Source organism: Semicossyphus pulcher, unplaced genomic scaffold (genome assembly GCF_022749685.1).
Source record: "Semicossyphus pulcher isolate SPU_LCO1_2020_fin unplaced genomic scaffold, fSemPul1.0.p SCAF_20, whole genome shotgun sequence".
NCBI classification, from domain to species: domain Eukaryota; kingdom Metazoa; phylum Chordata; class Actinopteri; order Labriformes; family Labridae; genus Semicossyphus; species Semicossyphus pulcher.
In genome coordinates, this window is record NW_027211694.1 from 8290839 (window position 1) to 8435017 (window position 144179).

The following is a 144179-nucleotide window of genomic DNA, read 5'->3' on the forward strand; positions in this document are numbered from 1 at the left end:
AATCTGCATTATGATGTTGAAGTTTCAGCAAAGGTAAGACCCGTTAGTAACAAGTAAATCACAAGAAAACGGTTTCTTGATGGGAAGTCGACCGGAAGTTCATCTGCAAACTCGCTTTTAAAGGTGAAAATAACCCCAAATAAACCCTTTTTCCTTTCAAAATAAAATCATAAAAAAAATTGAAATACAAAAATTTGTAAATTGAACACACAACATCACTTCATTTGTACTGATATTTAATATTTAGACATGGGGCAACAGCCATTTTTACAGCACAATTTGCATAATTTATCAATACCTCCTGTATACAATCACAAAACCATGACAGTAGATTTTTTTTCTGTTTACTTACAAGTGAAAAACCAGACAGGTTTTACAAGCATAATCTTTGTACAGTCAGCATACATCTTTAATAATTTATTTTCTCCATAATTGTCCTCTCTCTCTATAACATTTTTGTTCTATATCTTTCTCTACCTCATTCTTATTTTTTTCTTTAATAATATCTGGACACAAAAATAGTATGAACCACCAACGAAACATGCAACATCCAGTGTGAGCACATTTAAATTTCTCCTGCGAACTGCTCGAGTTGTTACGATAGACTTCTGTGTAGTTAGACTCTGGTAAACCTTTAGTGTTTGGTGTAAAGGGTCGGGTAAATGTGGGTCCCTATAGACAGACGTAAGCTCGTTTCCTCAGTCTATCCGCTGTACATTAATCGAGAGAAAAACAACTTCCTGTTACTTCTATGACACGCCTTGTTTTTGTCTGCTAAAAGACCTATTGCTCCCCAAACCCCAGTATAAAAAAGCTATGTATTTACAAGGTTGGAAATAGAGAGATGGCATCTGTGTGTGTGTGTTCTGTGTGTGTGTGTGTGAGCGCGTGTTATTCTTTGAGAGATTTTTAAGTCGATATTTTTAGACAGACGACACTTAAAAGAAGAGATATGCAGTAGAGCTGATGACATGCATGGACTTTGTACGAGGATGCTACACGCACAAGCACATGGGTATAAAAATAAGGCAAAGAAAAAAAACACACACTGACTTTGAAACTACAATAATTTCAGGTTAAACATCCATTGATTACAATGTTGTCTTTTTTGGTCGTTTTGTCGCACACACACTGGGAAAGGAAACTATTCAACGGGTGCATAAAAAGAAGGGAATGTTTTTTTTTTCTCTTGATTTAAAACATGAAATTCAAAATGTGTGCATGGTCATTTTAAGTGTGTTCGTGCAAGGGCAAAAAAGTTGGTTCTCTGAGATTCAGGCCCTCTAAACCTTGTAAACAAGCACTACATCGTGTATAAAAACAAAATTTCTCGTCTTTTTTTATATGTACAACTGATATGTACTGTAAACAAATATAATACAACATATGAAATATCCTCACGGGCAATAAATAAAGACGCAAAAAGCGGTACAAAATTACACGTTAAATTAAAAAAAACATTGAGGGCGTAAAAACACAGCAGTGCAAAATAAACCGAAATGTTTCCTCTCCCACAATGCTTCACATCGGCAGGTCAAGATGCAGTGACCACCTTCTGACGGTAGATGTTGCATAGAAATCCCTCTGATGTTAAGTGTAGTTTCACTGCTAAGTTTGAATTCGAATGAACCGACTCCCCCTACAAGCACACAGGATGACCTTTCTCAAGACATATTTGACTTTTAAAAAGACATGTTTAAGGGAGTAATATAAAGACAACACAGATAATCAGGAAAGAAAAAAAGACAAAACATCAACATGCTAGCTTGGTAGCATTATCGTAGCTTTAAAGACCAGCTCCAGTTATGGTTTAAGACATATTAAATGCTCTGCTTGAACTAATGAATTGAGTCTGATATGTTTTTTTCTGCAAAATATGTTTAATTACCTTGTAGAAATCCTCAGGCCCCGCCCACTATGCACATTTACAACCGCCGTCGTGAAAACAAACACGTCTTGATGAAACTAAGCTAGCTTGAAATTTAGTATTTAGCAATAGTAACGTTAGCAGTCTACGGAAGCCCTTAGTAGACATCCATCCATACATTTAATTTACTCCGTTTTCCCGTAATAACAATTTTTTCTGGTCGTTTTTTCGAGATCTTGACTTATTTTTCTCGTTGTCTCGGGAAAACAACACTTGTTTTCCAATTATAACAATGATATAATCAGTGATTATAATGTGGCACATTATCTCGAGATCTAGAAAAGAAAACAACAAGCTGGTCACTGTGATATTACAGACCACAACATGCCATGCTGCCATTGCCCACACTAATGAGTTAATTAACATGTTTCTATGTTTGTTTTGTGCATTCGCGACTCTGAGGATACGAGTTATAATCATCTGATGTTATGGTGGTGCCGCGTCGTTTGAGATCTCGAGGAGTAAATATAATGTATGGATGTATGTCCACTAAGGGCTTCCGTAGCAGTCAGTAGTGAGTTTGCAAAAATTACGATGGCGGTTACAGCTGGCTGCGCATCGCATCAGGAGTGGTTGGCGAAGAACGTCTCGTATGCTGCCAATCTGAAAACGTGTCCTTGGTACACTGCAGTTTAAAAGCAGACAGGCCCAGCCATGGAGATGACTGCTTATGTTGTCCCTGATACGTCTTGTAGCACATGAAGAACAACACATGGAGATGTTTACAAGGTTAAACACTTGATTTTCACTGGAGGGAGGGTCTTTAAATTCACATGGATAGCTTCCTGCACATTTGTTCGCTACAGTATCTCCTAACCTCTCTACTTCCTCTACGCCCTCTTGGAATAAAAGAACATCTCTTTATATCTCATATTAAGCTGGATGTCGATGGCGGGTTTACATTCTAAGCAGAAAAAAGTGCCACATAAGCGTGCGTTGTTGGGGACGAAGGCAAGACGAAGAAAAAATACTTAAATCTCATAAACGTGTCACATTCTAAAGGGGCATTATGGGTAAATAAAACCTCTATGTCACAATCATGAAGACTCGATTGTCAGTGATAAAGATATCTATATATCTATCTATATATAATAATTAATCCAGCTATGACACTTCACTATATACAAAGTGAACCTTAGAGGTGCTAATTTTTTTGTGCAGAACATGTGGCACTGCATACCAAACAGATAGACTCATGCGCACAATATATAGTGTCCAATTTTATATATATTAATATAGATCTTTATCATTTCATAGGACTACTTTATGGAGAGAAACGACGGGGTGAATGACGTCATGCTTGCTGAGATTTTTTACCCTCTCTTAACCCAGTAGGTAGTGTGTTAGAAAATATACTATGCTCGCTTCCCAGGATAGATGCTCAAATAAGGAGGAGAAGACAAATGATAGAGTTCTATGCTTATTCTAAATACAAAAATAAATAAGAGGTCTCCGTAGCGGATTCTTCAATATTTCTTTTCCCAAAATGCTTTGCAAATCAATAAAACTCTGCGGTCGTAATAAAGCAATGAGTAGAAACGTTCATGGATAAAACATCCAAATAAGAGTCTGTTAGTGTGTCCATTCCCTGTAGAATTAAAATTTCTCTTCTGCGTGGATGACTGTGTGTGCGTGTGTGTGTTGTGAATTAAAGTGTGTAATACCTGGTTGATTCCGCGCTTGACCTCTCACCTCAGCACCTGTGTTCCCCTCAGCTGTGGCCGCGCCACTGTACACTCTACTTCCTGTAAACTTGTGTTCATTTCCTGTAAACACAGAACAACTTACTCCAAACTTCCTGCATGACAGAAATCATCATGAGAACCGCCCTTTCAAAATAAAAGCATCTTCCAAAAAACTCTTGAGCCCTGAAATAATAACTGAAGAAAGAGATATTTTGCCCCCAGTCCCGTGCCTTAATTCCTCTCTCCCCGACCCAAAGAGAGAGGATCAGTGTTTCAGATGTTGAACCAAAGTGTCCCAAGAACCTTCATGGGCCCTCTCAGACTTCGTTTTTTTTAGTCCCTTCTATGAGTGGATCTGGGCGGTGCTGGCGAGCAGCTTGTGCCAGCTCACCACTCGCTTTCGTAGGTCGACTTTGTCCAGCCACACGTAGGCCTCCCCGATCAGGGTCTTCTTTACGAACTTGCCACCGTTGGACACGAGGAACAGCTGGTATGAAAAGAACAGAAGACAGTTACTATATAATAAATTATACAACAGTTAGTTCCATCAAGTAATCTCATTGGATAAGAGGCTTTTAACTCTGTGTATCACTCCGCCTCAGCCAGGTGTTCTGAATACTGTTAATTAACATGACAGCAGACGGTGTCTGTCTACATTAAGCAAGCTGGTACCTCTGAATCACACAGCAGACTTATTTCACTGTTTGATGATAAATTAAAACAAACAGCTGATCTGTGGTAACCTGTAGACACAGAGTGCTGGAATGTTTGTGTTGCTTGGCAACAACAGTCCAGTTTCAGTTAAAGCCAGTTGAGTTGGTGGTTTGTTCATTATTACTTTTTACTACTATTTGTGGCTAGCTGGGTCCCCCTGTTTCCAGTCTTTATGCTAAGCTAAGCTAACAGTTTCTGTGTTCTATGTGCACAAAAGTAGTACTAATCTTTTTTTCTTACTCTCGCCAAGAAAGTAAATACCATTATTGACATATTAAACATTTCTTTAGCTGTAAGTGTACAAATTGTTTGTATTATTATTATGCATGTATACCTGTATAGCGTGTCCGGTGGGGTTCATACAGAAGCGGAAGGTTTCGTTAAAAGATGGCTCTCGGTCGTGACGACACACTCTGGTCTTCTTCTTGATGATCCTTTTCTGGGTGGCGATGTTCACCACGTAGAGCTTCACGTAAAGATCTGTAGACACATAGACATAGTAATGTTGAGCTGTAATTCAAACTGTTTATGTCATTATTTCTTTGCTCATAACAGTTTTTCTAAAGGTATTATTTCATTTTTGTATGTGTTAATGGTCTATATATACTTCAGCTATTACCGAGAGAACTGGGAGTGTGTGGACAGAGTCTGCGAAAGGCAGTAAAGGGGATGTGAGACGAAGCAGTTAGAAGAAGTCGTGGATTTGGATGAGGAGAAATAATGTCAGTCGGGGGCCAAAACAAAAGTAAGAGCAATAATTTCTTCAATGCCGTTCCTTTTCCGTACATAACACTGGCATCAGGAATAGTTGCACTTTTTTGATTGGCTGTGAAAGCTAGCATGGAGGGGGGTGGTTCTGGGACTCCAGAGCTAACAGCTGAGCCTCCCCGAGGTCCACTTGACCGCCCTGTTGATGTGCTGGCCCTTGCTGCTACAAGTTTGAGTTGTGGGGACCATTAGGAGCCACGTGGTAGGGTAAGTGTTGTCAATACCTGGAGCTCGCATGGGGCTGTTGAAGGTGGCAATGCTTCCTGGGTTGCGGTGACCACTAAGGGTCATGTGGTAGGTTAATTATAAGTATTGGGATGAGGCCACAAAGGGAGGGGCTTCTTCGCTGAGCGCTTACTTATCATTAGGGTGCAAGTCATATTCTGTCTAATCTGTATGTGTACCTTTGCTATTATATGACTTTTTTTTATAGCGTTAAATGATTAAATAAATAAAAAAGTAGCTGTAATAAAAGATTAAATTAGCATCTATCTATCCAGATGAATGTTTGGATTTTTTTGGGAGACAGGTGGAGTTTCTATATTTTCTGCATCCAGCCACTAGAGGGCGCTAGCTGATTTGTAACTCCAAATTTGGTTTAACAGCAAAGGCCTCTAACCATGAAGAAACTCTAAAGATACACACAAACACCAAAAACCAGCTTTAGACATCGTCACAGATGCACATAGTCTACATTCAAGAGTTACGCAATGATTCACTGCTACACATTATGTGCTTTAGAGCGGCCACATTCTGTCAATGGAAATAAACCTTTTGTGTTCAGAGCCCATCTGGAGGCAAATGCAAATCACACAAGAGGCAGGCAGCTTGGGTATGAGGGTGTAAATATCACAAGAGGAAAGGATGTGGGCGGCAAGCTGCGTTTCATCGAGGACGGAGAAGTCTGATTTTGCTGCGTGCGTCGGACAAACGAACGTCTTATGTTTAGAAAGTCGGTTCCAGGTGATGAAACATTAGTCTGGCATGCTTTCTGCTTACATGAGCGTCTTTCCTGTCTGTGTGTCTCCATTTTAAAGAGGCGAACGTGGCCTTAATTGTGGACATATATAGAGTCTAAGTATATTTATGCCTGCTGCTGCTTTCCAAGGGAATGTTGGCTGGAATCACGACACCTGTGGGTTTGCATCAAGAAAAACTGGCAGTGATTTTTAAACAAGTGTCTGTGTGGGCCTCCTTCAAGCTGTCCAACCGCAGGAAGTATATGCATCATGTAAAATAGAGTGCTGATAGAAGCAGGGGACGTAATGCAGCAGAGGTATTTGTTGTTACCTGGCAGGTGGTCTGGAGACTTGAACTTGTAGGTGATGTTGCGACACTGAAGAATCTCGAGGACCAGTTGATCGCCCTCCGTCTTCACCTCCTTCTTCAGAGCGATCTTTATCTCCCCCATTACCTGGGACTTACCTGGAAACACACAAGAATACACATTAAATGAGTTAAGCACAGTTAAATACATGTTTGAAATGAGGCATCGTCTGTGTGTGACCGCCCTCTGCTGGACATTGAGGGTAACATTGTAAAAAGCTACCACACAAGCTGCTGGCCGAACCACCAGGAGCAATTTCTGCCCCATCTTGCCCATGGACGCTTTAACATGTAGACAAAAGGAGATCGGAATCATAACCACCGACCCTGCGATTGCAGACAAACCCGCTCTACCTCCTGAGCCGCACTGTATTCCCATGATAGATAATACCAAACATGGCTCGAAAGCAATCCCGTTTATTTGTTTAACAAAGATGGTGAGAAGTTACGAGCAGCTCTGCCCGGCTTCTGGGTGTCATAGCAACTAAATGAAAATGACAGTTTTGAAAGCTGGGTCAACAACACTCCGGCGAATTGCGTTTGTTTGTGTGTTTATGATCAGAAGAGAGAGACACAAAAAGACCGAGGCACAAAGAGCAGACGATGAAGAGATGAAGAAAACGTGGATTATAATAAACGCGCTAAGCTTCAGTCTCACACTTTGTTGTACACATGATGGTGAGACATCAAACTGCAGGTCTCTAGCTATTCATGATCATCTTTGCACCTTGGTATTAGTCATAATCACTGACTCATCACTTCACAAGCACGAAGGAGAAATGAGTAATTTCAGCAGGTTAGATTGATAAAAATAGTCTGTAAATCAATTAGCTTATAGGTCCATTTATTTTGTAAATGACACATCTACTTTGGTACCTGCAATGGAAACAGTCAAGTGAACAAATTAACTCATTTTCAAAGATAGAAAACGTTAAAATTGTCTTTTACTCACACTGTAGGGATTCAAATTAGCATTCTTGCTATCTCCTGTGTTGTTGATTAAATCCTGTATTTTAACTACAGACTGTATAAAAAGATGGACGACATGACAGCTCCCTAAAAGTGAAGCCAAAACATTTTGAGCGCCCCCTGCTGACTGGCTGCAGTATAGGTCATAAAGCCCGCCTCCTCCATGTTAACAGATGGGACATGAGTCGAACTATAAAATCAAAATACACGCCAAATAAATGTTTCTCAAACATGGTTTCTTTCATTTTAGTTAGTTCTTATCATGCTGATTTTAGTCCAAGTGTTCATTTTTCTGACAGGTTTTGATGCTGTGAAAAAAGGATGATTGACAGCTCTGTTGACAAATCCGGCTCCTGCAGCCGATCTGTTCCCGTTTAGCAGAGTAGAGGAGGAACAGCGAGAGGAGACGTATCTAAAACAATCACTACAGTCAGTGAAGTTTCCATATCTGTGAACGTCTGCTTCAGACCAACACAAGAAGCTGTTCTGCTGTTAAACACGCCGGCGTGTGGGATCTTTGCTGTTTTTTTTCACTAAGTTTAGTGTGTGTTTTGGTTACTGTAAGTGACTACAGCGGCTCCACCCGCCGATCTCTGCTGCACAGACTCTGGCTCCAAATGTGAAAGATGGCAGCGCCCGCCTCGGGGGTATTTTTGCTTTAATTTTGTCCAGTGAGAGCAGATGGAGACGCGTCTTTCATCTTTATATACAGTAATTGATTTTAACACTGATTGTTCTTTAATGAGCTATTTCTCCAACAAATAAATAAATAATCAATACTAAACTAAATGATAGCAGCTTTTCAAACTTTCTCCCTTCAAATTATGATCACTTATTAACCCCTAAAATGCTAAAAATGCACACATTAATGTAATTTATTTTTTTAAAGATGATTTTTTTGGCTTTTTATTTTAGAGAGAGGACAGTGGATGGTGGCGGAAATGGGGATGACACGCGGCAAAGGGCTGAGGGCAGGTGTTGAACCCGGGGCTGCTGCATCGAGGACGATAGCCTCTGCACATGGTTGCCAATTTAACCGCTGAGCCAAACCAGTGCCCCATGTAAGGTTGTAGTGCTAGGAGGCTAAAAGGTAGAGCTTGTGCATTTACACAAACACACGTGTGAGTAGTATTATTGAGTAGTAGTATTTCTAACCTTCAATGTCACCCATTGATGATTTCATCGCGTCTGTGCCGTTTGGGATCTTTCCACTAAAGAGACGGGAAACACAATCCTGTTAATTACAGAACCGCACGAATAAACATGTATGACTCATCCGAAATGTGAGGCTCTTAAAGATGAATTAATAAATAAGCTGACTCACAATCGTGGCACCTGGAAGATGGCACTGTCCACCTCGTTCGTCTCTCCTTCTTCGTCCAACAGGCTGTAGGCGCTGCCGCTCAGGCCGCTGTCCAGTGAGGCCGCAGTGACCGGGGCGTCGCTGGACCTGTAGCTGGACCGCGCTGCGCAGAGACACGACCACACCCATCACGACAAAGAGACAGGAAGACAAATTGCACCTCTGCCCGCTCCAAGAAACGTCACAACTAGAGCCAAGAAGCATTAGATAATATCTGCAGCGACTATAATCCATCATAATCAACTTAAGACTTCTTATGATTCTTCTAAAGCACACGAGACTGGATTGTAATGAATAGCACAGAAACACTTGCAGGAAGCAATATGAACAAACTTTCTCTCAGACAAAGACAAGACAGAAATATCTGACATTTAAACATGAGACAGACGAATAAATCCAGAGAAATATCACATTTATATGTTTATGCAAACTAGACAAGAGGCACGTAGACGTTGTTAGTTATCTATATGACCTATTCATTTTATATATCTCTCAATTTAGGCATTAGTTTAGTTTAAAAATCTATTTACATGTCTTATATCTGGACACGTTTAAAGGATGTTTATAAGTGTAGCTATTTATGTAAGTGTTTAAGGGTTTAAAAAAGCAGTTTATATGCAACTGTTTTAGATGTTTAAAGACATTTGAGTCTGATCGGGCAGTGTGATCGAGTATGAAGGATGTGAGATGCGTGGATGTGGTGCTGAAACAGGATCCATGTCGACGCGTTTGTCTTTCAGGCCGCTCGACACGTCGGCGGATCGTAAAAAAAGCTCACTAATACCAGTCGGATGAAGCCGCGTGGGAGTCGTGACGCAGCAGACGCGGCGGTGTTAACTCTCAGTGAATCACATGACACTTTGAGACATTCACTTCCTGGTATTAGTGAGCTGTGTCGGCGGCCGTTAAGAGAAGCGTGCCTCGCTGCATGAATCTCTGCTGATGTGGGTGCGACTTTCTCTCTGGCTTCCTGTTTGGTTTTGTAAGACTCCCCCCTCTCTCTCTCTCTCTCTCTGTTCTCCTGCAGGTGTGCGTTAGTAGTATCGCATCCTCTCTTTCTTTCTCTCACTCTCTCTTTCTCTCCTCGCTCCATCTGTGCTTCAGTCACACGACAGAGAGGAGACGCTCTCACCTCCGATGCTCTGCGGCCTCTCTTCTGACACGGCTTTCCTGAGGGTCAGGTGTCTGCCGGCTGCTCTGCTCCCATTGGCCGACACAACCGACGATGGCAGGGCCGGCAGCCAGTCGGACTGCGCTCTCTGAATGGTGAGCACGCCCACTACGCTGTGTCTCTGGTGCCTCAGTGAGAGGCGGCCGCGTTGGCCTGGGTTGTGTTTGTTTTGTCGCAGGCGCAGGAGGTCACATGTCAGGGGGAGGGTCAACGCCGGGAAACAAAGGTCATGGGGGTCGAGGTTTTAAAAGATGGAAGGAGGAGGGAGGAGGAGCGAGATGGAGATTCAGAGAGCGGTTTATCTTCACCATGGCAACCAGCTTGACTGTCAATCACATGCAGCCACAGTGTGCAGTGCACGTTCGTGTGCAGCATCTACTGAGGTGCATTGTGGGTCCGGTAGTTGTTCAAACAAAAAAGGGGGGGGGGTGTTAGCGGGCTGCATGCTCAGCCATCTCAGAGGAGGGGCTTCAGAGAAGCTGGGTTTTGTTTGTTAACAAAAAGGAAATAAAAAATAAAGAAAATAAAAGCACCAAAAGAGGTTAATGATATTTTAGGGAGGGGGAGTGCAAATTTCTTCTGCTTCAATGCTCGGATCAATCGATCCAAAATCAGCAACAAAGTTTTCTTGCCATTTGAGAGAGCTGGAGAAGTGATTTTCACAATAATGGACAGATTTAGCTGATTTGTTCCTTCAGAATAAGAGCTGAAAATCTGCTGTTTCTGTGCCCTGTCATACTTCCACTCATCCTAAGTTAAGTTCATGTATTTAAATTACAACTCAAAAGAGCAAAACCTCACTTAAACCGAGTGAGACGTGATAATTTCTGTCTAACTTCATGTTCAAGTTGTGTTAAAGCCTGTTTTATTTTATGTTTAAAGTATTAAAGTAGCTGGAATAGGCCTTTAAAAAGCAACCATTACGCCTCTTTGGGTTCATTGAAAAAGGGTCAACGTGAGGAGGGTCATACACAGAGTGCTACAGTACAGGTGGGATGCTGGATCTACACATTCGTGGCTACACACAGAAGAGAAGCGGTGAGAGGTCGACACACTGTGAGTACAACGAGGGAGAGGACCAGGAGGTGAACCAGGCGAGGGAAAAAACCAAGAATAGAAAAAGGAAAGTAAAGAAACAGAATCAAAGGAACTGAACAGAAGGTAGAACAGATGAGTGTGAGGAGGCCATGCTGCGTGGGCTTTATTTGCGTCTTGGTTTACTTGGCTGGGGGCGTTGCTGCGGCTGCGGCTGCTGCTGTGCCTGCTGCGGGGCATCGCCCGTCGCTACCGCAGCGCCTCGGCCGCTTCCAGTGCCGCCGTCCTGATGGTGTTGGTGCCGTGCTGCGCTTTTGCTGGAGCGTGAAGCGCCGTGCGAGCGAGAGTGTTGGCTGTGTCCGTGGCTGTGGCTTTGGCTCTGGCCCTCGGACGGGGAAGGCTTCGATGTGCCGGGGCTACTGTGAGATTTCTCGATAGTGGGCACCTGCGTGTCTAAAACAACCAGATTCATCAAATTACCAGAAAAGCTAATTTAGTTAGCTGTTACCCTGGTAATGGTAACTGCCTTATTAAACCTATAATATTCAAGTTTCTGTATTAAATTTGAGGGTTATTTCTCTAAATTAGGGGAGCATTCAAAGCCTTCCACGGCCTTGTCGCCCTCTGTGTTAGAGGAAAAATGGAGGGAAGCTAAGGCTAGGCCTCTGAGCTGGGTGACATCATGGTAAAGAAAATAGACCATGGGAAAAAAAGCAAAAAAGCGTGAAGCTTAAGCTATGATTGGTGTGCAAAAAAATGATAATAGGAAGGTGTTGGGGTTAGAATAGGAATGCAGAGAGAGAAACAGGAGGACAGAAAGAGAAAGGTGGAAGAAACAGGAGAGAAGCAGTGACAGGAAGAGAGAGAGAGAGAGAGAGAGCAGAAGCAGTGGAGTAGAGGAGCTTGTTAGGGGATGAAAGTCAAGCAAGTGGGGGATTTTTATCGTGTCCTACCCTTGGCCGGATCAGGAAAGATACCGTGGCTCCGGCTCTTGATGACAGACGATTTCGGGGAGTCCTGATTGTCGTGCGACGAGCCGGTGGTTTTAGGGGAGGAGTGCGTCGAGGACGGTTTAGAGGTGCTGTGGCGGCCCTGGCCCGAGTGAGAGCGCCGGTGGTGGTCGCCCTCGCTCTGCTCCTTCAGGGGGAGCCAGCGCGGGATGTTGTCCAGCTGGGCTGTGTTGGACAGGTCGATAAGGACCTAAGGAGCAAACGCAGCAGTTTAACGGGCATGTGCATAAAAACATAGGACTGTATGAAAACTGATGTAGCTTAAAAGATGGTTACCTCTCCTAAGAAATCATTAGAGGAGCACTTGTCGTAGTCCCACACGCTCACCTCCAGGGTCTTCTTCCTCAGCTGTTAAACACACAAACAGGTGAAGAGTTAATGTATTTTTAAAGTGACCTATTTTGCAATCAAAATGGCAAAATAAACCTTAAACATATGAATTGGGTTTAAAATGGGAGCAGGCAGCTTAAGAAAACAGACAACAGACGTCCACAAATTCGCCATGAGTGATTTGGGTCCAATAAATCTAAATTGGGATCTAAAATGATATAATTAAATCCCAATGGCATGTCCCATCTGCTCTACTAAAACCAATGGCCACAATGATCGCCCGGCTGCCAGCAGACAAGAGGCAATATTTTGTTTTATGATTTATGCTTCCATTTCATCATGGCACATTGTCAGTTCTCTTCTTCTTCCCTCAAATGCATTGTTTTTTTTAAGGTGAATTGGTTATTTGTCGAGAGTTTATACAAAAGCAAACTTTTTAGACGTAATTTAACTTTGGTTTTATGGGGTTTGTTTATGTGCTGCTTCTAGGGATACTTTAGGCCAACACAGAAAGTGAATTTAGACACTGAGCCTGTAAGAAATGTGTCGGGGTGGGTCAAAATATCGATACGGCAATATATCTTCATCTTGACTGTGCAATACAATTATCAATAGGTTGGTGTTAAGTATCGCTATTTTAATTTACAAATATATACGACGCTCTAAGCAGATTTCACTGTGATTCTGACTCACTGCATCGCTACTTCATGACTCGCTCGCAGTGGCGCTTAGATGACATGGATGACAGTAACATGAACGGAAACGAATTGACCGAAGAAGAAGTCAATCAGATATTGTGTATGTATGTATGAATCACTGTATTGTGATATTATTATATCGTATATCATATCGCATATTGTATCGTATATCGAGTCGTATATCGTATCGTATATCATATCGTATATCGTATTGTATGTCATATCATATAACATCGTATATCGTATCATATATCATATATCCTATCATATGTCATATCATATAACATTGTATATTGTATCGTATATCGTATCGTATAATCGTATCGTATTGTATATCGTATCGTGTATCGTATATCGTATATCGTATATCGTATCGTATCGTATGTCATATCAAATAACATATCGTATATTGTTTGTATATCGTATCGTATAATCGTATCGTTTATCGTATCGTATGTCATATCATATCATATATCATACCACATAATCGTATCGTATATCGTATCGTATTGTATATCGTATCGTATATCGTATCGTATGTCATATCATATCATATATCATACCAAATAATCGTATCGTATATCGTGTCATATCGTATATCGTATCGTATATCGTATCATATATCGTATTGTATAATCGTATCTGATCGTATGTGATATCATAGAACATATCGTATATTGTATCATATATTGTATCGTATAATTGTATCGTATATCATATATCATATATCGCATCGTATGTCATATAGTATAACATATCGTATATCGCATCGTATATCGGATCGTAACATATCATACTGTACCTAACATATCGTATCGTGAGTTACCCTGCGATTCCCACCGCCAGTATGACCACATACCTGCTCCAGGAGGATGTTTTTATAGATGACAGTCTGGTTCCACTCGGGGTTGAGACTCTTGCCTGCGTGTTTGGACCTCCTCTTGTTTTCAGCACTGCAAGGGAACACATCACAACAAGATACACTTCATTACGGATATGTGAAAAGTCGCACAGCATAGCGGAGTGTAGGGTACAATGAAGGACGAGGATGTAGGTGATGCACATTGTTTGGACGGTCACAATGTATGGGCCTGCGTGCATGGGCGGCAGGGTGGGCTGCAGAAAAGTCCATTTTGAAGTCCATTGAGTCGTTTAGTCTCGTAATTTTAGTCCTAAAACAAGTGAAATGTAGGCCAGTTCTCCTCTTATTACTGGATTACAAGAAAAGAAAAGCTTCACTGACTTATATTTCACTTATTTTTAGGGGGAAAATAGTTTAATGTCATGGCCGACTCCTTGGACTAGAATAAATGGAGTTTTTTTTGCAGTGTTAGATTTAGGATTATAGGATATGATTACGTTTGTAAGAGTTAGTTTGGTAAAGACAAGATGATGGAATGAATTAGGACTGCAGAGCAAATAATGGGAGTGTGTTCGGAATGCAGCGGGGCATCAAGGGTACAGTTAGATGTCAGGGCACGATGTCGGACATTACTGAGGGGTTTTAATCACAAAACAGGGACAAACTAAAGGATGTCGGGTTTAATGTTAGGATTTCAAATCACAATGATTCAGAACAAAAACAGACCATCTATACCAGGAAAACACAACAGTTAGCTTAGAGAACGTTAACTGTCAGCACAGGGGACTACATGTTTATATGTGTAGAAAATGGAGGATGTTAATATTTGGGGATTCCTCTAAAAATGCGATGCAAAGAGACTACGCCTCAAGGTGAGTGGAACATCATGAGAGTATGGGGACCAGGGAGAATGCACAATTTAAGGGGAGTTAGTGGAACGGACTCGGACGCTAAGTTAGGAGACAACCTGGACGTTTTGTTACCTTCACCAAACTGACAACCAAATTTCACCAAAACAAAGTGCCGAAGTGGGCAAGTCACATACCTGGCGTTCTGGACAACCATGACCTGACTGAGGGGGTCCAGCATGCATTAAATATAAAGAACAACATACAGAAAATAGTCAGAGGGAGAGTGGGGGGTCAGAGAGAGAGTCTGTGGACTGTGTATGTGGGAGGGGGGATTTAGTGTGTGTTCAGAAAAGGGGCTAGATCGGGGATCTGTGGTGTGCAGCAGCGGTGGGTTGAATTTGTGCTTTCGTGTCTCATGAACAGCATGTATGTGTTGAGAGGGCTTTCAGGTGATGTAACGCATCCATTGGCAACCCGAGTGGAGCTGTGAGTGAACAGCTGATTGCGTTTATAAACTTCCTTCACTTGAAAGATTTATAAACGCTGCTACCTTATCTTTTCGACTGTAAACACAAAATCGAACCTTATTTGTGTTTACACAGTTTGATAGCTAGCAGTTTATCACTTTTACCATGCAACACTGTGAAAAGTTAAAGTTAAAATTAGAAGGATTAACACTTTATCTTGTCTGACCTTAACTATGAGCTGTAGTGTTCTGATCGACAGAACAAGAACCCAAATTTGGGCACAAATTTAAGGTAATTTGTAAAGCTTTGCGCCTTCAACTACAGTGGAGATTATACTACTGCGGAGACAAGCATTAATACCAATGACTGTATAGATGGACGACACATCTCCATCTGCTCTCATTGTACAAAACTGATGCTAAAATAGCCCCCTTGATAGGCGCTGCCATCTTGCGATGGTGACGTCATTTGGAGCCAGAGTCTGCGCAGTAGAGATCTGCAGGTGGAGCCGCCGTAGCCACTTCCGCTAACCAAATCACACACTTTAATTACAGAAAAAAACCTGCAAGGACGCAGCACGCCGGTGTATTTAATAGCTTCTTGTGTTGGTCTGAAGCAGACATTCACAGATATGGAAACTTCACTGACTGTAGTGATTGTTTTAGTTATGTCTACTGTCACCGTTCCTCCTCTACTCTGCTAATCTGGCACAGATCGGCTGCAGGAGCCGGATTTGTCAACAGAGCTGTCAATCATCCTTTTTACGCATTCAATAACTAATTAAAACTACACCTGTGAGAAAAATTAACACTTGGACCGAAATCAGCATGATAAGAACTAACTACAATGACAGAAACCATGTTTCAGAAATATTTATTTGGCATGTATTTTGATGTTATAGTTTGACTCATGTCCCATCTGATAACATGGAGGAGGCGGGCTTTATGACCTATACTGCAGCCAGTCAGCAGGGGGCGATAGAGAGGTTTTGGCTTCACTTTTAGGGAGCTGTCATGTCGTCCATCTTTTTATACAATCTGTGGTAAATACTTATTCAGAGAAGGGTGTTATGGGTAACGTAGTTCATATAGGGTTGCGTTAGAGCCGATATGCCCGGCATGATCGACATCAAGCAGGCTGATTGGTCAGATTTCTTCCATTACTTCTTCTATTTCAGTATTTTACCATCAAAAGCGCCTTTCTTGACATTGTTCCATCCACTTATGTTCGTAAATCCTAAGTCTGTCGTGTCTGCTTACAGATGAGGTGGTTTGTTTACACGGCCTTCGGGGTGAAATTGATTTTGTCAACATTCTCTCGTGCTTTCTTGTTGTTTTATAATAATGACACCTCCTCCACATTATTTATACACGCTGGCATATAAATATACATTACTTTTGCCAAATCGCAACTATTTATCCCCCTGGCTGCTGCTGTGTATTAAACTATAAATTATAACCATCTGTTTCACTGCAGGAACTCCATGCGGTTGCCAGGCGATCTGTGATGCATCTGAAAAGCCTCTGCATGGAGTGCAGTCGGTGCTCTGATAGCTGTAAGCATGTCCATTTATACACATGTAGCACGTACACAAGTATTTGCACACATGCACTTATGTGTTGGTAACCTCCTCTTTAGAAGGGTGGCAGCTGGGACTACTGGTGCCACTTTTTCAATCAATCCAACCCTCACCCAGAGCAAAACCTACAGTGCTGTTTGCATCTGCATGTGTCAAACTGGAGGCCTGTGAGAGGCCTAGAGCGTATATTACTGCTTTTATCTGAAGCTCGCCCTGGAAAAAAACACTCTCTCTCTCCCTCTCGAGGGAGCTCACACAGCGGTGAAGGTGGGAGAGTCAATTACATTACGGCGCAATCACAGTGAGAAGGGAGCCCTGGACTTACGAGGGAGTGTGTATCGGATTGCAAGTAAATATGAGAGCTATTGATTTGACTGCACTCACACGTACGGTAAAACACCCATCAACATGGGCGACAGCAACACTCGTACACGAGCGACTTCATCTCATTTACATAATGTTTATGTCCTTAATCTCCTGGAGCTACGTTGTATAACAACATCTCATAGACCTAATGTTGTGTATAGGTGCTGTGGAATTCATATCAAAGAAAGGCCGTGTGCTGCACATTGAAAGATGGCATGGTGAGCAAAAATCAATTGTAAATCGATTTCAAAATGAGTGAAAATCAGGTTTGAGCTCAGCAACGTGACTGCCTTTTTTAACCTGGATGTCAATGCAGGTATATCTCAAATTTCTGCCCCAAAAATGTCAGCAGAAAGCTATAAAAAAATGTACATCTTACACACTATTTCTCTCTTCATAAACATATCCTTTCCTCATTTTTGTGTCATTAATCCTGGCTCTGGTTCTGAACTATTTAAAATGTGCTTGCAGTTTCCACACCGTTGACTCACCCTCTCCCTGGTAGGAGATACACCTTAACAAACGGGTCAGAGTAGCCGTTGTTGTCCCGCGGGACAAGGTTTCTGGCCTGCAGGACGTGAACGATCAAGTTGCCCAGCTGCTTGTCGTAGTGGATTTGAAGCTGCAAAAACAAGCACGTTTAATTAGAACGGATTGTAATGCATTCGGGGGAGACAATGTAAGCAGACCAGAACGTGTGTAACAGTTTTAGGAACATAAACTACGAGATTCACAAGCTAAAAGGTAAGGTTAAACTAATCACTCCTACATCTAAACATTAGAGAGGTCATTATTTGGTTTCACAGACCTGTATCTCTCCAGAGATAGGGTGGGACGGGGTCTTAGTTCCCTCTGCAGTCTGTAAGACATAAAAACTCACGCTTAGATACTGCAGGCGGAAATCTGTGGGTGGATACTTTGTGTTTACTGGTGGGTGTTTATACTGTACAGCATGTACTGTACTGAGCTGTGCTTTATGCAGAGCTTGAGGCTAAATTACAAGTTACACTCTTGGAAATGATGCATTAAAGCGTCTGCTTTATTGCTCATTTAAAAGAAATTCCAACCAGTGAATTCTTAATTTGTTTCCCACACTTGCATTCTCACAGTTGATTGCAAAATGTTAGATTGTCAATAAAAGAAAGCTCCCTTAGGTGGGAGGTTTATATATAATGTTTTAACTGGGAACTACGAATAAGTCTATTTTAATAATGTGTACGAAGTGCAGTTTAATGTTGTGGTGAAGATAAAAATGGTATTGCACTTCAGGGACTTACTTCAATTTGTGTCTTACACTGTCAATTCTTTCTTAAAAAACTACAGACTCGCCTTGCTGCTGTGGCGTTTCTTGCTGACGGAGGGCGATCCCGGCTGACCGGGGCTGGAGGTGGCTGAGGTGGTGGCGGGCAGGCCGGAGGTGGAGGTGGAGGAGGGAGCCTGCTGCTGTGACACTTTCTGCAGTTCAGCCGCCAGCTGCTTGGGGTCAACACCTGGAGACCTGGGAGGTCTGTCACCTGTAGTGGAAGGATAACACTGTGGTCATTGCTGCCTTTCATATACATTTATAGTGGTGGGAATCAAAGTGTAACTCGTGATATGATACGATACGATATGATACCTTACGGCACGATACTTTACAATACAATACGATATGATAAGATACTTTGCAATATGATAAGATACTTTGTGATACAATATGATGCGATTCGATACTTTGTGTTACGATTTGATACTTTGTGATACGATGCGATACGATTCGATACTTTGTGATACGATGCGATACGATGCGATACGATACTTTGTGATACGATGCGATACGATGCGATACTTTGCGATACGATGCGTAACTTTGCGATATGATACGATACAATACGATACAATAGGATACTTTGCAATATGATTAGATACTTTGTGATACAATATGATGCGATTCGATACTTTGTGTTACGATGCGATACTTTGTGATACGATGCGATACGATAAGATACTTTGTGATACGATAAGAATACTTTGCGATATGATACGATACGATAAGATACTTTGCGATACGATAAGATACTTTGTGATACAATATGATGCGATTTGATACTTTGTGTTACGATTCGATACTTTGCGATACGATGCGTTACAATGCGATACTTTGCGATACGGTGCGTAACTGCGATATGATACGATACGATAAGATACTTTGTGATACGATAAGAATACTTTGCGATATGATACGATACGATAAGATACTTTGCGATACGATAAGATACTTTGTGATACAATATGATGCGATTCGATACTTTGTGTTACGATTCGATACTTTGTGATACGATATGATGTGATGCAATACGATGCGATACGCAGTACGTGGCCCATGGTAATGATAATATCACGATAAGGCGATTCTATGATGCAATGATACTTTGCTATACGATACTTTGCTATACGATACTTTGTGATACGATTTGATATGCTGCAATATGATACGCTGTGATATGATTCGATACTTTGTGATACGATAACATGCGATGTGATAATAATAATCATGTTAAGGCGATTCTGCGATAACTGATATGTTGCAAGACAATCGTATAATGAATGATACATCCCGATATCTGATTAACTGAAGAATAAACGTGTTTTCAATCTGTAAATTAAATTTAACTATTGAGCAACTGTAAAAACAAATAAGAACTTTGGATTTCAAAGTGGCTGGTGCATCTCTTAACTTCTTTTCACCGCTGTCCGACATTATCCCGCTTCTGCAAATTAATTTCTGTTCACGTTCCACTCATTTATGTCATAAGAGCCTCCGCGAGGAGTCATGAATTAGAGACACAGTGAGTCAAAATTGCAGGGAAATCTGTTTAGAGCGCCGTGTATTTGTCAATTTAAATATCTATATTTGGCTCCAGCATATCGATAATTGTATTGCACGAGTAAGAACGATATGATATTTTGTCCCAACCCTATACATTTATACATCTATTATTTATCTACATGTATGTACATAATAGTATTGTGTTTATCAATCTTTGTTCAGCTTTATCCTTAGTTTTAGTTACTCTATGTTTTATCTTTATGTAAATGACTCTGTGTGTAAGTTAATTGAGGGCAACTTAAAACGAATCAATCAATCACACCAATCAAAAGGTCACCAGTTTGCTGTAATCCATTTAAAAGGAAAAGGGCAACATTAAAGGAAATTTTCAAGTTGGATATTGAGGCTTTAAAGTGTGGAAGCTCTTTAGAGAACAATCTAATGTTCCCAGTGTGATGCAGAGAGAAAGAGGAAATAGGGCACGAGTAATGTGTGGCAGAACTTGAGAATAAAGAGAATTGTAGATGAAAGCGATTTGAAGAGAGACAAAAGTTAATTTGGAAAGAAGGACGGGTCGGCGGTGGGGAGAAAGTGAGAAGCAGCAGTGGCAGGTTTGGGTTGTAGAAATTCTGTCGCTCACCTTTGCTGTGCTCCTGGAAATCCAGGTGCTCTGTACCTTCAGACTCGGAGAGCATGTTGAGATCACTGAAAAACAGGAAAATAATGACTTCTCTTTAAATATTTAAAATGGAAATAAGGTTGTATTTTAAAGTGATTTACGGGGAGCTTTTTAAAGTAACGACAAGAAGGGGAGCTTGGGAGATGAAGGGACAGGAAATGTAAAAAGAGCATGATTGGATTAGGGAGATAAATTTGAGCGTGATGATTAAAGTATGAGACCGGATATATGAGAAATAACAAGAGTGACTAAGGTATGCTAACAATAGCGCGCAGCAGAGAACATCGAAAGGGACAAAGGTTATACTCACAGTCTGACACACACTTCTGCCTCATTGCACGGCTGTCCGACGAGTCCTTGTACCTCTTCGTAGGTTTTCCCCGTCAGAAGAACCCCATTCCACTCCAGGACTTGCATTCCTATACACAACAATTTGCACACAGTCGTACAAAAAAGAAAACAGTCAAAAATGCAATTAAAAGGTCTCTTGATTATACTTTTTCAGAAAATAGTACAAACCAAATCAAAGCAGCTCTTTAAGGGATTAAAGGAACTAAAATATTCCACTACTAAATTCATATTGACCTGAATGAGGGACCAGTTTGGGGTCTAACATCCGGTCTTGCGAGAGAGAACACGCTTTGATTCTTGCACTCAAAGTGTATCAGTCTCAGAGCCAAAACTGGAGGGATAAATATTTGTGACAGCCCAAACAGCAGCTGTGTGACAAAGCTGCTCGTGATGCACGGAGGCACAGAACTGCATTAAAATGAACAAATGTTGTTTCAGATATAAAACTAGGATTTTCAGGACTACATTTCAAGCGTGATGCATTATAAAAAGAATTGGAAAGAGTGCAAAATCTAATAACAAATGTCTCAAAGAGGGAGCATTTATTCATGTGAAAAGAGGCAGTAAAAGCTCACAGAGTACAGCAAACCCACTGCATCCTCCAAAACACAGCCTGCACTCTGGCAGCACTTACAGCGATGGAAACAGCTCATCAGGAGGGTCCTCTGTTTGCGACGATACTCTCGAGCTGCATGTGTGAGCGACAGGGAAGCTACTGTAGTTTCACCCTGATATTATTCATCACTTTTCCCACACTCTGCGTGTTGCAGTGTGCGCTATTCAAAAAGAAACTTGAATTTCAGTGAGCAGGCAAACACGTATTCGCACACACTCTGTCCCTGTGTGACGCCGAGCCTGTTGAATCCGTCAACATTCCCCCATATTCACACCGCAGAGGCTGAGACGCCATGTTCCCACTGGCAGGACTTTGCAGGCGTTCTGCTCAGTGTTGATGACAGGGTTATGAGTGTTATCATGGGCGTGTTGTCCTCCCCACGAACAACACGACAGATGCATTTTGACTTTTGGCAGAAGCAATCATCAACAGCTTCAGCCTACACCACAGACTGATCTCTGTGCAAAGAGTAATAATGCACAGAGAAGACAGGGTTTAGAAAGGGCTGAAAACAATGGCTGAGCGGGTAAGATTACAGAAATGGGTAGCAGAGGGTTAGAGCTAAAAGCAGAGCAGGGGTACATAACCTAAAAATAATGATTTCTCTTATTTGGTTTGTTTATTTTGACGCACTAGCTGTGTTGCTCTTTCACTGTCCTTAGAGAACAAAGGCTAATTACTTTGGTGAACTGGTTTGTTTATCTAGCATCATATGATTGGTTAAATCTGCCACACACCTGAAAAACTAATGACATTCCTGTAAGCCTCAGCTGCAATTTATGTTAAATGCTAATTAGCAAATGTTAGCATGCTAACATATTAAACTAAGATGGCAAACATGGCGAGTAATACAACTTCTTAAACCTCCAGTGATTAATCAAGTGTTTAACCTTGTAAACATCTTCATGTGCTACAAGACACCAGGGTACCAAGGACAGGCTGAACAACACGCTTTTAGATCGGCAGGTTTGAGACATCACAAACCTAAGGAGCCAACCCTGTTAATGGACGGGGTGACGCTATGCATATCTTTATGTGTAACCTATGGCAACCACTTCTGCGTATGCGAGCCAGCTGTAACCATCATCGTAATTTTTGCATACTCACTACTACGTTAACGTTACTACTACTAACTACTACATTTCAAGCTAGCTCAGTTTCAAGTTGCCACTAAACGATGGCAGAGACGCGTTATGTTTTTGGCTGTAATTGTACGAAAGGGGGGAAATGTAGTACATAGTGGGCGGGGGCTATGCAGATTCAGGAATTTTTAATGAGGGAGAAGGAGGAGATGCTTTGGGAATATTTTTTACAAGGAAATTAAACATAACATTTCAAGTCTTAAAATATGACCGGAGCTGGAACGACAGCCTTTTAGCTTGCTGCTATTAGCATTTAGCTTAAAACATTGCTCTGCCAAAATTGTTCGAGTTGCTAGCATGGCTGTAAACTCTACAATCTATAATTGTATTTCTTTGCTTCATAGTGTTATATCTATTTATTTTAAATTACATTGGGAATCTATTGGCTCTATTATTTTTTCCACAATTGTTACTTGTTATTTTTGAATAGCGTAAGAAGTGGAGAGAGGAAATCACATAACTGGCAAGAACACAAAGTACTAAAAGGATTGCCCACGCTCACCCTACACATCCACACAGCACAGACAGATGGTTCGCACACTACACAGGTCCAAACTGGGCAGTATTTCTCTCACCCTATCTCACCACCCATAGATCATCAGTGTGGCAGCTTCAAAAGGCTCAGGCCACAGCTTCACCGATTGTTCGACACCCTCAATGTGGCTCAACACGGAGATTAAAGGGGACTATGCGTAGACAGATGGACTGGGAGGGGTGAGAGGGTTAACTGTTCCCAGACTCCCCCATGTGAAATCAATAACACCTCATGAAATGTGTTCCTGTTAATATACCACACAGCAATTTATCCTGAGGTGGTGTCAGCGAGAGGTGTGTAAGAGTGAAATCACAGGTCATATATCCGTGTGTGGGTGAGCGCACAATGGTTACTTGGTAATGTGGTGAAATAAACAAACGGTAGCTTTTGCAGTTTTAACCTACTGTAAAAGAAGCAGAGGTGGAAGAACTAGTAACATAGCATCACCCTATGCTCTCATTCAAGCATATTCATCAAATATTTAAGAACATGCATTAATAGTTGCATATTATAAAAAAAATACACACATTTTCTGTCTTGTCAAGATTTATATGAGAAAATGAATGCCACTCTCATGTCTGAACAGTAAATATAAAGCTTCAGCTAGCCAGTTAGCTTAGCTGAATTCAAAGTTTGGAAACAGAGGACATAGCTAGCTTAGTTTTCACCAAAGGTAACAACATAGGGAACTACATTTAGCTTGTTTACATCTCTTCTGAAGTCCCACACATAAACCACAAACATTTTGTATGAATTAAACAAACAAGACATAAAATGCTAATCAGTGAGCTGTAGAGGTACAGGCAGGTTTTGTTATATATATACAGAGCTAGGCTAGCTTCCCCCTGGTAACAGTCTGTGCTAAACTTAGCTAACCAGCCACAGGCAGCTTCACATCTTATTATCTCACTCTAATAAGCTTGGATAAGTAATTCCACCTAAATCTTGTGACACATGATAATAATATATTTTACAATTTGACGTTGAAAACATTATTCTTGTACAAAAAGAAGCTTACCTTCAAGGATCTTTCCTGTCTGTTCTGCAGCTCCACCTGGTAGGACTTTGGCAACATAGGCTCCAATGTCTCCATTACTGCCAGGGACCTCTTTTCCTCCAACCACGCGGATACCCAGACCATTTCCTGTTTTGGACCACAAACACAGATTAATTAATCTATTTTCTCATTTACTGTTCATCTACTCTTTTGCAATTTCAATACACACAGGCAACTCCACAGACAAAAGGAAAGAGTATGGAAACCAAAATGCTGTAACTATAACTTGGTCAAAACTGACTTAGAACAGGACTTTTTGGCATTAATTTTACCATATAAAAATAATTATGGTGTTGAAATAATTTCTGTAAAACTGCCATAAAGAGCCAGAGCAGCAGACTAAAGCAGAGATGCTAGCTAGCCAAATATTTCTAGCTAGCTGAGCCTTCTAAAACCTATGCTACAGCTAGCTATATTTAATGGCAGGTTTTCCCTGTCTGTGACCTGTAACTGAAAAATATCCACTTTGTTGAACCAGCATCTTGATTATTTGGTTCATTTTTCACCATAACTAAATGAGGAAGTAGCTAAAACAATCCTAAGGGGGAAAAATCTCTAACTAGCTAAAGGTAACTAGCTTAAAGGAATAGCAGTCATGTCATCTCATCTTTTGATTATGGTAAAACTTGGTCAGTTTAAGTTACTTAAATGCCATTTTACAATTGTATGGTAATTTACTATTGATTTTAATGTATACAGTTAATAGCAGAGAGACAAACAGGCAGTAACAAAATAGGTTTAGCCCATTATAACCCCTATAGCGTCGGACAGTAAATAAGTAAGTTAGACAAAAGACATTTATATGTTGTTTATATGACATCTATGTTGGACTCTACCTAAACAGGCATCAGATTTAAGGTATTACAGCCCATCTGTTACTATGTTTGCTGTCCAACTTAACAGCTCTAAACCATTTATCTCAATTTCTGTGCTTCCGAAGTACTGCTATCTGCCTTTGTATTACAGTTTTGACAACAGCAAGCATGCAAACCATTCTACCGATTATCCTCTAATCAGACTTGGATCTGTACCTCCATACGTCACACATAAGACAGGCCTTCCTCTACAGAGAACCAGAACCCCTTATTTTACAGTATGAAACACTTCAACATGGTTACACAAGGGAGAACAAAATGATTCAGTTCAGCACCCGGTCCTCATACACAAAATGCTTCCTTTGTGGGCTGTTTGTTAATTACGTAAGATAATCCGGAGTGTGAGGGATACGCCATTTTGAGCATGGCAATGACTGATGAGTGTGGAGAAGAGCCAAATCAAAGGGGGAGCCAGGAAATGAAATGTCTGCCTGCTTTGAGCCTGGAGGAATGGTGTGATGGAACGTAATGGCACGGGAAGTGACTTGCGAGTTTCTTGAGATCTGGCGTGAATATCAAGTAAATAACATGCGTGAAGCATGCTATTCATGCACTGTAAACCTAATAAGACAATACGATGAATATTAATGTGTATATTTTACAGGCTTAATCCTTTTTATAATCTGTTTTGATGTTTATTCAAATTAATCGAAAGGAAAACAATGTCTCTGCTGTAAACAGTGCATATTAGATGCAGTCAGTAAGCAATGGGGTCAATAAAATCTAATGCATGCATCACAGTCAATAACACATTAGCTTTTAATACATGCCTCTTTCAAAGCATATCATTCCTTTCCCCACAGCATGCTGCTATTGTTGTTATTGAATGGAAGACCTGTAGTAAACTGTGGTACTTTACCTGAGACACTGCGGTCTTTGAGATCCCTCTGCAGTTTGACCCTGAGGTGAGGGAAGGGGTAATATGGGCCTTTTCCCTGTGGCCCATACACAATGGTGAGATGTCATGTATGTTCAAGGTAAATGGGAAACAGTTAAGTATGGACTCTTAGCAACAAGGACATATATGAGAGGTTTAGGTGTATTGCGTTAACATGTGAGCATACATACCACATAAATGTCCAGGTGATTGAGAGTGGGTGCATGCATTTCATTATGGTACATGGGAGTATGTTACTAGTGTCTGCATTTACAGTTTATGTGTGTGTGTGTGTGTGTGTGTGTATTTTCATGTTTCACCTGTCTCTTCTCGTGTCCATTCTCTGATCGTCCATCTCTTGGTTTGTCAAACCAATCTGTCTCTTCTCGTCTAAGGTGGTACGCTTTAAGGATAAAAAGAGGCACTTCAGAACATGGACCTTGTCGTCTCACTATATTGGAGTGGGGTTTCTTTAGCTTATAAGGTGCATGCAATTATAAAAAAAAAATCGAATCACAAAAAGTCTATGCTAATTAGTGATAAGGACTAAAATATGAAAAACGCACGGGTCAGGAAAAGAATTTATTCTTAGTTTGTCGTGAAAATCGGAAAGAAAGCCAAGCAACATAATATTTTTGACAGTTATTGTAAAATAGGCAAAAAAATGCAGTTTGAGCGTTAATATAAACAATATTAGTACACTATGTAGGGTAGCAGGGTATAAACCAATAGTGCCATAACTTCTATAACGTAAATGTTGGGTATATGTTTTTCACATAAGTCTGTAAGTCCAATTTTAGGGAAATTGAATGTGTTTCTCCTTAAACATAAAGTACAAAATGTGTCCTGAGATATAAAGTAGCAGATGATTTAGAATTGAAAATGTAAAGAGTATTTGTCTTCATTTTTATGGGTATCTGAAATCTTCCCAACATTTCGTCTTCATTTTATGGTGATGTGCGATTCACAAGTGGTGCAGGTTAATAAGTTAGCTAATGGATAACTAGAGAACTGAACTAATACTCTACCATTGGTTGCATCGTCTCTGTTCAAAGCCATCAGGGAATCACTTAGGGCTGGAATCAAGGCATATGGGTTTACATTGCAAAATGATGGGATCCATGTAAATACATTAACAAGTAATTATGCTGGGATCTTCACAAGTTTAAACCATAATGATAAACAATGATACTTCTATTAGAATCTTTTTATCTATTGCGACCCTTTTTATGAAAACACTGTCCCATGCTTGAAAACGGAAAAGGTTGCTGATTTAACGAAGGACCCCACAAAATCAAATGAATTTAGTCATGAGTGGATGTCATGTTTTAACAATATTTTGCTTATAAAATATCAGTCCTAAAGCTAGTAAAATAAGATAAACTGTTATATTCTTGCTTAAAAATAAATTCTCTTTCCTGTTGAGATAAGACACTGTTCAGAAACTGGGTCCTCTTAGTGATGACAGCTCAGAAGCAGTATGCTTTCAGTAATAAAAAGTGTAGAAAGAAAAATGGTGAAACCTAATGTTTGCTCAGCAACTGTTATTCAAATGATCTGATTTTCAGTAATATTCTTGCGAATATTTCCTGAAAACAAAAAAAACTAACAGAACAGAACAGAAAAAAGGGCCTTACAACCAGAGTGCGTTCATTATGCTTAAAGCATGGAAGTAATAGATAGTTTTAGGAACTGCAGTATAAATCAACAGTGTAGAAGGACTAATAGGCATAAATGTATTCCATGCAACATAAAGTCACAGATGCATCACAACACATACAAGCAAGTATTCATGACAAGACATGCACGTTAAGGTTTTATATTTATTAAACACATACGAGTGTCTCAACCAAATATCATGCATTTCAAAAGATACAATCAATGTCCCCCTAAAATGGCAACTGTATACTGCTTTGAACTTTTTTCTATTACTTTCATTATAATTTGGTAACCCTAGATCTTAGAATTTAGTATTATAATAGGTAAATCCACCAAAAATATTTACTCTTAAATATGATCATGAAATAACCCAAGACTATCCACTATTCACATGAGGCTACACATCAACAATTTTAGAATTGAAAAGTATAGTTCAAGTACTGTAGCTATACATAGCAATAGTATTGTCATACTGTCATTTTAAAGAGTCATTGTAAAACTGCTTCAACTGAAGTAATTCTCTACCAATAAAGTAAATTTTGCAAGTGGATGAGGCACTTTTTCAGTGTTTCATTTATGGGGGGAAAGTGTTCTTATTCCAACCCAAGTTCGAAAGGATTATTCTGCTATATCGGCCCAAGCCTTATCTGCTTAACAAGAAGGCTCTGAAAGACTATAAAAGGGTGGAAACTTCTACTAATGACAACACGCTCTAAATAAAATGCCGACTGCCACAAGTAAGCCATTGCTATTTGAGTAGGGAAACCTCCTACACATTGGAGCTGTACCAGAGAGTTAAACAGTCAGGTGTCATGCAGTGAACCGATATAGGAAAATGTTATACAATATCTGGAATGCAGACAGAAACAGAGTGCATGCATAAAGATACATTCAAGCACACCCTGTAAGCAAAGAACAAAACGTACAAAAGTATGCATGCACACCAGATCTCAACTGATTGACTGAATGTACTGACACCAGGAAACAAAAAGAAGATACATTCACAAAGTTAAGGTTAAAATGAAAACATGAAAAGTGCCAAAAGACATGCAGACTTTCAACAAATACACAGTAGCCAAGTATAATAGACAATAGTACGATATGCAAGCAAGACAAACCATAACTAGAGACTCTCAAGGACAAAACATTAAGTAGGAAAAGAGTGACAATGTGACAAGTCTGTTTTTTACCTTCACTATCTGACATGGTGCCCTGAAGGTCATCCATCAGCACATAACCCCTACCCCTGGTTGGCTCTTCCCTGATATGTTGCGGTTGCTGTGAGTCCTGCAATGAGAGGCAGGAACCAAACTGGTCCCTTGAATCGGCTGAGATTGGTGGCAGAGGACCCGCTGATGCACGGGCCATGCCCATAGGTTGTCCAACCGGGCTCAATGGACTCTCTTCCTCCGAGTTCTGTGCCACTATTGGTATTCTGCCACGCCCGCTTTGCACAATGGGAAGGCTGGTGGGTTTGGTGCGACCAGAGGGGGTTTGATAGCTTGGTACATCTCCAGATGCTTCACCGTCGCCTTTCAGCCTAAGTGAAGAGCTGGACGGGTCTCTTTTGATAGACAAGTCCAGGCCATAGCAAGATGTGGGCCTGGATGAAGGTCTTGAGCGACTACCACTAGGATAGGCAGAGTCCAAACCTAAGCTCTGACCCAAGTTTAGTGACCCAGCCAAGTTGGCACCCAAGGTTGATCCCAGATATTTTTGCTGCTCTGCAATATTCTTACGAAGGCCAAAAGTAATCTCGTCCTGCATGAGCCGGCTGGATCTCGGGGATGCACTGGTAGAGCCAATATAGCTTGTATAGTCCGTCTCCAAACCTCTGTTGTCTGTTATAGAGGAATACTTGGAGGAGATCTTAGGATCTACCAATGGAGCCTTATGCTTTTGGTACAACATAGAGGCTGGAAGCTGTTTAGCTGCCTGCTTCTCTAGAGTAAGTCGACTGATGCTGTACTTGTCTGATTTTGGATAGTGTCTTTGGGAGTAACTAGAGACACCAGAGCTGGGGGTATAGTAGTGCTGGGAGAGACCTGTCAGTTGTTCCAAGTTTTCCGTCCCACCAGTACTTCTCCTAAACTCTTGCTTCAGCTGCTGCTTCAGGAGTTTTAATTCATACGGCTCCTCCATTGTATCCTCTTCATCCGGGGTCTTTCCAAAAGTATGGAGTCTAGAGGTTGATCCCAAATAGTCAGTAGACCCCAGATCTGCGGCACTCCGGCGCAAAAGCTTCTCTGCCTTAGCCAGCTCCCTCTCAGCCAGACTATAAGATGAAGACAGACCTGTGGAGCCCTTAGCCAGCTCTGCAGCATCTTCAAGCAACATGTAACTCCGAGGTGTATGGTGATCTACATCTGTGTAATAGGAATCAGAAACAGCTGACATGGGGCTACGTGCCATACTTCCCACCTCCAAGGCTCTGAGGTCAAGGTGGTTGCCATATTTGTCATACTTGACTCCCAGGTAAGCTGATGATGTGGGATCAGGCTGGCGACTAATGACTTCATATTTAGTAGCATCCAGCTCTGAGAGGAGGGCTGCTTGTCTGGCAGCCTTCTGCTGCAACAGGAGCATCTGGTGGTAACTCTGCTGTTGGGAGCTAGTAAGTGAGGGGACAGAGGAGTAGAGAGAATGAGATTGGTAGGACTGGGGAGTCTGGTAGAGAGACTGCTGGTACTGCTGGGTTTGTGAGTATTGGTATTGGGAGTATTTTCCATATTCATGCTTGGTTTGAGGTGGAACAAAGTCATCCAATTCTGACTGAGGAGCTGTCCTGGGACGTTCAAGGCCATGACCTTCAATCTCCTCATCTTCACCATCTCCAAGCCCACCTCTAGTCTCTCGGATGTTACTAACCTCACTGTCTGACATGTAGTCTCTGTCCTCAGCAACACTCTGTAAGTAGGCCCTTTCCCTCTTCTCTCGCTCCTTCAGTAGTGCATCTTTTCTCCGATTTATGCCCATCTCCAAGTACCTAAGCTTGGCATCAATCTCTTTCTCCTCCTCATCTAGCTCTGCTTGTCTTTTGCGCAGCTTAGAAGACTCGCGCTCCACCAGATCTAGCTCACGATCAATGTCTTGGAGGATCTTGGCACGTGCCATGTTGGAATTGCGGCACATTCTTCGGCGGGCAGAACCAGTGGAGTATGCCGTTTGGCCAGTGGTTGTTGACTCATCCTCAGATGGTGGATTGGGGAGAGTCCTTTTCACCTTCTTTTGGGTCCCGGTTGGTGTGCCACCTGAGCCTTTCCCCTGTGGGAGAAATAAACCAAAAAAAAATGATATATGACTTTCTCAGCACAATATTACTCAGATAAAATGTACTTAAAATAGTTGCTAAATTTAGCATGCTTTCAGTAACTTTATGAAATTATAAAAGGGCATGAATGCTAGTTTCTTTAAAGGTTTAACATTAAGTCATGACAAAACATTTACACATAAACATGGTGTATTGAAGTATATGAGAGTTAATGGAATACCCAATTTATGGATCACTCTTTTGGTGTCCCAGTTACATGTATTTCTACCCATAAATGTTATACACTAGCCACTAAATTTAACACCCCTAGGTGTTTTTTCAAAAGAAGTAATTTATTCACATTGAGCCTCTATGCATCTCTGACAGCTCAATATTTTCCTGCAAGCTCAGCTTATTTCCCATCCTTTTATGCATGTATGAGATTCTCAAGAGTGAATTGCCCATGCAGAAAACTGACTTCCATTCTCCATGAGGGCCAGGAGCCACAAAAGGATGACTAAGTGGCCATGCCCCACCTATTCATTGATTTATTTTATCTATCGATCCCTTTGTATGTGTTTACCTATATATATATATATTCCCAAAAATAAAAATTAATATTCAAGAGCATTCAAGTCTGCATTGGGTAGTCAGTATGTAAGGTTTGGTACATGCTCTGGGCTAAGGTCACGTCAATGTACAGAATGGAAACAGCAGCATGTATAACATTAAGTTCAGAAAAGTAATACCAGCTTAAGATTTAGATCTGCTTATTTATTGCAACATTTGCTTGTGTGCCAGTTTCAGAAAACCAATTGATGACGTATGAGTGTTTTTCGATGCAGTTGAATCTCCATTGTATCTATTGTTTTTTCCCACTGAATTTGAAACATTGGCCTGTTTGGTTGCATAAAGAACTGTGCAGCAATATGGGTGAATTGCATCTTCCAAGGCCAGCTATTTTGCCAGTGCCTTAGATGCATGTCATACATGATGTGTATGATGTGCAAATCATCTAAATCAAGTATGAATAAACAATAATGAAAAGCAATTAAGTCATCAACAACATGGGCACAGGCAGAAAATACCTCTCCAGAAATCTAAATCTTATCTAAATAAATTTTGCACATATTTGCCCAAATGAACAGTTAACACAGAGATAACAACTCATCTTCTTACAGTTCTTTTTTGAAGCAGTGCCCATGTTCTCTGTTTTTGTGAATTAAAGTAATACTCACAGTATAGCTTTCACCATATTGGGTTCCAGATGTTGCCCTTTCTTCCCCTGTTGGACTCATGGGCTTAGGGTCAGACATGGATCTCTGCATGGCTTTTGGTCCCCTAGGACTTGCAGGAGAAGTATGTGATGGATCTGTACTTCCTCTTAGCTTTTGTGGGCTTGTATCGCCCAGTGACTTGTCATAGGACACAAACTCCAAGGATTTGCTAGGGGATATACAGGGGGATATAGGGGAATAAAGCACTTTGGGAGATTTAGGAGGGGCCTGAAGTGTAGAGGAATCGACTTTAAGGTTAGGAGACTGGCCTATTTCTAAGGGGTTAGGTCGCCTCTTTGGTGAAGTCCTTTCAGAATCAGACAGCTCCATCCTGGAGTCCATTCTGATGTTCCCCTCTGAATCTGTTTGAATAGAAATCTCAGTGTGGGCTTGAACAGACATTTCTGACTGTCCACCCCTATCACCCCTATCACCCCTGGCAGTGCGTGGCCGGCTTTGTCGGCTTCTTGTCTGAGCCTCCCATTCATCTTGATCCTCATCATCAGTCTGCACACAACTGTCAACACTCTTTTTAGCACTTCGCTTTTTTCTCCCTGCTGTGTAAGCTTTGCTGACTGCCTCATCCTCTTCATCTGTCTGGCACCCACTATCTGTGATCTTTCTGGCCAGCACTGTGCCATCAGGTCCTAAGACAATTGCCTCCTGCACGCCATGCCCTGGTATGTCCCCACCAGGATACATCTGACGAAGCTTTTGCTCTTCAAGTTGTAGGCGCAGTTGCTCTTGGAGTCTCTGAATCTGCTCAAGCTGTTGCTGTTGCTGAGCATAGGTTTCTTTCTGCATCATTAGGTGAGCCTGTCTTTCCTCTTCCTGTTGAGACAGGATATGTTGCTTCATGGCCTGCAGTTCCTCCAGTTCCTTCTGTACTAGGAGCTGTTCTTGCTCACGGAACCGTTGAATCTCCTGACGCTCCCACTCTAATTCCTCAGCCAGGCGCTGTTGCTTGAGTTTCTCCATCTCTAGCCTCTCACGCTCTGCCATATACTGGCCATCCCCAGGAACCATGGGGGAGGACAGAGCCTCCAGTGAAGCAGCTATGGCCTCTAGGGATGCATCAGTGTAGGTGTCAAGGGATAAAGATGTTGTCGCAGTGTTGACAGCATGAGCAGCAGTCATACCATCTCTTGAGATCTCCAGATTGAGTGGGACATCTCTGAGCTCTTCTATTTCAGTAGTGGAGATGGTGGACAAGAAACTGTGGGAACGTGTAAGCGGCAAGTTCTGGAGATTTGACAAAGAAGGCATGGTGTCGCTGGTATGCATACCTGACAGAGTGTTGTATGACGTACTAAATATGGACCCAGGTTGGGTAGTAATGGCATACGTAGAGGGAATTGGTGCTGCAACAGAGGAATAAACCACCCCATTTGATGATCTCAAGACATTGCTTGTACCAAAGAGTGTACCACCAGCACTTGTGACTCTGGCTTGGGAATAGGGTGGGATGGTCATTCCTGCGTAAGTCCCTTTCTTGGAGTAGTCAACAGCTTCACCTGTCAAAAGTCAAAAAATATCAGTTGAGTAGTTGAATTGTAGACTTATTAATGTTGAAGCAAGCCATGCCATATCCAAATTATGAAAAAAGGTGGAAAAACGGAAAAAAAATCTTCAATGTCGAGAAGTGCAACAAGCAAAATCAAGACGTACAGTAACAGCATGCAGGCACATGCAAAAATATAATTTTGAGAGAACAAAAAAATAATATGAATTGTCCATGCAAAACAAAAAAAGCAAAACTAAAGCAAAAAAATACCATGTTAGCCATGAATGAGTGGAGGCAGTTCAAAGGGACATTTAAGTGACAGGTCTGCAATGTCACTGCACTGACCTGCATCAGAAATCTTTGCAGAGGTAAGATCTACTGCACCCTCTGTGGTGCCACTGAAATTATAGCTGTTCTTACTCTTGTAAAAGAACAGACCAGCTTCTGCTAGGTTGGTGTCTGACATTGATGGTTTAATTCCACCAAATCCTCTCATGCCATAAGGTGATCGGTCATACTGGTAATGATCATCACGATATCCAAAACGGTCTTCAGGCAGGGGTGTTGTTGGTTGTTGAGTAGTGCAGCTTCCTGCAAAAGGCAGCTTATACACAACATCACAGCATACAGCTCTTTTTCCCGCAGTCAGATCCACTGGTTTGCCATCATCATCAGTGATAACAGCTGTCGCCACTTCTGCAGAAGCAGCATCCACTGACACCACAGTGTTGAATGGTTTTGTTGTGCTAAGGTCAACAGCTCCTGCCACTGTGGCTGTACCTGCATTTAATCCATTGGCAACACAACTTGCAACAGAAGTGGGTGCAATAGTCACAGGAGTGGCCTGGAAACTCCCTCCAACTGTGCCTGATCCAACTGAGAGGTTAATAGGGATCTCTGTACCAGCATGAGTGGAGGGCTGAGAATCAATTGGCCGATATATAATTTGTGAAACAGGCTCAAATGCTTTGTTTTTGGTAAGCTGGAGGGGCACTGAAGATACTTGAGATGTGTCTACATTGTCACATGGCTGGATAGTGGCAGCACAGGTCACAATGGTGATGCTATCAGTCACTATAGAGACAGTGGATGATTCGGCACTGAGGTTGACCACAGATGACTGCACTGCACTGTTGTGACGACTGACTTCGGCAGCAAAGGACTGACGTCTTGAGTCTGGGCCAGCAGACAGATCAACACCATTCATGTCTGACTCTGGATCCACCTTCATAGTCCTAAGATCTACCACCTCAGAGGGTTGGAAGGTCTGTCCATTCTGTGTGGGCAATTGGGGCTTAGGTTTTTCCATCGAGATTGGGACACCAGTTGCCCTTGGAGCTGGCACTGGTGGTGGTGTCCTTTCATGAACAACAGAGACAGTGGTTCTTTGGACTTCAGTGGTAACTACTTGAGAGATGAGGTTAGGCATAACCACAGGTGGCTGTGCTGAGGCAGATATAGCCTCAATTATGTGACAAGAACTGGACACATGTTTTTCTGGACCACAAATTTCTTGACTTTCAATGGATTCTGTCACACGAGTGTATGCCAGAGGCACCCTGGTTGTTTGAGGAGGGGTTGGTTGTGGATGCTGCTGTGGATATGATTGAGGTTGAGGCTGTGGCTGGTGATAGCTTTGGGGCTGATGTGCAGGAGATGCTGGGCCAGGGCTAGAAGGAGCTTGAGTGGAGATACTGTCGACTGGAGAGCTAGGCTGAGATGGCAGTGTGATGACCACATATGTGTCACGAAGATTTCTGGCATATCTTGGAGAAGAAGGAGACTTTGGTGAGGGCTGAAACTGCTTGCTCTCAGAGGAAGGGCTCAGGTTCAGGGCTATGTCAGTAGTACCAGTAGGAAGTACAGTGGGTCTTGGTGGTTGTGTGGCATGGGCAGGTGAAGAAGGCTGTGAGCCAGGCTTTGGTGCAATTGGTGGTTTGACCCCATGTCCTTGTCTGTGGCTATCCCCAATCCCAGCAGGAACGGATGGCTTTGGGGGAACAGGAGGGGGAACATGAGGCTTGTACATTGGTGTAACTACTTGTCTTGTGGGTGGTCCTCCTGCTGCAGTCATAGTTACCGTCTCTGGCCTGATTGGAGTTGCTGAAGCCTGAGGTGGAAGTGGAACTGGAGCTTTCCTTGGAAAAACAGTAGGTTTTGGTGGGGTTGGAGGAGGCAGTGGTGGCGCGACAGGTACTTCTGAGTTTTCCTGAGAATTAGCCCTACGCATGACGCTTGGCTTGGGGGGCACAGGCGGGGCAGTTGAAACTACGCTGGGAATGCTTGGTGTGTACTGGGGAACTGTGGGCAAGGGAGATACACTGGCAATCACATGGGCTGATGTCCTTGAGAGTTCACTAGATAAGTCTACAACATCAGCCTGGGATTCTGCAATTATGATGTGAGGTGGCCGATCTGACGTGGATGATGGAGGCAACTCAGAAATCACAGACTCAATTTCTGTAGGTTGTGCGACTTCTGAAACTTCCGTTACCCCCTCTTCCTTTTTAATTATACTCTCATCATCAGAAGACAACTCTCCGGATGAGCACTGGGTCACCCTTAAGTCTGGGATGGGGTGGAGCGCTTTTCTAGATCCAGTTGCATCAACTTCTGGCTCCTGCTGAGTCGGACTTGTTCCAGGTGTTAGCACCCTTTTCATTAGCTCTTCATAGGCAGTTTCTGCATCCAACAATGGCTTCCCATCTTTGCCTAATGTAACTGTACTGCTTTGGGAGATAGTTTTCTCGGCAAGTTCCAGCACAATTTCTGGGTTGGTGCATTCCATTTTTGGCTGCATATTTTGATATTCCTGCTCAAGCTTCATGAATTCTTTTCGTTTCTTTATCATGTCTTCATAAACTTCATCCGGGGATCTCAGCTTTTTGGGTTGGGCAGGAACAACAATCTTCTCTGGCTCCCCCAGATCAACTGTTGAATTGTCAATAAGAGATGTGTAGGCATAATCTTCAATGAGCATACCTCCATAAAGGGACTCTTTACCAGGTTGAATCTCACCTTTCCCAACTGTTGGAGATGTAGCCCTGAGCATTATTTCCTCATAGGCCTCATCAGCAGACTTAAGAGTCTTATTCTGTGGATCATCAGTATTTTGGTCATCTGTTGGGGAGTGAAGACATACTGATGTAGGCAGTTGATATGTTTTCTGAACAGCTGCTATCTTTGCGGCATGGATTTCAAACCCTTCAGGATCTGATTCAAGGCTTGGGGAGAAATCGGAGCAGGATGATCGTCTGATCTCCTCCATTTCAGCTTCTTGCCTCAGTTCCTCGGTTGGTGAAGCATCTTCAATTGGGGACAGGTTGCTTGGTGGTGTCTTTGGACGTTCTCGCCTCCTCTGGGCTCGAATCTCTTCTTTATCTTTCTTTGATTTTTTTCCTGAGCCCTTCTGTTTTTCTTGCTCTCTTAGGAGCTCCTCTTCCTCCCGTAACTCGTCTTCCTCAGAAGAGTCTTCAATAGTTGGCAGCATTTGGCCAGGTTGTCTGTGTTTTGCTTTTCTATGTTGTTTACCCTCACCAGAACGGATATGGCTGGGACTACTACTGTCACTGTCTTCATCAAGTGACGAGAGGGATGTTGGGGATGTACCAGGAGTGAAGCTTGATGCATGGAGACTGGATGACCCTTCACCTCTAGACCGATCATCTGGAGAGTCTGTAAGGCTTTCCATTTCTGGTTCTCCATCATCACTAGGTATACGCATAGGGCTGCTGACTGTATTCAGTTCCATTGTTTGAAATTTGCGAACTGCAGTACCAGTTTGTTGCTCCTCTACTTTTGGTTCTGGTACCTCCTCTTTGTCTATATCAGCTTTATCCAATGAACTGCAGAGTTGCTTATGTTCTTCATCATCTGGACTGATAGTGCTCTTCTTGGTTAGTCGCCTAGCTTTTCCTGATGAGCTCCTTTCTACAGCCTCTGTTTTCTTCTGTTCTGTTTGTTTCTTCTCATCCTCTCTGATCTTTCGACGGATAATATTTTCCTCATCAGACGGGGAAGCATCCTCATTTTCACTCATTTCCATAATTTGTTTTCGGATAAATTCCTCATCATCCCCTGATATAGGGCTCTCTTTTTCAATGCTTTCACTGCTTTCATCCAAGGAATCTGCTCTGACATCCATGGGCACAAGGAGCTTCTTCTTTATTGTACCTTTGGTATTCTTCTCAGAGAGATCTCTGTCATCTTCTGAGCTAGGTGAGTCAGGTGAGAGAGGAAGCACCTCTAATTTGCGTCTGATCTTAAGAGTGTCCGTGAGTTTCTCCTCATCATCCTTTGGTTGCGTGCCTGCTTGGGCCTCGAGAATTGGAAGGACTGTGCTTTCCAGCTTTGCTAGGTCTGATGGGCTGGTGGGACTGGCCTCTTTAGCAATAATTTCTTTCTTTCCAGTGTCTTTCAATGTCTCCAATGCTTTCACCTGTTGGATAGAAAAAAGACAGTAAGTTTTTATCCTCGGATAATGCATTACAATTAGCAGTAGTGCATTTTTCAATCCATGAAATAATAAAGTTATGATCATGTGACACAAAGTTGGTCAGTTTAGGTTAATTTTCTAAATCTATGTGTAGAGTAGGGGTGTAAATCGCAACTTTCATTACGATACAATATTATATCGATATGTTTGAACAATGATACGATATTTGCCGATGTCACAAAGTCTGCCACGATACGATTTATATTCGATTCAATTCTGGGGCCTGCGATCGATATTAGACGATATATGCCCATTAACACAATCCATTACATTTATGTTATCAACTCACAAATATGAACAAAAAAAGGCTTCACACAATGTATTCCTGAACTCTGAAAAACATGAAACTAAAATCATGAATATAAAATGAAATTAAAATGCATTTAAAAAAGCTGTGCTGTGGGTGTAAAAAAGGTCACGTGTCTGGGCACTCAGGTTTCTGAGCGCACCTGAATGCAGCATGACTCAGCACATCTCCCGAAACACAGCAGTGAGGGAGACATGCCCGGACTTGTTTACTGCACCTACTATGGAGACACCAGTGATCGCCGACGGACTCTTTTTTTTATCGTATGTGCGTCCATGCTCATACGGTGGTTATTTCTAAATAAAGGTGCTAAGATGGTGAATCACAAAATGGATCGATATTTGCGTTTAACATCGATGACGTCATATCGTTTGTCATTGAATCGATATATTGTTATAATTTGTTTGTTTTAGGTTCACATACAAAGCAAGAAAATAATTTGGAGAATTTATTACTCAAGTTGGTTACACAATTAAATTTTTTTTTAAATTACCAGCTACTATACAGTTTTAGAAATTTGCTACAGTCTGTAATCTAAATATTGTAATGTATATCGCAGCGTTAAGATATTAATTTCAACATGGTACAATATTTAGTTCAGTCCTCTGCATGTTACTGATCTCCACAGGGAGGAAGTGCATTTTAAAGCACAGCAGATTTTGTGCTACATACTAAGGTCACCTCAGCAACTGCATCATCATCACTGGGCTTTTCCACGGGCTGAGCTTCAGCCTCCTTTTTGTCCTCCGTGTTAGTGGTCTCATCCTTTGGGCCATTGTCCTGCTCACTAACTACACAGACTGGGGTTTCAGGGTTTGCTACAGGGACTGAAGCTACTGATACAGACACACCTCCATCTTCAAAAGCTGCCTCCAATACTTCTTCCTGAGTTAATATTGGGCTCTTTGCCGCATCAATCTGCGCAGTGCCATCTTTGTCACATACTGTGCTCGTCTCCGACTCTGATATACGTTCCTTGATTTTGTCAGCAACAGGTTGGGACTCTATTTTGTCTTCTTTATCTTTGTTCTCTGTGACTTCCTCCTGTTGCTTCTCATCCCTGCCTGTCAGAGCTGATGTCTCTTGCTCTATTTCACGTCGACTTTCTGCAATACTGTTTGTCTCGTGTGAACTAGCTTGTGGCTCATGCTTAATGACTTCCCCCTCACAGGCTGTATCTCCGACTTGTGTCTCACGAACAATCTCTGGGGATGACACCATCTCTACACTTTGTATTAAATCTTTGGCGGTGACATTTTCTTTTTCTTCCGAATTAGGAGTTGCTGCTTTCTCTAATTTATCATTTGATTCAGACATTGTATCTATTGGTTTCTGCTTTTCCTCTTTCTGGGCTAAACTATCTGATACCGCTGGTTTTTCTGTCTCCTCTGACTTCTCTGGCAATGACGCTGTCTTTACAAGGCTGTCCTGTGTTTCTTGTTCACTGTCGTTTTGTATGTGTATCCCTTCTTTTGGGATTTCTTCAGCGACAGCTGGCTCTCCGGCTGCTTCTGATTCTTTTATCTCTAAGACAGGACAAACGTTTTCTGTCTCAGTAGAGGGGGGTTCTGGACTCGATTCTGCTTCATTAACCTTCTCCTCCTGAGGTTTCTGGTCATTTGCCTTTTCAACTGTTTCCTGTTCAGTTGCCTCTTCTTCAAGAGCGCTCCCTTTTTCAGCTTTTACCTCAGTAGACCCTTCTGCATCTGCATTTCTCTGAACTACCTCCTCTACAAAGACATCTCCATTAGATGATTTATTCTCATTTCCTGCCCTTTCAATCGCCCTTTCCCCACATGTTTCTTTTTCATCAGCTTTCACCTCCACAACATTTATTGTTTTGATCTCATTGGATATTTCCTCCTCAGCCCTCTCAGGTATTTCCTGCTTAACAGTTTCCACTTCAAGAACAACTTTATTCTCAGTGTTTTCCTCTCTTTCTGTCTCCGGCGCTTTGGTTTGTTCTTCAACCGGAGTGACAGGAGGTGACTTATCGGCTTGATCGTGAGGAGAAGGCTCCTCCTCTTTTTCTATGGGTTTGTTTTCAACTTTATTACCCTGACTTTCCTCCTCTGAAGCTGACACAGGATTCTTGTTTTCTACACAACTTTCTGCCTCTGGTTTTAATTCTTTGGTCTCGTCAGGTGTAGGGACCTCGTTGTTGTCTACAGGAGCTTTATTTTCCGCAACCTCAACTTGGGGAGGAGGAGCGTCTTCTATGTTTGCTGTGATTGGTTCTGGTTCTACCTCTTTTATTTCTGTGACTTCATACTTGACTTCAGGTAATACGCTGGCTTCCTCAACTTTTGTAGCGACTGGCTCCACATTGAGAGCTGTGTCTATCGTATGTGACGGAGTTTGATCTGCAGGAGTAGCTTGGGGTTCGTCTATCTGGGGTTTCTCACTTGGCTTAACAAGTTCTACTTCCTCTTTTACATTTTCAGCTGTTGACTCTGGCTCTGGATCGAGACCAGCAGGAACTTCCTGTGATACTGACTCTGGGGTTGAGGCGGGCTTCGGCTCTATTGAATTTGTTGTCACTTCTGGAAGCTGTCCTGGAGCGGGCTCATTATCTGCTGGGGGAGCAGCAGCCTCACTCGGAGTTATCTCGGGATTTGGCTCTGTTTCTACCTCGACGGGGATTGTCGTGTTGTCTGAACCTGTATTAGTCAACAGATTTTGCGTCTCACTCTCCACAGGGAGAGGAAGGTCCTCTGTCAAATTCTCAGAGCTCCTCTGTTGCTCTTGAACTGCTGGGATTTCAGTGACAGGTGAACTCTGCGCTGCCTGCTCGACATTAGATGGCTCTGTCTCAGGGAGAGGACAGTCCTCTGCTCCTTTCTCAGAGCTACTCTGCTCTTGCTCAACTACTGGGATTTCACTGACAGCTGCACTTTGTGTCTGTTGATCAGCATCAAATTGCTCTGTGTCAGGGCGAGGAGAGTCCTCTCCTATTTTCTCAGAGCTGTTTTGCTGCTCAGTAGCAGGGACACCCTCAGCTACACGCTCTGAAACTGGAGCTTGTTGCTCAGGATGAATTACAGGCTCCGACACTGGTTCAGCTTCTAGTTGTTGTTTTTGTTCCTCTGACTGTGGTGTTACCTGAGGGGTGCAATCAGGAGGAGGGGCAATACCAGATAAAGGGGCGTCATGATCAGGTGGTATTAATTCACTATCGGGTATAGGGGTGTTTGCAGGTTCTACCTTGGTCTCAGGAGCAGGTGGGGTTGGGTCTGCTGCTTCTACTACAGGTTTGCTATCTACAGCAGCAGGGGCAGGGGCGGAGGAGGGAGCAGGAGCAGGTGGTTGCTTCTTCGGGGACGCCATCGCTGGAGGAGGCAAGTCTCCCAGCTGACCCGACACGGCTCTTTGGGTCTGACAGTTGAGGCAGAGCCATTCTTTCTGCAAGACAAGAATGAGAACAAATTGTTAGTAATTAATATTAAAGTACAGTTTGCTGCTTGTTTTCGAACACAGTTATGTGTTTCTACGTGGGAAACGTCACTGTGACAAGGCACCATGCAACTTCTTCCATTTCAGGGAAGCTTTTACATGTACGGGACGTCAGAGATAGACTCATGAATAACACATGGTAATGGGACAGGGGCTTACCAATGCATGTCAGAAAGAGTTGGGTGGCCTGTGCAGACATGACGGAGAGACTGTGTTTGAATGTGTACTTGTGTTGGTATGACTGGTGTGCATGTGTGTATGCATGACACGTATCCTTCCCTGTCAATTCAACAGCTATAGCATTCACGACTGAAAAAAAAAAGTACTGTATGCATGTGCAGTGTGCAAGTCTGTGAATAAAAGAGAGAGATAGACCGATATGGTTTTTTCAGGGCCGATACCGATACCGATTATTAGTAGTCAAGGAGGCCGATAACCGATATTTGGAGCCGATATTCATTTGCAGTAAAAGTGAAAATATTGGCGTCAAAATTTTGAATAATACAAACTCCAACACTTAACTTTGTTTAAATGCCTTTAAGCATATGTTTATTAAACAATCATACAAAAAGCGGAGGGAGTTCCCAGGGTCAGCGGCATCTCTTATAAAGTTAACTGAAAATTTAAATAAATAAATAAATAAATAACTTCCTGAAGTAAATAAAACAAAGTTAAATAAAATTTGCAAAGAAATTAACTTTTTCTCCTCTCAGCCGTGTGTCTCAGCCGATATGCGTCAAAATGCCAAATATCGGCGCCGATAATCGGTCGATCCCTAATAAAAAGGGTTGTCCCAAGACTCTGTTGTCCCTACATATTATTTAGTTCCAACTATAGCTTAATTCAAAGCCCAGCATTGAATGCTTTAGTGCTGTTCTTTGAGCTTGAAATCACGCAGGGTGCCCTTTCTCGAATCCTTGTTGAGCTCCTTTCCCATTCATCAAAAAGCCCGCTAACACCCGGCTTTTTTGCTTAGTGGGAAAGGTCACAATCGGCATTCAGACCCAGGTCAAATGACTCTGCTGTAGACCCGGGTAATTATCGCTTCGGCTCCGATCGGCATTGATGGGAACAAAAAAACAGTGTCGACTCGCTAATCTCCGCCCCCCTTTCCAGCACGATGTTATGCTCCATCGGTAACTTCTGCGACTCCTCGTCATCTCAGCTACAAATTCCGCCCGTCTCCGTCCGAGCAGCGCTCGAACATCGTTCTACATTTGTCGGCGCCGAGTTTCCTAAACAGACTGAATGAGTAATAGATACAATAAAGACCTAACCACCGTAACATCTTCACTGTTTACTAACCCTGTTTTGGGCGCGTTTGTGATGTCAGCAGAAAAGAGACCGACAGGAGTGTACTTCACTGGCAGTGGGAAAAGAGACAATCAGCATTTATAAATGTGCTAATTTCGGTGGGAGAGAGGGAAACATGATAAATCTGTCCCGTCATCTTATTATAGTTTCCATGTAGTCACTAAAACACAGGGCTCTAGAGGAACATAAGCGGAAGGCCCTGCTGGGCGCGATAATTTAAGAGCTGCAGCTATTATTAGAGTAACCAGTGCTTCATTGTTTAGAGTGAAAGTAAAAGTGATGATAATCAAACATGTTGGCATTTAAGAATGACAAATGTGTAGCTAAATCTGTACAGACGCATACACCCACCAATCTGTTGTGGGGACACGAGACCAGAACATTTATTTTGGAAAGCACACACACACACACACACTCATCTGCCTCATGAATTACGTGCAAGCACACATACAAAGCTACTGTCAGAAGAGGTGATAGTCAGCGTGTTTTGAACCCTGCTCCACTCTGACGTCAACAGTGCTCTAACACTCCTCTGCGCCCCACCCCCCGCCCCACTTGTGAACGTCTACGCCTGGCTTAACAGGAGGGTTTATGCTAAATTCTGACTTCAAGAGACGATCGCTGCCTGCATATTAAGCCACGCAGCAGACAAGCCAGCACAGAAAGAAAGGAGGGAGACAGGAGGAGGACGGAGGGAGACGACTGGGGGGATGTAGCAGCAGCCGAGTCGGGGTAAATAAGGCATGAGCTTGCCCTGTTTTCAGTCCGTGCCCGAACACAGGAAGCCTACTTTCTAGAGAGAATAACAGACCTGCACAGACATCTCCGTGGCATGTACCCAACCATAAAAAAGGCAGGGAAAATGTTTTGACAGGATAAATATTTTATTGTGTTTATCAAATTGCGACTCACGAGACAAAAGAAATAGTGACGAAAGAAGGAAAGACGAAAAACACAGAGATGCCAGGGCTCCTTTTATCGAGAATGTTTGCTGACGTTACTGAGTTACATTCCCAGACACATGATGATGGACACAGCACAGACGCCATGTGTGTTTTAGTGTGCGTGCGTGCGCGGACAAGCACGCGCTATCTACATGACCCCCCTCCCTTCCTCGCCCCGCTGTGAGGACTCGAGATAGGAGTTTCTTCAGCTTGACGGCTCCCATCAGTTAAACCAGAGAGAGCAGGCACTGAGAGCCAAAGAGATGGCCTGCCGATAGCGAGGGCCGCAAACACACTCAATCAGGAAGTCGGTCAGCTTCGGCCACTTCAGAGCCGGTCATCACCGACGTTATCAGCACTTCAAGACAGGCACACTTTTTGATTTGGCTTTTGCGGCCCCTTCGAAAACACTCAGAAATATTCAACCCCCCCAAAGACTGGAAGGATTTACCAATTAAAATTTTTCAGAGAGCTATATTTAGCTTTGGATGACTTCTTTATCAGCTGAATGATACATAAAGTCAGCAAAGAAAGTATGATGGAATATTCTCACACCATTGAGAGCATTATAAGGAAGTTTAAAACCTATGGAACAGTTGCAAACCTGCGTTGCAGTGGGAGAAAGCCCAACATTTCTCCAAGAGCCCTGAGCAACCCTGTGTTACTGCAAAGTGCTTCAGTGGCAACTGTACGATGAGCACTGAATAAACAAGGACTGCATGGCCAGACTCCAAGATGCACTTTTGATCAAGAAGAACATCACAGGTCGACGAGGATATGCCAGGAGACATTTGGATAAGGCCGCAGAGTTTTTGGAGGCAGTTCTATGGAAACTTTTTGGACACGCGGACCAGCGGTATGTCTGGTTCGAGGCGCACAACATTTCTGATTGCAACTGTAAATTTAAGACATTTTCAATAACCCCGCCACAGACATAAATTCAGCCCAATATTGCTGAGTCGCCTGCAGCAATCACTCTGGAAGACCATCAAGTCATTAATTGTCCTCCCAGCTGAATTAAAAGCTACAAAAGGAAACTTTGGCAGCTCCGACAGACGTAATAACAATCATTTCAGAAGTCTGTAAACAATCACCCTGCTTTTATCTCCCCAGGTCGCCTGGATCGCTTCATGACTGAGCAGAAAGCAGAAGCAAAAGATGTCCTGCCAGCTGATGCAGCAAGCTCACTGCTGATTAGCACTTTCCCCCCCAAATGGTTCTAAACTTAGAGATTTCTTTTCATTATTGATCAATAATTCTGTCAATTAATGATCACTTTATGTGGCTTCACGTGTATTTGTAGAATATCTTTGTAATATCCCTTTAAATGTAATATATTTTGTCTTTGGACGTTTGTTGTTGACAATTTAGGCTCTGAGAAGTTGTGCAGTTTGCGAGTCTACAGCCGTGCTAGTGGCTCTGTGAGGCTGCTGTTTAGCACAGCGGTGCTATAAGCTGAATGTTAACATCAGCCTGCCAACATGCACCTGCACTGACAATGCTTTAGTACAAGAATTAGCATGTTAGTGTTGCAGGGTTGGGGAGTAATGGAATAGAAGTAACGGCATAATTAGGACACAAAAAGGTGACGGTATTCTGTTACAGTTACAGAAAAAAAGAGGAAATTAGATTACATTATTATTACTATTATTAAAAATAGGGATCATTATCAGGATTATAATTTTGAAACATGTTTTAAAATGAAGACGGTATAATACCAAAGATGCTCTATAACATCTGACGTCTCATTTCTAACCCGTCTGTCTTGTCATGAGTTATTCTTGTTTAGCAATGTTGTTGACTTGTATTTCAGGGTTTAGATATTATTTCTTGTTTTACCATGTCACTTTGTCTCTGTCATGAGTTCTCATTGTTTAGTTTTGTGTTTAGTGTATTCCATGTTCGGGTCACAATTTAGTCTTGTTTAGTTAAGTATTTCACTTGTTTTTTTTTGATTACATCATTTCCTGTTTTACTTTGTCACCTTGTCTCTTGTGTTGGTCCACTTCCTGCCTTTGTGTTTCCCGCTTGTTTGATTGTGCCCTGCCCTGATTGTTTTCACCTGCCCCTTGATTGTCTCACCTGTGTCTGATTAGCCTCACCTGTGTCTGATTAGCCTCACCACCCCACCTAAGTTTATTTAGTCTTTGTGCTCCCCTGTCTCGTTGCCTGTTCATTGTCGTCTATACTGTGTCGTCCATCGTGTGTGAGTCTATGTCCCTGACCTTTTTTTGGATATTCTTCGTGCTTCCCCTGATTTCCTCGTGTCCCTTGGATTACCTGTTCCTGGTTTTGTTTGGAAGTTTTTTGCTGTGTCTTTTGATTTTCCTTTTTGTCTTTTGTTGGAGTTAGATTTTGTTTGTGCATTTTTGCCTTTTATTTAATTAAATCCTTTATCTAAGTCTGCTTCTGGGTCCTCACCTTTTTGTTTAAATTGAAACCTTTACATGTCTCTCATAAATACCATGCACCTGCGCGCACACATTACCACAAACAAGTCTCACAACACCGCTCCTCAAAGTTGCCATCAACAGTCTCTGGTTGCCGTGGCCTCTGGTGAAAAACATACTTTCACTGGGTGGAAATTTTGTCATCATTTTGTCTTCGCAACATCGCAGCACAGTGCGAGTTATGCTTCCGGCTGTCATTATCTAAGTGTCAGTATCTAAATGTTAACTAACCTGTCGTCTTCCTCTACGACTACTGAACAATAGTTTGTGCCTCTGGTGAATAACATACTTAAAGTTCATTTGAATGCGCATAATTATCATGATTAATTTAAACGGGCATTCGCACAATACAAAAGTATTTATTTTCTTTCGTCTTTATTCGCAGATTTAGAATTGAAGTAATCCAAAAGTAACGGAAAGTATCAGTTACTTTAAAATTGTGATACTTGGATTAAGTTACTGATTACATTTGTTAACAGGTAGTTTTTAAAGTAACCGTCCCAACCCTGCATGTTAGCACTCTTCTTCTTCACAGCGCTACACAGAGTACAGTCAAAGTTGTCCTAAGTTCTGCAGGTATTAAGTGATAAACTACAAGAGGGACAAATTAAATGTTTATTTGATGACGGCAGTAGATGAAAAGTTCAATGTTGACTCATTGTCATTATTCGAGTAACGTTACACTACTCTCGCACACGCGCTGTTTTCAGCTAAAGTAGTTTAACTCCGCTTAGCACCATGTCAGCTGTGACCAGGAAAAGTGATGCCTCGAAGTACTTTGACAAAAAAGACGACGATCACATGCTGTGCGAGATATCTGGTGTTAAACTATAGAAATACTAGCTCGATGCTTAACCACACGCGCTTAAAGCACAAGGAGAAGCCAGCAGAGACAGACAACAGGCAGTCTCGCATCACATCATTTGCTAGCCCTGTTAGCACACATCGTTGTGATGATGATACCAGAGCGGAGAAGATTAGCCTGCTAATAACAGACATGGCGATATGCTCTCATGAAGTGTTGTGGAAGGAGAAGGCTTCTGTGAGCTGATGGCGTTTGTTGAGCCGGACAGCAGCTACGAGAATGGAAAACATGTTAAGCAACACAGAACAGAAGCCCATACAGTCCGCTACCGCTAACGTTAATTGAAAGGGTCTGTTAAGGTTGTTTAATGCTTTTGAATTTGCACAGGCTTTCTATTGTTGGCAATTTATTAAAGTAATGTTATTAAGGTGTTAATGTTCTCTTACAGGCAGACAGCCTACCATTTCCGGGCCGGGAGGTCCGTGTCCGACGTATGTTTCTTTAATGGTAAAAAATACATATATGTTGCGAGGTTCTCGATAACTCGTTCATGAGGTAATTAGATTACTCGAAATGCCCATCCTTACTAAATAGTTGTAGAGACATTAAAGTCAATCTTACTGTGGCGCTACAGGAAAAATCAGAGGATCTTAAAGTCGTTATGATTCATCGTCTGGACAGCATGAATGGATATCAGTGCCAAATGACACGATGACGCAATCAGCACAAAAGTTTGCCTTGTAAGCCTTGTAATTAACACCAACAAGTCAGGTGTATTTTTATATAACCTTACAGCCTTCAAATAACTGCAGCGTGCCTGTGTGTTCTGTCTGCTATGATTAGCTCTGGGAACAGGAGCAGCGATGATTCATAAAAGCAGTGGAGTCACTCACTCGCATCACCATCTTACAGGAACGTTTTCTACCGTCACATGTGCACGGATACCAAACAGGTGACATGTACCGACACCCACAGTGGGGAGCGTGTGACGGTGTTGATGACATATACACAGCCAGATGAAAGCATTGAAAATACCTAGGAAGGAAATGACAACTTGCTCTCTCCTCCCACATATTTCTCCAACAAATACAAGCCCGACATGAATGAATAAAGAGACTTTGAGTGTTTCCATCTATCTTTCATCTCCAACTTTCTGTCCTCTTCAAACTCCCTCCAAGGACACGGAGAGAAGACAAACTGAAAACCACAGAAAGTGAGCGGATATTGAGACAAGAAAGGGCTGTAGCCGAAGCCGTGTTGGTTATTGTTTCCAACAGGGAGTTGGAGTGTTGTGAAGGTCGGTGCGGCTCTTTGATTAAGCAAGGAATCCTATGAGGTATTACCCATCTAAATTTAGTGAGAGCCTGGCACTGACAGTGGGAGGAGAAGACGATCTGGAGGATGGGACAGATGGATAAAGGCAGATGAGAGGACGCAGAAGGAGACAGGTGGAGGGTTGATAATGTTGTGTGAGAGGCGAGAGAAAAAACAGGAGGAGAAAGAGGATGAAACCAAAAGGAGGAGATGAAAAGGATGATGCGGTGTGGGAAATAGTGAAGCGGTACAAGTTAAAGAGCTTAATGGTCATTGGAGGTGACTCAACACCCGATCCTGCCAACAAGCTTTACATTATCACCCCTTAAAGCTTCTGATCGGTTGCCAGGAAGTCAGGGAAAGCTGCAGTTCCTGTTGGCTGCCAAGAATGTTACAGCACATTTAGAGTTTGTTAGTGGAATGACGTCTGGGTTTACTTCCTGGTTTAATACCCTGTTTTAAGCATATAAGGCTACAGCCATACAGCTTAGCATAGGCTGTATAGGAATTGGACGTACCCACATACCCAATGGCCTCCACCATGTTGGGTGTTTGGACCCGGAAGTGACCATATTTGGACAAGAGGGTGAAGCAAGGGGTTGGCAAATGCTATCAAAGTTATTTAGTATGCTAAAGGCTAATTCATTAGCTAGCTTGTTAGCTACTTAACCACAGTGTTTCCAACAGCTTGAGATTCTATTTATTGTAGTGGTCAGGTTGGATTGCTACAATCGAGAATCCCACGCACCGGCGGCCACAAATAAATAAGTGTACGAGGAACCCTAAGCGATCCAACAAGCTAAGTATGGTGACACCAAAACCTGCTAATTGTTGCAAACATAAGATTAAAAATAATAAACACTTTTAGCTATATCATAAACAATTAAGTTACAGTGAAATTCACCCCCCAAAGTAAAGTTTTAAATGGGGATTAATGGGAATTGACTCGCTTTTAGAGCCAGCCTCAAGTGGCCATCAAAGGAACTGCAATCTTTGCACTTCCACGTTAGCTTTATTTTTCAGTTCATGCGGATACTGCTTGCAGACAAGGAAAACAGCTAAGCTAGCTTTAGCCACATATGATTGCCTCGCAACTCATAGTGACAAGAGTCCAGGAAGTCACTGCTACCAAATAAGAAAAAATGTATCAATGAGCTAACTTTATAACATGCTAGTGGGTAGAATACATTACCTTTGAACAGAACCAGGTTCACTCTTTATGCTAAGCTAAGCCTCTATTCTGTAGCTTCATCTTTCACAGAAATATAACAGTAGTATCAGCAAAACTCTCAGCAAAAAACAAACATGTTATTCAAAACAAACTTTAACTTCCTTATTAGCAAGCTAAAAGGCAGATCATTTTGTTAGCATGCAACACACATGTTACATGACATTTTATCCTGATAAAACATAAAGATAATCTGTGAAATCAGTATGTTTCTGTTGTGAAAAAGCTTCTTTTCTACATTAAAGAAGGTCAAAGAATAATCCTTACTAAAGGCCTTTTAATAGCAAAGCTATCGGAAGACTAGCGTCCTTTCTGCAGCATTTCCCAAGTCACCTTGTGTGCTACAGCTCCTGCTCAAAGTAAAGCCCGGAAGTCGTTGCCCTTTTCTCATTGATGAGCGTTGCTGAGTGGCCAACTTAATTATAATGCACTCGACTGCAAGCCGGACATAACAGCATCAGCTCCTCTGCAAGCCAAAAAAGATCTTTGTCCTAATAAATGTCCCGCTGTTAACGATGTTCCCATCTCCGGGTTCAATGCGCCGTATTCACCCTTTTCAAGTGATCCATGCTCGTGTGTTGATGTAATTCTCGTTTGAATCATGAAACCAAATGTTGTGTGAGCGCTGATAGCCTTAAGGTTGGAGAACTGGGCCTCGGACCAGGAGATTGTTGGCTTCAATCCCAAAATAAGCAGCAATTTCCGAGCGGGGAAGTTGAATAAATCGAATGCTGCTGTTGAAAAGCCTCTGAGAAAAGTGCATTTAACCCTCAGCTGCTTAGTGACCAGAGCACCGCGGTTATAGGGTCTGTGAGTGCCGCAGGAAAGCACACATTATGTGGTTGAATAAAAAATGATTACCCAATTCTATAAACAAATGTTCCTGTACTCCCCGTACCGAGTGTCAAGCTATGTGGCTCCGTTGTGGATTGATAAACTACATGAGGGGAAAAGGTGCCAGAGGGAAGTGAGAAGGTGTGTTTTCATGTGTGTATAAGCCTGTGTTTTTAAAATTGGATGTGACACAAAGGACGAGGTGTGAGACAGCGGCTATATGTGCTCTGAGCCGAGGGATTAAGGAGAGAGAGACGTTTGTTTCAGGGCATTTTCTGACCGCGTCCGTGTTTATCTGCAGCCAACTACATAATCTGTCTGTGTGCATGTGTCCCAATCTATAGAAAGAGTTTAAGGATGCTTTGCTGTCTTCTGTGAATGACCATGAAGTATGTTAGGATTTAAAGAAACGGTCGGCTCAGGCATGTAGACCCTCAATCATATCATATGTCACACATTGGGCGCGTGTATCCAACGACCCTTACAGCGAAATATATGGATCCATTTTTAGTCTGGGTGGCCTCAATGAGAATCAATCCTCAAATCCCTGTTAGTCTTCCTGATTAAACCTCCATACATTAATATTTTACATTAAACATTAAACAAGTAGGGATGGGAATCACAGGGTTACTCACAATACAGTACGATACAATACGATGCGATACAGTATGGTAGGATACGATACAATATGGTACGGTATGGTAGGATATGATACGATACGGTAGGTTACGATACAATATGGTAGGATACAATATAGTACAATGCGGTAGGATAAGGTATGGTAGGATACTCTACAGTACGATACGATACGGTAGGATACGATACGATGTGATACGTTAGGATACGATATAGTACGATGCGGTAGGATATGGTACGGTAGGATACAATACAATATGGTAGGATACAATACAGTACGTTGCGGTGTGATATGGTATGATATGATATGATACCGTGGGATACGATACGGTAGGATACGATACAGTACGATGCGGTAGGATATGGTACAGTATGATACGATACCGTGGGATACGATACGATACGGTACAATACGATATGGTAGGATACGATATGATACGGTAGGATAAGATACAGTACGATGCGGTAGGATCAATACAGTAGAATACGGTAGAGTAGGATACGGTAAGGTACGATACAATACGATATGGTAGGATACAATACAGTACAATGTGGTGTGATATGGTACGGTATGATACGATACCGTAGGATACGATGCGGTAGGATACAATGCGGTATGGTACGATATGGTACAATACGGTAGGATACAATATGATATGGTATGGTACGGTAGGATACGAATATAATACAATATGGTACGGTACGATACGATCAGTACACGATACAATAACGATAATATCACAATACAGTAATTCTTTCATAATTGATATTTGCATCATTTAATGACACATCATATCTGATTAACTGAAGACTACAAACTGCCCCTTAAGAGGTAAAGTGCAGCATTCATGTATTTATTATCTCCAATTTGGTGTCAGTTCCACAGAATTGGACACAAACTGAGATGAAACAATGAACGTGTTTTCAGTCGGCACATAGTTCCCTGTGCTTTCATACGGAAAGAACATCATAAAAATACACGACTAAGTGTTTTATCCTACATGGAAGTCTTTCAGTCGTACATCAACACATGCAACATACAACCGATGCTATGTTGAGTCTAAGTGCAGGCCTCTTTCTACCCTCCCACAAAATCTTGTTTGAGGTTAGAATTCCTGCTACATCAGACGCGTCCGCCTGACAGTACATTGTGCCTATAGGTGCTGCTAATGTGACTCAGAGGCGTGAGTCACAAGCGCTAAAACAAACCACAACAGTCAGGTTGTCATCGTCTGCGCAGCTTAGGGCAGCACGAGCTGGCACCCATATCCGTTGTGACACCCCCTCCCCCCTGTCTCCTTACTCCCTGTTGGACTTCCTTTTGCTGTCAGAGTATTCTCTCTTGTGTCTTCTCTCCTTCTGTCTCCCTGCATGCCACTTTCACATAGGATATGTGTGTGCTTGTGAGTGAATTCACAGCTCTTTAGCAGTTTGTTCGTACGTAGCTGTAGGATAGAAAGTGTATTTGCTGATTTCAGGACTTGAAATTGCCTTCCAGCCGCACTCCACTTTCTATATCCTCCCATAAGGATGAAAGGAGTTACTTTAAACGTGCAAAAAAGCTAATCCACTTTCCTCTCTGGTTTTTTTAATGCACGGAAATTATTTTGGGAGGTGAATCCATTTCCTAATCCCGGCTCTGCTGTTGGCCTCACATATTGAATATCAATTTCTAGGGAGGAAGACGGAGTCAGACACTCTAACTTGCTTTTCAACTCAATTCATCGACTCTCCTGTCACTGCAGTAAAGCTTGTGTTCAACAGGAGAGAAGGCTGATGTAAATACAACAGCCTGTGCTAACTAGATGACGCCGGTGCCAGAAAGTGTCTGTGTGTGTCTTCGCCTGCCCGTCCTTGCCTCTCCGTCTCACCAGGCCCTCAGCGCTGCTGGCACACATGATGCTCTTGGCTATCTTCCCTTCCCCTTCTTGGCTCTGTGGCGAAAATGTGGCCCTCGCTAAGCATGCAAGCACCAGTAAATTAGAAAGGGGATAATTGGAAATCATTCTGGAGTGGAGCCGCAGGGTGAGTTGTTAGAAAAAAGGAAGAGACGCGGCTGTTCGCGGCGCCTGAGGAGAGCTCATTTCAATCGTGACAATTCCTAAAACAATGACAGAGCTTTTGTCAGAGCTTGAGCAAAGTCCAAGACCTGCAGGAAAGACAGTCACCACTTAGCCTGTGTTTGCAATCACTCTAAGCTAAATATGATTAATCTATGTGCAGTTTATTCCTAGCATTCACACTGCCAAATTAAATAAAATGATTCTCCCACAGATGGGCCGAGCAATGTGCGGAAAAACACCTAAACGTCTAAAAATAGCATCCATTTCAAGCCTTCCAAGGTGGCCGCGGGGGGGGGGGGGGGGGGGGACTCTGCGGGTTGCCTGGTGCGGCAGAAAGACCCTTTTAAAAAGCAGGAAATATGAAAGGAAAAACACAAAAGAGACTGAAAAAACACAGAGAGAGATACAGAGAGAGAGCGCTGCCCTCTAGTAGCTTGTGTTCTCCCCTTTGTGCCTGTGACTATTTCTGTACACTTCAGCCTCCTGGGCGAGTGATGGCAAAGCTGTGAGGCAACTAGACTATATGGTCCAGAAACAGACTAACCTCAGTTACACCGCACGGCAGTGAAAACAGACTGATATCCCAACAAGATGCGGTCGATTATATAAAGAGGAGAACAAACAGCAGGCTTATATTTTTCTGATACCGAAGGCTGTTTTTGTTCTCTACATGTACATGTGTGTGTTGTTCAACTGACCATGGAGCAGGCCTTTATCTGCCGGTGCACACTGGAGGGTTCAGACTGTGGGTGGGTATTGTTATTCTGTGGGCACGACCACAGAATAACAATGAGGGAGGAGGACACAGGAAACAACATGAGGTGAGCATGTGTAAGCATATCGAGCCACACGGACGTGACGATGTGCAGGACAGGAGCCTACCAATGAAAGACATGCATGCACGTATACAAACTGTATTGACTGACACACCGTACCCTACCTGTACCGATTAAAGGCCTAAATCTTAATACATTCTGATTAGGGGTGGTATCGTAATGTATCATCACATGATCGTCTTGCAATATATTAATTATCGCAGATATTGTCACTATCTTGGTTTGAGTATCGCGTATTGTATCGTGAGTTACACCGCGATTCCCGCCCCTAACTCTGAACATGGAAGTGATTAGCCTATCTTAGCAAGGGGGGCTGCTAGCCTAGCAGCATCACATTTAAAAACTGTACATTTAGCGCATCCAAAGCTCCCTTAATTATACTTTGTGGTAATAACACCAACTCATTTGCTCATTTATCCTTTGTTGTAAATGTGTTAAACAATTTGTGTGCCACTTTAACCACAGAAAAAGTCCCCACATCCCAACAGTGTACCATTAACACAATTAGGTAACCATACTGTAACTGTCCTAGTAACATAAAAACACAGCGCTGTATCTGTATCTACTTTTATCAACCTTAAAGGGATAGTTCAGATCTTTTATAGTGGGGTTGTATGAAGAAGGCTACTTGAAATGTGTGGACTCTTCTACGTGGTACTCCTGACCCAGTCTGCAGCAGTGTTAGCTTAACTTAACTTATACTGTACATAGTACACTTACTTTTGTACCTTTTAGTACCTTTTAACCATATTCAGCAAATACTACTTGGAGTTATCATGAGGATTCCAGGCAGGAAGTTACTGCACCTGCAACAACTTAGTCTAGCACTTAACACCTTACGGAAAACACAATAATTTTTTTACTCTTAGCTCTTTGTAAAGATAAATATATGTATAGGTATAAATTGTTGGTAAGCTAGCTCTAGAGGTGTTGTAGGTGGATTCTGTTACCGTATGGGCTAACAGCTAGCCTTATGCTAAGCTAAGCTAACTGATGTAGCTTTATATTTACCAGAGTGGTATCATTCTTCTCGTAACTCGCTGAGGAAGCAAATATGCACATTTGCCATAAGCTAAGCTTTAGAAATAAGCGAAAGAGCACTTTAAGTTTTCACTTTCAACGGTGCCTGGTTAGCATTGTCCTCTGTTTCTGGTCAGGTGACCATGCTGTCATTCTTCAAACTTCTTTTTTAATATTGTTTAGGCGACTGCTTTATCAGGGTACAAACACAAGCGAGGCACAATATCTTGCTAGCTGTATACCTCCAGCAATGTAGCAGTACATATTAAGTGGAGTTAATCAAACATTATTATAGATTGCTCATTCGTCAACATAAAATATACATTGATTTAAAGGTACAGAATAAACCCTCAGAGTTTGGTAAGAAAGGTGAGATTCAGTTATGTTTTCAGTGGTGTAAGTTTTACAGGCTGAAGCTTGAAGTCTTCTTCATACATTCGTGCTTGTTAGGAAAGTGGTGCTTCTCCCATTTTACGTAAGACTTCTCCGACGAGCACACTCATTACTGATAAGGGCAACATGACATGGAGCCTGAGCTACAGTAACATCGCTGAGCAGCGCTAGACACAGACACACATTTACAGACTTTCCCTACATCAAAGGGAACGGCGCTGAGAAAAAGCAAAGGGATGGCACCGCTGAGGGAGAGTCTGACACAGAGAAAAGACTGTGTTTAAAGGGAGGATAAGCACCGAAAAAACCACCGGCGTTAAGTGAGTCTCCTCCGGGCCTTATAAAGATAGGAACCGATTAAAGGATACAGAGGAAGAAGACATAAAAGGAGGGAAATGATAAAGACATTCTGAGAAAATGTGGCAAAAAAAAGGATGAAAAGACGAAGAAAAAGTTGAGTCACCTGAGACACCTGAGTCCAGGATCAAGCCTGGATAGAAATGACAGGCTTCCGGTTGCCCTTTTAATCCTTTTAGGTAGAAGAGATTACGTCTACACACGAACACGTGTTGACACAGCATGCGCACACTCTCAACCTCCAGCATTTAACGGAAAGACATGAAGAACTTTAGCTCAGTGGATCCTCAAAAGCTAAATTCTCACATATACACCCACGGCTGGAACACAGGACAGAATAAAAGCGTACACCAGACTGTCCTGTCTGCTTCCTGCCTTACTTATTCAATAGTTCTGCAAATAAAACATGCTGTACAGTTCCTACACACACATGCACTCCCAAGGCACACACACTCTGACCCAGTCTCCTACGTCAGCAAATGATCCCCCACTGGCAGCCGACGTTATGACACAGAAGAGAGGCACAGAACGTGGGGGGTAGATGACTCAACCCAGGTGTTGTGTGCGCGTGCGTCTGCAGCCTCATTCCACAAGGTACTGCTGTTGTAAGATTAAACTAATGTTGCTGTGCTGTTTCAGCTTTTGTATTTGTACTCAGTACTTGATGAGTCAGAAATGCTCCCATTTGTTTAGCTGCATCATTCTGAATAACAAAACTAAGCTGGCTTTAAGACAAGATGGTCTTTTAAAGGACTAATCTATTTCCATTTAGAGCCTCGCAGTGGATTGGATGCCCATCTCTCCAGCATAATTGCATTTTTATCCATGCTTGGACTTAATTAACAACAGCAGAGGGACCAAAACTTAAAAGAAATTGTCTTTAATGGTGCTGCCACTATTGTAAACAAATGGCGGCCATCTTGAATGCTACCGTAGCAGTGGGACAGTGAATAATCCATTGAAGCACGCATTACTCTGTAGCATAGGAACAAAAATGCTCTCCAGTCTGTATTGTCACAACAATTTAAAGGGCCAGTTCGCTGATTTTCAACCTCAGTCCTATCATGCTATTATGGGAAGCTAACGCCATTATGGTAGGAAAAAAATGAGATAGGACGCTATCCGCTTCTACAATGGGCCCAGAAAAACCAGGGAGCTCACTAAACTACACTTCCTCAATCTAGGACGCCCGCCTCCGATGTCATGTCTCGTTAAAAATCGTCAGGTTTGTAATGTAGACTGCAGACCTGAAGATTTTTTAGACGATCCACCGGTATATTCTCGTCGTAGTTCGGATTCTGTACCGCTCTGAGCGATCGCCTGCAGCGAAACGGTAGTATTTCACTCCAGCGTCTCTCGCTGGGTCGTTCCTTTCAGAGGGAGGGGCGCAATGCAGGCTGGGTGTTGTAGGAATGTAGAATGGGCGAAACCACGAGCTGTTTGTACAACTTTCTCCACAGCTATGGCGCCAATTTCAAATATAATTGCTTCTATCGATTACAGACAACACCAGCTTTGAGTGACAGTGGCCAGGGGCGAACTGCTCCTTTAAGGGTAAATATTTCATATATGATGTGTTGTGAAATTAGCATAGACAAAACTGTCATTCCATCTTTTATAGTAAATGTTCTATGGCTTGTAAACAACCTGATTAATTGACATTTGGGGGATGTTTACTTTTAGGAGGAGAGTTAGATGAGAAGATTGATACCAAGTTCTGTAGATATGAAGCTACGGCTAACAGTCGGTTAGCTCTGCCAACCAACAAACTGGAAATAGCAGGAAACAGTTAGCTGGGCTCAGGGGAAGATACCAAAATCACTACTACCATTAATACATAGAATCTTGTTTGTATAATTAATTAAATAACTTAAGTGTGAAAACAATAATTCGCTGTTTATAGAGTGTTTAGTGTCCAAAATAAGCTAAGCTAACCAACTGCTGGTTGTTGAAAGACAAACAAAAGAGCTACCATCTTCTCATCTAATTATTTGACAGACACAAATAAGAGTATATCATCATCATACTAAAGAAAAGTATATTTTTCTTTGAAGTCAGTCAGTTTGCAGGTTTTCCCTTTTATAAAATTAAAGTTTATTGTCCCAGAGAAGTGACCATTTCCTGTACATATATATGATGTCAATTCCAAGCTTAGTGTCACTCACTGCTACAGTGGGCTCTCCCGTGAGCCAGAAATACACAGCAAATTACTTAAGACTAAAAGACACTAAAGCCACCAGCTAACAAAGTAGCTAACACGTGAAGCCTGGATCCAGCTGACCTGTGACAAACACATGACTGCTCCGTGGATCGCATGACCGTGTTAAGAGGATGCGATCATACGTCCCGACATGAGTGACCTTTGACTTTCACCGAGCACGGCTAATATTCAATGAATGTGCAATACAGTGAGGATTACAAGAGACAATAACCGACACTTTAGATGGAATATTAAGCGGGGAAGCATGTGTGATTATATTTTGCCAGCATGCTGAGAGAGCACTCAAGCAAAAGCACTTCTTGGCCTCTATTACCAAAATATACTGATTGTACACCATAGAGTGCCATCTGTTCTGTGGATCTCCACAGTCTTGGGATGATGCTCTGATATGAGACAAAACACCACAGTAGCGCCAGTACACTAGACCCCACCCCTCGGGAGATAAGCAGGCCAAGAGTGTTTGGTTTCCACGTCATCATTCGGCAAACAAGACCCAGAATGGACAAAACTCTGGTATACACAAACACGTACATACCAGTACATTTCTGTACACACAACCAAACAAGTACGCACACAAGCAAACCCATGCAGACTATCAAGTTTCAGAGTCAAGTGTCAATTGTTTGAAGTGCTCTTCAATGATGAGACGTCCATTCAAACAACCTAATTTATCTTGACATTTCTGGCCGCCCTCTCCACTAAAGAACGCCTGATAGTAATGAGACTGGCATTTTAAAACGCAAGATAATTGACCGCATCCATTCATTCAGCAGTCTCACATGTGCAGATGTCTTTGCTAGGTCTGTTTGGAATACACTAATGTACTTAGCAGAACTCATAACATTATATCTTCCTTTCAGAGGACTTTGGGACGATGCAGTGCTAAAACTCCGGCGTTCCTGATGATCTTTACTGTGACCTATTTCAATGAAACATTGAGAGGATGTTTGCGATCTATTTATATGCGACAGAATGCATAAATTACTGGTAGGTGCAGTGTGTTAAAACAACAGAAAGCTATAAGGTTAAAGACAATAGTAGGTGTCTTACCTCTCCTAGATGAGGAGTCGGATTAAATCCACACAGATTGCACACTTTCTTCTTGCACTCGGTGCAAAGGCTGAAGTTGGGTGTGTCTGCCGAACCAACGTTCAGATCCACATTACAGAGAGGGCAGTTTTCCTTGGTCGTCGGGGCTGGGGCAGGTGCTGGTTCCTTGTCTTCCTGCTCCATGGAAATTGTTCTGGGAGGTTTCTTGGACCTGGCAGGTGGGGTGTCAGGAGCAGAATCCGAATCAGGAGGCGACCCAGGAGCAGAGAAGGGAGAGTCAGGTGGTGATCCGGGGTCAGAGTCTGGCAGCGACCCAGGTGGGGAATCTGCGGCCTTGTCTTCCTCTCCGGTGACAATGTTGGTGGCTGAACTCAAAAGCGAAGATCCAAAGCTGAACATCTGAGAAGCAGCAGCCGGAGGTTTTGCTGCCTCTGTCAACCCTCCAAAACCTCCGAACAACTTCCCCGCCACCGACTCCTCCTGCTTTGCCGCCGCCTGCGCTTGAGGCTTCGACGAGTCCATCAAACCGCCCAACCCGCCAAAGAACCCTCCAGCAGCTTGGGAAGCAGCCGCAGGAGGTTTGGCCACGTCCGTTAAACCTCCGAGACTGATACCTCCTAACCCCCCAAAGAAGCTGGACTCCTGTTTGGCTTTAGCCGGAGACTGCTGGGGAGTGGACTTCTGCTGGATGGGGCGGCCGGTCTTGGGGTCAATTTTGGGGGATCCTCCCATTGAGGAACCTGGGGAAGAAGGTCCAGGAGAGGAAGGAGATTTCTGCCTTGGTGTGGTTGGCGGCGTTAACCCTTGGTCGGTGGTACTTTGCTGCTTTATCAGCAGCTTGCCAGGCTTTCCGGGCGCCTGTCTCTGGGGGGAGGGTGGGGCCGAGCCTTGTTTGGGTTTCGTCATGCCGGGGGGATCCATACCTCCCATCGCTCGCTGCATCTGGCAGTTCAGACAGAGCCACTCTTTACCCTGTGAAGAAACAAGAGATGGGTTAGGTTTGACTGGAACAAATTTCAAGCAGAGACATCAACGGCATGCACAATTACAGTATACACACAGGAAAGCATATCTAATTAAACCTCTACAATAACAATTTTCTTTTTGTTTAGCGTAAAATGAAGACAAATTTAGAGACATGTACGTGAATGAGTGTTTCTAATGAGCTGAATCCTGTTTTCCCCAAACAAATTGCTTCATATAAAATAAGATCATTTAAATCTGGCAATTTGCGAATAAGTCAAAGAAGGCAGCAGGACATTTATATACCGACATTTAAGGCATATTTGTAATCTTTTCTTTACATTAAATGTTTGTTTCTTCATGATTTAGAATAAACAAAGTGTTCCTGATTATTTCATTTCAGCAATAACACGATGTCTTCAAACCAAACGCATATTTTCAACATGGCAGTCAGCAGAAAAGCTCTACTAAGACTGTATAAATGCTGTTTGATGCTGTTCCCAAGAAGCCTGCCTACAGTACAGTGCTCTTTCTTCAGTGTATAGCTTATCTCCTTGGTTTCCAATGTGTGCAAACCACAGTGCTTAAAAGGGCCAATGTTGACGATTTGATCACAATCTTAGCCAGAACAATGAGTGTATTATTTTGAGCGTAATGGTACCTATAGCATACATTGACCGAGATAAGGTCCATTCAACCAACCTAAAATGTACACAGAGTCCACTGTAACAGAAAGCGTATTGTATTATATTATTATATTGTATTTGAAGATGACTGCCAAAAATATCAATCTGCTAAACAATGACCCAGACTTTGATCTACGTAGTATAGCACAAATCCCAAAAAGAAGCTCGAGCAGAAGGAAGCAGTCACTCTGCTGTGCCGTAATCAAGGCCCACCAGCGTTTACCGTCCATGTGTGACGGAGCGTCCTCACTGGCTGGCACAGTATCTTCCTGTGGCCATGACATGAGTCACCTTGATCACCACATTCCCCGGGTCCATATGGTCCCTCTGTTCCTCAAATCATGTGCCACTCTTATGAGATGCACTTCCTCTGCCAGCCTCAGAGAACAGCAATATGCTGCTAACAGGATGTAGATAAACTCAGCCTTACAGTAAACATACTGAATTCCCCCCTTAGCAAATTATTTGGTCTAATATCACCGTTTTACCTATTTATATTGGGAAAAAAAGGAAATTATGGAGGGCTTGCGTGTTTCAGTTCCCTCACAGTGTATCCAAAGGTTAGTTAGGATGTTGATTGAAGTCTTTTTGAGAACATTTTTAGTCTAAATTCTCCAGGAAATTAGCTTTTAGAATGAGAAAGACAGAAGAAAGATAGTAATCACTGTCTTACCGCTGAGTCTGGGGGGCTGAACCCACAGAGGCTGCAGACCTGGTTCTTACACTCAGTGCAGTTACTGTAATTAGGAGGATCCTTGGACCCAATGTTCAGCTGGGTGGTCTTACACAGAGGACAGAGACCACCTCCAGGCTTTCCAGGCCCCTGCTGACCAGGAGGTCCTGCACTCTTAGCTGGTTCCCCAGGATGAGCCCCTGGTGGCCCTTGCTGTTTTGGTCCTTGTTGAGGGGGTCCACCTTTTTGCTGGGGAGGTACACCCTGTTTGGGGCCTGGACCTGGTGGACCTTGACCTGGTTTGGGGCCCTGTTGCCCTGGGGGTCCTTGGCCTGGTGGTCCCTGACCTTGCCTGGGTCCCTGCCCAGGAGGTCCTTGGCCAGGAGGACCCTGGCCTGATTTGGGTCCCTGCCCTGGGGGTCCTTGGCCCGGTGGTCCCTGACCTTGCCTAGGTCCCTGCCCTGGGGGTCCTTGGCCTGGCGGTCCCTGACCTTGCCTGGGTCCCTGCCCAGGGGGTCCTTGACCTGGTGGTCCCTGACCTTGCCTGGGTCCCTGCCCAGGAGGTCCTTGGCCAGGAGGACCCTGGCCTGATTTGGGTCCCTGCCCTGGGGGTCCTTGGCCCGGTGGTCCCTGACCTTGCCTAGGTCCCTGCCCTGGGGGTCCTTGGCCTGGTGGTCCCTGACCTTGCCTTGGTCCCTGCCCAGGGGGTCCTTGGCCAGGAGGACCTTGACCTTGCTTGGGTCCCTGTCCTGGGGGTCCTTGCCCTGGCTTTGGCCCTTGTCCAGGAGGGCCCTGACCCTGTTTTTGAGGTGGTCCCTGTTGTGGTCCCTTTGGCCCTGGCCCTTGTTGAGGCCCCTTGCCTGGGGGCTTCCCTCCCTGCTTGGACTCAGGTGCAGGTGCACCTCCCTCCTCCTCGTCCCCAAACAGTCCAAACTTGGGCACGTTGACAGTGTCGCCTATGGAGGAAATGGAGGAGGAGACGGAGGAGGTCATGGAGGACACGGCACTTAGGGGGTTGGCCCCGCTGAGGAAGCTGGAGCCAAACATGCCGGAGGACTTAGTCTCTGGGTCTTTAGGCTCCTGCCGGAATCTGGATTCAAAAAGGCTGAGGGAGGAGGGGCTGCGGCCCGGTGTGGGCCTGCCTGGTGGACCCTGGTTGAAGGCGTCTACAGTGCGGCTCTTACTGAGACCTGTAGGGCCCCTGGAGGCCCCTACCTGCTGGGAACGCTGCTGGGCATCAGATTCTGACGGTCTGGAAAAAGAAAACAAATACCATTGTTAGTCTTGTTATTACTTTTTGGCAAAGTGAGAGAATCTTTTAAGCCTCTAAGTTCACACGACTCATAGCTGAAGTGCCAAAATAAAACCAACAGACTGACTGCAACTATTAAGACTGGATAGTGATGTAATACGTGTTAGCTCTTTTATCTCCATTATCCCAAAATTTGTCAAAATAATGTTTTTGATGACATTTGAGACATGGACACGAGACAAGACAATAACTTTTTTAAACACCAACACTCATTCTGCCTAAACATTACTTTACATTAGACTGACATTAATAAGTATCAGTCCATAATGAACATGATTAGCATATGGGTTACTGATAAATGAGATAACGTGAAACAACCAAGTGCACTTCATACAGTAAGTGAAACCAAAGTGTTTCTCTTTCCAAAGATCAAATGAATTCTGTGGTAATACGGGTGAGGATGTGATTTCCACATGAATCATCCACTTTTGTATTTGAGTTCTTCCCCACAATGTTTCATCAATTTGCCCTTTTTCCATCTCCATTGATATTGCTTTGGATATTTGCTTTCTCCTCTGCCTCTACTATAGCATCATTGAGCTAATAATAAAGCTAGCCCCTTTGTAATCTCAGGCCCTTTTCAACACATGAGCGAGCACAAAATGTGTGGCCAGTGGCCCTCGGGTGAAGCTGACAGGAAAGTGAATACCGCTGAATGACATGGAGTGTAGATCATTGAGATAGAGAGAGGGAAATGCTCGGCTCAGCGGGGGTAAGCTGAGACATCTTTGTTAGCCCAGGCTGAGAGGCGACATACACAACCTACACACAGTGCTGGGCATGAGGGAGAAAGTCAATGGACTGATTGGATAATGTGTGCCATTGCAATTTATATATATATTGGTCTAAGCTAACTACATTATTTTTTACAAGGAGTTCTGGGTAAAAAGAGCCCAGCAAACATCAGACATCAGAAGTAGTGGTGTTTATTCCACTGTAGCTCAATTTCAGCACCACGGACAGCGACTAGACTGAAGATGACAGCAACAGAAGATGAAATCCGACTTTTACATTTTAAAAGCAGCAGGAGGGGAAGTCTATGTGTGATGACATTAACGCTGCTGTTCTATTTTTAGTCATATTAATATTGATGCACCCCTCCCCCCTCCTCCAGCTCGGATATAAATAACAACTCTCCCCCAATTGGAGCCAATTAGCAACACCAAAAGTCATCCTACATGTACAAGATATCAAGGAACACTCCACGATTATATATATGAAATTAAATCTGAAACATTATGGATCTGGCAGGATATTGTTTTCACTGGCAGCATCCTTCCTCCCCCTCCACAACACAGTACATTTCCCACACACAACTGGAATTCATAAGAAGACCGTTTAATTGGCAATATTAGAGGGAGATTGGCTCCACTGCTGATGATGGTGGCGTATATGTTTGCCAGGGTGTTAAGGCGTCGTTCAAAGGGGAAAAAAATACACTGGGCACGACAGATTTCCTTACCCAGCAGGCATTTCGAAAATTTCGCACAAATACTGGAGGTGTGTCTCTTACGCTCTGATCTCACACAGACAGACAAACCGCGGACAGTGAGCCAAACAATTCACCCTATCGGGCTAATTTTAGAAATTAAATCTTAGAAAACCCAAGTATGGCGAGCTTTTAAAGCAAGGCATGCATGAAGAATAGTAGATACACAACGTTCAAAGCCGCAGCTTATCAATTGAACGTGCCAAGCTAATACTAGAGCTGCATTAGAAAGACCACTATCTCTTTCTGTCATGCAGATGATCAGATCTTTTTAATGATAATCCATTACAGAGAGCTCTAAGAATGAAACCGCTTCTTGGTGCGGTTAGTGGGATTAAAAATGGGCGTGAACTAGCTCCCTTAAAGCATCTTTCCAGATGATGCTCCACACAATCACAACACATCCACCTTTTCCTCTCTCACGTTTCCCTGCCTGGTTGGTGTGGGTATTTTAAGTGCACCAGAAAATTAAACCAAAAAAAATGCTGGTTAGAAAGCCCTGCCTTCGTGCAGCTGCAGCGCCTCCAGGCTGCCTGCCCTGCGCCCTTGACATCGCGGCGGCGAGCTGCCTCCTTTGCTCCTCGGTCAGTTCCTCCAGTTTGACCGGAGTCCCATCGGAGACCCGGACGAAGCCGCCCTTCCCGTCCGGTGCCAGCCCCTCCGGCAGCCCAGACAGCGGCCCTTCGCCTCCTTCCAGGCTCGCTTCGTTCCCCATGATCGACCCCTCCCGTCCCCCCCTTGTATTCGGATCAATGCACGATCCGAGCTCCTGTTTGCGGTTTTATGTCCAAAGTGCGCAGCGAACACGGTGTTCCTCGGTGTGTCGGAGCATCTCAGACGGTGGATGTTGTGTGGTTACTTCCCTTCCCTGTGCTGTCTCTCCATTTCCCTCGGTCCTCCTTGTTTTTCTGTGTCGCGCATCTCTGCAGCTGTACACCACAGTTACCACAGTTTTCCGTGAGGGGGGTCTCTCTCTGTCTTACTATTGCTCACAGTCACAGAAGGTGGTTTCCGGTAGATTTAAAAAATAAAATACCTAATTAGCTGGCATAATTAAGGTAAGTTATCTAGTTTCGCGTAAATATACGTTAATAAGCTTACAGGATGCAGCACCTGCAATTAATCCAAACATTAGAAACCGTACTACTCGTATACACTACTATACTTGTGCATTAAGTAGCTTAATCTAAAATCAATAAGCCGTGTAGGTCGCACATTAAACGTGTGGAAAGAGTGGTTTAAGGTTTCACTTAAAATTTTCCGCGATAAATCTTGTATAGATGCATTTTTCAGGCTTGTACAGTCACACCAAACATCAATTACTTCCGTTTATCACCGGCTAACTTGACGCAGCTTCTCCAGCAGCCTCTCTGCTCTCCTTCCTCACTGCGCATGCTCCGCCTCTGACAGGTGATCAGAAGACATCAGGGGAGGAAAATATGCTTTTAAAGGGGACTTTCTCAGCGAAATGTGTCTATAAAATTGGGTTTGTTTGTCATTTTAAAGAGTCGAAGGTGAGTTGAACACAGATGACGCGAGGTAATTGCCGACTTAAATCCTCTATACGTATTTGGTTTTGTTTCGGTTTTTTCAGTACAAAGACTCAAAGGGGAGAGTTGTAAATATTGTTTGTGGGTCAAGTATCTGGGGCTCCAGCGAAAAGCCTGTGGAAGTTCATATATACTGTATGAACACACACCACACCTCTCTAGCCTACATACAAATTCTCGCAGTACTTTGATTTCCAGGATCAGAAAAATGCTTTCCAGCCTTGATGTATAATAAACGACTTTATGTGTCTTTATACATCCAGAACTATCCTTTCAGTTCACAGAGCGACACACACATTAAAGCAGGGTGCCATAGATCTAATTTTAGGGGAAACTGCCACCATAAAATATTCAGAAACACAGATAAGCCTCTGCAAAAGCCCTCAGATGACTCCTGATATGAATAATAAGTCATTGCTTTGTTTTTCTTTCAGCTGGCAGCTGTAGGATGTCTCATTTCATATCCAAACCCTTTATATTCCAGATATGTAAATGTGCAACTGAAGGCAGAAGCATGTGGGAGATTCAGGTTGGCTGCAGCCTGATAAATCACAATGAATTCTTTATCTGCCCTCCTCTTGTGAGGAATAGATTGCTGGTGTTATCATGCATGGGACGGAATTGATGCAATGTAAAAGCTCACTAATGAAAAGAGCGCTGTGGTATGTTGCATATTTAAAACATAACATCACACACCGGATATGTGGTCCTGACAACAACATGAAACAGCACAAGAGCGCTACGTCAGCCCACATGCTGAAAATGCAAAGCTAGCTTACAGTATATTCAGCTGCACTGTACTCAGAATATGCACGAACAGTCCCCAGACCCCAGCGAGGAGGATATTAAAATACGTCGGCTCGGCTGTACGTCAAGCAGATGTGTTGCAGTATGACAGTGTGTGCTCATTTGCTGTGTTGTCTATGGAGCTCAGGGGCAGATGTGTCCTATATGCACCCAGCTCACAGTGCTCAGTACCTGGGCAGGGCTGGAGATGAGGGCTGGGTGATTTTTTGAGTCGGAAGTCTGTCCTTCCTTTTCTTTCTTACCACATGAAAAGCTTCAGAATAAAAGCTTTAAGGGTCGTGTGACACTACAGATCATGATTTCAACCAAATTAGAAGTGATGACAGCTCCAGCTAGGGCGATGTTAGATACCAATCTATTCTCTGTGTGCCTCAAGTGTGAGTGTAACCATTTGATTTTAGCTTAAGACTACTAAACTGTGATTAATATAGGAACGCACAACAAGTAAATGTTTGTGTATTTTGTCAAAGAAATAATACGAAAATTCGAGTTAAATTCGTAGATTGACACCACTCTTATGTCTCCACAGTATATATGTAGCTAAAACCCGACGGAGGTTAGCTTAGCTTAGCATCAAGAATGAAAGTAGGGTATTAAAGCTAGCCTTCTTCGATCCAAAGGTAACTAAATGGAGCCACGCTTTAGCATCTTTTACTGTAAATGAGTACCAAACTAGGTAACAGGCGAGCACATTTTCTTTGAAACCAAGACTCCAGGATGTCACAGTTTCGAACATAGGCTTAACCTCCACTAACCACCTTGTTTTTACACTTGTTTTTGTCGGGATGTGATGTGTTAATCAGTAAGTGTTGTTTTAAACCATTGTGCAAAGGCAGGCCAGCTGTTTCCCCTACTTCCAGTCTTTGTGCTAAGCTAAGTCAAGCTAACCGTCTCCTTTCTCTGTCCACAGTCGTTCTTGCGCTACTTGCTAAAAAAGTGTTTACCCTGTAAAAACAAGCTGTAGCTTAAATAATATTGAAAGCAAATTAAGTGGGTTTTACAAAGGTTTATGTGCAGGAAGCTAAGCTAGCTGGCCAACAAAAGGCTAAAGGGAAACAAAACAGTGATAAAACCACAACATAAAGGATCGACAAAATGTGACTGGTTAAATTGTTAGCTTTAGAGGTGCTTGTAGGGACATAGTTTTTTGCCTTGGTCAGATCCAGGCTAGCTCTTTCTTTAATGCTAAGCTAGGCTAAGCTAAGCTTACTATCTCCTGGCTCTTTCTACTTTAAAACACTGTAAAACAATACCCTGTTGTCATCTTAAATATTCTAAAAACAAAGTATTTCAAGTGCAGGAACTGAAGGTACCTAGCTAACAAATCGAGTGGCACAAAACCCAAGGTGAAACATTAGAATAAAGGAACAAATAACTATATATAACATGTTAGGGTGAATAGTGAGCCTCAGGGGTGCTTGCAAACATATTTATTTGCCTTTGGACAGAGCCAGGTTAGCTGTTTCAACCACTTCCTGTTTCAATGCTAAGCTAAGCTGACTGTCTCCTTACAAATTTAGCTTTGCTTTAGCTTTTTAGCTAGCTTCTGTTCCTATTTTCTTCTCCCCCACCTCATCTCCTTGTCTATAGATATGCCTCATTTTTTATAGTCGTCTCCCTCCATCTATTCAGTCTTAGTCCTCCTCCTCCTCTTCACCTCAGTGTTTGTGTATGTGTAAGACGAGGTGACTTTTGGCCTCTGTCTACAGTGATAAACGATGCTGGTGTAGCCGTTGCTCTGCTCCTCCTCTTCTTCGCACTGACCGCTGAAGCGTGGCCTGATTGTCTGTACGCTGTGAGGCGGAAGTGGCCGCACATGCATGCTCTCCCCTCGCTCTCCCTCTCTCTGTATCTCAGCCGCACAGTCACATAAACACACTGACTGAAGCATCCAGTCATGCAAAACAAACGCATTCACCCAGACAGACAGACACAGTGACAGACAGGCAGACTGTCACACAAGCACACACAGGTGTAAACACACATGAAACGCAGGCCTGGGGACACGCTGTCTGTGAGTCATGTGCCAACCCAGCAGTTTATACACACACACACACACACACACACACACCTGCATACAGTGATGAATCACTAGTTCGATGCCATCAGGGCCCTTTAAGCATATTTCTGTTATAGACTCGTTAAAAAAACTGTGAGTTGAAACTTTTTGTTTCAAAATAAAAGTACTCCTCCTGTAGAAGTTATGACGTAATAAGATTTACTTTCATGCATTAGCTAAAAAGTGCAGTTTAAATGTTGTAGCAGGAGGAGATTAACAAGTCTGGTCCTGAGATGATTAATAAGGTAGTAAAAAAAAGTTATGTTAAACAATTCTGTTCGGACAAAGTTGGCAAAGTTCTCTGTGGAGTTTGCAAATTCTCCCAAGCGTTGGTTCCCTCCGGCTTCCCACAGAACAAAGACATGCTCGCTAGGTTCATTGCCTGTAGGTGTGAATGTGAGCGTGAAAGGTTGTCTGTCTCTATGATTGACTGGCGACCAGTCCAGGGTGTGTGACCCCACCTCTCGCCCAATGACTGCTGGTTTAGGCTCCAGCCCGCCCGCGACCCTGAACAGAATAAGCTGTGTAGATAATGGATGGATGGAAAGAGAGCTGAAACTCTCTGGGACTTTAGCATTTCTTTAAGTGAAACATCTGAGAGGTTTGGAGGGTAAATTTCTTGTACATGTAGCTTCACATGTACTGTATAAATAGAGCTCTAACATGTGCCAAGAAACACTTGACACTATTTTTGGTCATGGGTAAAAAGTGTGCTCCTGCTATTACCGTTTATCGCCATAGGTGCTGCCAAAGAGAACGAAACTCTTCAAGATATATTATGGTTTTATTTTTCATGTTTAACTTAACAAAAACTTTTGAAAATAGCTTTCGGATAAATTATGTAAAAAGCACTATATATTCCTTTTAAATGTAGTGTAAAAGTATAAGAATAAACTATTATAAAATGAGAATACACAAGTTAAACACCTCACTTATGTACAGTAGTTGCACTCGGAGCAAGAGTAGTTACTTTCACCACTGAAGTTATGTTCTGATCCGCCCCTCTCCTGCACATTTACAGTGTGTATGAGATGTATTTGAGCATTGCAGCCCGGCCAACGTAACCTGAGTCAGGTAACCAGATAACACAGACTGCTCTGTGTTCATTAAAGATGAATACACTGATGGGGCATGAGGCAAAGACATGAACAAAGGCAATTTCTTTTTGCTGCAAAGATCGGTGGCAATCGAACTACAACACCCATCTTTACAGTCCTAAAACTGTCTTGCAAAACACACCAAGTTGCAGGTGAACACAATGATACCTTTGTGAAGCTCTTTTTCCCCTGTGATAAGGTTGAATTCTTCTCCAAACAAACTACCACAATCTCGCCAAGAGATCTCATACCCATAATCCCCTCTTCCTTGTAGTTTTTAAGTGGTTATGACTACAAAACACAAGAAAAAAATTGTTACATACCTTTATGTTTGTGTGCTAATGTGCAGGATTGTCATCTGCTGTATCCTTGATGTCAGGTGGGGTAGCTTCCAGGTGACGCTGTACTTGCAAGTGAAGTTTAATTTCCATTAGGACTGAGCTTTTCTCATCCCTATTAGCAACCTGGCACGCGTCTAATTCCCCCCCTCAACGCCAATTTCCCCTGACCGGCGAGGCACCGAGGACTAAAAATACCTTTAAAGTCACAGCCGCTTCCTTCCTTTCCTCGCTCAATCTTACTATCTGGTATCTACATGCATGCGCGCGGGCACCTGCTCCTAACACACACACACACACACACACACACACACACACACACACTCATGCACAAACATAAGAGGTACCTTTAATCCTCTTTACTTCTGAGAGATAGGCCAATCACACACTGCTCTACACTGTAAGCTGTTTTCTTTACACACGGGGCATGACGTCCCGCTGTAACTCTGCAGTATAAGGAGGGAGAGGTTAACACACTGGAAATCAAGTAATGAAACACAACAAACAAGCAGAAAAAGGCTCCAAAATCAATTATTCATCCCGTGCCAAACTACATTTTACCCCTAGAATCATCCCTAAAGCTGCACGGAGAAGCCAAATAACATTAGCTGAAGCACGTAAACACAGGTGGAGGACATGGCTGCATTTTAACGGACAAACACATGTATGATTTTTCTGCAGCGTGATAAATAGTCTGCATTTCTTTCTCACAGCTTCCTTCCGCGAGTGTGAGTAATGTTCCCAACTCCCCGAGGACACACAAAAGGCGTCTGATTCAGAGACTCGACACAATGCCGGAGTTACACAAGTGGCTTTTGTTTCGTAGCAGCAAATACAAAGACACGAACATGCAGAGGCAAAGCGACGTATGTCAGCGGTGAACTGACAAAAGGCCTGATTTTATGACATGTTTGGATAAAGGGTGAATTAGCTAACATTTGCTAAAAGCTAAATCATTAGCATTGCATGATTTGGTCGTCTGGAGGCTTAAACTTCACTTGCTTCATGTGCATCTCTTCAGTGGATTTAAAATGAGTCACAAAGGGATCACGGTAAAGGTTATAACTTTTAGACGAACAGATCTGAAATCAGTGTCTGCGGGATTTACTCCTCGGATGTTGTTGTGGTGTGTAGGTGAAGGGCGTGGGAAGGAGGCTTTACCAGGTAACATGACTTAATAGGATTTACAGGTCAGTGTCTGGAAGCCAAGCCCAAAGCGTCCAGTAACAGCATGACATCATACCCAGCGAGAGGTGCACAGGTAACAGAACAAACACAACCGAACCCACAGTTGTACAGCTAAAAAAAGCCGCCTGATTTGAGCTCTTTCCACTTTGCTCCCTTCTCGCAGCGCTTCCCAGAGATAACTCAGGCAGTGTGACAGCTCTCGGATGTCTTGTTCCTCAGAAGTTTCGAGTCCCCCCTGAGGATACCCGCGTTGTTCTTTGTGTTCAACGGAGGCTGCTCCGGCTAATTAGCGAGGTTTTTCTACGAGGAACTCCACACAAGCTGCTGCGAGGGAGGAAAACACATCGCCGGAGGGTATTTGTGGAGAAAGAGTCACCTACAGAAAAACAGCACTTCATGAATGGTTAGCTTCAAAGTATTCTTATGACTTATTGTGCAAAATAAATCAGCAAGCAATTAGAGAAATACAGCTTTCAACACTAGAGGACAGTTAGCTGAACTCAAACACTTAAAATGAGGGAGGGGCTGAGCTAGCCGGGTCGCCATGGCAGCAGGCTAAGCAAGGTGACCAGATGGGGGATATAATCCCTCCAGCGAGCTCTGGGTCTGCCACGGGGTCTCCTCCGAGTTGCCCAGAAAACCACCAAAGGGAGGCACCCATGAGTTATCCTAATCAGTTCCCCAAACCACCTCAACCTACTCCTTTTGATGCGAAGGAGTAGCGGCTCTACTCCGAGCCTCCTCCGGATGTCTGAGCTCCTTACCTTATCTCCGCCACCCTGCAGAGGAAACTAATTTCGGCCTCTTGTATCCGCCATCTCATTCTTTCGTTCACTACCCAAAGCTCATAACCATAGGTGAGGGTTTTGAACGTAGATCGACTGGTAGCTGAACTCCCTCTTCACCACGATGGCCTGGCACAACGCCTGCATTACTGCCGGTGCTGCACATGCAGCAGGTAGATGTTACCTGTCAAAGGAGTTCTGTCTTGTACTGAGCTACTGCGGCGGCTAACCCAGCTAGTGACCTAGCGGACGCACTTCAACTTAGCTTGCTGTCAGCGTTAACGCATGCAGTGTCGGTGGCGGTTATGAATTGACAGCCAGACTTACTTGCAGTAACACAGTGAGTCAATGTGAAAATAGTACAATCCAGTGACACCAAACCCAAACACACCTAATATAGAACACAATTCACTAAATGTCACTAAAATGGTGATATAAAACCCCTAATTCAGCTCTTACATTACCTTAGGACCAGAACCCATCGGCGATCATCTGACGAGGATACAGCCTCTGGGAGCAACGGTGAACATGTCAGGCATTCCGGTGTAGCGATTATCGGTGTATCGATTAGCAATAAACGACTTCCAGCCCAGACTTCCTTTTCCGAGCGCTGCATTGTTTACAGTCCAGTTAGCAACTTCAGAAGCGACCGTGTGATCAGATGGAGGTCGGATCGATAACTTCTGGTGCATTTGGGGAAGTCGGGAAAGCTAAACACTGACACAGCGTCATGGGAATTTGTCTCAAGTTGAATTTTTGATCCAGAGCAGATTGTTAGCTTAGCTTGCATGCTAATGTCTGTTTATAGAGATTAATCAGAAGTTAAATCATGATCAGATGACCGCTGATGGGAGTCGGGATTACGTCCCGGCAGCCTGTTTACCCTGCATACGCCGTAGCCTGCTGATACGTGATTGGTCAATAATACTCGGACCACAAACGGAAACCAGAACACTTCCCTTGCTAAAATCTGGTCGTGTGCCTACATAAATAGAGATTAGCTTTAGACAGAGAGGCTAGCTGTTTGATGGCTTTATGCTAATGTTAGCTAACCGTTGCTGGTCTATGGATACAAGAGACCTATATTCCTCTCATTTTAAATCAATGTAAATATTCTTATATAATCTGTAATTAATGCAGCAATATATTGTTTCTACAGCAACAACGTCTGGGCCCATTAGTATATTATTTCCAAAGGGAATATGTAATTGCTTTATTGATTAATAAATAAAAGGAAAGTAGCTGTTGATCTTTCTGTGGTGCTATAAATCATTTATTTGTGCGAGTAATTTTCTGTAGAGAAATGTGACATTTAAGAAAAACCTTCAAGAGCATTGTGTTGCCTCCTCATCTTCTCATCTCCCACTCTCACTCCACATTCACTCTCATTTCTCTCTGAATTGACATCAGCAGCTGACATCTCAACTGCTGCCGCTCAGAGCCTAATGGGCTGATTCATCGGAGGCTGAAGAGGGCTGGGAGTAGAAACATGCCGGCTCATTTTATCCATGAAAGGGTTGAGGTATAATGTCAAGTTAATGTAGGTTTGAATGCTAATCAAGCCATTCACACCCCCACAGCTGATGAATCATTAAGCACACACCTGTTCTTAAGGCAGTGCGTCACCGCTAGTGATGTCATCACTTTTCAACAAGGGGGATTGTCTCTGGAGTTTAAGTCGACTGAACGCAGATGAGTCACAGATTTAAATGAATGCACCAACAGAGGAATATTAACATCACAATATGAAGCTAACAAGGGGGTTACATAAATACTCTGTCTCTTTAAGCCTCAGGGAAATAATCCAAACGCTGCTTCAGCTTTAATTAAATCTTTTTTCTTTGCTCGTAATGTTACTAAAACTAACGTTTGGACCGTGAAAGCTCTGGCAGTCCTTGAGCGTAACCCGCAGCCCCTGAGTGAATCAGTATTCTCTCCAGAGACTGACAGGAATAGGTCATTGATCACCCCATCAATCCCCGGCAATCAGTGAATGGAGAGAGCATGAGGTCAAACGGCTGGGAGGCACTTTATATCCGTCTCTACGCACACGTGTCGGGATGCGCGGCTGTGTGAGGCGTCGGATTTTATGACTCCCAACCTTGTAGCTCAGTGTTGAGGAGGCGGGATCGCAGGCATAAATCATGGCTTCTTTAAGACGGATGGGGAAACGGCGCTCCCAGAGGGTACTGTACACACAGAGGGGAATATGTGCAGAGAGGCGAGGCAGTTGATTGTGTGATTAATGTTTGAAAATGAAAGGAAAACACGGCTCCTCTTACTTTATTACAAATATGTGCTGAGACTTAATGGATTATAATTGCTATCCTCGTGTTGGGAAATTCATTTCTGTTATTTAAGAGGCTGTAAAGAAATGATTAATGATGTTGTGGCAGGGTCGCCCTCCACAACATCACTAACAGAGCTTTACTATAAAAAAATGTTTCATTAATCCAGCCAATAGTTTTCCTAATTAAAAGGTATAATAAGTAGGATTTTCCACTCACTTATGGGCCTCTATGCATGTGTGTTGAGTGTGTGTGCAGACCCTTCCCTCTGCATCTATTCTGTTGCTTTGCTTTGCACGGGACGTTTTCAGGAGGGGCGCTGTCATGGTTCCCTCAGCCAATCACAGCGTATAGGTGAGTGTGGGAGTGCTTCAAATTAGCAACTGGGCTCCATTCAGAACGTGGCGAAAGAGCGATGCAGAGTTGGCCTTCTTTCTGTTGGACAGGTAGGTGCCTCAAACCGGGTAGGACTAGCTAACCGGCGGTTAGCATGCTAGCGCAAAGGTAACCGTGATGCTGTCGGTGTTAGCTCGGCAGGGTGGGCGTGTTCTCGCACGACAGAGTGTGAGTGAGCTTCTGGTGACGAAGAGCCCAGGAGGAGGGGCCCAGTTTGAATGTGTTGTTGACAAAATGCAAGAAAAAATCCTACTTATTATACATTTAACTTGTTAATTATTTGGTCTATAAAATGTAAGATAATAATGAAAGGTTACCATCACAAGTTCCTAAAATCAAATATGTCATAAAATATTTAGAGGTATCTAATTTGCTTTTACTTATAGGACCAGTGTTTAAGATTAAGTGGTGAGGTTGCAGGTTGTCAAGAGATAACCGCTCCCCTCGACCTCCCCTTTAAAAGTGTGAAATAGAACATATGGTGGCTGCAAAACTCCACAAATGCTTAAAAGGCCCTCTCCACAGTCTCTAGGCCTTTATACAATGCCAGTTCAAGGCGGAAATGATCACGCCTCTGTTACATCTTGTCTACAATGTAAAACGTACGGAAGCTTCACGCCGCCGTTGTGGGTCCAGTGTAAAATGGTAAAGGCTGCATATAGGCGGAGCTTTATTGTGGCGCTAGCGGAATTGCAATGTAAAAAGAGCTACAGTTAGTTTGTCTGTTCTGGGCTACCATAGAATCATGGTGTCTCAACATGGCAGACTCTTTGGAGGACTTACTCCCTCTGTAGTTATGAAGACAAAAACAAGATCAACATATCAATACTATAAATATAATATAGAATCTTTATTTTACACACTGGTCCTTTAAGATAAAGTAAATAAAATATTTTATCGTATAAAAAGCTGATAAATATTTTTCAATGAATCAATTTATCAACAAATGTTTTCATCCTTTTAATATTTTATTCACTTCCTGTTGACTCCTCCCCTTTTTTCACATCCCACCATTCCTAATAATTTTCATACAGTCCCTAAATCTATCTGTTGAACGTTGGTGTGGAGTGTTAAAGGGGCGTTACATGGATTTTACAAATGATAATTAACTTTTCATAATGAAGAAACATTATATTGGCATCTGACAGAACAGGGCAGCCATTTTTTTTTCACATATTTCACCCAGTTTCAGTTTAATTTTTATAAAATGTAGCTTTAATTAGAAGCTGGAGAAAATGGTACACAATGTACAGGATATACTATGTGTGAACATAAGTGTGAACCACCAGTTACTGACAATTAAAGGGCATATAGTGACAAACAAAATCTGTTCACTCGCACAAAATGATGTGGAAACCTACATCAGTGGCCAGACTATCTAAACACTATACGATATAATACTTACATTTACTGTAGTAGTGCAGTGGATGCAATCAGTGGGGAGGTAAACAAAGAAAGCTGCACCTGGAGACACACTTGGGTTCAGTCTTGATGGAAAATGTCATCCATCATCAAGAAGAGCTCCTCTATATCAGGTCCCTCCCACAGTTTCCATGGTTTCTGCTGCAGCTGCCACTCACCTGCAGAGTTCACAATTACCGGATCAGTTGATGATTAGTTCAGTGAAGCCCAATTACAAAGACTACAGCTGGATGTGAACAGGGGGGGAAGGGTGAATGAAGGATGAAAGAGAGCTTTTACAGATGTTTCAGCATCAGCTTCAAGGAGAAAGGAAGCAGGAAGGGAAACAAGGAAGTGATAAGAGATGAAGACACAAGAGGAAGTCAGATATTTAAGCAGAAAAAGACAGAAATTCAGAGTATTATAATTAACATCATGTATATTTAATGAACTGTGTAGTGTTGGGGCTGGGGGGGGGGCAGTGAGTTCAGCAGCAGCGGCGTGCTGGTGTGTCGTCCTGCCGGTGACCTAAATCTCCTCCTCTCTCTCCTTGCCCACAGATTTTATTTCCCACAATCCTTTGGGCTCGCTCCTGGGCAAGAAGCAGTGAGTCAGAGCTTCTGCACATAGCTGACTTTCAGGAGTCGTGAGGAGCTCTGGAGATGTAAACACACACATATGTCACACACGCACACAGTCAGTCATGTGTGTTTACCTGAAGGCAACATGAAGATACATTCAATATCAGTCCCCCCGCTGTGTTGTATCTCCAGCAGCCTTGATACACACTGTGACACACTATAAACAGTGACATATAAATAGCTGTGTCATGTCCTCTCATCAGTGTGTTACAATAATTATTCAACCAATCAGATACTCTCCATCTACTTTCAATTTAATGTGTTAAATGTGTGTTATAATATTAATATATTTCAGAAGCAGAAGACCAGACGCATTTCAATTTTAATATTTAAAACAATGTTCACCAAACTGAAAATGAGTTTCATCTTTTATTTATTTAACTTAAATCACATTTTCAGTACTTTGGCCAATGTTAATAAAAAAAAATAAAGGGATTGTGTTATTTATTATTATTTTTTATTTTATAGTCGAGCTGAAACGGCATTTCGAGAGTATCTAGCTTTCGTATCGTGACGTATTTCCGAGTGAAACTGAAGTGGGCGTAGACAGACGTTCTCCACAGCGCAGTAGCTAGCGTTCTTGGTGCTCTGCGGCTAAATGTTGCAGATTGATTGAAAGGTGGATGTCATGATATTATTGGTTGAAATTGGTTGGTCCTAGCTTACGTAAGCACACGTGATATTTTGTTTTACAGGAAGAATAAAAAATATTTTTTTTGCCTATACTGTCAAATAGATGCACAATATTACCGGGGATGTGATCTAAAAGGATTAAAATGGCATTTTTCATTTCACCTCGACTTTAAGAAAAAGCTGTTATGTATTAAAGATAAGTCACAACTGAAGATATACACGAGTAATATCCCCCCCCACACACACATAATATTACAACTTTATTGTGAAAATCTCAAATATGTTTCCCCCTTTAAGAATGGCTCAAATACTATGTGACACATTAAGAGAAAAAAACAGTACAAACATTTAATTTTGATTCAAATTACATGACGTTTGGTACTATTAATAATGCATTTTAAAATGTAGCCTGTATCAGCTCATGTTAAGATGAAAGCTAAATGTTGTACCAAACAGAGATGTAGCTGTTAGCAGCGGATATAAGAGGAAACATAGCGAGAACAAAAAAGGACTTTAGACGGTGAAGAAGCTCCCCTGAAGCAAAGCACACAGCAATAAAACCCTCCAACATAATGGTCAAGAGAAGCCCTTTCTCCAGCTGAGCATGTGTATTTCTAAGACTCAGACACACACACAGGCGCGCGCGCGCACAGACACACAGGACATTCAAGGACAGTCGCCATGGTAACAGGACCAGCGGATTCATAACATTCGTGTGAAACTTGAGGGACCACGATTGCAGCGCTGCAATCACTTCAGATGACACGCATGTACACGCAAACGCACACACGGTTTCTGAACAAGGGTGATTGTGTGAGACTGTGAAAGGGAGCCGTTTTTGTTTAAGTGTCACAACATGTTAAGATGTTACAGCTTCAATAAGACCTCATAAAAAGCCTCAGAGGACGCAGAGAAGGCAGTTAGACAGCAGCGCCCTCTGGTGGACAGAAATGAGAATCAACATATTCTCTGTAGGCCACAATCCCCTTATTGTTTTTTGTGACATTTTGATACGCCACAGCTGGGAAATTACATTTGTAATTATACTAAGGTATAGTTGAATATATTGTTTAAATATAATTACACATTATTTAAATTCAATTACATTAATTATGCTTTATTGTAGCCTATTTAGCTTCTTCAGTTTCAGGTCGTGGTGTGCTTCCTGGTTCACTGTTACACTCTCATGGTGGCATATAAAAAAAAAAATAGAGCCATCGTTAGTGTTATTAAAAACAGCTGTGCTTTAACCTGCTATGCCAGGTAAAATGTCTGCTGCCTAAAACTGTGAATTTCCTTAATTATAATATGGCACTGCCTGCCAACCAGTCAGAGGAATGACACTTGTAACATAGAGGTTAGCTATTTTCTATGCTAGGTAGCTAGTTCAAACATCCAATTCATGTCCCCCCGAGTTTAACATAATACACAGACTTTGGTATGATGTCATTTAGTAGCAAACACTTACCTTTTGTACACCTGAACCTGTCCAGGATGTTTAACACTGATGCAATAGTAGATTCAGAACATTTCACATCCATGGCAGCCATCTTGGTTGTTTACAGGTGAAAGCAGCACCTAAACCCGCCCCTATTAGATAATTAGTTATGATTGGTCCGACCTGACACATGTCTGAGTCTCTCTGAACAGCCCTGCAACTACATGCATCTTCCAGAGCAAAAACATGACTTACAGTTTGTCTTTCCTTCAGGCTAGTTTAAATATTCATTGCAAGACAAGTGAGCAGTTACATTAGCTGAAAGCTAACAGTTTGCTCTTTGTTTGTTGTAAGAGTAGTGGTTTTATTTTCTAGCTCTTAAAGGTTGGCTCACTTAACTTAAATGCAATAACAGCAACAAAGCTCGCTTACCTCTCGTATGCAGCCATGTAGATAGTTTTAGTTTAATTTGCCAAGCCTTTGAGATCTCTGTCTCTGAGATTTCTGCCTCCATCACAGTGCATTGAAAAGGAATCCAGTCTTGCAGCAGACATTTTGACTTAATATGGCATGAAAAGCACAGGTGAAACAAACTTTGTCACCGAGGTCCAGTCAACACAAGATTGTGAAACAAGCTAAGCTAAACTTAATGCACTGTTTTTTATTATTATATTATAAATTACACCTTTGTTTTCTAAGCTATTATATGCCAACATGTCTGCTGTGAAAAAGGTATATTCATAGAAGTTGCTGTGATAGAAAAATCACCTAAAATAGCCTCAGTGCTACTTAGCAAATGTTAGCATGCTAATTTCCTGAGCTTAGTGGTGAACACGATAAATATTATACCTGCTAAGGATCAACATGTTAGCAGTGTAATTGTTTAGAATGTTAGCATAGTAATGTTAGCATTTAGCTCAAAGTCCTGCCTCATAGTTCTGCTAGCATAGCTTATGTGGGTGAAATACCCCCTAAAAAAGATCGACCTGTAGGGTTAGCATCAACCAATAAAGTGTTTTCCCCCACTTGCATTACCCTGCATGTGTTGCTGTGTTTTGTTTTTGGACTAGCAAACATAAGCCCTGTGTGTTACCTTGGAAAACACAGACTGAGGCTGAGGACACTGTGTGCAGAAGGTTTTTGACTGAAATAAGAACAAAGGGACTTTATCTTTTGTAACGGAGATGTTTATTTAGACAACCGAATGCATGCCAGAAAGAACTGTGTTACAGCAGCGGTAACTTTCAGCTCTCTCACTTTTCTAACTCTTGAGGGAGAGACCTATACCAGGAACACACCAAACTTTGGAGATGTGGTAGAGGACACTATCTGCTCTAATTTATTGCATTGACACATTACTCTTGTATTAAGTGGGCAGAGGAGACAGAGGGTACCATTGATTGAAGATTTAGGAGCTTGGATCTTAAACAGCTTTGGCCAGAGTATCATGAGTGGGTATTATCACTGTTTTGGCAAAAGGACAGAAGTAGATCACACCTTGCTTTAAGGGAACTTTACCTCTCACACAAAACACGTACAGAGACGATAAAAAAGATGCACTTACTGTAGGTAGCATTCACATGCAGTATAACGTGTCTTCTCCTGCAGACTACATTTTTCTCCACTATTTCTTACAGAGATTCACAGCTAATGTTTTCAGTTTGGGGGATTATCTTACACATAACGGCTACTGGAAGAACAAAGACATGTCGGGTGGATGTTTGAGAAAGGAAAACAAAATAAAATCATCTGCTATGAAAAGTCAAAGAGACAAAATTGTGCTTATCGTTAATGGGATTTGGTTACTGACACAAACCCCTGTACTTGTTTTCAACCCAATCATCCCCAAAAAGGGACACAAATTCAGCCATTGGTCCATCAAAGTTTCTCGCTCGCTGTTGCCATTGTTTCTCCAATATATTGATGAGCCAAAAATACCATAATATCAAAAATAAATGCAACCCTTTCACAAAACAATGAGCAATAAATAATAATCAAGTGGTGTTCTTGCACTGTATATGTACTGTATATACACAGAGAGTTATGTTTGTGGTATATATGTACACAAAACAAGTGTCAGTCTCATTCAGACTGGCGTTTTAGCATAGCCGACGACTGGAATTCCCAGACTCAATAAATCCCAGAAAAAAGCAACAACATAATAACTTACACTGAATCCTGTTGAGCAGAAGGGATAATGCACAATGAGACTACTATGTTGCTTGTAATTTTTTGCCCCTTGAAATAGAAGCACTGATCTGGAAAGGAAAGTAAATATAAAAGAAAAAAAATGTAACATTTTATTTTTTAAGGTAGGGTGTAAAAAAAAGCCTCTAGAGTTCCATAAAATAACTAGCTTATTAAAACATTGATTGACGACGACATGCACGATGCTTTCATTGCAGCGCTTTCTCTGCAGGTTTTTGCATGTAATAATGCTTCTATTTGTTTTAACAAGGTGAATTCGCAACCCTTCCCTTTCCTTGTGTAAGGGTGCTGTTGTCTCTCTTGAACAGTTCTTCAAAATAAGAGTCCATTCCAGGTAGACTGTATCGCAGCGTGCATGCTCAGTTCAGCAGGTTCTGCTGCCTGTGTTTCTATTAATGTCTCTGCAACTGTCCTCTCAGCATATAAAGTCCATCTGCGTACCAACAAACACCTCACTACACATTTTTAGTCCGAGTCTTATTTTAGTAGCTTATGTACAGGAGGTTGAAGTGTCTGCCAGGCAGTATCCCAGGCAAGCAGCCATATCCTCACACATTTACAGTTTGCATTCCAGTTTTCAGTCCTCCCTTCGTCTTCGCAGGTTCTGTGCGTTTGTGTATGACTCTTTGAATGACAGCTGTATTGTTCTAACACCAGTTTAGTTCATGTGTTTCTACCTAAAAGTGTTTTTATGGGATGTTTGTTCTGCTGTTGTTACGGCGAGGTCACTGATACACAAACTATAGAATGTGCTTGCGTGTTGACGTGTGGATGCATGGGTTTGTGCTTGTGTTTGGAGATCTCTCTGTGCTTTTTCCTCAAACGCTACGTGGGGGTCTTTGGAGCTCATGGGTCCTCCTGTTGCGTCCTTTCTTGTTTTCCTGCATCCGTCTCCACTTGGCCGCGTGCTGGCTATTCGCCCGAGACCCCCCTGCTGGCGCCGCCGGCGCCGCCTGAGAACCAGCCGCGCCGCCCTGCCCCTTCTGACCGTTTTGCGCCTTCTGGTTGTTCTTAGGTGCGTCCTTACTCAATATACCCAGATTAGGCTGAGCTTTCTGGGCATTCTGGCCCCGTGCTGACTCATCCGCTGTTGGACCTCCAGCTTGCAGCCATGGTTTGCTCTGCGGTGGACTTTGTTGCTGCTTCTGGCTGTTTGGAGGTAAAGCTTTAGGCCGCAATGGACCGCTGGAACTCCCCGCGCTGTCGGCTTTACCCTGACCATTAGGCGTCTTCACCCTCTTCTGTTTGCGCTCCTTCTTCCAAACTCGATCGCAAAACTCCTCCACGCTGTTGAGATCTGGGTGGTCTAAGAGAGACAGGAAGTCTCGATACCAAAGACGGTGCTTGGCGGGGTGGCCGACCCCGCCTCCTGCGCCCGGAAGTCCAGGGAGAATGTCGCTTAGTTTTTGAGACGGGATGACCTGGAGGTTGAGCCGCAGCAGAGGCTGGATGAAGCCGTGTTCGACGGCCTGGCAGTGGTAGATGCCGGAGTCGGACTGGGACAGGCTGCGGATGAGGAGGCCCTGGTCTGTACGGAGGACCCTGTCATCCAGCTTGATCTGAAAACAGACACAGAGACAAAGATAAATAAAGAAAAAAATTGTTGGAAACTCGACTTCCTGGATTGTATTTCTTCCTGACACTTATAAAACACCCAGTAAGACAAATACAGATGTAGCAGAAAGTCAGGCAGAAGAAATAGGTGACATCATAGGGTCAAAAGTCAATCTAAACATCCACGCCTGAGGTTCCCACCCTTTTGGAGTCGCTGGGGTTAAAGGTCAAAGATTTCAGAGGTCAGTACATGATAACAGAGAGGAGGAAAAGTGGAGCATTTAGCAGAGAGATGAGCAATTCACCTCTGGAAAAAGCTCTGTAAACAATTGAAGCAATAATATTTGAAATTGGCGCCACAGCTGTGGAGAAAGTTGTACAAACAGCTCGTGGTTTTGCCCATCCTACATTCCTACAACACCCAGCGTGCATTGCGCCCCTCCCTCTGAAAGGAACGGCCCAGCGAGAGACGCTAGAGTGAAATACTACCATTTTCGCTGCAGGCAATGGCTCAGAGCGGTAAAGAATCTGAAATATGACGAGAATATACTGGTGGGTCATCTAAAAAATCTTCAGGTCTGCAGTCTACATTTCAAACCTGATGATTTTGAACGAGACACGACATGGACCAAGATTGAGGAAGTGTAGTTTAGCAAGCTCTCTGGAGGTTTTCCAGGGCCCATTGGAGAAGCGGATAGCGTCCTCCAAAGGCACAGAGCAAAATTGCTTTTTTTCCCTACCATACTGACATTAGCTCTGCATTATGGCATGATAGGACTGAGGTTGAAAATCGGGGAACTGGCCCTTTAAAGAAAGAAACGTACGCACCTCATGCTTGCGGTCGTCGTTGGGCTTCTGCAGCTGCCAGTAAATGAGCGCTCTCTGAGACTTGGGGCTGCACTCCAGGAACATGCTGCTGTTCTCCACACCGTACACGCTCCTGTCCTCCACGCTGCCTCCTAAACCGTCTGCGTCTTCTACTCAAGCCAAAAGACAAAGAAACAGTGGAGTGAGAAGTGTGTGTGAGGAAGAAGAGCGAGCGTGTGTGTGTGTGTGTATGTAGTCAATTAGGTACCGTGATGCTGGAGATCTGAGCACTGGGAGAGAGGGTCTCCGTTCCTGATGTCCTGTCGTCTGGTTCGCCTGGGGAGAAAAAGACAAGAAAGTTAAGGACAGCAGGAGAAGCATTCTGCTGTACTGTTGAATTTCAACCACTAGGGGGCAATGTTACCTAATACAAAACCACATCTATTTTTACTGACGTTAAGGGGATAGAAAGTGGGTATTTATTCAACCTTCACACAGCTCTTTTAAAGCACATGAGTAGGAAAAAATCACCCTGGCAGAATATAAGGAAAATAAACCTGCGGAGCCGTAAAACAGCGCGCTTCATTGCCTTCTGATGAGCCGTTATAATGAAACATGTACAATATTGTTTCGCCCTTGAAACGTCTTGTAAAACAGCACCATCGATATTAAAGTACACTGTGTAATTTAGATGGAGAGGTGTTTCATAGCCTGGCTTCACTGTGAAACAGTCTCCCCTGTTCCTAGTTGCTGCGGTCGCGTGTAAAGTCTCTGACGGGTGATGTTAAAATCAAAGTGGGGAGAGGGCGGAGGTAACCCAAAGGTGAGGCGAGGCTGGGATTAAAGTAGGAGAAAAGGAAACAGATGTCGGGGCATGTGGCCGCTCCTTCCTCACTTTATTCTGATGCTCGTCTTTCTGTCTTTCTCACACACGTCCCTCCTCTCTACATTTCCTGTCCCAGCATTCCTGTCTTTTTCGGCCGTCTGAGCACGTGCGGAGCCGGCCGTCTGCCTCTCGTTCGGGGAGGGAAAACATTTGCAGCGTTCGAGGAGAGCCGGCCAGGGGTGTGCCACCTTTTTTTCTGTAACCCTGCCAAGCTGGAGTAAAAACCCACTGGCCTACTTCTGCTGGTGTGAGAAGTTCGGGATGAATGAGATGTGTGTGTGTGCGGGCTGCAGTGGTCAGCTTAATCCCGCTGGATCCAGAAGAGGGTAATTTGAGGGTGTGTATGTTCATACCTCCTGGCTGCGGGGTGAAGCGGTCAGACGGCTCCTGTTGGCTATAATTTAGCGTGTGTGTGTGCGCGTGTGGATGTATGTTCACGTGTCTCTTTATGAATGTGAGCATCTTGCCCGCGCGGGCACAGATCACAGCTCAGAACAACTGGCAGACGTAAGAGCCCAGGTTGGTGGTTTGTAGTTCTTGGAATGCACACTCAGCCTGTGTGTGTTTTTAATGAGTGTTTGTGTAATAATCCGACTGCAGATTACTTCCATGTTTCCATGTTTTGGCATGTGCCGTGTATCTAATAGGCCAGTGGAGGTCTGAAGTTAGAGAAATAGCGTTGTATATTGAAATGCCCCCGAGCAGAACATTTAAAGCTCATTGCAGCTGCAGGTGCACTGATAATTCCCAGGTGTGACGGCTCGTACTCAAAGGCAGGATGTTGCTGAAAAGAAGCAAAACCCTCTGAGGATAAATAAAGGTCAAAGGATCTGTGAGGTACTTTGTGCTCCTACCTCTTGGCCGTAGGGAAGTATCTGGAGCACTCGGTGCCGTCCCACGCGCAGTAAGGGTCTCTGGCCAGGCAGCACTCAGCGCAAGCTTTCCCATACACCTCGCACCGGTGCAAAGACATCTGCGATACACCCAGAGCCGAGCCAAGGTACAGCTGTTGCTGTGGGAGCGAAAAAGAAAAGAGCGAGGATGTAAAAGTTTAATGTTCCTACGTGGCTCTGTTGGAACGGTTCTTGTTAAAAAGGCTTTGGTTGTGGGTTTGGCTCTCAGTAGGCACATTAGATATCTTGGATATCTGTGTTTGCTTAAGGGCCCAGAAGTTCTCGCGTCGTGCCGTAGCCCTGTCAACAACTCTCTGATAAGTGATTATGTGTTTTTACCTGCTTGGTGGACAGCTCCATAGCTGTAATGGGAGTCGGCTCCTGCACAAAACAAATACAGAACAGCTGCTTTACTGCCACATCTGAAGTTATCGTTTGTTTTTCTATTATGCAGTCAGGCCGTTAACACTGTATTGTCAAAGTCATACCCTGAAGACTGTCATCTCCTCCAGCACCACCTCCTCCAGGTCGTGCCAGCTCTCCCGGGGGATCATCACCACCTTCAGCACGGTGCCCATGTCTGAGAGAAACACATACTGATAAAGTGTGTGCACAAAAAAATCTTCGTTTGTAAGTGACAGCCTTTTTCTAAAGTTTGGAAAAAGTCATTATTTGTAGCATTTAGTTGAAAGAAAAATAATAACAAAGCTCCCCATAACAGCATGATAGGACTGAGGTTGAAAATCAGCGAACTGGCCCTTTAAATAACCTGTTACTGTACATCTGACAAGGAAGCGCAAAGCAAAAGACAAACACAGGTGTGTACCTGTGCCGATGAACATGACATCATACTGGCCGTCCTCCGCCTCCACCCTGTCCACCACCAGCTGGGAGAACTGGTACTCCACGTCCGTCCGCACCATGATGGGCCGCCCGCCTATCGGGTGCACCGGGTTGTACATGGCTGGGTGGCCCCTGGCGAAGGTGATGACATCATCAGGGAGGTCCTTTGTGGAGTCGAATCCTCCGAACGTCTTACTGGGGCACTAAGAATCAGATCAATACACATCAGTATGAGATAATAGACAATGTGTGATGAGTGTTAAAGGGGGGTATTATGCTGTTTCACATTTGAACACATATATATAATGTTGGATGTCCAGACTAAACTTGGGTGAAGTTTCAGATCTGTAGGTGAAAGTATGTTGCAGTAATCCCCAGGCTTCTCAGCTCAGGCTGCAGGCTGCTGTGAACGCCAGGTTTCACACCGTTTTTTCTACATTGCAGGCTTCGGAGAGCTGGCCAATCATAAGGAAGCTGGCTTGTAGGGGTGGGGTTTCTTTAAGGGAACCGTAAATTATGCTACGCTACTCCACAGGTATCACAGAGTGAAATATGAAGCTTGAAATTAGCATAATACCCCCCTTTAAAGTTCTGTGTTTGCCAGTTTGACTCACAGTGCCGGGGCGGGGGTAAGGCACCCTCCCTTGGAAAGGCACCCACTGGTAGTTGGGTCCGTCTCTGTGGGCGTAGGGACCCAGGAAAACCCTCCTGATGTCGGCCATGTTGTACATGCACACCGCGGAGCCTTTAAAGATGTTACTGTGGATGAAAAACGAGAGAGAGGAGCGAGAGGGCGTTAAAACAGACGACAAAGACAAACAAAAGGGATTCATAAACGATCAGTCACAAGACTAAGGATTAAGAGCTCGTGAAATACTGAAGAAAGACAACAAAATGACCCTTCATCGCACAAAGACGAGAGGGGAGCGCGGCTGTCATTACCTAAGTACTGGAATGACAGATTGGAACTTCGCTGTGATTGCTTCCAGCCTCTTGAGAACAGACAGGAATGTGGGCACGCCACCAACAGACCAGGAGAGCTGGACCGGAGCATATTTGAAATCCCCTTGAATATTTTGCGAGCGTTCGCTCGAGCCAGATGGGTGGATTCTTTGCGTTCACTAAGCAGATGAAGTTCCAAAGCAGGGAAGGCTGATCAATTGTGCAGAAAAAGGGAAATGATGTGGGTTTTTATTTAAGTTCATGCTGCGGCACAGGTCATCCAGGAGACAGCAGTTTGAGCTGTGACTCATGAAAGAGGAGAATTTGGGAGTTTCGCAGGAATATTCCAACATATACAATCCAATAGAGGGAATTTGCAGAGTAAACCGGCTGCACTGTGAACTCCATTAGCCTCTGACCACACATAAGGGGCATCTGTTTCACAATTTGTAATTATTAACTTGTTGGAAAATCATCTATTCGTCAGCTTTTTGTCACTTTTCACAGATGACAGGTTTTAATTTGGACGGAGAAATCTCTCGCGTCTGCAGGAACCGAGCGCTTCAATAAGATTCGGGACGCCCTTTGTCTTTGCTGACTGCGATGGGAAGTTGCATCGGGCTAATTAGGGATGTGGCTGGCACACACGCAGCCGCCAGTACTCACCAAAGCGCGGAAGATGAATGGATTAGCATTTGAAAATGTTAATTACAGAAATTCAATTAACTCCAGGGGTGAGAAAAAGGAAGCCACTCCGACGTCTGCGCTTAAGAAGAAGGGCGAACATGTGTTTGTGCAGATAGAGGACGGACACGCAGATGCAGGAATGCGCACGCACACGCAAACAGGGGCACAATCAAACATTGATCTGTCAGCGGCGGCGTCTTTGAGCCTCATTAAGCAGTGATATTAAAAGCCGGTCCCTCTGCATCTCCGCGCTATTCATCTCTAAAAACCGGCCACTTAGAAAACCAATTAAACCACTCTAATTCCTCAATGCCCCATAATTGAATTTCGTAGCGTGTGTGTGTGTGTGTGTGAGAGTCGGGGAACACATGCGGGTGCGTAGGTGTACACCCACTTCCTCGCAGCGACCTCTTGCTTTGAATATACTGTCAGAATGCGTTAGCTTGCGCATTCAGCCGGTCTTATCATTAGCGGTGATTGATGGTGAAGTGTTTGTCCTCCTTTCAAAGTGTTTCAGAGCGTTCACGACTGGACGCAAAATCCCCACCCATCCTCCTCCTCCTCCTTCCCCCGAATTTATCATCATCATCATGATAAGTGCCACCATCTGTGCCGTTTCAACTCGCTTATCTCGCCTTCACCTCTCCGCATGCTTCAAAAGAGCCACACCCGCCCTCTGGAAAAAAAACCCATTCATGTCTGGGGCGGCGGCCAGGCCGAGAGACATGCGTTCCCGCTGAGTGAATATCGTGTTTCTGCTGCTCCCTCCTGCTCCGTAATCTGATTTCCCCGCAATCCTCTGCCAAGGTTTCAATGAAATAAAAACAGGGGGGACAGGTAGCAAAGAAACGGGGGGAATCGGCTAAAAGCAATCTCCTATCTGAGACGTTGGCGGGGGGAAAGCGACCGTAAGACACCTGTAAGTGGATTAAGGGATGGGGGAGCGCTGTCTGGGAATTTGACAGGGGCACGCTGAGCTGCTCGCATCGTGCAATGCCATTTAAACGGTGAGGAAATTACAGATATAAAGGATGTGAAAGGGGAGAATACTTGAAAGGAAATGTGTGTTTTTCCGAATACACAGGAAATAACTTTTCCAGGACAGTTGTTCAGATCTCCTAGCAACAATTCGGCAAAACAAACATGATACTGGCAGCGTCTGCAGAGCTGTACGAGAGCACATTGTGGAGGTCATCGTGAAAAGAGCAGAATCTGTATCTGTACCTGGACGTGGTGAATACAGCGTAGATAACTGGATTCTTTGGGTCCTTGGAGCTCATGAGAAACACGTCCTCTGAAAAGCGAGAAAGGGGCGAAGGTGAGGTTTTATAAAAGCTGATGTTTCCACCAATACAAAGGGAGAATGCACACTTACGGAGCTCATCAAAGTGTGTATCAATGCCGTTGACGCCGGGCACTGAACACATTAGGCGGGCCTTGAGGAAAGTGGTCCACTTGTTCACTAGGCTCCTGTGGCCTCCCATGTCGTTCTGTATGACAAAGACAGAAACACGTCAATATATTTCTGCAGCTCTGACAAAAACATGAAGTTATTACGGTTAAAAATATTAATAGGGATGCACGATATCCAACATGCCCATATTTTCCAACCCTTATGCAGATTTCAATACCGATATATTAGGCACATGTTTTATCAAGTCTCCCCTGTAGTGGTGGTATAACGCCTACTCTTATTGTAGTGGCCCGAAAACTGCCATAAAGCAGACATCTTGCACCCTTCTTCACGGAAGAGGCACTGAAGCTGTACAAAAGGTCACGTGTGTGATCACTCACGTTTCTGAGCGCACCTGAATGCAGCATCCCCCCGAAACACGGCAGTGAGGGAGACATGCCCGGACTTGTTCACTACACCTACTACGGAGACATCAGTGATCGCAGACGGACTCTTTTAATCGTGTGTGCGTCCATGAATATGTAAGTTAGTCTTGCAATGATGTTTATGTTACTGTTTGATGTTGCTAAGTCGGTAATATGACAAGAATGTGAGCTAACTGTTAGCTACTAAAGAGCTGTGAAAGTTGTTTAACTTCCATTCATCGGCTCGAGTTTCTGTGACTTTTTAGTCTTTATTTGTATATTGTTGATAACTTTGCACAGGCAGTGTGCGCTCACTCGCGCTGAGTTAATGTCGTAGCATTACGTCAAGCTTTTTAAGGAATCATCGAGCATTTAGGCAGAATTAAAGCGTTGTTTTATCGGCAGGAAATATCAGCAGAAAGATGACGTATCTACTGATGCCGATATGTCATTTTCAAGCCATAATCTGCAGATACAGATAACGTGCCGATAATATTGTGCATCCCTAATATTTAAGAGAGGATTACAAATCTTATGCGTGAACTGTTTGTGTGTGTTGTTACCTTACACAGTTGTCCTATCCTGGCGATGGTAGCCTTGCCTGTGTGCTCTCCGTCCATGGCGTTCTCCTTGAAAAACAGGAAGATCTTGTCGTCTTCTGGGTTGTCGCTCTCTGGGATCAAGTTTACACCTACAAACCTGGGGTCTGGAGTTGATAAAAAAGCACAAATAAAGCACAAAATAGTGTTATAGATGGTCAAATCAGCACATATTCGTTCACACACACACACACAATGTGATTTTACGATCCAACCCCTGCCCCGATGACGATCCTTTCACCCCTATTTTACACCTCTGAAACCAATCCCCCGTGATATTCTCCAGTCACGGCTCAGTAACAACAGCCATTCACTTTACACCCTTGTGTTACAGTATCTGACTTTACCCCAAGTGTGCGCTCCAACTCCAAATCCCCCATAACCCCCGTCTCTGAGCCACATCCTCACAAACACACATGGCTCTCATTGTCCCGGGTAACACTTGAATAAATTCATCTCGACTTTAAGCGCGAGAGGAAATCAAAGCTAGACGGGCCCAGCCGAGCCGAGCCGAGGCCTCAGGGCTGGGGTGGATCTCGACTTGAAGGGGGCACGGGGGACCGGGGGAGAAGTGGCCGCAGTCGCCGAGGCGTCGTCACGCGTAAAAGGAGCCTGGGTCGGAGAGAAACAAGCGGTGCCGTGTTACGCCTCCGTGGACGTTAAGGATATAGAGTATCTGTGAAAAAGACGAGTGTGGCCAAAGTGGGAAGCAGATTTATACGCGCTGTGCGGGTGCGAGACCTCTGGTATGAATCATGTGTGCCCCACACACGCCTCATACCTCTATAGGACTTGCACATTAATGGTTGCATTCGAAGGCTTCTGCTGGTGAAACCATCGACGCTGAGGTTTCATTATCCCCAACAAAAGGCCGATTTATTCAGCGGAGGTTTAATCCGACCACAGTGTTGAGTGCGAGGGCATTAAAGGGTGAAGAGACGTGTAAATAAATTCCATGAATCAAGAAAAGCAAAGCTATCGTTTAACCCTTAATCCTTTATAGACGCGACTCCGATTAAGGATTCATTCCCAAGTTTCTCTCTTGTTACATTTGAGTGCCATGTAACCTTGTTGATAAAGCCTCAATAGAATATCCCCCGTCCCCGTAATCCATGCAATTACAATCCCCCCTTTGTGGTGAAGGAGTTGGATTTTGCAGGGCCGAATGGAAACAATCCCCGGCGTATTTGTTTGAACAAGGTGAAAGATCGATGGGGATTAACGCGCTAACAATGACTTCCCCCGTTTAAATCGCTCTTTATTAATATGTCACAGCAATCAGCACGGCAGAGGACTTTGTTTGTGATTTTTTGATGGCGGCCGGGGGAAGAGGGGAAGTGGGAGAAATCCGACTCCACTACAGGAAAACAGCTGAGAGCGGATTAGTTCTGTGGGAAAGAGGGGGGAAAAAGGGATGGCACGGCTTGAGGGGAAGGTTCAAACTGACCTTTTGTGGCTCCCTAAGTCCTCCGCGGTGTTGAGAGATAGCAGGGCAGACTGACGCCCTAATCTTAGCGGCACAGGCAAATGTAGTGACTTTGTGAATGGGCTCCGGTATCTGATGTATGAATGGAAATGAGGCGAGGCTTGTGGGGGAGTTTAAAGCTTCAATATTTGTAGGTATTCTTTCCCCAAAAGTGGAGTCCAAAGGGTCTATTTTTGCTTTAATATTAAAGGTTAGGAGGTTTCAAATTGTACGTTATCTCGCTTTAGCTTCCACTATAAGCTTGTAGATGCACCTGGCAGGAAAGGCGACATATTCATGTATGAAAAAAAACGGTTTACTCTTGTTCTTTTACCATTCAGCCATCTTGAATCATGCTGCTCCGTCCTGATTGGATGATGATCTCCCAGGGTACGGAAAATAGCAAAGTCCCTTCCCATGAAATCAGCAGACGTGCCAGAGTACAGCTCACCATCTGCCAGTGAAAAAGTTCGGCGGAGTTAGGAACAAATGACCGGCTCTCTTTCCAGTCACTTCCTGGAACTAATCAAAGGCAGCGATCAAACTCACCGATCAGAAGCGAGGCGGAGAGCATTTTGGGGTCGTAGGGGCTTTTCCCGCGGCCGTTCTCGAAATGCGAGGCCAGTCTGAAGATGTTGTCCTGCGGTGGGAAGGGTCAGAGTTCAAGAAGAGGTCGGTGAGAGCCACATTAAGATACATTTATAGCCTGTGTTTCAAATTACACCAAATTCTCATTATAGAGCTCTTGCGTTTTGGATGAGAAGACTTGAAGGCGGATATGAGTAATAAGATGTTTTTGCACTGCTGACGAGTTCTGCTTTGGTTACAGATCAACAATGGTGTTTGTAACTGTGCACGGCGAGGAAAAGAGGTGATTAATGTAGGTTCAGTGCAGGGATTTCGATACCGATATATTAGGCGCTTGTTTTTTTCCACCTAATTGCAGAGAACATCAAGTCTCCCTGTAGTGGAATTGATATCATGCCGACTCTTATTGTAGTGGCCAAAAACTGCCATAAAGCAGACATCTTGCACCCTTCTTCACGCTTGACAAAGAGGCGTTGTACAAGAGGTCACGTGTCTGATTGCTCACGTTTCTGAGCGCACCTGAATGCAGCATGGCAGTGAGGGAGACATGCCCGCACATGTTTACTGCACCTACTACGGAGACATCAGTGATCACACACGGACTCTTTTTATCGTGTGTGCGTCCATGAGTATATGAGTTAGTTTTGCACTGATGTTTATGTTACTCTTTATGTGCTTTGGCCGCGAGTTTATTTTCAAATCTCTGAGTAAGAGTTGTGAAAGCTGTTCATTAATTGGCTCGAGTTTCTGTGACGTTTTAGTCTTTATTTCTATATTGTTGATAACTTTGTGCAGGCAGTGCGCGCGCACACTCGTGTCGAGTTAATGTAGCATCACGTCAAGTTGTTTTAGGGAATCATCGAGCATTTAGGCAGAATCAAAGCGTTGTTTTAACGGCAGAAAATATCGGCAGAAAAATGATATATATTTGCTGATGCCGATATCGTGCCGATAATATCGTGCATCCCTAGTTCAGAGTAGTGGTCAGACGCACAATATACTGAAAGAAAAGCCACAAATAAGACTTAACTTTCCTTTAAATCAATGACTTTACACTCAAGTCGGCTCATGCAGAGTCCTCTATACCTGCAAGCTTCCCCGTTGTCGGACTACATAACCCATGCCGCTACACTGATTAACCTGTAGGCCCTTTTCAGGTGACTGATTAAACTTTCATGTAGCGGGAGAGGTTGTTTAATTTCCGACGGCTGAAGCCGAACGATGTAGTGACCACTTTTTTGTGCACACTAAAGAAAACACTGATGAGAAGATAATCAATAAAGGGAGTGATTACTGCTGTGCTTGGCTGAAACGTATGTGAGTGTGGACTTTCCCTCTTATTAGTTTGGTGTCACATTACACGACTCATTAATGAAAGCTCTGTTGAGATTTGAATGAGCTTTTTTTTGCATATATATATAAGTGATAAAACCAACAGTGTTACCTCTGCTCTCTTGCCCATTTCCAGAAAAGCACAGATGGGGTGGAAGGCTCCCGTGCCACAGATGTACAGGTGGGTCTGGTTGTAGGGCTGGAGGACCCGGATGAAGTTATTACACTCTCTCTGAAAGAAGAAATGAGATAAAACGTCTGATTTCTCACAGCTGGCAGACAGATTTAAATGCATTTTTTTTGTGCGGTCTCTGTTTATGTTGTAATCCTACCAGCGTGCTATAGCCTTGTAAAGCATATGAAAGATTGCACATGTTAGCTTTAGCCTCCCAAAGAAGCGAGTTCCCTCCCCCTCCTCATAAAGTTTGAATTAAGTTTGATCCGTTATGAAAATAACATCGACACTGACGTGATTTAATTGAAAATAAAGACTAATAGAAAGCAGAGAATAATGGGAGAAAAGCTCGGCTGGATTTCCCTTTAAAGCAGGGACTTTCCAGTCGGTTTGCAAAAGACTTACAGTGAGAAACCGAGTCTCCTTCAAGGAAATCCCACCTGTAAATCAAATCAGGGAAATCCACCTCGCCTCTTTAATGATCCATATGTTTGAATTTACCAAGGCTGTTTGGGTTGGCTCTGCAGCGCATGTTGACGGTCCCAGCGGTGTGAGACTGTTTATTAGAGTGCTAATCAACAGGATTGGTTAATGTAGGAGGGTTGTTAGCAGCCTGGAGGAGCTGATTTGGGCACATGTGTTTAAGAGATTAGGTCTGGGTTTGCCTTGTTTAACACACATAACAAATAAGCACACATATGCTTTGGGATATACACATCAAATGATCTTTCCTTCCTCCTCACTTTAACACGTGTATCTCTTCAGAGTTTTAAATCTCAGATGATCTGATGACGGCCCACACATGAGACACACAAATGGATACGAGGCTCCGCTGACTTCAGGTTTGATCGATGACATTTTCCAGTGCAGCACCAAATTGACTCTGAGATCACACACCCCAAACCTTTTTCCAACAAACCTTCCAAAAAACACAATTTCACGCTATTATTAAGAAAGGAAAAAAAGTCGTGTTTCAGCTCTGACTCCTTCTCCTCAGTAATCTGCTTAAAGAATGAGATTTTGAGAAATACGCCAAAAAAAACCTTAGAATGAAAAACAGGGGAAAATCAAAGGCAAACAAAACTGCCTACAAAAAAAGACAGGACTAGTTCTTGTCTTAGTGCAGTGGTTTTCTACAGTCACGTCTTGACAGCAGGGTGTAGAGCACCAGCAGGTCACTGCACCCAGACAAGAAATAGTCCCCCACATGAGCCCCATACAAACCACAACATGTCACTGTTGTACGTCAGTTTTTGTTCAATCATACAAGTAATATACTGGAGATAATGGAGAAGTGTGTTACCTTTTGATTGAGCCAGGCTAGCTGTTGCCCCTTGTTTTAGTCTTTATGCTAAGCTATGTTAACTGGCTGCTAGATACAGCTTCAAATTGAGCGTACAATATATCTTCTCATCAATCTCTCAAGACAGAATGAAATCTGACTTTATCTTTACGTCATAATCAGGGCAGGATGTAGTGACGTGCTGGTAGGTCACTGTGCCCAGACAAGAAATAGTTACCCAAAGAAACTCCCTCAAAACCACAAACTATAATCTTTGTGCTTCTGTAATATATAAAGGATATACAGAAGAAGAGTGTTACCTTTGGACAAAGGCAGGCAGGTTTCTAGACTTTATGCTAAGCTATGCTAACTGGCTGCCAGCCACAGCTTCAAATTGACCATATAGTTGTATCTATCTTCTCATCTCTCTCTCAAGAAAGTTTATGAATATAAAATCTGACTTTATCTATACGTCATAATCAGGGCAGGGTGTAGTGATGTGCTGGCAGGTCACTGCTCCCAGACAAGAAATACTTCCCGAACCATACACTGTAATTTTTGTACCTAGGTTATATATATGTTACCTTTGGACAGAGCGAGGTTAGCTGTATCCCCCTTGTTCCAGTCCTAATGCTAAGCTATGCTAACTAACTGCCAGCGGGAGCTTAAAATTGAGCGTATAGAGCGAAAAGAGGTATCTAACTTCTCATCTATCTCAGGAAATCTGATTTTATCTTTATGTCAAACTCAGGGCAGGGTGCAGTGACGTGTGGACATTCACTGCTCCCAGCCAGAAAATAGTCCTGCACATGAACCCCCTAAAAAACACCAACCCTAACCCTTGTACTTTAGTTTGTGTAAGATCAAACAAACAAGATATAGGAGATAAAGGAAGAGTGAATTACCTTTAGATAGAGCACGGCTAGCTAGTTTTAATGCTAAGCTATGCTAACTAGCTACCAGCTGCAGCTTCAAATTGAATATACAGACTTAAGAGTGGTACCTTAATTCTCACATTGCAAAGATTATGAATAGGAAATCTGATTTGTTGTGATACATGTATCATATTTTGGTATGCTAGTAGCTTCTAAGTGAGTTCATTAAGCACCTTTTACCTGTGAATGTGATTAGCCCACTAGCCCACCACTGTCACTGAACTGTGGAGTTCACAGAGAAAGACTAAACCTTCACCTCTCTCTGTCTGTGTAACTTAATGACTTTCCCCTCTGTGTTTCCTCCCGTTGAACAGCGGGAGCACACATCCCCCCACATCATTCTCACGCCCTTATAATATGCATTTCACCAGCTCCAATAATCCCCCTTCCGACCCCAACGTCGGCTCTGTTTACGATTTTACCACGGCTGTCTTCGGCTTAGAATCATTAGCTATGCGGTAGGTATGTTGCGCTTAAATACTGACAGGTCAGTCAAACAGGCGGCCGTGTGTTGCCTCCAGGTGAAAAATGGTTTCCCCGATTCACAGACCATGTCATTATGTGGAAACCCAAACACCGGCTGTGGATAAAGGAGACATTATTGGATCAAATGCTGACTCTCTTTGGACGGGGTACTGATTGACTCTCCATGGGGATAATAGTTTTGGATAAATTGGGTGAATTTTGAGATTATGCTGAGGTCTGAATATGAACAATTAAAGGGAAATGTAGTGTAACTGTGGGCTATTCTTTTTCCTGTTAATAGCTGGAAATGATCAGAAATGACATCACACACTTCTGCAAAATAGTAATCAACACTCCAGTGTCTGAACTCCTTATTCAATTAATCAAATGCAACAACCTGGGCAGTGTTGCTCTCATCCTGCCAGAGGGAATGACACAGCCATGAGGCATTTTTAAGGGGGGCAGCTGTTAAATTTGTTCTGCGGCTGGGAGCGATGCATTCTGGGAAGCTCTGGATGCTTTAGTAATGTCCTAATCAAGGGCCTCACCATGCTGGACTCTGCTCCGTCTCTGCTCTCACCGCCTCATTTTCAAGAGTAAACATTTTCACAGCACGCAAATACCTCATCATTGTGTTCTGTGTGATTTTGTGCTGCCAGAACACATTCTCTTCCCTCCGAGAGCGAAGGTGCGGCGTTGCTTGTGTGGTTTTGGCTTTGTGTTTGCGCGAGAATCACCCCCCCCACCCCGCAAAAAAAAAGCCGGCGGTGAGTTGGAAGGACAAGGTAATTCTGGATAATCCTAAAACCCTGCAGCCGCTGCACTCCGGACTCATCCAGCCGTGAAATTAAGATCAGATAGAACACAGAGAGGGCCTATCCAAACAGAAACGCAGTGATAACACACACTAGCGCCGTCGCGCACACAAACAAAACTGGTGGCATGTAGTGTGTTCAGCAAACCTGTGCAGAGCGGCACATGTGAGCTAACACACAGCAGCAGATAATGCTAACTCAAACAATGCACTCCCACATAAATATGCACATGTGCGCACAGTCGGGAGCACACAAATAAACATACTCCTAATGTCCTGGTGCCATTGAGACACTGTGTACACCTTACTGTGACCAAACATCTGTCGTACAGCATAACAGAGGTGACTGAAGGTGGCTAATTCTGAGCTAATTCCCCTCCTCTTTTATTGAGCTGCTGGTGCATCAAGGCAACTTCCTCTTTGTGGTGTTGCTGCGACCAGAACTCGCATTCCAGAGAAATTTAAGAATTACACGGGACTACGCGGGACGCTTAAACGATGATGCCATCATGAGTGTGGACTTACCACAAAGTCTTTCCCCGCCCACTTGCATTCGTCCCTCTTCGAGGGGGTGGCAGGCCACGCGATCTGTGCAAAGAGGAGAAAGTCACGTTATACAGGAAGTGGAGAGGATGACATTTACATTTCAAAAAAGATGGAAGGAAGTGAGTCAAAAGCAGTGAATCAGAAGAGATGAAGATTTTTGGAATTCCAGGAGATGACTTTGAATTTTGTCATGTTTAAACTGATCATTTCTACCTTACTCACTTCCTTATTTCCTGTTTATTCCTGCTCATACTATCGGTGTGTATATATCATAGACTGTATAAAAAGATGGACGACATGACAGCTCCCTAAAAGTGAGCCAAAACATTTTGAGCGCCCCCTGCTGACTGGCTGCAGTATAGCTCATAAAGCCCGTCTCCTCCATGTTAACAGATGGGACATGACTCAAACTATAAAATCAAAATACACGCCAAATAAATGTTTCTCAAACATGGTTTCTGTCATTATAGTTAGTTCTTATCATGCTGATATCCGTCCAAGTTTTCTGAAAAGTTTACTTTAATTAGTTATTTGATGCTGTCAAAATGATGATTGACAGCTCTGTTGACAAATGCGGCTCCTGCAGCCGATCTGTTCGCGATCAGCAGAGTAGAGGAGGAACGGCGAGTGGAGACGTAACTAAAACAATCACTGCAGTCAGTGAAGTTTACATATGTGTGAACGTCTGCTTCAGACCAACTCCAGCCCCACCCGCTGATCTCTACTGCGCAACTCTGGCGCCAATTGACGTCACCATCGCAAGATGGCAACGCCTATCACGGGGGGGAATTTTGGCATCAATTTTGTATATGTATTGGTATATATATAGACAGGATATATGATAAATAAGGGCTGGCCTTTTTACCTTTGTAACAGGATAGTGGTAGACATAAGAGTAGAGAAGCTTTAGTAACAGGTTCACAAAAAAAGACAGAAACAGAGTAAAAAAGTTTCCTGTAGAAATTTGTGCCAATATTTTCCTCTTTACTGCTCTTGTTGTGTTAATAAAGACAGTTTATACCGTCTAAGTATGGGCTCTGCTTCATATTATGGCATTTATAAGGTTAAACCCCTCTCCTCATCTCGGATCCCGAGCATATGGTTTTGCTTTGCACTTCAAATATGCAGAAGAAGCCGGCGTTTGCTTCTTTGTTCTGGAAGAGATAGGACTCATTGTGAAGTCTTTAAATCGCCTTTCAGACAAATCCATCTGTAACCCCCGGTGTCACATGAATTACAAACACACACGCTGCATGTGTGTGACCTGTAATGAGTGAGGGAATGATTATACACTTGAAATTTGAGTTCACTTTTTTTTCCCGCTGGTGGCCCGAACAGATGTGGAAGAAAATGTATGCGCATGCATGCACGCACTTTAAAATGTCTATACAATACACGCACACACACACAGCTCCTTCTATTCCAAGACTTTATCTCTTTAGATCAGCTGAGTGTTTCTCTCCGAGGAAATCTGCATTGCACATTTCAGCGTAATTACATTAGATTTGCTTAATCACTGCTTTTTGGCCCTTATCTCATAATGATGCAAAGATCAGAACAAAAGAGCTAAAAAGGGGGAAAATGCACATCCGAGCCAAGGGCAAAAATAATTCACAGACACCCTCCCTGCTCTCTCTCTTTCTCTTTCTCTCTCTGCATTGACTATGTATTTTTCAGCACTTTCATTCCTCCGCTCAGCACTCTGCAGCCTGCAGGCAAGTCTGTGCCAGTCTTGTGTCTGTGATAGCAGCCCCAATCAGATAAAAAGACTGTTAACCTAGTCCAGGTGGGGTAATGGAATTACGGACAGGCCTGTCTGGGCCGAGACAGACAGTGGGAGGGATGAAGGGAGGGGAGAGAGGGATGGTGTAATGGACTCCAGAGGGAGCAGCAGGGGGAGAAGAGAACAGAAGAGAACAGATGAACCAACTAGGGAAAAAGAACACAAAACTACACCTGAGTTGTACCTGTTTGTGGTCTCTGTTGATGTTGACGAGGTCGAACGAGAAGATGTGGTCCTCGGCTCCGACTAGTAGTCTCCCTCGCTCCTCGTCCAATAGGAACGTGTCGTAGCTCGAGCTGTTGGCCAAGCCGTTGAACGTGACGAGGTTACTGGACTCTAACATCTCTGGAAGGGAAGGAGGAGGAAGAAACGGATGTTCAGTCGTCTGTCTTTGCCTCAAGGAAAACATAATCGGGCCTCCACAATCAGGAGGCCCTGTTGTATGAAATTAGCAACTTTTTCATGTTCCCGTAATTGCATTTCCACACACACAATTTGCACTTACATCTGCGTCACTCAGGTATAGCGTGAGGTACTTGAAGTGAACACAGCGTGTCCCAATCAGGGACACAGTTCAGACTGTTCAGCCGTGTGATTGGTTGAATTATTCATATGGAGTCAGGGCCGGGGGAGACGCTGTGTAAGTAAGTAAGTGTGGGTGTGTGTGGCATGGAGCTGTAAATGGGTTATTATGTAAATCAAAGTGAGAGACTGCACATGGATTTCTGCGTTGTGCTCCGTTCAGGTGTACAAAGTCCTGAAGTGTATACTGACAGTACGCAGCCAAGCTAACGAAAACTAGCATAAAGACTTCACATATGGGCTGAAGTCTAACCAGAGATCTGACAGTGAGTTAATGTTTAATGACCAAAGATGAGTCCCATCAGCTCTGACATCGGCTGTCACAACAACACAAGTGTTACATTAACAAAGCAGCATGACCGGGTTAACCCCTCGATTGAAGATTGTCTCAGTGAACCTCAAATGCCATGTTAGACAAACTTGTTCATTTCTATTGGTTATAGAGTAACCAGTAAAAGTTTAATGTCCATGTTTCTCTGTGAAAGAGCCAGAATGTCTTTCTACAGTCTGTAACGATAATAAGGCTAAAACAGCTGTTTGATTATTTGATAAACAGGAAATAAATCGACACTCTCGAGGATTAAGGGCCTGTGTCCACTAACGGCATTTTTTTGCGCTGGCATCGCCCAGAGCCTCAATTTCAATGCGCTTCTCACTGGCACTAACTGTTGCTAGGATACGAAAGTTATATCGTTGCACTTCTGCTTCCCTCGGTAGTGACCAATAAGGGCCTCATTAGACGGAGCGCGTTTTAGCAGCTGGGGGTGGCTTTTTAGTAGCTGTTTTAACTAAGAGGGACGCTTTTTGTGCACTGCTTTTGCGCCTCGAGTTGAAAAAACTTCAACTAAAAGCAGAAAAGAGCCCAACGTCATGGCGGGCCTCTGTCAGTTTACAAAATAACAGTTTGGTTAATGACAGTTAATGATTCGGCGGTTGCCTTAACATAAAAAAACGTAGGCTTTAGCAGAAAAGGCAGTGCAGTGTGCCTCTGTCTGATCGGGACCTAAGTCTGTTTTAAATTATTCTGTATACTTAATATTTGCTTTTATTCAAGGGAATTTTATAAAGAGAACAAAAACAATGAAGAGGAATCGGGTCGTCGCATTAGCAGCAGCTCTTTTACTTATCTTTATTCTAGTCCTGTTGTAATTGGTCTCTACCAAAACACCAAAACAAATTCCTTGTACGTGTAAACCTACTTGGTTTCTGATTCCACACCAAATTGCAACCTTGAAAAAACGAGTCTGGGTTCATGAGATAAATGTCAGTGACCGCCAGGATTAGCTTCTCCTCTGCCATCGTTGTTGACAAAGTTTTCATCGGAAGTCCCGCCCCTTCTTGATTTTGATTGGTCAGCGAGGGAGAAGTGGCATTGACGAGCGCGAGGGTGTTGAAACTGAGAGCGCTGTGAGTGCAGCACTTTTGAAGCTTAGCGCTGTAAATGCTGAAACGGCGTTGGTGGACACAGGCCCTTATTCATCGTGTCAGCAAATGATCGAGTTAGCAAGAAATGTCAAACATACTGTAGTTCCAGTTTTATATTATTATAATATGAATATATAAATTTGATATATTAATTACTGGGTATCTTGGGTGTGAGAGATTTTAACAATTCCTGACATCCTGAAAAAGCAAATAATTAAGCTATTTAAATAAGTAAGCTGTAAATGAAACGTGAAGCTTCAGCCCTCATTAAAGCCGCATTAAAATCCCCTCCATTATTACTACTGTATATAAAGACACTTCATTAGTCATCTAATTACTGCATACTTCTCTTATGAGGAGCCCATGTTGAACAAACGCCCATAGAAACACCTCTGTATAATAATAATTAAGAACAAAACAATGGAGCACTTTTAGCTAATTAAACAGCAGCTTTCACGATTAATGTGCAATTTTTTTTCCTCTTAAATATACAGACTCACATTTGTTGTGCTATTAAATGAATATAAATTGAATTAACCCCTGCTGAACCATCTGCTTGTGCTTGATCAACTGGATACATAACATGTGCTTCATATTTGCACCACAGGTAAAGTCCTCGAATGCATCAGCCTCACTTTCACACTGCATCATCCATCATCATCACTGTCACCACAGAGCACAGACACACACAGGCACAATAAAGCAAGCTACACACAGACTCGTACAGTATACACTGTATGTTTTATATATTTACACACAGGCACATGCACACAGTCCGGCGGATTGTGATCTCCCTGCTCTCCACCACAAAGCTCTGATTGACGGGCTGCTATAGGAGCCATCTGCGCCCACTCGCAGTGTGTAAGATCTTGGACATCTGTGTCTACATAAAAGAGGGGATTGATGGAGGAAGTGGTGTGTCAACCGCGTCTGTGTATCGAGTACCAGTGGGGTGGAGGAGGACCGTGAGAGGGAGCGGTCGTCACCTAATAAAGACGGTTGCAGCTCATCTGCGTCACTTGGATTTGGAAGGCCGGGGAAACGGAGCGGGCGGGTCGGTGGGTGGGTGGGATGCGGGCATGAATGGAGGTCTGTGGATGTGTGTTTGTGTAAGAATTTGTAGCCACAGATGGGTTGAGCGTATGTGTGTGGGTTTCAGCGTGTGTGTAGGTATCTTTTTTTCTACGATGGCCATTCCATACACAACACCCCCCTTGCAATCACATTATTACACACTTACGATAGCACGCAATGCTACGACACTCCAACTATGATGATCGTATCATGTGGCGGCCAATCAGATAGCAGCTTCAATCAGACGTGGCATTGCAGAGTCAGGAAGTGGAAGTAAGGAAATGCGATTTCCAGTCGACAGAACGCCAGAGGAGGTCTTCTTATGTTTCAACGATGAAGTAACGGAAAAGAAATGGATGTGGCAGAAAGCCAAGGAAGGCTGGGAAACGGAAAAATAAATACTTTAGGGATTTATTAAAGGTTAAAAAAATAAATAGAAAGGGAAGAATTTTGGGAAAATATAAAACAGATTCTCCTCTCGTCTTCGCCGCCATCTTGGATTGACTGTCAGCCTCTTTCATCTTAAAAGTTACAGAACAAAGCTGAATCCAGGAGCCGTGGAACGCGCTCCAAAAAGGCAGCCTGCGAGGTCCGTCACGAAAGGTTTACCCCAGATGGGCCGGGGAAGAAAAACACACACGCATATTTCAACACGTGGCGGCCTCTGACAAAGACAAGGTGGCCTGCACGAACAAATATACACACACACACACATAGAGAGAGAGAGAGTGAGGGTTTATCTGAGCTGGGATCTACTGCGGTTTGGAGAATTGGAGGAACTGGGCGTGAGCACCTCAGGACCTCCAACCTAAACACAGACACGGTCGCTTGGAAAGGAGAGCGAGGGCAGATAAAGCAACACATTTAGCGAACATGTGAACACAATAACACACGCACACACAGGGGAAGCAGGTTCAACATGAACACGCCGCGCTCTGCTTTTAAAATGCAAACAAGCACACGCCCTTTAACTGACATGCATATTATATTCATATTGACCTAAATGTTTACACGGCATCAATTCTGCCTGAACACACACACACACACACAAGCGTGCGCGCACACACACTTCTTCCCAGACTAAGTTGTAATCCAATCAGTATTTCTGCTTATGCAGCATGAACTCGCGGAACAGCGAGCAAACTCAGCAGCTTCCACCTCGAACACACTCCCTTGCCCCGGACCCCGCGACACACACACTTAAACACACCTCCGCTCCTGTACGTGTGTTTGTGTGTGTGTGTGTGTGTGTGTGTGCGCAACCACAGGACACATTTAAACATATAAACTTGTGTGCATTCCACTCGCTTCACACACACGTGGCTACACACACTCCGCTTCCCACTTCCATCCCACTTTCTCGTGTTACACACATCCTATGTCTGCTCTTTTTCACTCACACATTAAAACACACACACCCATGCAAAGAGAAGCACACACACCGACACACGCAAATATGCAGAAACATGCGCACCCAGAGATGTATTGTGAAATCATTCCCTTTAAATTTGTCGTTAACATATATTTAAGGCTTCGGCGTTCATATGCTAAACATGCTAATCAACAATAAACTACATGTTGTCATTTTAGAATACGCTCCACGCACAAAAACACACCCTGTATATTCAAGGACGGCCCTCGAAAACGGGCAAAAACAAGCAATTCATTCAAATAAATTATCATTCGCCACACTCCATTATGGAAAATAACCTGCCTCTTGTCTTAAAAAGCACAGAGCTACATTCAAAATTCAAGTGCAATTGTCTGTCGAGTGCTCTTCACTCCCCCATTCTCCGAGCAGGCAGGCGTTTTTACCCGCCTACACGCCACGCAATAGCGGAATAATGAAACGGCGTGAAAGAAAGGCGACAGGGCATTAAATTATGTTTATCTGAATGTGTGTCCGCGCCGCTCTGCGACTGACGCGGAACATAAAAGCCCGACAGAGGAAAACACTTGACTGAGATTCAACACATGGGTAATATTCCATTAAAAATAAAGAGTGTCTCTCTTGTTTCATATAGGCGGAGCGGGGTTTAATATGTACAAATGTGTTTGAGTGACACATTTTGCTTGCTAATTTCCTCTTGTTGACACAGCTTCTTTGGCTCCAGCTGTTGGCAGAAGGTGCGTGACTCCGACCCTACAGGTGTGTTTTTGTGGTTTGTCAGAGTGTGTAAGTCTGTGTTTTACTAAAAGAGCTACTTCACTGACAAGCAGGAAGACAGTCTGAAAAGAAAATGGCAGCTTTAAAGGGACTGGCGCAGAGAATTACACATGTTTATCTTTTAAACACAAGGCTAGCTTTAGAGAAGCAAAGACACACTGTACTATAATACATCCAGCGGTTTGGTTTTGGCACGTCACTCGCTCTCTCTCTCCCACTGCCTTTCGGAAGCTTGCTTTTTTCTCCGTGTGTGGCGCAGTGTTTCTCTCGTGATGGCCTCGGCCACAAAACACAGGTGTTAGGAGGGTAAAAAAAAGAAGCAAAGGCTTGAGTGCCGCCTCATGGAAATTTGCAGAGAGCTTTGCTTAACAAAGTGTTCAAATATTATCCTAAGCTCAAGGATATCCACACATGCCTCAAAAGTTCACCTCGCTCCCTCCCTCTCTTTCTCTCTCCGTCTTTCTGAGCACAGTAGCAGGTGTGGGCTGGTTTCCATGGTGACTGTCTGTATAACACAACCTGGGCCATTGGGTTTCTCGTTCAGGTGCAGCTGAGTGACAGCTCAGACAGGAGATGTGTCGCCTTAAGAGGAGCTCCCATGTGAACAAAGTGTGGTGGTGATTTTTTATTCCAACTCTAAACATGTGAGAAGTTTAAAGCCGTAAAGATGAGTGCTCCAGCTCTTCTAAATAAAAGAGAACCTTAATTTACTGTGTTTTAAAGGGGACCTCTTTAAGCTTTGCAATCAATTTTCTATTATTCTAATGTCTTTTTGAATCATGTTGGTAAAGTTTGTTTCGTTTTAAAAATTGTATACATAATTTAATTTAACTATTTCCCGGAGTCTCTCCTTCCTCCTGAAACAAACAAGCCGTTTTGCCATTTAAAGGTCAGACCTTAAAAGGCCACTTCAGGTCAATGATTCGCAACGCAACAGAATTGTTTCAGAATGTTGCAGAGAAAATTGCAGCGGTGTGAACTGGTTCGTTGCAGAGCGTCTGACGCCGTTGCCTGGAGTTGCAAAACATTTGACTTGTCAAATCTCCAAATGCAGTTTTAGAATGGAATGATGTAGCTATTTCACTTCAGCCAATCAGGAAACAGCATAAACTGGCGTCGGCACTCTGGCGCTGCAGTAGCCAAAGACGGCTCCAGATGCTCTCTTTCCTGACTCTCCGTCTTTGCCGTTTATTAAAGCTCCTGTGAGGAGTTTTTCACTGTTTGTGAAACAGACTGAAATCAATTCTGATGACTCTATATGAGCTACATAATCAAACCAGACCATCAGCGACAAGACTGATTATTTCTATATAGTTGTTTTGAATACCTGAAACTGCTGGCGGGGGGGGTAGGTGTCAGACGAAGCGATTAACTGCACGCTGTCTTTGTTTACATTTTCTAGGGCAAAAATTTAAAGTGAGTGATACATATGACTGTTAAAGATTTTTTTTTGTTAAAAACTACATCTTAAGCATGTACAGGACAAAATCAGCAAAGAGATAAGAGGTACGGCTTTGTCCACAGGGGGCGCCAAAATCAACACAAAACCTGTTCCTCACAGGAGCTTTAATCAGTGTTACAGCTGACATTGCGAGCGTGTCACTGTCACTGTCATCCATTTCTTTTTATAACAATAACAGAAATCCTGCTAATTAATTCATGTAACCCAGGCCGAATACTAACGTTATAGTATTAACGCAGAAGTAGTGGGGCATGTCAGTGTGTCGTTGCTATGGAGACCGTCAGCTGCGTCTGTGCGCGTTGCTTTGATGTGGCCCGGTTTTAGAACATTTCCGATCAGATGTCGAGGGATTCTTCTGGCAGTTGCATCCAGTCTCATTGCGATTCATTGATCTGAAGTGGCCTTTAGCCACGATTGGCTGACAGTATATGGAGTGACCGTGCGGCCCCTCCCCTACGTGTCCGATCCCTCGTGGGGGAGCGGGCGCACAGCACTGTCACTCCAAAGTTGTAGCAAACATAGCTGCTCTAGGATTGGTTATTCAGCCTTATATGTACAAGACAGAATCGTTGAAATCTTGACATCGACTTGACTACAAGCTAGTGCGAGAAGGCAGCCTGAGGTGAATGACAATTGGTCGATTTCATCGAAAGCAAGGTTCTACGTAGAAACCTGCAGCTGTTCTGAACGGCCCATTTCAGAGGCGACCTTTTTAAAAATGTCATTCTGGAAAAACACGGAATTATGCAGTTTTCACTTTTTCACTGGGAACAATAAACACCCAAAAATGGGAAACCCTTGCAAAATATGAGAATTTAAAGGACATGGCCCCTTTAAGAGGAGCTCCCATGTGTTGGTGATTTTTTATTACAACACTACGTATGTGAGAAGTTTAAAGCCATAAAGATGAGTGCTCTAGCTCTTCAAAATAAAAGAGAACCTTAATTTTCTGTCTTAACCAACGTGACTCATAGCCATAATATATAGTCAAGTACCGTGTCTTATGGGGCACTTTAATACCATATTCTGCCCTGTGAATATGAGCATGCTAAACCATAGGATATGTATCAGAAGGAAGACCTGACCACATCCCAAACCGCACAGAATCTATATGTGTAGTCTAAGTATGTGTTGAATTTCATACAGCACCATTCATTTCGCTCAGCCTCAAAATGCTAGACTTCCTCGTCACCGCATCGCATTCCTGTTTTCCCTCGAAAGAAGAAACGCAGGGAGCGAGAGGAGGGAGGAGAAAAGCAGAGAAAGCAGCCGAATGAAAGCAAAAGTGGACAGGGAAAAAAAAAAATAACGCACTAAACACAGAAACAAACGCGGTTTAATGTGGAACCGTTTCATTAGTGTGTGTCTCCGACTGTCAATGGACGGCTGGACCACAGGGAGACCACAGACGGCTCGAGGCCCGCCGCAGAGAGCCCACTCACTCCACATGTAACCAGGCTGCTCTCTTCTGCGTCTTCTTACTTTTAAAGAAAACACACACACACACTTGCAAACACTAACATTCACTTTTGTATGCAAATAGAGTCAGCGAAAGACAGACTTGCTTGAATATGTACAAGCGGGCAAAATGTGACACAAATCACAGTATCACTCCTCTGCAAAGCTGCGCAGAGAGACAGAAGACGGTGCTAGCTTAATGCGAGAGGCAGTTTGATGGATGGACTCCGAGAGGAACCAGGCTGTGGTTAGCGTGGTCATGTCTGGAGCCACTGCCTGTTAGTGCAGCCTGTCAGCGTGTACCGTGGAGCTGAATGTCAGCTCTGCCATTGTATTAGGAATTAATGAGGCAAGGGGGCTACAGATCCGAACGTGTCCCGGGCAAAGTGATGCGACAGAGCACAAATCCACAGCGGTGGAGGCACATTTCAGCCCTCACGCTCGTTATTTACAGATCCGGTGGAAGAAAATGAGGCTTTGTGTAATGAATAAACAGTGTCTGCTTTTTATGGTGTGCTGGAAAATGCTGGGAAATGATAATCATTAAAATCCAAGGTGGTGAAAGAAGGAAAGATTTATGTTTCCCCCCAATGGTGCAATGTAAAATACGTTTTAGCTTAATTGTTCTCAAATGTGACTCATTATATCTTACGCTGCCTTTGACATTTATGACAGAGAGAGAGGAATAACAAGTCCAAGGGAAAGGGAGCATTTTAAATTGAGCTTAAACTTTGACATTATAAGGGAGAGTTTAAAACAGCATGTGCACATCCTCTGCAAAAAAACCATTACAAACTCAACCCCCTTGTCTTCGCCTGTGCGTCCGTCTCCCGTCTATCAGTCCCTCAAGCCCGTCTTTCTGCAGAGATGTCCCCCTCATTTGTAACACGACTCTGCTCGGGACTGAACGGTGCACCATTTCTCCATCTGACTGACGAGACTTAGCAGGTGGCGGGGACCCATTCATACCCGCGCTCCAGCAATCTGCGCCACGCTGTAACCCAAGCCTTCATCCCAAACACAGATGCAAAAGAAACAGGAGATTTTTTTTTCCTGCCTGCATGTCCGAACAGCACTTATGTACACACAAGGAAAAAAATGCATGTGTGCAGACTCATTAATCACTACATCTTATTTTGGCTCAGAGGAGCACACCGCCAGATTGTATTTGATAATCATTTGTGTTCTTATTTTTTAGGAACTCTGGGGCCGCTCGAAAACACACAGGAATTACAGATGCATGCATTCAAGAAGGCCGTAAAACTCACAAACTAAACCAGCTTATTTTAACGATGGAGAAATGATAGTATACTGTAAGTGCTACTATTGCGTTCCTGTATTAGCTTAAATTACACACAATAAAGATAAGTTAGCTTAGCATAAAACTGTCTAACTGACTATTTATTTAGTCTTAGTCTTTAGACTGCTTATTACCGTAAATCCTCAAATAACAGCCGGCTATAAATATAAAGAACCGGGGGTCGTGGTGCGCCGGACAAATAAAGGCCGGCCCCAAACGCAGGCCGGGAAAAAAGAGAGGAAGCGGTGAGGAATTTCAACATTGATCCGAAAAGAGTCAGGCACAGCAAGGGCGAGCTGCTGTTAGCCGACAAGAGCAGAGCACGGCTACCTGGAGGTGGAAGGAAGAAAGTTAGCTTGGAGCTCCAGACGAGGCTTTCAGACTTTTTTACTCAGTGTGGGACAAACATAACCGAGCGCAACCAGAGCGGATCATAGAACAAAGAGGCTTCATACTAAAATATGACCACATGTACAGAGGGAACATAAGCCTGGTACCTTCTGCAGCTGAGGTAAATAAAGGCCCCGCCCTCTATTTGAGAAGTAACGGTAGTTTTAGTCACATTTTAGTCTTTTTTATACTTTAAAGTTTTAGTCTAATTTTAGTTGACAAATACTCAAAACATTTTGGTCCAGTTTTAGTCAATAAAAAGTCATCACATTTCAACACAATCAGCCTGACACAGGTTTAATCTGCTGTAAAGTCCTTTCGTCCATCCTTACATTAAATGTTTCCTGACGATGTTCTGCATGGGAGATATAGATCCTCAGCTGAGGTTATATGTGTATATGGAAACTTCTGGAACATAACGTTTCGCATGTAAAGCCGCAGAACGAAGCCGTGCAGTTACAGGAGGACATACACACATTCCTCTCTTGCCTTATTTGCAGCAGCAGTGTTGTTTTTTACTAGTGATGCACGATATTATCGGCATGATATCGGCAGATATGTCATTTGTCTGCCGATATTTTCCACTGATAAAACGCTTTAATTCTGCCTAAATGCTCAACAATTCCCAAAAATCCTTTAGGCACGCGTGCATGTATCGAAATCGGCAATTGGCAAAAAGGGTTGGAAAATATCGATCAGATATTGGCAAAAAATCCAATATCGTGCACCCCTAGTTTTTACCGTTACATTTTTTTATATATTCACCATAGCTTGTCATTTAAACAGTCTATTATGAAAACAAAACATTTGTGTCGTCAGAGTTTGTACTATCAATTACCTATTTTTAGCTCGTCATTGTCTGGAAAAACGATTGTTGACATATTTCCGTCATAATTTTCGTTAACGAAATTAACGCTGCTCTGATAAGCAACCGAATGTGTCATAGTATGCAAGTGAGTTTTCCTCGACTTCACAAACTGCTTTTTCTCCTGCAAGTGCATCTGAGTCATGGCGCAATTATTTGCAAAGCAATGAGTGGCAACACAAATATGCACTTGCACACACCTAATTGCACCAGCTTACAACTTGTGTGATGACTTGTCAGCTTACAAAACAGTGCGGTCAGGTATATGAGTCAGGGTAAGGAAATGTAACATAATGGGGGCATAGTATAAAAGTCCACTGCCATAACAATGGCTTATGCTGTTGGAATGTGGCTGTGTGGGAGCAAAGGATGAGGGTAGTTTATTCAGCGTGTGTGTCCAAAAAGAGTTGAAATACGCAAAAGATATGTATCAACAGAGCTGCAATCAAAGAGACGGGAAAAGGAGACCAGCATAGAGAAAAATGCACACACACACACACACACACACAGACGCACACACACACACACAGCCAATTTGAAGATTGTACTTAGGGTCTGCGGTGTTGTGGTTCCTTGAGATGCGACCGAGCCGCAGAAGAGGCAGGAAAAGGGGAGGGTTAGGAAGAAAAGAACGATGAGAAACAGAAAGAGAAATGGAGGCAGACATCTCCAAAAAAGTTGGCGCGTTGGGGAGAACACCTTATAATTATCTACATCCGCTCTGTCAGGCCGAGCCCGCAGAACGGACGAATACAACACAGAGAAGAAGAGAGGGAGAGACTCATTCACATATAAAAGAATGAATGATAAGCAAACACATACATACAAACACCCACAAAAAGGTTGTTAACGCCCACACACAAACACACATGGATGCACTCACACAGGCGGGCTTATTATGGGGCCCGAGTCCAGACTGCGTTGAGTGCGGTTCCACACCATGTGTCTATTTTGAAGGGTTGTAAGCCAATTCCAGATTCCCTGTCTCTTTCTCAGTCTCGCTGCCTCCGTCTAACTCCTCAGTTCCACCCTTCCATCCAGCCAGCGTGGGGCGGCTGCCGTGGCATTAAGAGGTCATGCAGTCGGCTCCATAATTACCCACGCTGAGGGTAATTATCAGGTTGTTTAACGAGGCCTTTTAAGTTTTAAAGAGACGCTTTGCTGGCTCCTTTTTAGGCATCACAATAGAGTTAAGTTTAGTCACTGATCTCCTAAACTGTGTGTGCATTTAATCTGTGCTGTAGTGCATCGGTTGACCTTTAGGGGTCAGTGTTCCTCCTGATTGTTTACAAATTGCTGCATGGATTGTGTTCAGGAATGTGTAGGCGTGCATTGATCCAAGGGAGTGTATCATTGTTTTATCCTTGCAATGCATATAGCTCTGCGTAAGCTAGCCTCTGCCGAAATGATACTTTAACTTGGACTTGAGTTTCACCTTACATCTCCTTCTCCTTACGTGACTAGCCAAGGCGAGGACAGTGAGAGCTATTCTAGTCTCAAGGAGAAGAGAAAATCATTAACTCCTGTGATCATACTTCTGTCCCCATGAAGCCACATCCTTCCAGCTGAATGTCTAACTGACCCCAGAGGGAAATCATTTACTCTGCACTTGCTGCGCCAGCCGTCCCACGAGGGGTCATTTTCTCTACCTGCCGCCATTTCTCAGTCGTTCCAACTCTCAAAGTGCTCACTCTGCAGTCGTTTGAATGTCCTTTCCACCAGGAGAGAATCACTTTTATTTTCTGAGTCCCTCCGGGGGGTGTCATCAGCGCTCATTTAAGACTGATTTCGCAGGAGCCTGCTCACTTGCTCTGTGTTCATTTGACTTTCCTTCTTGTTTCCGGGACTGTCCTACACCTGGGTGTCAGTCTCTTTCGCTCGATGCTTGTTCGACTGTCCTTCCCAGGAGGATTCCTCCTTGTCGTTTATCTGACTTAATTACTATGCCGGCTTCTCAGAGAGAGAAAGGGGATGAGCGACACTTCACTTAACGACCAGCCTCTCTTCCTTCTGCGGCGTCTGCTGTATGTCTGCCAGCTTTTCCTTCATTAAAAGCAAATCTCCTCCCCTCCACAGATGCCCCCACCGTGTCTCCATCCCTCCCTCCCCTACATCCACCACAGTGTGGGTGTTGACTGAGAATCGTCCCCCTGATGGGCATCAAAAGAGCCATCACCAAACACCTGTGGGGCCAAGACAAAAAGCACACAATTCACTCAGATGCCTTTAGACTACAAATGTTATGATACCCTATTTTCGTTCCCGATACTGATACCGATATCTAGACTTGAGTTTCGGCCGATATAAAGTACCCCTGATACTAATATGATAAAATAAATCTATATAATATTGTTGGAAAAACACTGATTGCTGACTTTTGAAAGCTTTGACTAACATTATCCTCTCTTGCTCGCCCTACACTGTGTTGTTTGTCTATTGTCACATGATAATTGACCTGAAACCAGCTGATTTTTTGGGGCTAATTGGGTATCGTATCAGATCAGTGCATTCACAAGGATACTCTCTGATAGCTGATACTTTTAGGCAGTATCTGTGGCCGATATTGGTACTGGTATTGGTCACACGATATTGATACCAATACCAAGACTTGTGTAATGCTCTGTCTAACATCTGATTCTCTCCTGGAAATGCACTGTATATGGTTTTTTTGTCATGTGATAATTGACCTGAAACCAGGTGATTTTTTGGGGCTAATTGAGTATAGTGTCAGATCAGTACATTGACAACCATACTCGCAGATACATGATACTTTCAAGGCAGTATCTGTAACTGATATTGGTTCTGGTATTGGTCACAAGAGACCGATACCGATTACGATACCTAGATTTGTGTATTGCTTTGACTAACATCTCATTCTCTCCTGGCATTGCACTGTTTATTTTTTGTTATTGTCGCATGATAATTGACCTGAAACCAGCTGTTTTTTGGGGGCTAATTGTATATGGTATCAGATCGATGCACTGACACGTATACTCGCCGATACCTGATATTTTTAAGGCAGTATCTGTGGCCGATATTAGTACTGATATCGGTTGCACAATATCGATACCGACTCTGATACCTAGACTTGTGTATTGTTTGACTAACATCTCATTCTCTTCTTGCACTGCACTGTTTATGTTTGAAACCACATGATACTGATGATACCTGCCACACGATACCAATACTGATATCGGTATTGGAACAACTGTACTTTACACCCCATTTACACTCACTCAGTGATAAGTACATACTCATAGAAGAACACAAGCTAACAGCAGGTGATCACATCTTTATATATAAATATTGATTCAAAAGTAGAATTAAATATTAGATTTTTTGGGGGCAGTATTAGTGGTCGATACCGATACTGATATCGGTATTGGAACAACTCTACACCGCATTTAAAGATTACACACTCAAACAACAGCACAAGCGAACAGCAGTTGGCGATCACATCTATATAGAAATACTGATTCAAAAGCACAATTAAATAAGGCAAATGTTTTGGGCCAGTATCAGTGGCCGATACTGATATCGGCCGCACCATACCGATACTGATATCGGTATTGGAACAGCTCTGCTTTACAGCTCATGTACACTCACACAACGATGCACACAGCGAGAGCTAACAGCAGTTGGCGTTTTCGCACATTAAAAGAAACACTGATTCAACAGCACAACAAAATATGCCCGATTTTGTGACTTCATGCCTACGCGCACGGCCACACGCACAAAACCAGGTGTCTAATTATATGAGTGCACGCCAGACCTGACACATTCTTGCCTCGCTAAAACACACACAAACCCAACACACCGAGACACCACTTACAGTCTAAGGGGAGGAAATCACAAGAGAGGGTGTTGAGTCCTCACACCAAGGCTTGGCAAGAACATTCACACACACACACACACACACACGCACATATAAACAACGAGGCTTTGATGTACTTTTAGCAAAAATAACTGTACATCCACAAAAGTACATCTCTCATGACAGCATGTTTCCCAGCAGACCTGCTCTGTCGGTTTGACGATCCACATCCATCACTCGCACAGTCGCTCAATACAGGCTTTGATGCCTGATGACATATCTCTTGTCTAGTATTGTTGTCAGCAACGTGTTCTCTTGTCAGACTGAACAGCGGAGAGGATCACAAAAGGGGGCAGGAGGGAACTGTATTCACATTCTTTAAACAGATGGCTGTGTAAAGGAGGGATGACATTTTCCCATCATGCCTAGAGGCTCCCGTTTCGTGTGAACTGATATAATGGAGCCCAGGGGATGTGTGTCTTGAAGCAGGTAAGTTCAGCCGTGATTCTTTCCAGATATATTCTGTTGGAATGGCAAATATATGTCATCACTTTTTAAGATGATTTGAGAAGCGGAAGCAGATTTAGGTCCCAAGCTTTTTTATTTTAGATCTGCAATATAAGCAATCGCCATAAACACTTTGAAATTGAAAGGGTGATAAAAGAAAATATACTATACCACAATTACAACTTGCACTCCAGCTCAAATATAAAGCATGTCATATAGCAGGCCTCTAAACATAAGTTACGCCAAACGTCAGCTAAAGATAGAACGTAAATTTGAGTGACAAATATCATATTCGCCCCGGCGAGAAGCAAAGAAATCTGATTTTTCCCTCAGCGTAGATTGGAATTATCGTCAGAGCCAAAGCGTTTGGGTGACACACAACCACACGCTCGTGTTTTCGGCTGCGAAACGACGGCGAATCAGCCCGTTCGTAAATTTTCAGAGGGCATGTTTTACGAGAGAGGCAGGACTAAAATAAAGAATCGCGGGGACCACACTCCCAGCCGTATACTTTGGGTCATGTTTTAGGACAAAGAACCACAATAGCCTACCATCACTGACATTAAAGAGGAAGAAGAAAAAAAAAAGCTTCCCAAAATATGCCAAAAATGTTACCAGTTATTTCTAGCTGGAGATGAAAAGTCTGCTATTACGAAGACCCTGATTTAGTGTAGGGTGTGAGAGAGGAGTCGAGACAGAGCGAGAGAGAGAGGGAGGAGGAGAGGAAGAACCGGCGCTCCGCAGTCTCCCCTCAAAATAACACAGAAGGAGAGAGAATAATATGTTTGCTTGTATACGTCAAAAACTTACACGTGTAGGATATAAAAAGACGCAAGAAACTCCCTCTCATTTTCTACCAACTAGCGAGCAAGTAGAATATTTAATGCATGCACATTAAATCAGCACGCATATATAGTTTCCTTTTCAGTAAAAACTCTACAACTGTTGGATCCATTTAGTTTTTAGAGTAATGGGAAGTTGTGGAACCTGCATGGCCCCTTAAAGAAAGGCTCAGTGTCATGACAGAAGCAGAGTTTTTGGGACAGAAGCCATGAAAACAGAGGCTCTACAGGGCACTTAACAGGGGGAAAACTAGCACAGGGGCCAATATATACATTTAACTCCAGGCGAGAGAGCTTTTTCGTCAGCATATGGAACCAATCCGACCAGTGGAAGAAGAATAGGGAATTCTGAGGAGCCAGTACGAGGGTAGGAGCGAGTTAATGAAAGAGAGAGGAATACAGGAGGTTAAGCAGCAGGGAGTTTGATGCTGTGTGCGCTGACCAAGAGAGTGAATAAGAGACACACAGAGGCAGAAATAGATTCAGAGAAATAAAAGAGGACAAAAAAAAAAAAGCATGAAAGAGCACCCACGGGCAAGAAACTAGACAAGCTAGTTAAAAGCAACCACAGCGGTCTCATATAACCTGGAGTCAGGGGAGAGCGGAGAGTGCGCTTACCCTTGTATGACAGCTTTAGCCTGGGTACGTTGTGCTTGGGCTCATCACCTCTTGCCGGCTGCACCGCCCCGCACAGCAGCACTACAATCCCAAACAGGTAATCCATGGTGCTGGAGCGCTGCTGCTGGCCGGCCGGCCTCCAGACCAGGGGGGCACTCACACCCCGACCAGTGCCCCGAGAGATGAGCGTCTCCCGCTGGGGGTACGCCGAGAGTTCCCCCTGAAAGTGGAGGTAAAAATCCGGGTAGTGCTCCCCTTAGAGTGAAGATTGCAGGGGGGGACTTCTGTGGGTGCCGCTCACATGGCTCCCCGTGTGGAGGTCCAGTCTTTATAGTCCCTTTGGTTTATCTCTTCTCCCTCCAGGTGAAGGCTCAGCAGGGCTTCAGGTTGGCTAAAGGGAATAAGAGCCTAAAAAAAAAAGGTAAATCAGATCACTTATCCACAATAGTAAGGCTGTCCTTTTTTCTAGAGACTGTTTTTTTTTTATCTCTTTCTGTCTTCTGGCTTCTTCTCTTTGAGCAGACACTCACAGCAAACCCTCTAATCCTTGTGTGCGGCTCCACCAGACTGCCAGAGAGAGAGAGAGAGAGAAGGAGAGAGAGAGAGGGAGAGAGAGAGAGAGAGAGCTACACCATCCAAGGGAAGAGAGGGGAGGGGAGGGAGAGCAGCTGAGAGAGAGAGAGAGGAGTGCTGGTGAGAGAGAGAGAGAGAGAGAGGGGGGCGGGATGACTGGAGAGCGACGATGAAACCAGTATAGTGGAATGGAAGAATTGTGGATCGTTAGGTTTATATAGTCTTGCGTCTTCCGCACTTATTTCCTGTTTTATTAGTCATCTCATATTAGTCATATTTTTACTGTACTTTCTGTTAGAGGAAGAAGGCGTCCACTGGGTTTAAAGCCCCTGTCAGATGATTCTCAGGTCACCTGAGTGCTGGAAACAAAAGTCAGACACAAGATCGACAAATTGAGCTGATTGATCCCCAAAAAGTTAATTAATAAAGCATCATTTCAATCTTACAGGAGGTTTTGTTTGACTTCTGCCTTCAGGTCTGTGTCAGAAGCTAAAATCCAGAGAGTCAATTTCTCTTTCCTTCATCCAGCAAAACTTCTTTTCCTCATTTCTCTCAATTATTTCAGGGAACCAAGATTATGTCCATCTTTAAGCACGACTCTGTCATCAGTTAAGTTTGTTGTTTAAGTTATATTGTTGTCAAGTCTTCATTTCCTGTCTTACTTTGTCACTTTAGCTGTGTCCCCATTGAGGAGCTGCATCCTTTCGAAGGATGTATTTGCGTCCTAATGTTCCCCGGGTGCATCCTTCACGGCCCAACGTATCCCAAGACTCAATTCAAACGAGATGGCGGACTCTCAAACGGTTAAAGAATACACTTTTAAATGTAAGACAACGAAAGGGGCCTTGAAACAAATTATCTTTAAAACAAAAAGTGCCGGTAGTTATGCTAGCTAGTTAGCCTGAGTTAGGGCTGGAACAGCTGGTGAAGCAAACAGGAAGTCCTCCATTGACCAGGCTGCCTCATTTAAGTTCACCTTTAGTGGTCTTTTTAGCGTCTACACAGGCTACGAATGGCGCATCCTCCATAGACCATGTCCTTTGAAGGATGCGGCCCCCTGGGTTTGGGACACAGCTAACGTCTCTCGTGTCGATCCACTTCTTTCCTTTGTGTGTTTTCCTGCTTGTTTGATTATATGCCCCGCCCTAATTGTTTTCACCCGTACCTGTGCTTGACTACCTTCACCTCCCCAGTGTATCTAGTGTTTGTCTTCTCCTGTCTCAGTGCCAGTTCGCCTTCGTAAGTCTCCGAGAAACCCTCGTCTGTCTCCGTGAAACCTTTGTCAACCCTGTTTCCTCGGGACTCTCCGTGTTTTTCACATGTTGTGTTTTTCCTTTGGATGAACTTTTACTCTTCCTTTTGAATTTGACTTTTTGTTTTAATAAATATCTGCATAGTCTGCATCTGGGACCTCTCCCTTTTGGTGGTGTATGGCGTATTCCAACATCATTTTTGTAGTTTACCTTAATCAGTTCCTCCTGGACAATCAATATCTCACCATAACATCCATTCAGTAAATGTTCTGGAGCTTCCAATCATATCTCACAGAGTTCAAACAGTTGTCCTGGAACTAGATGTTAAACTTATTGGGAATTTATTGGGATTTCTCGTTCCTGTTGGCTTCAATCTTGCGGCTCACATGTCAGATTTTGTTCTCGAGAACAAACAACAAAGCCATTAGAGGCATTTAATGCCAGAACAAGAGTGTTTTTTGACATTGTGTGTTCAGGTTTTTTTTGCGTTACAGCTTTTTTCATCCTTTGAAGGCCTCTTTATATGCTGCAGCTGTTTCAGCACGGTGGTTATGGCGTGTGATTATTTGCTCAAGACAATTTCAGGAAACAGAGACATTGGATCAGAACAAGGCCACGTCTTTAAGTCTTAAATCCAATATGGATCCTGTTTATGATTCTTTTTGGTACCTTTGGGGTGAATCTTGGGAAAAGTGTGATTGTGGTTTGGAAGGAGGATGGAGAAAACCAGTAACGGCCTTGTGGAAAGTTAAAGTTAGTTAATTCCGGATATGTATTAAAGCATCTTTTAGAGATTTATGAGGGATAATGTACATAAATTAAAGTCACTATTTTCCCACAGAGAGTATAGCTTTCGAGTGTGTTTTGGACTCCTCCAGATGAAACCTTCCTGTTGAGGGAAACACACACTGGTAGTTAACCTGTATAGTCTGAGACGGATCCTGTATCTGCTTAAGTCATTCACATCAGCGAGGCAGGTCAACAACACTCCCCCCCCCCCCCCCCCCTCCTCTCCTCTGAACCCCCGCTAGCCCCTGCAGGTGTTTGTGTGCGTGTGTGTGTGAACCTCCTGCTTCCTCTCACAGGGTGACATAGCAGTGGTGAGGCGATAAAATCTTTGATAAACAAGAGCGCTGATGTGTCAACTCACACACCCTGACACACTGAAAGAAAACAACCTGAGGATTGGGGCTGGTGGAGCAAGCGTAGTGAGGCTGCCCTTTATGATATAAGGGCGCCCTCACGAGCACTCCCATGGCTGCTTTAGAGTGAAACTATTGTTGCTGCATTGTAAAGCATGTCTGATCATGCACTTTGTGTGTATATAAAATGACAGGATAACTTTTTTTAGACGTGGTTGTTGGTGTCCTGAATAATTCTGGAAAAAGTACAAGAGAAGTTGGCATGTCCGTCTCCTTGGAGGAATACAATCCTCAAAGGATATCAGTTTTTCCAAATTGTATCTTACTTTTATAGTTTGGCCATCATTCACTTTGGTAAAAATAACATTGCGCTCCCTAAGGTGCTTCTGAGATCCAAAGAAGAGTCATTTCTTAAAGGTTAGACAGGGAAAGAAACCCCCTCTTAAACCTTTAAGTTATCTGGAAGAGAAAATTAAGGCTTGGTTAAAAATCAGTGGTTCTAAACTGGTGAGTCGGGACCCAAAAGTGGGTCGTGGAGCTGTTTTGAGCGGCTCGCAGATGTGTGCTTGAAAAAAAAAAATTGGTGCAAAAAGTCGCTGCTGTGCTTTTATTTTGAAGGGCATGTGTTTCCTATGTCGAGCGTGCAGTAGTATTGTAGTTTAGTTACACTCCATGTATTCACTGATTGGATAATCCCAGCTATAGTTACATTCTTGATGAGCCCTGTCAGTACCCGATCCATCCCGGCTGCCCGATCCGTTCTGCGAAAGCGCAAAAGTCAGCGCATGCGCAGAATCGCACCTGTTTTACGACACTGCTCGATCTGTTCCACGCATGCATCGCTCGACTCGAGAGAGTTGTGTCATTGGGTTGGCTGTCAAATTGCTAGTTTAACCAAATTAGCTAATTAGTATGTATGATAAGCCCGACTGTAGCTGCATATGTTTTGTAGTTTTTAGCATATTTAAGTAAAGGGCAGGGGCGGATCCAGACTGGGGTGGCCCAACTGGGGCAAAGACTCATGCAGGGGTGGCATGAAGTATGTGTCCGCACACACACGCAAATGAACAGCATTTAATTAAGCCTTCCTTCTAAGCTTCATTCTTTAAGGACTCAAACAGAAGATGTGTGGTGAGAGAAACAATTTAAAGTATTAAAGGGAATGTGCCACACTGAAATGGAAAGACAGCTACTAGCAGCCTGTTGCAACACAGCCCAAACAGTTAATTCTAACACAAGCCCCGCCTCTGACAAGGCAAATAGCCAATCCCAGTTCAGGATTTTGGCGTGGCCAATCAGATTTCAAGGGGGGCCCAGGGCACCCCTGGCCACCCCTCTGGATCCACCCCTGGTAAAGAGAAAATTTTCCTCTTTTGCACCGCCACCATTTTGGTTGACTATTATCCTGTTGTGTTTTGTGATGCCCACACTGTCCCTTTAATACCATCATCGTTTAGGGCACCTTGTTTTCTTGTTTAATAACGGATAATACTGATAATTTCAGGGGTATGTTTTACCTCCTAATAATTATCTAAACCACTTTGGTTTAGATAATCTGGCTAAACAGCTGACTTGTTTTCAACCTCTTTAACCGTCTTAGTGTTATTAAGAGGGGAATTGTCTTTGAGTCATGTTGACCATGTGCAAACTTCAACAAGCTTTGGACAAATCAGCAAAACAAGAAATCAGGCAGACTTAAGAATGTGAGAAACTTGCCCAAAGTGAGGCAATCTGTTAGATTTCAAGGTCCCTCAGGAACTGGACTGATGTGTGAAATCAGCAGAGTAGCAGCACATTGCCCCTTTACTACATCTCTTTGAGTTGTTCTGAATGAATCTTGTTGAGTGCCTTCATGCATCCATGTCTTCCATTGTGCATTCACTTCCACAACCGTGGCGCCCACGTCCTCGTATCTCATCACCCCTTTAGTCTAAACAGCCTTTTTAGCTGTTTACCCACAACAAAAAGAAGTGCGGACAGATGCATGAAAGCGACCTCTGTCTCTCTCCTCTGCCCCGGTCGGCCACCTCCCTCCCCATTTATCTGCATTAGGCAAACTAATGGCAGCCGGGCTACCTGCATCGATCCTCAGCGGGTGGAGGTGGAGTGAGATGTGCTGGAACACGCCTTTATGGCTCGCCCTTTAGGGAGTGCAGCAACAGTGCGACCTATCCTTGTCGATCTATTTGAGACCCCGTCGCTTCACCCGGAGCCGGAGCGGCCCTGAGTAATGACGACTTAATAAATGGTGACACGCCGTTGGCGGTGGAATGAGATGCTCATTGACAAGGAGCTTCCAGAGGCTTTCAGCGCCTGCCGGTAAAAATAGAAGCGGACAGGAGACACCCTGCTTATGGGGACGCAGCGGAGAGGGGAGAGGCGTCAAACGCGTTAGTGTGTGTGGCGAGTGTCAATGTGCTGTTACTGATACCGTGGTGTATCTTCATCCGGTTGGTATGGGAAGTTAATGTTCTGTGTATGTGAGGGAAAATGATTAGGGAAACATGACCCTAGATGTCTGTTTTACAGAGAACATCGGAAATGTCCCACCCTGAACTTCGCCCACACTGACCTTTGACCTTTCCCGCTCTTTTGCACACGCCTACAAACGATCCTGCCAATTTCCTAACTGACCCAATGTTCCAAATGTCATTGCCACTGCTCGCAAAGATTACTACATTGCTGTTTCACTGACGTTCAAGGTAAGAGCAGTCATCACTTCCTTTATGCCTGTTCACTTCCTGTTCCACCACCTCCTGCTCCCTGCTTGCGGGAGGTCACGGAGCAACTCCTTACTCAGCAGATGAAATGTTCAGGAAACACGGAAGAGGAAAAGGTGGGAGACAGTCAGGAAAGATGGGCGGAGTTGACGGTAGCAGTCGTGGGTTTTATGACAGAGCAGTATTTCCGTTTGTGTGGTGAACGGCTACGCAAAGGCCCCCGAAAGTGCTCATCAAGAGTGTCACGTACCCGTGATCACATGAGCCCATAAAAGATGCAGAAACATGAAGTGAAACTGTAAAACCTCCGTTCATGGGTGACTTATACTGACTGTTTTACTGCAAAAGGGAGGAATAGTTAAAGCACGTAAATTATGGAGATTATTGTGTAACTCTGGTCTTTTTCCTCGCACACATGCGTCTGCATTGCTTGAGCAAGTGTTGGGTCACAATTAAACATTTACCTGAGTGTGTAAGCATGGGAAAAAATGACATCTGTGTAGGCAATCATTACTGTAACTCTGTAAAGCTGTCTGTGAGAGCTGTACAATGAGCGATATATCACAGTATATGACGCCTGAAAGTACGTCTCTGGTAGCGTGTGGAAGTGTCGGCTTCCAAACCAGACAAAGAGATCATTTAAACAGAAAGGACATCTGGGCTCTGATAGAAAGAAGGGTATATACTTTGTCTTTATTCTGAGTTTCGTAATCGGCCCAGTCAAGTGCAGACACCTGTTTCAGCACTTGCGTGCTCTTTTTGCTCCACTCTCATTCTTCAAACAAAGCGGCGGCTGCATTAAAAATCCATTGTAGAGCTCATTAACAATGCTCCCTCTGCACCAGAAGAGCCCGGCGGAGGGAAATGGGAGGTTTCCCTCCATTTCATCGCTTCTCAAAAGGTCAAAGGTCGGCCTCCAGGTTTACAATGGGGTCACGCAACCCCATCGTGTGCATGACGGGGCTCGGGGAAATCTCTTTAAGCGAGGGACACGCAGTTGCATGCCTGTACGTCCCAAGTTTCCGCATCCACTCATGACAAGTACGGGAATGAGAGAGATAAATAAACAAAAGTGGAACCACATTGCACCATGGGAGGGAAATCACTACCGAGCTGTAACATCTGCGGCAATGAGGGAGGGATGAAGGGGAAGTTGTTGAGTGTATTTATTCTTTGCTGATACATTTCAATCCATCTTCTGGTGACGGAAGTCTCATGCGGAGCTCTGCCTCACGCAGATGTGTCCGCTCCGCTCAGGGGATGACGGCGGTACGAGGCAGATCAGGAACCGTTTACAGGAAGGGAGGAAACTGGACTGAAACGTAACACTGATTCATAAAATCTGATCATTTCCTGCCGAGACCGGCTGCTGACGCTCGCGTGGGGGCGGCGGACGGAGGAGCTTGTTTTGTCTGTCATCAGCAGGCGTGCACTTGTTGGGAAACAACCTAACTGTGTCCAGAGCTGACGTGTAATCTCTTCTTCTGTGGTAAATTATGAGAATATGCACGTTGTGTAAACTAACAGGCTTTTTTTAATCAGAGCAGCTGAGCTACAGCGTCACAAATGAATGAGCGAGCGAGCTCCAGCTCTGAGATGAAAGACTTCAAACTTGTTTGAGTCCAAAAGGAGCTCATCATGAGGCACCAGTGACGCGGAAAGCACCAATAGAAATGTTGAAGTGAGGGGGGCGTGGACTAATCCCAGACCTGAAGGATTCTTTTAACTCGTATGTATATGTAAATGCAAAACACACCGTTTGTGAATGGAGGTTTGTTGGGGGAGGACTTAAGTCCGGAGCTGGGCTGAGACAACGGAGAAGAAGCTCATTATTCCCTCTATAAGGACAAATCAAGGAGCTTATAGGCCCTGCCTAAAGGTACGGGGCCTCTGAGATACTCTCAAAGAGCATAAGCTTCTTTTATAGGATGCTGAAATTAAAGGGTCATCCAGGAAGACTTTGTGAGAGTGGAAAAGAAAAAGAAATGAATTCATTTTGACATTTTTTTAATATAATTTTCGCACTATTTCAGATCAAATTGGAAAAAAAAGCAAAGAGCAAATCTAATGTAACTTTTAAAGCTACTATTTAATTAGTTTTCAAACTAAAACACAGTTCTCTAACCCACTGCAATTCATCTTAACTTTTAGAATCGCTTTCTGTTTCTCCAAAGTCAACCAAAGTTAAACCGCTCTTTAAAATAAACTGAGGACATACAGTTCCTCTTTATTAACCACTTTAAGCCACTTAAAACCATGAAAGAAAATACATTGCCTAAACGTGTGCCGTCACCTGACAACATTAACTGAAATAAAACGGAATATAAAACCACCAATACCGATATAAAAGAGTTCATATAAATTAATTTAAAAAATCAGCATGAACTGACCCATGCATTATTTTCTGGACTATTTTATAACTCATTTGCTCCAAATGTTCAACTCAACTTCCCAAAGACCGAAAGGACGTTCTGAAATTGCTATTGACCCACACACACACATTAAAAGCTCCAACAACATTCACATAATTGGTTGACATTAGAGTAGATGGTAGAGAGTCTGGCCTTACTATAACGAGCCTGATGAAGAACCTTGAACTGAATTAAGGCCGAGGCGAGCACATGAGGTTGATCCATGTTTAATCAGGTATATCCGTTCCGAGCTCTTCTACCCAATCTGTTCGAATCTTATCAAGTGCTATATTATTGAATGATTTTTTTGCTTTTATCCTCCTGAGACCGGAGCTTTTGTTTGGTATGCATTTTTAATTTCTCCTACCTTTAGGGGATTAATAGGACCTAATAAGTATAAAACCTCTTTGTGTTACATTGAAAAAGTCCCAATGTCCTCATGTGAGTACCTTGTCGTAACGGTGTTGTAGCTTGTTGCTATTGGTAAAATTAGCCACATTTGTCTGCCATATCAAGCTACAACTGTTAATACGCATTAAATAAACAAGTTTCAATCATAAAATCTGAAGAGGTTTTGTACCTGGTTGAGTTTTCTGTAGAGACCGACTGTAACACATTTTGGTCGGGATCACGGCCATCTTGAATGTACACTGATCAGTGTAATTTGCTTTTGTGACCACGGGTTGGTGGACAAAGTGTCCGTGAATGAGACCAACGGGTCTAAGTTTGGCAGAATTAAATATTATGTGAAGCCAAAATGTAATGTCCCCGTATGAGGACGCAGGGTCTCAGGAGGCTAAATCTAAAAGGTGGAACCAGAGAGTTTTGGTTGAAAAAGAATTTGCATTTGGGGGCTGCACGGCGGTGCATTGCTAAGCGCTGGAAAAGCTAGAAGGTTCCTGGTTTAAATCGGACAAAGGGGGCCTTTCTGCGTGGAGTTTGCATGTCCTCCTCTTGCCAGGTTCCTGCTTCCTCCCACAGTCCAAAGACATGCTTGTTAGGTTAATTGGCGACTCTGAAATTGCCCGTAGGTGAGTGGTTGTCTGTCTTGATGTGTCAGCCCTGTGATTGACAGCCGATCAGTCCAGAAGCGGTATAGATAATGGCTGGATGGATTTTTGCATTTAATGGACAGAAATGAAAGGATGGAAACAAGCTCGACCACTTTAGATAATTTTCCTCGGAACATTTGACATCTGTGTTTGTTGATGTGTTTCAGTCCTGCAGAAGAACGCAGCGAGTCGACTGATTAGCTTTTCAAGTTTAGCATATATGACATTTGCAAGTCCTGTGGGTTTCTTAAACATGCCTGGAAAAAAAAACACAAATGGAAAATGCTTCAAAAAAATTCATCTGAACTCCCCCCCTCCTCTGTAAGCAGACAGTATGTTGTAACAGAATACCGAACAGATCCTCCAAACACACAACCCAAGTTTGGAATGCTGTAAGTATCAAGTTAGGTCCCCAACATCTACACCAACTAACACCTTCTGCGACCGTAAACAGCTTGTATATCCATGTCTGCGTCACATGATCCGAGAAGAAATACGGTTAAGAATAAGAATCTTCTCGCAGCCTCATAAATTTCTCCTGTCAGGAAGAAATTCTCTCAGTATTTCTCTGTGTGTCTGTACGGCTGACAGGGCAGCAGCAGTGACACAGCACTCCATCCCGCTCTTCTATTAAATATTTACACGCTTGTGAAACGTATAAAACTAACCGCCGACGCTCGCATTACCGCTCAGGCAGAGGAGTCAGATTTAATATGGCTCACATTCGCTTCCAAGAATATGTGTGTTAAATAAGGAGAGGTGGACGGACAGACGGACGGAAAGGGAGATAAATGGGTGCATCCGCACTGCTGTGCATGTGCACGACGGTCAGTGGGGAGCTTTTTACATTGCTTTTGTTTCGTTTTCTTGAGTCAAACCAGATTCTGAAATCCCCCAAGAGGAAGCTGTGCTAACATCTCTCTGTAAAAACCACTTTTAATTTTATACATCTGACTGGTTTCATAGATTAAGTGCAGAAAAGTTGGCTTAAAGGATTGTGGCTGCTCGAGAGTCATAACTCAAAATGTAATGACTGTAACTCAGCGGAATAACCGCCAATTATGCTGTCTTTTGGGTCGGAAAACAATGAATTACTCAACAATGTAATTACTTTTCAGTGTCGAGCAGAATGACAAATGACTATTTAATTTCCAACAATTATATTACTGCGAAAAAATCTCATGTTTAGTTCTGGTGAGCCTGCAAGATATATGGATTAATTATGCAAAAACATAACACTGTGTGCTTCAAATTATCAGCCGCTTCTTCTCACATACGGTGCATAATGAATGTCTAATGAATACGAACAGAGGTTCTTCTACGTCTCCTGATTTGGGAAGTATTTGTAGGATGATTGGAATATTGGATTTCCAGAGAGGAGCAGATTTGTCCTCATTTTCCGGAGCAGCAGAAGACGCACTTGCCAATTTGAAACATATGACTAAAAAGCTACATATAAAGCACCATAACTCACCGCTCTGTGGGAGTTAAAAGTGATAATATTCCCTCTGAAATGATGAATGACAACAGTATACATATTGCAAGGCGAGCCCAGCATTGATCGCAACCATATGATTCCATTAAAAGCTATCTGGAAGTAAAACTATGCAGTTTAGCTGGGTCGGTGATGTGCTGTGGCGTGCGGGTGACTCAGCCGCTACGTATCCCTCCACGGTGATTTGCCCCAGCTGTGCGAACAGTCCGACACTTCCACACCGAGGGAAAACACTCTGGGCTTTATCAACAGAAGGAAACTCACCGCGGATAGGCGGCGGTGCAGCTCGGCTGGCACCATCACCTTTCATTACACGACTCTGTTTTTCCTCCTGATAAAAACCCTCCTAACAGAGTAATGGACCCCATTTTTAAAGGAGCAGTTCGCCCCTGGAGAAAGCCACTGTCAGTCAAAGCTGCTGTTCTCTGTAATCGATAGAAGCAATAATATTTGAAATTGGCGCCATAGCTGTGGAGAAAGTTGTACAAACAGCTTGTGGTTTCGCCCATTCTACATTCCTACAACACCCAGCATGCATTGCCCTACCTCTGAAAGTAATGGCCCAGCGAGAGACGCTGGAGTAAAATACTACCGTTCCTCTCAGAGCGGTACAGAATCCGAACTATGATGAGAATATCTACATTTCAAACCTGACGATTTTGAACGAGACATGACATCGGAGGCGGGTGTCCTAGATTGAGGAAGTGTAGTTTAGTGAGCTCCCCTGGTTTTCCAGGGCTCATTGGAGAAGCAGATAGCGTCCTCCAAAGGCACAGAGCCAGATAGCATTTTTTTTCCCAACCATAATGGCATTAGCTCCCCATAAATGCATGATAGGACTGAGGTTGGAAATCGGCGAACTGGCCCTTTAACAGAATAATTACCTTCTTGTATTTATTATTCCAGCCCTCTTTGAAGCACAATATTATCAGTTAAAATTTATCAGGCCTCATAATGCAACCTTTGGGGAACTTCTGGTAACCTTTGTGCCCCAGTCTGTCGGGGGAAAGTGGTTCATGTCTGCCGCCCTTTTCGTTTTTATGAGCCCCCATGTCATGTAACCCTGCGAACAAAACTGTCATGTAACTCTCTATTCATTACTCCATGCAGACAAAGTCCTCGTATGCTGCTAGCTTTACAGCATTCATATAGGGCCCTGGGCGAATACAAACCATCTGTGTAAACAGAGACTTCTGACAGGCCGCTGCGGTGAGCGATGAGTCCCACCTGTACAAGAGCACAATACCTTTGGAAAAGTCTTATACAAGTCGAGGTCATTCCTCATAAGAGTAATGACTAAAATGACTCACTCCAATTCGACAAGGGATAATTGAAGGACATCCTGCCATGTTAATGAATGATAGATCCTGCCATCTCCTCCTCTCTCCAGTGCAATCACCCACACACAAATTGATGCTTCACATTGGCTGTCCCTCACATACCTTGTAAATCAAGTATAATTGACAGACAGAAGTGATGAAATGCAAAGCGGTGCAACTAAATGACTCCATCAAAGCGGCTCCATTAAAAAGCTCCTAGGTGACCAATTATCTTTCACACTTGCTTGGCAAATATCACAGGCAGGCAGATACTTAACAGCAAACTTTTGCCTGTACACTATAGACAGGCTGGATTAATGTGCAGTTCGGAGAGAAGAGCTGACAAGTACATGTGAATTTTTGGTATCTATGGACCATATTTCTCCCACTATTTCTAACAATCCTTTTGAGACGTCTTTGTACATTAATCTCCATTGTTCACGTAGTCCAAACTGCATCCCCGCACGTATTAAGGTATGTGGTTTTGGAAGCGTGCTGACATTATCTGTGTCCCAATCCAGGGGCTGCAACCTACGAAGGAGGCAGGCTACGAAGGATGTGCCATTCATAGCCTGTGTAGACCGTCAAAGCCAAACTAAAATGAGACAGTCAGGTCTACGGCGGATTTCCTGTTTGCGTAACCTGTTTGCTGTTCCCGCCCCTACCGTTGCGTCATCAAACACTGCTCCTGTCGCCTAGCAACAGGTAACTAACTAACTAGCTAGCATAACCAACGTCTCTTAACTTAACCTATTATTTTAAAGATGATTTGTTTCAAGGGCCCTTTAATTTTTTTTAAACATGTTTAACGCTAGCTATTCGATTGAGTTGAAACCAAAACCTTTTACAGTTTGAAAATTGGCACGCAATGACTCTCGGGATACTAAAGATGTAGCCGATGGATCCTTCGTGGCCTGGGAAAAGGAAGACGCATTTGTTGGCCGCATCTGAAGGAGCCTACGAATTGTGACAGCATTCGACCCACCGCTGTGACGAAATCGCCCTTCAAATACGGCCTTTGAAGGCTGCAGCTCCTGGATTGGGACACAGCTATAGTCCACAAACTAAGTTAGCAGGCAAGCTAACAGCTAACCCTCTGGGAATGTGGTGTTACTACTTATTATAACTTTTTGAGCTTCTTTCTTTTTCTTTGTTCTGGGCTGTTTACTCCTCTCTGGCACATGTAGTGTACATCATTTAATTCAATAAAGAGTTTTAATGTGTGAAAGAAGCTCTCCAAGCGAGGGGTTTTGCTAAGCAAGTTTGCTAGCTGTCCATGAGCAAGAAGAAGTTGGTTCAAAAGACGTATTTGTGAGTTCAACTTCTGTCTCATCACAGTCACTTCTTTTTTGTAGCAGTTTATACTCAACAGAGGAGGGTTATATTGAAGTGGATGTTGCAACACAGCTAATAAAAGTGGATTATGCAACATGGCTAATAAAGCTACGCTAGCTGCTTTTGTTTTTGCCACACCAGATGGGCAATCTGTTTCCTCAAAGGCCTGCTCTGCCAAGATTAGATTTAGTAAAATATACAAGTTTAAGAGTTTCACCAGAATTTAGCTGAAAAGGGTTTACATTGCCTTGTCAGGTCATCTGATTCTGCATAGGAATGAATGCTGGTTTGACAAGGCCGAAAAAGAAAACACTGGACTGCAGCTTAGCACTAAACCAGAGCTCCTGTGGAATAGATTCCTCCGAACAAATCCCACTGAGAATTCTCCGAGAGGATGCACCAGCATCTGTCAGAATCCATCTTCTCCCAAGGGGATAAAAGCAGGACTTCCAACGACTCATCTCATCATCATCCAAACACTTCAATCCTTTAATATGAAAAGGAATCCCTTCCTTTAAGTGCTTTCCCTGACAGCCTGCAGGCGGAGAGAGTCGCTCTGTTCCGCGGCTCAACTTGGACTATTAAACCACCGGACAGATGGATTCAAAGCACTGTCCACAGGGTGATTAGGTTTCATTATGGCAAATGAAACACCCCATTACTCTTTAATGTCTTATAATAAATGTCTTTAAAGAATGTCTCTCTATGTTAGAAAAAAAGAATCCAGCGATCAGGAGGAATGACCGTCATGTGACATTTGAGGACTCGTCTTTTGACCACAGAGAACGAGAGGATTTGAGAAAGAGGACGGAGGGAATATAAATGTCACCATTTGTGTGTCTGTAGAACAAGCCTTGTTGAAATAAATAAGTCAGTGTGTCATTTGTATGCTCTGTTTGACCGGCACAGCGCAGTCCATCTGGGGCTCGAGAGAAAATGTGCGGAACTCAATTCAGTAGCCTTGAATCTGGTAGTTTCGGGGGAAAGAATAGATGTACAGGGCAAATATCGAGCTGTGGTCTGTTCCACTCCTCAACACCAATGGGGACTATCTTTGTAAAAAGCTCACAATGCACTGCAGCCGATACCCATCGAATGGAGTAATCCCAATTTGTGCAATGTCTCTGCGCACACAGGGCAGTTGTTTGGACAGTTCCTCTGAGTTCTGTTATCACTGCACGTCCAGAATGAATCCATGCAAGGGGGGGGACAGTGGAAGTTTTTTTTTTGTTGCGGGGGGGTCTTGTTGGGACTTGTTGGAAAAATCATTTGGATGGTGGCCCCCCAGCTGACTCTGCCTGGCAGAGGATCAGTCTCGTTCCTCTCCAGTCGAAGGCTCCCTTTCTCTGACCCGTCATTCCTGACGTCCCAGAGAACTGACGCAAGAGACGCAGCTACAAAAACAGCCTCTGGTCCTGCTGGTGAGAACTGGGCAAAGATCGCAACACGCATTCTTAAACACACACACACATCACATCATGCTATGACACAGGGACTCGCTGTACTCTGGCTAGCTTGGATTTCAGTAAGGAGACAACAAGAAACTAGTAGGGAGCTGTGTGTTGACAAAAAAGACAAGATGATACTGGTGTATAATGTGTCTCAAACAGCTGTATTGCATGTGTTCTGGTAATGAATAACGGCTTTGAACTGAAGCCTTTTTGATGACTGTAAAGTCATGTAGAATACTGGGACATGAGAAACCACATCAGTCACCTGAGCAGTGAAAGGTGCATAATGGCGCATTGTTCAAAATTAGCTGCTTTTTAAAAATTTGCCCTGAAGCCAGACGTCTATTCAGAGCGTCATATTGCTGCACTCGTGCCAACTTTTTCCGGGCGTATATAAACGCAGCCACTGTTTGTTTCTAAGTTTCAAAGCTGGCGGCGCGGCCATTCACAAGTAACCTCAGGCAACGACAAGTCATCACATCCAGCTTTTCCGTTGCCGGCGCGGTCGGACAATAGCGGCGCATCTCTTCAGGGCGGATTCTTGCTGGATGATGGATGGAGCAGCGTCCTCCTGTTTCCCTCTGATGTTTGGGCTCTGGATTATCCCTCAGCTCAGTGTGGTTGTTTTTGCTGGATTCTGCTCTAATCTTGCGGGCTTCTGTCACGCCGCGGTGAAAGACGGACTGTTGGTATTGGCTCGACGCAGGTGCACCGTGAGAGCGGAGAGGTGCAACTTCAGTAATAGAAATGCAAACACAACTAGATAATATGGTGTTCATCCAAGACACAAATAAACTGACTAATAGGGATTTTCCTACCAACGAACACCTCATACGCACTCAGGCACTAAATGCATGCAGCACTGGTTTGAACTTGTAAAACCTGATTTGCGCCGACTAATCTGACAATTTACAGAATTCTGCTTCCCCCTCCCTTAATCCTTTAAAAAGGGTGCAGGTTTTTAAAACAAACCTCGCACTGTGTTCTTTGTCGCGGGATTCTGCAAACCTGACAAGTTTAGCCTCGGCAGATAAGCTACATGTGATTAACATGTCCTCATTTTCTATACGCAGGATTACCTTAAAACAACAGTTGTCAGGGGAAAAATTTAGGCAGGAACTACATCGCAAAACAAGACATGTTCACGTCGTCTTTCATTATCTACACCAACAATGGAAAGTCATACTGTAAACACTCTACAGCAGGAACATGTCTCCTTACAGCTGCATACCACAGGTGTGTTTGAGTATTTTTTTCACGCATTAATTGGAATTTATATGCAACATACATTTTTCAGTTTTGTCTGGCAGCCAACAGGGTCCCAAGTTTTTGTTTTGGCGCGCTAATTAAAGGTTTTTTTTGCAAACATTGATTAAAATGATTAAGATTGGCAGTTGGAAGATTATATAAATAATCTAGTTGTCCCGCGTGCGACTAGGTGGGTTTCACAGCCTGCTGCTGCTCAGTGTGAAGCCTCTAATCCTGCCAGACGACTCCTATATTACGTTGGTCAGAAAACATGTTTTTATTGAAGCCATCGAACACTACCCTTCAGAGCATGCATTTGATGATGTCAGGGCAGCTTCCACCTGCTGGGGTGTGATGGGTAAACAGTTGCTCTGGTGGTGGTTGGTGGTCTGCAGCGTTCAGTGGTTTACTGGGGATCCGCTCCTCATGGGAGCAGTCCTGAAGAGGAGGGGATTACCTCAATCCTCTCTCCCTGCTTCACCCCTTCCAACTCCACACTTCAGATTCAAACAAAGGCTCAGGGGCTGTGGGCCTCAGGCCCCTGGCGGGCTGCTAATCCCATTCCAGCTGGACAACAATCCGTCTGGCCGGTGGCCCCCGCGGGGCTGTAAGCCCCCAGTAAGAGGCTTGGAGGAGAAGTCAGACAGCTCATCAAGGATGAGGACTTAATTAGCCTTGCAAAGTCAACCTGGCTAATTGAAAAGATTCGAGCGGCCACAGGAGCAGAAGAGGGGAAGAGAGCATTTTTAACGTTTTTTCCTGCATTGTTCCAGGTGTTTAGTTGCCAAGTGAAGAAAAATGCCAGCGATGAGGTGCCCCTGCTGCTTCAGAGTTGGCAATGGGAAAAAGGGCCTGCTTGTAAGGTTAATTGGGCTGGACACAGTGCCAAGATAAAGTATGGGGGAACATGTCTTGAAGTGTTTTGCTGGATCTGAGCTTAATCTTTCATGACGGGCTTTATCGGCGAGGTCAGGAGTGGAGTTCTGGGAGTGATTCTACATGCTGCTTTTATTGGAGGCCTTAAAAAACAAGACAGACTCGGTGTGCATGTCAATTTGTGATTTTATTCACATATCCATGTACGTATGTGTGTATTTGTCAGTTCACTGGTGTATGCGCGTGCCAATAAGCCCTCAAGAGTTCTCGAGGTGAGATGAATATTTCTGTTAGTTTGTGTACCCGGGCTGAGCTGATGTCAAAACTCCGTCAGCACTCGATGGGCAGACAAAGCACACACACCTTGTGGAAATAAAACAGAAACTCTCTTGACCCCCTCCTCCTCTCCGCGCTCTCCATCAACACTCTGTTAAAGCATGCCATCGCCGCTCCAGCATAATGTGTTTAGAAATGCTGCACTCCCTCAACCTCTCCGACTCGGTAATGCATTTTGCTACACGACCCCCATCTCTCTTATCCGTGTGTTTGAATACGCCACTTCTCCCAAAACACGGTGTGTTTAAAGAATGCCACACTCAACCTCTCAGGCTCGATCGCTCCAACGTGTTTGAGAGCGCAGGCTGCCGCTTTCTTTGTGTAATTTGTTTGACGATGCTCGCCTCTCCGACGCCACTTACACCTAATGTGTTTGAGCATCGACAGAATCGTATGCACCCTCCGTCATGTTTAAACACATTCACAAAAATTGTTTTTACATTCAGCATACAACTGATCATGCTGAAAGCAGAGAGAGCTAGTCTTGTTGTGTGATGTTTGGTTTAATTAAACATTTTAATAAGAGGAAAAAACTCAAAAGGCTTAAATGAAAACTGGAGAAATTATAATTTAAAGGACATTTATCCTGTTAAGATTTTTTGGGGTGCCGTTTAGATTTTTTGTATATTTATTCTGCTAGGCTAACAACATGCTAGCTGGTCCAGAATGGCTTCCTATGCAATTTTGTACTGACATTCATTGTTTCCGGATAAAGAGCACTACTAACTTTTGAAAACTGCAAACTTTTCTTCTAGCGCCATCATAAGGCACATAGCGCTAAACACAGATGACGGCTGTGTTTAGTGCTAATTAACAAATGTTAGCATGCTAACAAACTAAACTAAGATGGTAAACATGGTTTGCTTTATACCTGCTAAACATCCCCATGTTAATATTGTAATTCAAGCATGTTGCTAGCATAAGCATTTGGCTCAAAACACTGCTGTGCAACCTCACAGAGATGCTAGCGTTGCTGTAGCCCTGTTAGCTGTGTTCAGGCCAAAAACGTAGCCAAACACAATCTGCAAATACTTGTCCTTCCATTAAAAACATCGCCATGTTAACATTGTTATTCCAGCATGTTGCTAGCATTAGCATTTGGCTCAAAGCACTGATGCGCAACCTCACAGAGGTGCTAGCATTGCTGTAGCCCCATTAGCAATGTTCAGGCCAAAGACTACGCTATATTTAGCAAGTTTGACCGCAGGATCATTTGTTTGTGTTTTTAAAACCACGATCTGCAAATACTCACCCTTCCATTAAAAACATCCCCATGTTAATACTGTTATTCAAGCATGTTAGTAGCATTAGCAGTTGGCTCAAAGCACTGATGTGGTGCTAGCATTGTTATAGCCACTTAAGCTGTGCTCAGGCCAAAAACGAAGCTACATTTGGCGAGTTTGATGACGGGATCATTGGTTTATTTGTGTTCTTAAAACACAAGCCTTTCCACATATGTCAGAAAACCAATGACCAGCATGGTTGGATTAATAACATCATCCGGAGGCGCAAATAGCTCTGTCACTTTGACAGCTTTGTCCTATTACACAAGGATATGAAGATTTGTCCTGCTCATCCCGTTTACACGTTCTATAAAAATAAACCAGTTAAAAACAGTAACCACTGTAGATCATTAAATCTTTGTGTATCACTTTTTTTGCTGTGTCATCACCATTAAATTATCTTCACGTGTGTTTGATTAAACTGTTTTCCAGAACATAAACTTCCTCAAGGATCAAGATTATTTATTTTGCTCTCAAGTGCACCAGATTGATTGATTTAACTTTTAATTGGAAACAAATTCCTTCCCTCGGAGAATACTTCCGGACCCTCTTAGAGGGTCTGAAGTTTAACCGTCACAGTCTCCCAAAATGTGATGGGAAACTCTGAAGTTGAGTCTCTTTCACAACATTTTTCCGCTTTGTCGACTCAAATGTATCTTTCAGTTAATCCCCCTTCTGTCTCTGTCTGTCTGCCTCCTCTGAAATCCTCACTTTGATCCGCATCTTTGTTTCTTCCGGGCTCCCTCAAAGTAAACGCGTCGCTGACCCGGAGCTGTAGAAACCGATCACCCACAGCTACGACGCTAATGGTGTTCATGGGGCGACGATACTGTGCACAGTGTGGTCATAAGGGATTAGCGCGGCTCTCCGCACATGGAGCCATCACTCATGGGTGAGGACAGCTGAGAGTAAAGGCAGATTCAGCTGAAAATGATTTAACAACTTCAGCGCTCAGTTACTGTACCATGGCTGCCATTGTTTAAAGACAGAAAACAGGCTTAGCTTTATTATCCACGTCTTTCTCTGTAAAGTATCCCAGGAATTAGAGCGTATCCCGTTCGCATGTGCAAATAATCTGTCGGCACACAGTTTGTTATCGTCGCGGTAATCTCGTGTCTGTTTAATATCAAACGCAATGCTTCTGGAATCAGCTGAAATAACACCGCCGGTGTTCCGAGCAATTAACCTTTTCCACTGTGGAAACGCCTCGGGGGGGAGAAAGAGGAACTCAAGTGGGAATGAATGTCTGCCATCCACACTGGGAGAGTACATGGCACGTTTCAGGGAGGCCCCTAAGACCCCTGCAAAGTGTGCGTGTTTGTGTGTGTGGAAGACAAATGCAAAAGAAATCAGTGAGGAGGTATAACGGGGGAGGGGAGTGTGCACGGTGGTGGTTGTGGGGGAGAAGAAGGGAGGTAAGATATTAATAAAAACTAAATCAGTCAGGCTTGACATAAACACCCCTTTGTTCTTTGATGTGATGGCAGTCGGTAATGTGATACATCATGCACCGGCTCGCTCAAACCCCCCTCTCATGACGACCACATCTACACATGTTCTCCCTGGCTCCGTCTGCAACTCTCACACACACATATACACACACTTTGAGGCTTAATATCCCCTACCTAGAAGCCTCATATCCAGGGCTTGATAATGGAGCACTGTGTCTGATTCGTGTCTGCAGGAAGGAGCCATGAAATTACCTTCCTATGCATCGAGGGCCGCGGCATAAAGCCGCACCTCAATCACCCGGAGAATAAGGCCTATTGTTACAAGCCGGAGCTTTCGAGAAAGTAAGCGATCCTACTTAGGAGGGGGAAAAAAAGAAGATGATAAGACTTGATATCCCTGAATAGTACGACTGTCGCCTAGAGTTAGAGCTTTAGAGAAATCCAGGTCAAGCCCCCTCTGTGTCTTTGAGATCTTGGAAGGAAGTCTTGAGTGTGCGATTATATATTAACCCCCAAGTGCAGGAGAAGCTCTGTCCTTGAGTTTTCCGTTGGTTTCAGTTGAGGTTATCTTTCTTTTGTCTTCTTGCACGGCATAGCTGAAGTTAGGCGATGAAACTTGGCAAGACAAAACTGCCATTCTCCTCCTTCCCAATGATATAATGGCAGTGAAACAGTGGCGTTCAATGACCCCCGAGCAGCCACAGGTAAAGCAGGGTCACAGCTTTCTTTCTGCTTGAAAGGTCTCTAATGGCCAGAGGTCAGCGAGTCATGTTTGTCCTGCCTGGAGTGAATAACAATAGAGGAGGGTGGCGACGGACGCAGGCAGGCAGGTAGACAGATAATTAGATGGATGAGTCGACAAAGAGCTGAATGTTATCAGCGGGGAACAACAGGGAGGCAGACAATGCTGGATCGCCATGTTCTAGTCTCTTTGTTGGATCCACAGAGGAGAGCGCTCATTAGAAGTTTTGTCCTACATTCACAGTCAGGAAAAAAACAGTAAATGGGAGAGATGGGGAAAGTAATGGGTTTAATGTGTGCATGATTAGTTTTGGATTGTGTAAGACATGTCTCATTGGAACCAAGAGTTACTAGGAGAATGCTGCTTTTAAACCACGAACAATACATAATGTACACCAACTACAACCTGAATTATTCAAGGATTTGTAGATTTCTGCGATTGAATATGTGGGACTTTTGGGCCACCAGGATTGGCTCTGATTCTGGGTGAACATGATAATTCAGTCCAGAGAGGATCTGGATGATTTTTTGATAGCATGGATGAAAATTATTTACAGGGACAGGCCATCATTTATTTAATTTAAAGGCGAGACGATGAATGAACCAAGAGGTTCATCTAGGTCTTCGGAGCAGAAGCTATTCTCGTCTCTTGAAACTTGTAGGAGAACGGCTCCTTTTCTTGATACATAAAAGGATAAAAATTCAGCAGTAAACGTTTGTTTTATTGGATTAAATGAGGATTATTCCTTTTTAAAGGGATAGTTCGGAAGTTGTGTGAAATACTTGCTCGTAGTGTAGTGGATGCAAAGCTATTAGCCTACTCACCGAGTCCTGTGGTCGGAGTTCTGTCCGGTTGCAGAATAAGTCGTTCCTGCGAGATGCCAGGGTCATGAAACCAAAAAGTTTTACCCAACAAAAACAACACACAGGCGATGGTGATCCATTTCCAACACAAAATCATCGTCCTAGGATTTCATATACTGCGCCGTTTTTTGGCACTATTTTCTCTCTTGAACAATCCAGTATCACTACGCCTGCGACGGGCCGGTTTTCTCAGCTGTTTATACGAGAACACGCTGGAAGACGTTTGTTGTCGCAAAGGAAAATATGTGATAACAGGCAGAAGCAGATGCGCTGGCTTCCTCTGAGATTGAGAGATCTTGCAACTGCGGCATGACCGGACAGCAGTAGCACTCAAACTCTGTAGGCATTGGCTGGCACTTCCCACAAGTGCACCACCAGTTTATCTCTGCTTCCAGCAGCTGCGGGCCCATCTTCTGCTAGCTTCTCTCCCTCTCCTTTCTCTCTCTGCCCGTTGTTCTACGTTCGGAATCGTCCAGAACTTCACACAAAAATCCGGTGTCCCTTTGGTGTCCAAAAATCCGAAACTATCCCTTTAAGCTCAGGGTTATTCAACTGGACATAATGGCTTACAGATTTTAAGTGGTGATGCTAAAAAGAGCGTGCAATCACTGATGAAAAAATGCTTTTTTACACAGTTTTGGCAGACAAATAACTACATTGGTTCAAGCTGCATTGTTACTTGTTAGCCTGTCAGCAGTTTTAGTAGTTCATCGATTAGGTCATACATAATTATGTGAAACTATAAAAGATGTTTCAAACCTCTTTGCTGAAAAGCTGCAGAAAAAGATTTATGACGAGAATCGAGGTCTCAGATAAATGTTAACTTAATTACCAGGAGAAGATAAATAATTACATGAATAATCAATGACTTGAGCCGGGGTTGATTAGTTCTGTTTCAGCGACACAGATCGATCGGGAACTTTCATTAACGCTGAGCGACGGGCATCCGAGACGGGTCGATCCCCGAACCAGGACTGACATTGACCCAGTTCCCTTCCCTGCAGGAGTCCCGTCTGCGTCGAGTCCATCATCACCGTCATCGATAGCCAGCGACCCCCCCCCGAGGGCAAAATATGTGTGTGAATCGATGATGGAGAGCACATGCAGACTTGTGTGGAGGCGCTGGAGCTCATCCAACTGCTGCCTCTGATATCAACATTCTGGTTAAATTAAAGGTCAGCAGATTCAGAGGATTTTGCCTCAAAGGTTCTGTGGATGTTCTGTGATTTGACCGCCCTTGTACTGAAAGTGTTCGTGGGCAAAACTACAATCTGTTTTTTCCTGTTGATTTTACTTAGTTCACCATCTCACACTAAGTCTAACTCACACACTTTGATGTGACAATCTGTGCACAGTTCACCTTCTCTCTATCTGTTTCTCTCCCCTCCTCCCAGGGGAGTCACTCCAACAGACAGGACCAATTTTCTGCTAATTGGGCCTCAGGAAATTGCTCCTCGTTTTAATTTACCGTCGGACAGCCATGAAGACATGTGATCCACCGCCGCTTGTCTCGCCCCCTCCCTGCTTTTCCTTCTCCGCGGCGAGTGCAGGTGTGAGGATGAGAGAGGTACACCTAACTGCACCGTCTCCCTCCCTCTCCCTCTCTGTCTGTCTCTCTCTTTGGGAGATGAAATAGTATGCAAATGCTGGAGCCAAGTTGAAAGGTTAACTCACCATGGCACCCAGATGCATTAAATATAACACGGTGCATGTTTGCAGGCCTGGTACGCTCACAGAGGGGGCTCAAAGGAATTGAGTTTTTCCAAGACAAAAGTGAGCATGAAGGGAAAAATAATCAGTCCAGTCGGGGTGTTTGCCCAAACAGACTGTCACAATATTATCCAAAGCAGCAGGGCGTGTTGGTACATCCTATCCAAACAGGAACTGTATTCATTGGACGGAGTATTAACCTTTGCTATCGGGCGACGACAGGTCGGACTGTGAGATCACCCGGATCGAATGACCGTATCTGACAGAGCACCGTCTGGAGGATTGTCCAGATAAGATTAATTTCCATATAGTAACAAAACTAACACAATAAGTGGAACATTAGTGACAAAGTTTACTCTGTTAGCAATTACTGAACAAATATCAGAGGAAATCTACACCGCACATTTTCAGACGGTGATAGCGATGGACGAGGGTTCAGGTGTTCACTCCTCCGAGGTCATTACAGGATTACAGATCTACATTAAAAACAGTTGTACTTGAGCTTTAGGAAAAAAAATAAAATAAAATATGATATTAAAAAATGTACAATTCAATACTGACAATTGTGGAAAGAAATTGTATCCCAATAGTGGTTGTTTTCACTTGTTCATGTTGCATAAAAGAAAGGTTTAAATTAGTTTGTAACACATTTAACATAAATTCATGTTGCGTTAAAGTGCTGTAGGAAAACTGGAACGTCAGCATTTACAGCTAATTCATTAGAAAATTGCAAAAGGTGTTTTTATATATTAAATATACAACTTGATTTGACAATATCTAAGATAAAGTAGCAATATGTCAGCTTTTTTAAACATATATTGCCATGGGAAATGAAGGCATTTTAATTTTGCAGAAATCCCACAGTGGGCCTCGGTTTCTCAGTTTTGTGTTCTTTAGTGGCACCAATGGTGATATACTATAATATCTTTTTTTTTGATTGTCACTTATTTTTGAAGTTGTATCTGTAGTCATCCATCTTTTCTTTGTGTGTTCAGCCATAGTAGATTACTGTTTACTCGCAACAACTGCAGAGACCGGAAAAGCAGCCGCTTAGATCCGCCTACCCTCTCTGGCAGACCAACCACTGCTGGGTGATGGAAAACGCGCCACTAACTGGGCGCTAAAATGTTGCCACAGACACTCAGTCTGTAATACTGCAAATGCAAAGGCTTTCATCAGTGGGCCATAGGCTCAATCACCATTGTGTTACCTCTTCCAGCAACAGATAGTTACTTCACAGACATTTTTTTACATGAAAATCTTTGCGATTAGAACTCTAAGGAGGCTTGCAATTTACATTTTTGAGTGACTTCAAATTTAAACCAAGCAATGATCCCTTCACAAGATAGAAAAAGCTTGATTTTTTTCAGTAATCGTTTTTTATTAAATATTCTGCTGTCATGTGCTGTTTATTTTGGAAAATTCAAATCGACTGTTTCAAATAGTTCGGTTTGCGGATTGGAAAACTGCTTTGTGGAGAAAACAAAGTGCTTCCAAATCGCCTTAAACATTCGTAAATCATTATTGGATCACGGGACATTCATCTGTCATTTGTTTTGACTTTTTCTCTTCATACTAACTTGTATTTGCCAAGTCAACTCAAGTCAAGTTGTATATATGGGCTGCAGTGGTTTGTGCTGTTGCCTCAGAGATAGAAGGTTCCATTCTGTGTGGAGTCTGAATGTTCTCCTTGTGCATGCGTGGGTTCCCTCCGGGTACTCCGGCTTCCACGACCCTGAGCAGGATAAGCGGTATAGATAATGGATGGATGAAAGCTGTATCTAAATGTACTATACGAGCTTACTTTGACATCTTTTCATCATGCGCTGTGTGCTCCCAAGCTAAACACCAGACTGTTTATTTTACCAAATGAAAGTGTCAACCTCCCCCCTGACAGGACTCGTACCTATTTCAACTTAAAGCGCTCATGAACCAGGAAACAATCCAAACTGTCCGCAGGAGTCGAGGAGAAATAACATCCCTCTGAAAATCACTTCCCCTCTGATCTTGTTTTTCCATTTTCTTATTTACTTTCTCTGTCAGCGTCCATCAATTTGAGCTCCATCTATTGTTTTTGTGTTTTTTGCCAACATAAGCAAAGTTGGAAACATCGGTTTGAAAATTGCGAGGCTTACCGCTTTTCCTGACAATCTATAAACTTTAAGAAAAATGTAACTTTGGATGAGTTTCTAGTGGTTCAATCTCGATCGCATTTGAAATACAGCTAATATAGCAGTCTGAAAAATCTCCCCGCAAATCCGTCTTGGTGTGGCCGTGTGCCTCGGACTGATAGGCATGCAATTATATTCACTGTGTGTTTGCTGCAGATTTTTGGTACTCATTCAGTTTGTGTTTTTCAATCTCGTGCTCACAGCAGAAACACTCTAATATGAAGAGACAAACTCTAATGTGTCGACACATTTATTGAGCAATGCTACACACACACATTCCACAGCCTTTTCCTACACACGTGTTGACTGAATCCAACCTTGGTTGACATTCACGCCGACACGTCCACGCTCCCCGAGGGCCTGCTCTGACCCTCAACACGGGGTTCATCTGCATCGACCGATCAATACGTGCGCATGTTTTAGCGCACAATCCCTCCATCGCTGCCTATCAATACTGACAAGTTACCCTGGCCAGGCATCCATCAGGCAGCCCTGACATGTGTTTTGAGCACAAGCACCGCCATCCATCAGCGCCGGACTTTTATAAACCTAACGACCCGATATGAATCAATAAGTCATGTTTTCAAACATTTCTCCGGAGTCGATATGCAAAGCCGAGCTCGAGCACCAGCAGTGACCTCCATTCAAGGACCTCAAAAACAATCATAACAAAGACCCACCTCTGTGGAACGCTGGCCTTTCTGGTATTGATGTATTTACCGTGCGGTAGGCCACTGTAAACACAAAGGAAATGAAGTTTAGCATGACTTGTAATTGTGTTCATTGATCCTGTATTTGCAGGGATTAGCGAGCTAACAAAGCCGCTGTAAAGTGGTCAGGCTTGATGAATCCGCAGTGTTTTGTTCTGTTCTCATTAAAAGAGTGTCGGAGTGACCAGTGTGACCATCTGTGTGGATATAAAAAGGAAGCAGGAGATAAGGGGAAGGGGAAATAAATCAAAACCCCTTTCTTTCTGGCTTCCTCAAAGTGCTCACACACACACACGCAGCGAGCTCATTACATCCACCCTGCTGCCTGATGTCTGGTTGACAACTTAGCACCTTCAACTTACTTTCACACTTTCCAAACTTCCTAACTGGCCTCGGCCTCGGCGCGCAGCAGAAGTCATTCACCCGAATCCTCGGCGGATGGAGAGGAAACAAATAACCCTGCGAAACCTGTCTCCCCTTCAAATCCTCTAAATCTTATCAGCTTGAACTCCTGACTTCCTATGCGCGCTTTCATTTTTCACACCCTGGCCGAACCGTTCTGTTTGAAAATACTTCTCGCTAAAACTGAGGAACTTTTCGCCCCAAAGCAAACAGGGGCTCTGTTGCGACTAAAATCTCCATCCATCATGCAGATAGGTATGTGTCCCTGGAGGGGCTGTTGTAATAAAGTGGACCTATCAGTCAGGGTGCAGCGGACTTATTACAGTCTGTGTGGCCTCCTAATGCTTTACACACTCTGTAAACCTCCTGCTGCTGCTGCTCACTGTGCAAAAACACCACTGCTTAAAGCACGGGTCTGGCAACAGTGGGAGGCAAACCGCAGGGTTACAGTACAAAGCAAATGTATGGTTGACAATAATAACAGTCTGTGGTGACACTTTTAACACTGAGTTCACAGTATCCCTGTTAAAGTCATTAATAATAATAAATTACATAAGGAGCCTTTTAACTCGGGATGCTTTGTCCGCACTGTTTTCCTTTGTTCTTGTTGTGTTTTTATGTCAGAGGATTAATTAAATGGAAGGACAATGGTAGAACCCATTCTGCAACCAAAGGAAAACAAAACAATGCACTGCACTGTGGCCACCACAGAAAGGCTGTGGCTGCAGCAACAACACAAGGACACTTATCAAGGATGTAGCAGCCCTGCAAATCCTAATGGGAGTTAATGTTTCTCCTACAAACCGACCAAAAAGCTGTGGTCCGCTCCCTTCACATAACTCACTGTTAAATCCAAACAGTTCAGCTTTTCCTCTACATACATGCATCAAGTATTTTACAAGAGAGCCAAAGGTTAAGTCTTGGCAAATAACTAAATTATTTGAATGACACAGTTGACACCCTAAAAGCCACATGCACCATGACAGGCCGGAGTAAATCATAAGCTCGCACTTTCGCACCTGAACGTGGCTTGTGAAGGCTTGGTGAGTTTAACGGCGCGGCAGGTCATCTGCGCTGTGTTCAAACACCCTCGGGGTCCAAAAGAAGAGTGAGCACTCAATAGGTACAGCTACATATTCCACCTGGGTGGCGGAGTAGTAAAGGATACAGTGGGAGATCAGGGGGAAGGAATGTTATGGATTTATGCATGTCAGGTATCACCTGTCAGAAAGAGGGGGATGATATACAGGCAGAGATCTATAATGAAGAGGCCAGGGCTTGTAAATGAGGTTTC

At 43.4% G+C, this 144179-nt stretch overlaps 2 protein-coding genes across 4 annotated transcripts; both read right to left on the minus strand.

Moving 5' to 3' along the window:
- Window positions 1-219: 219 nt before the first annotated feature.
- On the minus strand, window positions 220-65325 carry pcloa (piccolo presynaptic cytomatrix protein a). The gene is made up of 27 exons (XM_069671648.1): window positions 65099-65325; window positions 61795-63046; window positions 59473-60444; window positions 41759-41956; window positions 34098-38190; window positions 32210-33762; window positions 28912-30985; window positions 27091-27138; window positions 26383-26486; window positions 26045-26120; window positions 24272-24397; window positions 20920-21028; window positions 20571-20635; window positions 18451-18635; window positions 17930-17980; window positions 17613-17743; window positions 14904-14930; window positions 13856-13949; window positions 12245-12316; window positions 11912-12158; window positions 11145-11411; window positions 9885-10076; window positions 8714-8855; window positions 8545-8600; window positions 6385-6519; window positions 4661-4806; window positions 220-4099 (listed from the first exon to the last, which is right to left on the minus strand). Exons 1-27 carry the CDS (start codon window positions 65308-65310, stop codon window positions 3956-3958), a joined length of 12771 nt encoding a protein of 4256 aa, XP_069527749.1. The 5' UTR covers window positions 65311-65325; the 3' UTR covers window positions 220-3955.
- Window positions 65326-80393: 15068 nt separating this feature from the next.
- On the minus strand, window positions 80394-116894 carry sema3aa (sema domain, immunoglobulin domain (Ig), short basic domain, secreted, (semaphorin) 3Aa). Of its 3 annotated transcripts, none has more exons than XM_069670754.1 (17): window positions 116873-116894; window positions 116343-116750; window positions 100023-100183; window positions 98035-98097; window positions 93951-94070; window positions 92468-92558; window positions 92253-92372; window positions 90418-90560; window positions 89261-89526; window positions 87022-87166; window positions 86391-86610; window positions 86053-86144; window positions 85904-85945; window positions 85526-85683; window positions 84054-84121; window positions 83807-83955; window positions 80394-82983 (listed from the first exon to the last, which is right to left on the minus strand). In XM_069670754.1, the coding sequence occupies exons 2-17, from the start codon at window positions 116446-116448 to the stop codon at window positions 82243-82245; spliced, it is 2685 nt and encodes an 894-aa protein (XP_069526855.1). In that variant the 5' UTR covers window positions 116449-116750; window positions 116873-116894; the 3' UTR covers window positions 80394-82242. The 3 variants fall into 3 exon arrangements, with proteins under 3 accessions (XP_069526855.1, XP_069526856.1, XP_069526853.1); XM_069670755.1 differs by having other exon boundaries at window positions 89261-89330; window positions 89412-89526; window positions 116343-116893; XM_069670752.1 differs by having other exon boundaries at window positions 116343-116893.
- Between the last annotated feature and the right edge of the window lie 27285 nt (window positions 116895-144179).

Bases quoted from the DNA above. Each gene is read 5' to 3' on its own strand.
- sema3aa (XM_069670754.1), bottom strand. From the start codon at position 116,448: ATGGATTACCTGTTTGGGATTGTAGTGCTGCTGTGCGGGGCGGTGCAG. The intron at 100,184-116,342 runs GTAAGCGCACTC...CTTCCCTTCCAG, and splicing joins GCTAAAGCTGTCATACAAGG to AGATGTTAGAGTCCAGTAAC. The intron at 90,561-92,252 runs GTAAAAGAACAA...TATCAACTCCAG, and splicing joins TGATTCAAGATGGCTGAATG to ACCCCAGGTTTGTAGGTGTA.
- pcloa (XM_069671648.1), bottom strand. From the start codon at position 65,310: ATGGGGAACGAAGCGAGCCTGGAAGGAGGCGAAGGGCCGCTGTCTGGG. The intron at 63,047-65,098 runs GCAGGGCTTTCT...TTCTTTTTCCAG, and splicing joins GGCGCTGCAGCTGCACGAAG to ACCGTCAGAATCTGATGCCC. The intron at 27,139-28,911 runs GTAAAAAACAGA...CCTTGATTCCAG, and splicing joins CACCATGTCAGATAGTGAAG to CCCTAAGTGATTCCCTGATG.